Below are 136,986 nucleotides of genomic sequence, written 5' to 3'. Positions count from 1 at the left end.
TTATAGCCCCGTAAAGATAACTTCTTAACCGACTAGAATTCTATCCCTAATTCAAACAGAAAACGAATATCTACAAGCATGATTCGTGCTAAATTGGTTACTCCATGCTTCGTGGGCTGATTTCCACCTCATCCTTTTATCCCTTTCCAAGCCCATACAGGCCCATTTAACCCATCCTCCTAATCGGCCGATTCCTCATCGGCAAAAGGCTACCGATTGGGACTCTGGTACATTCGACCCGAAGCGAGACAGAAGTCACCGGCCGATCTCACACTGTAGCACCATTTGGCCGATTCCCAACTGTGTTTCTCCGATTCCCTCTCTTCTTGGCGTCGATTCTACTAGTGACGAAATCTGGCGTCAACACGGACACACCATTTTTTGCCTTCCATTGCACAAATTCTAGTGTCGTACCTAGTTTTTTATGGCCCTGCTGGCAACCTGGGTACAACAATTTTTGGTGATCATCTATCATGCGCTGCAACTTTGGTGCTTCCTTCTCAGTTTCGCAATCTCTGTATGCATCTCGTATCACTTGACAAAGGTCATCAGTAGGGTCATTTTCTGCAAACTCATCTTCATCAGCCTCGCCCATTGTAGTACCTGCAAAAGCTTGGCCTGCAACTGAAGCGTCCCCACATAAGTAGAGACTAAATGTGATACAAATATCAGTCCCAGGAGGCTGATAACACATTTATTCGACAGATAATTCAGTTACCGTACAACTCCCGAGGGAGTGGGCGTGAAAGCCACGCAGCGATAAACAGTAAATAAATAACGGCGGCTAACCAAGCGACTGCCAAAAGACAGCACTCGGGACTACACGGCAGCAGCAGCATCTTGGGCAGGCCAACACCACAGGCAGCGTCGGGTGCGGACACAACCTCTACTCAAGGTCCTCGGCGACGAAGTCCGGATCCTCCTCTGTAGCAACAAAGCAAGGGTGAGTACAAATGTACTCAACAAGTCCAACCCCATCCACGGAGGGGGATACAAGCAAGTTTATGCACGAGTATAACAAGGATAGGCTAGAGTTTATTTGCGGAAAAGCTAAATTTTAACACATGCAGGGGGTTGTTTTCGAAAGGGTTTTTGTAAAGTTTCCTTTAGTACCCGAAGCATTGAGTGGGGTTGATCCTACACAAAGGATCCAAATTTTTATCGCTATCGGACTCCCCGTCCGCCATAGCGCACGGTACAACTGCCGGACTCTTCCAAAACCCAACACACACGCACACACACATGACATCCTTGCCCAAGTACTAGTTATGTGACCAAGCCGTAACTCGTCCAATGCCGTGGACACGGCTACCCGGATAGGTTTTAACTCTGCAGAGGGTGTACACTTTTCCCACAAGTAGGGTACCGCATCACAATCACCTTAGTGACGGCACGGATCCTAACAAAGCCATTACCCACCTTAGCCAAGGCTGGCTAGCCCTCGCAGAAACACCCAAGGGGGGAGAGCGGCACAGGCGGCGGCGCACGGGCGGTGGTGGTGTTTTGCGAAGGAAGGCGACGGGCGGATGGAGTGGGGAGATCGCCGGGCGGCGCCCCTTTTATAGGCCGGCTGTGGGGGTCCGGCCGGCGGGCGGCGCACGGGGAAAAGGTGGGGGGTCGGGCAGGCCGGGCCGGCGGCGGTAGGGGCTCGGCTCCAAGGGGCGGCCGGCCGGCGGTGGCCGGCACGGCACCGGTGCCGTGACCGGGCCGGAGGTGCAGCCGGGGGTAGGGGCCAGCGGGCGGCACGCCTTCCGAGGACGCCGGCGCGACACCGGCGGGACCGGGCCGAGCGGCGGACCCCAGGCGAGTGGCGGACCGGGCGGCGTGGCGCCAGGGGCGCCGGAGTTAAGGAGCTGCGGCCGGGTGGTTCGGGTACCAGGAAGGAGGAGAGAAGGAGAGAGAAGAAGGGAGGAAGGAAGAAGAAGAAGAAAGAGGAAGAAAGAAGAAGGAAAAGAAAAGAAGAAAAAGGGGGAAAGAGAAAGAAAAAGGAAGAGACCGGCGGCATTCGCGGCACGCGGTCGGAGCACGCGCGCGGCGGTCTGACGACGGCGCTCGGCGAGATTTACGGGCACGGATAAAAAGATAGGTGGGGGTCGGCATGGTACCGGGACGGCGAAATCGCCGGGGAGGTTTCCGATTTCCGGGAGCTCAGCGGTAAAAAGATTTTAAAGGCAGTTTTTAACGGGTGGTTTTAGTTGGTGATTTCTGCGGGCGTTACAAACCTACCCCACTTAAATTGAATCTCATCCTCGATATTCGACTGAGTCCTGAAGAGATGGGGAAATTCCTTCTTTAACGCGTCCTTGCGTTCCCACGTGGCCTCTTCTTCGCCATGCCTGCTCCATTGTACTCTGCAGATCCGAACTGCTGTATTTCTTGTCCTTCTGGTGACAGTGTCCAAAATCTTGATAGGCACTTCTTGATACCGAAGGTCCTTTTGTAGGTCTATTGTTTCCACCGGCACTTGTTCCTCCGGTACTCTCAGGCATTTTCTTAGCTGGGAGACATGAAATACTGGGTGTATATCCGACATTTCTTCGGGCAGTTGGATGCGGTACGCTACGGCTCCAACTCTCTTTAACACCTGGTATGGTCCAATGTACCGAGGGGCTAGCTTTCCTTGCACTTGAAACCTTCGAGTACCCCAAATCGGGGATACCTTGAGGTAGACAAAATCTCCCTCATTGAAGCACAACTCCCGTCTTCTCTTGTCCGAGTAGCTCTTCTGTCTGGACTGTGCAGCCTTCAGCTTCTCTCGGATTTCTGCTACCTGGTCCTCTGCTTCCTTGATAAAAGCTGGTCCGACCAGGGAACGCTCTCCGACTTCTGACCACATCAAAGGGGTTCGACACTTTCTACCATAAAGAGCCTCAAACGATGACATGCCTAGACTGGCTTGGTAACTATTGTTGTATGAGAATTCTGCATAGGGTAGACTTTGTTCCCAATCCTTTCCATAGGTGAGGACACACGCCCTCAACATATCTTCCATGATTTGATTTACCCGCTCTGTTTGGCCATCGGTCTGGGGGTGATAAGCTGAACTAAAATCCAGTTTGGTGCCCATGGCTTTGTGTAAGCTCCTCCAAAACCTAGAGGTGAACTGAGTTCCTCTATCCGAGACGATCCGGCTGGGCACACCATGCAGCTTCACTATGTTGTCGACGTAGAGTCGAGCCAGTTTTTCTCCGCCGTATATGGTCCGTACGGGCAGATAGTGAGCAACTTTGGTGAGTCGGTCCACTATTACCCATATGGAGTCATTTCCCTTCTGAGTTCTGGGCAAGCCTACTACAAAATCCATGCCGATCTCATCCCACTTCCAAACCGGGATAGGCAAGGGTTGTAGCAAGCCGGCTGGCTTCTGGTGCTCGGCCTTGACTCTTTGGCAGGTATCACAACGGGCGACAAACTGAGCTATGTCTGCCTTCATCCCATTCCACCAGTACTTATGCTTTAGGTCCATATACATCTTTGTGGATCCGGGGTGAATGGAGTATGCTGAGTTATGGGCTTCATCCATGATGGTCTGCCGGAATTCTCCGTCCTTGGGGACACAAATTCTGTTCTTATACCACAAGGTTCCTTTGTCATCTACTCTGAAATCCGGGGCTTTATTTTCTCCGGTCTACTTGCGGATTTTTACTAGGTCTTGGTCTGAACCCTGGGCTTCTCGGATTTTATCCTCCAATGTGGGCTGGATACTTAGCCTACGGCTAGCATTCTGGGGGATGATATGCACATTCAACCGGGCCACTTCCTCTCGTAGACGGGCATTCTCGGGTCCGGGCTGTCCATATGACTTTCTGCTCAGGGCATCAGCTACAACATTAGCTTTGCCAGGGTGGTAATGGATTTCTAGGTTGTAGTCCTTTACCAGCTCTAGCCACCTCCTTTGCCTTAAATTCAGATCGGGTTGGGTAAAGATGTACTTTAGGCTTTTATGGTCGGTGTAGATTTCACACTTATTCCCAATCAGATAATGTCTCCAGATCTTGAGGGCATGTACTACGGCTGCAAACTCTAAGTCATGGGTTGGGTAGTTCTGCTCATGGGGCATAAGCTGTCGGGAAGCATATGCCACAACCTTCCCATCTTGCATGAGGACACATCCTAATCCTTGTCGGGATGCATCGCAGTAGATGACGAAGTCTCGCTGGATGTCTGGCAGGGTTAGCACTTGGGCTGTGGTCAATCTCTTCTTCAGCTCTTGGAAACTCCGTTCACATGACTCGGTCCAGGTGAACTTCTTGTCCTTTCTGAGCAACTCTGTCATGGGCCGAGCTATTTTGGAGAATCCCTCAATAAACCTCCGATAATATCCAGCTAAACCCAGGAAACTCCTGATTTCACTAACATTAGTGGGCTGCTGCCAGTTGGAGACGGCTTCCACCTTCTCAGGATCAACTGCTACTCCTTCCACGGTCAAGATATGACCAAGGAATGCTACCTTCTCAAGCCAAAATTCGCACTTGCTGAATTTAGCATAGAGTCGGTGGGCTCTCAATTTTTCCAAGACCACCCGTAAGTGGTGTTCATGCTCTTGAACACTCTTGGAGTAAATAAGTATGTCGTCAATAAAGACTACGACAAACTTATCTAATTCGTCCATAAACACCTTGTTCATGAGATTCATGAAATAAGCCGGTGCATTGGTCAATCCAAAGGACATCACTGTAAACACAAATTGACCATAACGAGTGACGAAGGCTGTCTTCGGGATGTCGCTCTCCTTGATCTTGAGCTGATGATACCCCGATCTCAGATCTATCTTGGAGAAATACTTGGCTCCCTTCAGTTGGTCGAACAGGTCATCTATTCTGGGGAGAGGGTACTTGTTCTTAATGGTGACTTCATTTAATGCGCGATAATCCACGCACATCCTCATACTCCCGTCTTTCTTCTTGACAAAAAGCACGGGGGCTCCCCACGGGGATGAGCTGGGCCTGATAAAGCCACTCTGTTGCAACTCTCCCAACTGTTTCTTCAGCTCGGCTAACTCTGAGGCTGCCATTCTATAGGGTCTCTTGGCTATAGGGGAGGTTCCGGGGACGAGGTCAATTACGAACTCTATGTCCCTGTCAGGGGGCATTCCAGGTAGCTCCTCAGGAAAGACATCCGGGTATTCATTCACTACCGGGACTCCTTCTAAGGTCTTGGTCTCCATGCTGAACACCATGGGGTCTGGGCCACTTCCCCTAGTGTGACAGGTCACTTGCACACCATCTCGATTGGTCAGGTGCACTACCTTATCAGCACACCCTATATGACCGTCATGCAGGCTCAACCAGTCCATTCCAAGGATCACATCTATCCCCTTAGACTTAAGTACTACTAGATCCGCTAGAAACTCTACCCCACTTAAATTGATCCTTACCCGAGAACAACCTAGTTGACACTGAATGTCGGCTCCAGGAGTCCGGGTTAATAGGAGTAACCTTAGTAGTACTGTAGGTATATGATGCTTTTCCATAAAACTTGAGGATATGAAGGAATGTGATGCTCCAGAATCAAAAAGTACTGTTGCCAAGACTGAGCTGACTAGGAACTCACCGAGTACCACGCCCTGAGCTTCGCGAGCCTCCTGCGCGCCGATGTGGTTGACGCGGGCTCGTCCGAATGACTGCTGGGGCGGCCTCATCTGCTGGCTATTGTTGTTGCTGGGGTTGCCACTGCTGCGGACTGGCACACGGTTGGCTCCTGACAATGCGGCCCTAGGCCCAGCTACTGAGTTGGACAAGGCTGATGCTGCTGGCTTGTTGGCATAGGGGCAGTTGGCGATGAAATGCCCTGGCTCTCTGCAGTTGAAGCATGCCCTACCATTGCCAGTGACTTGGCTGGCGCTGCTCTGTGGGGCCTTGATAGGGTTCTGGCTCCTGAATGGGGCAGCGTTCTGATGCGAGCCAGATGCTTGGGACTGGGTCCCATAATGCATGGGAGCTTGGGATCTGGGCAAGGGATGACCGAAGCTCCTTGGCTTCTGGAATCGGTCCTGCTGGTGTGCCTTGTTTTCCAGGAACCGACGCTTGTTGTCCCTCCGCTCTTCTGCCTTGGCCCTCTCAGTCAGGATGGCCATGTTCATCAAGGTGTTGAAGTCGGGGTAGATTTGGGGAGTGAGCAGGGTTCTCAGCTCCGCGTTCAAGCCTTTCTTGAACATGTCCTGCTTCTTCTCATCCTTGTCCACCTCCTCTGGAGCATAACGGGCCAGCTCCATGAACTGGAAGGTGTACTCCTCCACAGATCGGTTGCCGTGGCGGAGTTCACGGAACTCATCCGCCTTACGCTTCATGGTGGCGGCGGGGATATGGTAGCGACGGAATTCCATCACGAACTCATCCCAGGTGATAGTGGAGGCATCCTGGGTGGCAGAGCAGTAGTTCTCCCACCAAGCTAGGGCAGTCCCAGTGAGCTGGTGGGCAGCCAAGAGAACTTTGTCCCTGCCTTCACAACCAAATGGCTCCAGCTTCCTCTGGATGACGCGCAGCCAGTCATCTGCGTCCAGGGGGTTGACAGATCCGCCAAAAGTGGGTGGCTTGGTCCGGAGGAAGTCCGTCAACTTCTCATTCATGTTCTGCCCGCGGGGCCTCTGGCGAGTAACGGCGTTGGCTAGAGCTTCCAGCAGAAGGGTCTGGTTGTTCATCACTTGAACCAGATCGATAACCGGTGGGGGCGGTGGCTGCTGTGTTCCCACTTGGCTTTCTCCCCTTCCTTCTGGCTGGCTCACTTCCTGCTCCTCAGGAAGTACTGCCGGGGGCGGCTCCTGCCTTTCTGGCTGCCTCTCTGCACTGGGGGAGGCATGGGCCTGACTTGGGGAAGTCCTGGTGGCACGCTTGGGCGGCATCTGCAGATTAAGTGAGACTCTATGAGAGTGAGATTTGGATTTTAGTGATCTTTAAAGTGGTTAACTCGTATTTTCGAAGAGACAGAATCCACCTCCTGTCGACAAACACACAAACTAACAAGCAACAAACACAAGCGATTTTATTTATTTTGCCACGGGGGGGGTACAACACTACTGGGGTAAGGCCAAAACACGCACTACACGACCGGTTACAGCAACACCACTGGAGGGGTACAACTCTAAACTGCGGACCATGACGGCTTCATTCCTGGGGCAGTCCTGGCTGGGCATACTACTCGCGGGGCGAGTCTTCTCCCTGGACTGAGTGATCCCCTAGTGGGATGAGAAGGGATGGCTCATCGTCCTTGTTCCATGCTCCGCACTCGAGAGGGAAATCTGCAGCTTCTCCCACCGTGAGATCCATGCCCCTTCTGGAAGTATCGGGAAAAGGGACAACTGATGGGATTGGGGCACCATGGTACTTGTAGTGCTCGAGAGCGAGAGGATTCCCTTCAGTGCCAGGAGGTCCTTCGGCTTCCGGGGTGACCATCCATCTTTTAGTAATTCCACTGAGATGCGCCTCCTTGAGCTCTCGGAGGTGCTGATTCTGAGCTCGCTTAAGGGCTTCCATGGCTGCACTTTCTGCGCTTCGGGCAGCTGCCACTTGTGCCCTTGCTTCCCTTAGCATTGCTTGGAGCATCCTTATGTGAATCTCTGCCCTCTCGACATGGCGGACTTGTTGCCTCAGCTTTACAGCTTGCTGATCATAGAGTCTATCCAAGCTGACGAGGTAGGCGGCCATATGATATATGGTGGCGTCCTCTTCGCGCCGTCCATGTTCATCCAAGGCCCTCATTCGGGCTCTCCAACCCGGATGGTCCTTTTCGGCGGGCGGAAAGTACCTCATGGATGTGGGCTCAAGGTGCATCTCGTACATCTGGCATAGGTAACCGAGAGCTTTGCGAGCCGCTACTGGGTAGGTGTCTCGGTGTCTGAATCCCATAGCTGACACTTGGAGTGGCTCGATGTTGGGGTAGCGAGCACTCCTTCCAATGTGGATGATTACTTCACACTGAGGGATACCGTAGCGCTCGTATTCCCTGCTGGAACACTCCGGGGGCTCTCGGATACCAAGGCGCTTCAAGCAGACCAGCAGTAGTTTGGGAAAACCGGGTTCCTCCGTGCAACGGTTGTGGGTCCACAATCCTTCCTTGGCCATCTGGAAAAGATTCCGGGGCACAAATTAGTTTTTCAATAGAGCAAAGGTAGGAAGAAATTTTGTAATTCTTTTGTTTTGGTCAAAAAGGGCTAATCCGGTCCTAAGGTCGCGTCCTACAGCCAACGACGGCTCTGATACCACCTGAAGCGTCCCCACATAAGTAGAGACTAAATGTGATACAAATATCAGTCCCAGGAGGCTGATAACACATTTATTCGATAGATAATTCAGTTACCGTACAACTCCCTAGGGAGTGGGGGTGAAAGCCACGCAGCGATAAACAGTAAATAAATAACGGCGGCTAACCAAGCGACTGCCAAAAGACAGCACTCGGGACTACACGGCAGCAGCAGCATCTTGGGCAGGCCAACACCACAGGCAGCGTCGGGTGCGGACACAACCTCTACTCAAGGTCCTCGGCGACGAAGTCCGGATCCTCCTCTGTAGCAACGAAGCAAGGGTGAGTACAAATGTACTCAACAAGTCCAACCCCATCCACGGAGGGGGATACAAGCAAGTTTATGCACGAGTATAACAAGGATAGGCTAGAGTTTATTTGCGGAAAAAGCTAAATTTTAACACATGCAGGGGGTTGTTTCCGAAAGGGTTTTTGTAAAGTTTCCTTTAGTACCCGAAGCATTGAGTGGGGTTGATCCTACACAAAGGATCCAAGTTTTTATCGCTATCGGACTCCCCGTCCGCCATAGCGCACGGCACAACTGCCGGACTCTGCCAAAACCCAACACACACGCACACACACATGACATCCTTGCCCAAGTACTAGTTATGTGACCAAGCCGTAACTCGTCCAATGCCGTGGACACGGCTACCCGGATAGGTTTTAACTCTGCAGAGGGTGTACACTTTTCCCACAAGTAGGGTACCGCATCACAATCACCTTAGTGACGGCACGGATCCTAACAAAGCCATTACCCACCTTAGCCAAGGCTGGCTAGCCCTCGCGGAAACACCCAAGGGGTTCACGGCTCATCCATGAGACCGTACCCAGGACATAAGTCACCAAGATCTTACCCCTTTTCCATGGGTTCCCGTTGCTCACCAGCACCCCTGAGGACTAACAGTTCAGCTAGTGGGATTTATGCTAAGCCGTTGCCCATACAACGGTCGAGTGGTTGCACGATGGTGGAATTAGGCAAGATGACACATCAACTCGGTCCTTAGTCATGACAAGATGGATATCTCCCGACATTGCTCAACCACCAAGGTACGAGCACAACAACATGGCATTCCACACAAGGAACACCCATCCATCCCGTCTACACATCCTTTTTCCCTGAACCCAGAAGCCATTTCTCTTACTTGGACACACACACACTTTTATTTTCTGAACACACCATTGTAATAATGATTGCAGATGAGTAACAAATTCCTAAGCGTTCTAGCAGTGGTTATCATCTAAACAGAGCGAGTCATGTTTAGAGATAAGCATAGGATAGCAAGGTATATTCATAACAATCAAGGGGTGGCTATCCAACCATGTCTTGCAATGAAATAGTATGCATTTTGTAAAACAGGCCAATAGGTTGTGTTTGAAAAACTAGGTATTAAGTATGCATCAAAGGGTGAGATTGGACTTGCCGTCTTCAAAGCCTTCCGGGAGTTCCTGCTCGAGGTATTGGTCCTCGGGCTCGGGCTCACGGTCAAACTCCTCCTCGGGCTCCTCCTCGGGTAATCCGCGATCTACGGCACACACACAAACAGACACACAAATAAATAAAAGAGGAAACGATTTTTAACCGTGAGCTCCGAACAGGAAGCGTGAACGGAAAATAGGTAGAAAGATTATTTTTGGGAAATTTGGATATAGATCGGCGAAAGTATTCTAGAGGATGACGTGGTAAAATTTGGGGTTATTTGGAGGAGGTTTGGCGCATGAAATGACGGGTTAAATATGGATTAGGGGCTTAAACGGAGGTTTAGGGCTGAGTTATAATGAACCAGGGACCTATTTGCAATTACTTTCGGAGGTGGAGGGGCCTAGGTGTAATTTGGGGAAACTTGGGGGTTAGATCGGAATTCTTAGGAATTTTGTTCTTTCTTCTTCCAGGAACCAGAGGAAGAGAGGGGAAGTGGATGGTGGCCGGCGGCGGCCGGCCGGTCGGCTTTGCCGGCGGCGGCCGTGGCCCGGGCGGTGGAGGATGGGGTGGAGGCCCCATTTTGCCCCCTTACCTTGGGGTGAGAGATGGGGAAGGTGCGGCCGGCGGTGGGCAAGGTGGCGGCGGCTTGGCACGGGCGGCGCACGGGTGGCGGCGGCGGTGGCTTGGCACGGGGGGGGAGCGGCACAGGCGGCGGCGCACGGGCGGTGGTGGTGTTTTGCAAAGGAAGGCGACAGGCGGATGGAGTGGGGAGATGGCCGGGTGGTGCCCCTTTTATAGGCCGGCGGTGGCGTGATGGCCGGCGGTAGGGAGTGGGGGTCCGGCCGGCGGGCGGCGCACGGGGAGAAGGTGGGGGGTCGGGCAGGCCGGGCCGGCGGCGGTAGGGGCTCGGCTCCAAGGGGCGGCCGGCCGGCGGTGGCCGGCACGGCACCGGTGCCGTGACCGGGCCGGAGGTGCAGCCGGGGGTAGGGGCCGGCGGGCGGCACGCCTTCCGAGGAGGCCGGCGCGACACCGGCGGGACCGGGCCGAGCGGCGGACCCCAGGCGAGCGGCGGACCGGGCGGCGTGGCGCCTGGGGCGCTGGAGTTAAGGAGCTGGGGCCGGGTGGTTCGGGCGCCAGGAAGGAGGAGAGAAGGAGAGAGAAGAAGGGAGGAAGGAAGAAGAAGAAGAAAGAGGAAGAAAGAAGAAGCAAAAGAAAAGAAGAAAAAGGGGGAAAGAGAAAGAAAAAGGAAGAGACCGGCGGCATTCGCGGCACGCGGTCGGAGCACGCGCGCGGCGGTCTGACGACGGCGCTCGGCGAGATTTACGGGCACGGATAAAAAGATAGGTGGGGGTCGGCATGGTACCGGGACGGTGAAATCGCCGGGGAGGTTTCCGATTTCCGGGAGCTCAGCGGTAAAAAGATTTTAAAGGCAGTTTTTCACGGGTGGTTTTAGTTGGTGATTTCTGCGGGTGTTACAGCAACCCAGTCCGGAATGGTGTCATCTTCCTCCTCCTCCTCGCCATCTTCCAATACAACCCCTAGTTCACCGTGCTTGGTCCAAACCAAATAGTTAGGCATGAAACCGTATTTAAACAAGTGGCTGTGAATAGTCCCCCAGGAATCCTTTGAATACTCCTTCCTGTTATTGCATTGGAAGCATGGACAACATACGAACCCATTCTCTGGCTTGTTCGCTTTTGCCACTTCGAGAAAATAATGCAAGCCATCAATAAACGCTTTGCTCCGCCTGTCTGTATTATACATCCATTGCCGGTCCATCTGCATCGTATTACGCATGAAAATAGATTACACTTGACAATGGATTACGCGTGAAAATCGATTAAAGATCCAAACAACATGGTACAATACAACAACATGAAGATCCAAATACACATATTTAAATTAAAGTCCCAAACAACATGATACAATACAACAAGCCATCCACTGGTTATTATCAAGGAGGACTTTAAGCATCCTTGGACGGTGAAGACGAAGGTTCCGCTGACCCAACCTCATCCTTAGGTTTATTTGTGCCGCCTGAAACGGTAGTACTAAGTGGACGTGAAACACCCGGGACTGAGGGTGGAGCATAACGACCACCAAAAGGAGGTTCCTGACCCGCAGCAACAGCTTCTTCATGACGTTGCTGCAAATAACGAAGCATTGCTTTTTCCAGCGCGCTCTTTTTCTTCGGCTTATGCTGAGGGGCAACTATGATTGGAACCTTGTCATAATAGGAACCACGATCGCCCCCACCATCGCCACTTCCTCCAGTAGCAGAAGCCATCTATGTACAAAAATTATTATCTTAACACTGCATAAGTTGTTCAACTTGAAGACCGTGATCATCTCGCGAGGATGTCCTCAACTGGGCGGCACCGCACTTCATCATGAAAGAGGTTAGATGCTACGGAAAAGGGGACACGGTCACGATGTCCGTATCCACTCTTTCTCGTAGAATCGAACCTCCTTCTTGACATACGTTGCTGCTCGGCGGAAAACATCCTGGGAGAGATGAACACGGTATGCAAGTTCAACAAGTAGCAGAAGTCATCTATGTACAAAAATTCTTTCCTTACCACTACAGAAGTTGTTGAACTTGAAGACCGTGTTCATTTCGCGAGGATGTCCTCAGCTGGGCGGCACCGCACTTCGTCATGAAAGAGGTTAGATGCTACGGAAAAGGGGACACGGTCACGATGTCCGTATCCACTCTTTCTCGTAGAATCGAACCTCCTTCTTGACATATGTTGCTACTCGGCGGAGAACATCTTAGCAGAAATGAACACGGTATGCAAGTTCAACAAGTAGCAGAAGTCATTTATGTACAAAAATTCTTTCCTTACCACTACAGAAGTTGTTGAACTTGAAGACCGTGTTCATTTCGCGAGGATGTCCTCAGCTGGGCGGCACCGCACTTCGTCATGAAAGAGGTTAGATGCTACGGAAAAGGGGACACGGTCACGATGTCCGTATCCACTCTTTCTCATAGAATCGAACCTCCTTCTTGACATACGTTGCTGCTCGGCGGAGAACATTCTCGCCGAAATGAACACGGTATGCAAGTTCAACAAGTATGGATTTAAAAAACTATATTGAATTTGATAAGATAAACCGTCTAGACAAGGTAGCATCATTTTTAAACCACTGCAATAATGCATACTATATATGACACATCAATCTCCCTCACATTCTAGCTCAAAATACCTCTCCATTTTTCTACTTCATCATCACATTGTAGCAAATAATCTTTCCATCTCTAAAGCATAAATCAAAGCATAACACGAGGATGAAGTAGCAAACCTTCGCAACACTTGTGTTGGCCGAGTGAAATTCCCACGAAAATGAGGGAAAAAACTTCGGGCAGCACCTTCCTTGCTTGCTTCGGCACCACTGGAGAGTAGGTGAAGCTCAGCTCTCTCTGTCAATGTGCTGGACTGGCTCGGGCTGGAGGAGGAAGAAAGTCCTCTGTCTTGGCCGTATATAATGGGGTGAGTTTTTATCCCGGTTAAAAACTCCAACCGAGACAAAAAGGAACACCTTTTGTCCCGGTTGGAAGTTTAGTCCCGGTACCTTTTATCCCGGTTGGAGGCACCAACCGGGACTAACCTTTTTATCCCGGTTGGTGCCTCCAACCGGGATAAAAGGGATCCTCCAACCGGGATAAAAGGGTCCCGCCACCGACGCCCCCCAGCTAGCCGTTGCAACCGGGACTAAAGGGGGGCCTTTAGTCCCGGTTGCAATTACCAACCGGGAGTAAATCTCCCCTCCAATTTTTCCTACCGTGGCGCACCCCCTTTTGTCCCGGGCTAACTTTAAACCGGGACAAAAGGGGGCGGATCGAAAGCCAATTCTCTACTAGTGCTGGGCGGTGGCGAGGGAGGGGCCGGGCGGAGGCGCAGGCGGCGGAGTGGGTGACGGGGCAGCGGGAGGCCGGCAAGGCAGAGGCGGGAGGAGGGCGGTGGGGCAGAGGGTGGCGGGGGGGGTGCTTGGCGGCGGGAGGCCGGCGAGGCGGAGGCGGGGGCAGGACCGGGCGGCAGGGGCGGGGCAGGGCCGGGCGGCAAGATTTTTTTTTAATTTTTTAATACCCTTTAATACTGGTTATCTCTAAAGGACCCCTCTAGTACCGAATTGCCAGTAAAATTGCACAACTAGTATTAAAAGGATTCCCAACCGGTACTAAACGTCCATTCCCTAGCAGTGGATCGTGAGGGAACGCCGTGCGAGGTGATGTAGCAGGCAGCATCAGTACGGTGGTCCGGCCGACGAGTACCCGATGAAGACGTACGCCATCGACCTCGGTGCGCTTCTTCGCTGAGTGCAGCAAGTATGGCACCGGTTGACAATCTTTCCAACTTGTAAGCGCTGCTGATTTATGCTTCCGTGTTATCTGCTGTGGCACGGGCAGAGCAAGTCCGCTGCATGTACTGTGAGCGTGAATGCACTAGGCTTGTGCATCCAGCCGTTGCGAGCTTCAACGGGCGCGATAGAGAGTTCGAGAACGCTTCGCGTGGTAGGGCCGCGTCCGTCTCTTCTGCCGGAGCGAAACACGCTACACAACGACCGGATCATCATAGACACAACACAACTGCTGCTTCGGGTTGCCTTTTTGAGGATTACACATCTACGGCACCGACTACTGTGCTGCTGACGACGATGGCGAGGACTTCATCAGGAATGCAAGGTTTTTGCTGAGCAATTAGTAGCAACCGGCGCCGCCGCCGGCCCGTCACCAAGCGCTGTCCTCCGCTGCACCTTCAAACGCCATTACAATGTGTTGCTGGGAGTGAATGCACTGTGTAACATCATGGTGCGTTAGGATTTTTTTTAGACGTGCGCGTTAATGCACTGTTCTCGATGTCTTTTCAGGTTTTCTTTTTGTTGGACTTGTGGCGAAATGCTGAACTGCTTAATTGTGAAAACACTCCCCCTGAGGCCCTGGGCTTTTTCAGGCAATTCAGCGGGCTTTTGACTATGGAACCTGGGCTGGTTGGGGCTTTAAGCAGGCCGTGCTTATATCTATGGGCTATACAATCGAAGCTGGCCCACTTGGTGTTTCTCCCGACTAGATGGGAATTTAGTTTGACCTTTATAAACTTCAAATGTGATTTTCTCTGGCAAAATAGTTATATTGATCCCCCAACTTTGTTTAAAGGATCGTTTTAGTCCTCGAACTATCAAGAGGGCCAATTTAATCCCTGAATTGTTGTTTCTAGTCCAATATAGTTCTTTTTTTGCGAAGATAGTCCAATATAGTTCTTGATCTTCAGTCTCTGCTCATCTAAAGAAAGAGCATCTTACATCTACTAGTAGAGATGCGGCTTGTCCAGTCATACAGAAGAAGGTGTCAGCTCAATGAATCAGCTTGTGAATGCTCTGTGCTTGTCAGTCCATTATGGCCCATGCAAAGAAGCTTCATCTTTTGCTCCATGAAATCGCAGTCAAAGTTTGGCCTCGCGGTAGGGACGGAGATCCCCATAATTCGCAGCATGGGGATGGGGAAAAAAGCTCCCGCGTGAGCTTGTTGAGCCGAGCCCGGGTATGTAAGTCCATATTTGACGAGATAGGGATGGGAGGTATTCCCTGACGCCATTGCCATCTCTACGATGACTGGAGGCAGAGGACGACCGTGACAGATGAGACCCACCTGGAAGTAAGAGGAAGAGGGAAAACGAGGAAGGACAGTCTGGACATTTCGCATGTGGCGTACCGATCAGCTGACGTGGCATGCCAAGTAAGACTAGAGACTAGAAACAACAGTTCATGGACCAAATTGGTCCTTTTGATAGTTCGGGGATGAAAATAACCCTTGGAGCAAAGTTGAGGGATTAATATGACTATTTTACCATTTCTCTTAAAGCATCCAGCTATTTTTAGATCCTTCTAAAATCCGAACCAACATGATATTTAGAATTAACGCCACAAAACTATATCTTATATGTGTATATTTTCTTATTTTTATTTAAAAATTAATATTCATTTTGTACCATTTCAACATTTGAATATATTCTTTCAATAGTTTGGATATACTTTTTCAACAATTTCACGTAAACTGTTGTACTAGTTTATCGAAAATGTTGAAATTTGAACCTATACTTTCAAAATGTTGATTATACTTGTTCAACATTTGATCATGTTTTTTGGGAAAAAAAATCCTTAGCTCCGGGCTGCATCGTGGTACTGGTTTTAGTAGGGCTCGTCAGTTGCTAGCAATTGGACCGTGCGATTCCACGCCCCTTTTTTTTTTCAGAATTTCTAAACATCACTCGAGTGATTTTGTCATCTGATTTCACTCTTTTTTTTAGCAAGATGCCACACCTCTGCATCACACGAAAGATACTTCCTCCGTCCTGAAATATAAGGTATCCAAAGGTTTAAAATTTGTACCAAAATACAAGGCAACTTGGATTTTTGATAAGTATTCATTTAATTTCACGTTGATTTCCCCGTTGACGGTTTGTTTCCATCTTATCCTTTCGTCTCCCACCTCTGCCTCCCGTTCCTCATCCCACACGCCGCCGCCATGGTCTCTTCGCCCGAGCTACGACAAATTGGTGCATGTCTCAGATGCGCAGCAACCAGTGGCTGTGGAGGGGTTTGGCGCTGGTGTCAGTGGTGTGCAAAAAGTGTAATCCCAGCTTGGACGAAATCGTCCATTGCAGTAAGTTTAACATCGTCAATTGCATTGTCAATTGTCATAGCTGTGGACTTGCATTGAACTAGGGTGAGAAGAGCTTACTATGCGCATGTACACTGATATACTTCCTCTCTATAGTGTTGGGATGAAGAGACGACCACGTGGATGTGACATGGCCGCCAATAATCCATGTTGGCGCGTACGTGGGGATAGTTGGGGAGGACAAGGCACGTTGGTGCCCCATGCTGAGTGCGGCATGCAGGCGGCATCTCAGGTGCAGAGGAACGAAGAGAGACCGGAAATCAAGTAAGCTAGCTAGGGAGGGAGCGAGCATGTGAGCCCAAGCGGCCAAGCGGTTGCGTCCAAGCGAGAGACAGCAAAGGAAAGCAAGAGAAGAACATCCTATCCGAGATGACCCAGTCGATGGACCCTTTGTACGTAACTTTTAAGCGGAAGAAAAGGAGCTTTGAGCTAGCTAGCTCTCTCCTGTCTCCGATGTTGCTTTTGTTTATGTACGCTGCGCGATACACTCGCTGGTGTTGTGTGATCTTAGCAGTTCATAGGAACATGAGCCATAGGAGGAGCAGTACCTTTTCGGCGAGGGGAATCGTCAAACCGAATGAGAGGGACCGGGAAAGTTGCAATCGATTACACATGGGTCGGGTGGGCCTTTTCACCTTTTTCAGCAGTAGTACCAGTCGTCTTCCCTCGGCTTCTTCTCGGCCGGCCGGCATCATCGAACGCTCAATCACGCATCGTTATCAGCTCATCACCTCTCATCCTTTACACATTTATGGTGTTTAATTAGCGCGCTAGCGCTATAGCACTCCCTGTTTCGTTTTGGTTGCTCTCTGATGAGTAAATTACCTTAGCCGAGGCACATGGAGATGATGCCAGGCATGGCCGTCGTCTACTACCTGCTGTCTCTGCTGTTTTGACTGCAGATCGAGGCCCCATCGATCCATACGTACATGTAAGCATACTGGAGAATCTGCAGGGAATAGTGTGGTAAGAAACGTGAACTGTGCATCTAGACGAGCTGCCACGTGTGCATACAAATGCACGCAAGCGCCAACGCGCATGTTGTTGAAAAGTCAATGTATAGCTAGCTAGCTTCCGTGCGTGCAGTGTGCACCACTGCACCCGTGTGGCTGTGTGTCAAGCGACCTAGTCCATTCTATTCTAGCCCATGCATTATGCATCCGGCGCCGTGTCGCTTCTACTTGACCTCCGAGATCCTCTCGGCCGGGTCCCTTTCCCAGCACGGAATATGTCGGCGCGCCAACACCATGCGTGCGTGCTCTCTGTACGCGAATATTCATCCCAGGGCACAGACAAGACCTCGCATGTCGATCTGCTATACATGCCTGCCCCAATATATGCATGTACATGATATCTCCACGTTCCATGTCTATGTACTGTACACAATGTTCGCCTAAACGCATGTGCTACCATGCCTGCAAAAACTGTTCAGGCGACTTCAGTACACTTGCATTGTGCAGTCTATACACACGCCGCTCTGTAAATATCCATCTCCGACTTAGATGAGAAGGCACGGCAAATGCCTTTTTGCGCTGCAAAATAAGGGGGCCTTGGCCCTCGCCTGCGGGCACGATACGAGCGAAACAGTACAGCACTTGCGTGAGGTCGGAATCGATCGACCGGCACGTACGTGCACGCTGTGTACCAAGGCAACAAGCAGCATGTCACTGTGGCACAACAGCCTCGAGCGTGCTGCGGCAGGCCGGCCTTTACACGGGCACGCCGTGCGCCCGGTACGTGCCTGAACAGCGCGGGCCTTCTGGCCCCCCGGCAGGGAAATAAAACAAACGCACACATCGATTGCGCTACGAATTTAAGATCGCCCGGCCCGCCGCCGCGCCAGCAGGGCAGCAGAACGGACCGATGCGTCGATCGATCTCATCCGATATTCCGCTCTGGTCGGATCTCGTTCCCCCAGGCGGAGCGTACGTAAAGGCGCGCGTGCCAGGCTTCTTGGCCCTTTCCGTTTGGAACGAAACTGCACGGGCATGTGGCCAACCGAGATCATGTCGTGACCGGCGTTGCGCCGCCGATGCTGCATGCTCCGTATTGAAGCTTTCAGTGGTTCACGTACGTACGTGTACGACTCGGAGTTGGATCGGTGGGTCCGTGGGTGTGGGGCGGCTAGTCGGCTACCTGCCGCGCGGCCAGCGTGGGGGCGACGGCATGTGCATTTGTGCGTGCGTACGCGTCGCGTGTGCGGCTAGCTAGCGAGAGCGGCAGGCGGCAGAGTGACGGGAAAGGCGGTGCCGCCGCGCGCCCCTGGCACCGTGCGGCACGCATGCTGACTGGCTCATTCCGCGCGCGGGGGGGGGAGACTCGGACAGGCCGCCCGACGGCAAGATCAGTTGGGATGATGCGCGCAGGAGGAGCAGGTGGGCCGGGACGTCCAAATCCACGACGGCGACGTGTATGGACGCACGGGGTGGGGGCGTACGTTTGCTGCTTCGCTTCCGTTCGAATCAACCCGGCCGATAAACATTTTTAGAGGCAGCGGCAGGGCGGTCAAGCTCAAGCAAGCCCGATTCGTAAGAAAGCAGAACACGCAATGGAGTCAACGTTAAGTATCTACGACTACGAAGAGTCTAGATATAGTTAGAATTTTGGACAGAACGAAGCTAGCTATATAAATATACATACACACGATCCATCTTGCCAAGTTACTATCAATCATGTGCCCCTGTTGCCAAGTCAAGCCATTCAGTCATGCAGGCACAGATACGTTCGTTCGTTCGTTCTACAAGGATTATATTTTGGATGGACTCATCTAATGGAAACAAAGGGTTAATACCTCCTTCCATTCCAAACTATAGGCCGTTTTGATTTTATTAGATTCATAAAGTTTGTAATGCACTTAGATACACCGTATGTCTAATAGAAACGTCAAAACGACCTATAATTTGTTGGAACAGAGGAAGTATCAGCAGGAACCAGTCTAGCAGTAATAAACTGATGGTAGAGACTGATTGTTTATACAAGAGTGAACAGTTTCCATAATCTCTCGAAACCGATCGAACACTACTCATTACAAGCGTCACATCCATGTACAAGTCTGTACCGATCAATTGATCCTTTTCTAGATGTACGGCTCTGGGTTATCTTGGCGCTACTCATATGCTACCACGTACAAGTCATCAACAACTCATATACTCTCCAAAAAAAACATATACTATGGTCAACGTAACATATAAAGATTAATCTGCAGCTGTGCGACCAATCCGCTCATCCCTGACGGCGCGTGTAAATGTACAGCGCAGACCGGCGTCACTCCGTACTCGGCAGTTATTGTACCGGCCTTCTTGTAGTATCATGTATATACTGTAGTACACAGACAGGTCCGCATGCACGCATCTCCGAACAAAAAGCTGCCGCATGCCATTCGCAGCGCTTGTTGTTCTGTTGTTGTTCACTCCGTTTGGCCTCTCATGAGGAGATGCCATGCCTGCACGGGGGACAGTGTGGTCACTGTTCCGTACTATTTCCTCGTGAAAGAAGCTGCTGGTTGCATGATATCCAACTCTCTGATCGAATAATTCCATCTCCACCTACAATAGGTATACATCTATAGAATCTTAATCTCGATCGATCCATCCAGCGAATACTGATGAGGTCAGACCGTACGACAGAGTAAGAGAGATTATCACATGCGCACGCATGTGTGTTGTCCCCACTTCTGCAGTGCTATTATACTACTCCCTCCGTTACAAATTATAGGTCGTTTTGACTTTATTAAGGTCCTATTTGGATACATAATGCTAAACTTTAGTACAGTGCTAAACTTTAGCACCCTCAAATGAAGTGCTAAACTTTAGCACCTGGGTTGTTTGGATACAGTGCTAAAGTTTAGCACCTTGGGTGAGAAATGACTACATTACCCTCATTGATGACTGGCTTGGGAAAAAGTGGAGAGAAGAGAGAGGGGGCAACTAGGAAAAAAGTAGGCTTGGGGACCACTTTTAGCAATCATTAGCACCTTTTAGCACCCTTTGGGTGTGCTAAGGAAAACAAGGGTGCTAAACTTTAGCACTCACCTTTTAGCACCCCTGTTTGAGAGTTCAAGTGCTAAAAGTGAGGTGCTAAAGTTTAGCACCCCTTTCCAAACACCCCCTAAATTAATACACTTTATTGTTTATGCACATATATCCTGTATCTTAGATGTATAATAATATCTATGAATCTAGGAAAGCTAAAATGATCAAATTATTTGGGATGAAGGCTCGTGAGTCCCGGTCGAGATGTGTGACATAAGTTGATGTCAAAGGAATTTGTTAACAAATTAAAGTAATATGCATGTTTAAAGTTTCGATGGTCGAACAGTAGCACATGACCAGAAGGAACCAACTCCAAGACAAGGAATGTCTCGCAGGAAGGAATCAATGTGTCCTTGGCAGTGTTTGGGTGTACCTACTCACACTACAGTATATATTAATAATTAAGTAATCTACCATGACATGTAGGCACTGATGATATACGGCTTTGCAAAATGCGACAAGTTTCGTAACGTCATTACAAAATGCTACCATGGCCACTCTCAAGTCTAAGCAGAGAACAGTTGACAAAGATTTGGATTACATTGTTTAGCTGGTGGCCGCTTCCAATTATCATTGGAGAAAATTACAAGAAAAAAATGAACTCACCTGCAAGCTACGGTGTCCGTAAATACATACCTGAAAGTCGCTTTCATATAGTCTAACAGACTACTAACACACCCCAGTTTTATATGTTTTCAAACACGTCACTGTGCCCATTGACTAAGCAAAGGTAGTAATCATATATAGCCTTGTGAAATTTTTGGCTTGTCCCTGACAAGCTTTCAAAGAAAACTTTCTAAGAGTTTGATACAATCACCATCGAGCTGACCCCAAATTACTTGGGTTTGGGTGCGATCAGTGTCTTACGTGGCTCTCCTACTTGAGTGAGTTTTGGCACAATTATTTTTGTATGGAGCATCTCTAGCACCTCCTCGTGGTATGTAGGACGAGTTGTGCAACATTAGATGCCAAATGATAGTTACATTGGCTGGTCAAAGGGCATAAGGGGCAATCTGAAAACACATAGAAAACTTGCATATGTTAGACTATAAAGAAATCACTCACGTGGGTATTTGGGGAAAAAATTCATTTATAGGTTGTTTCTGAAAATTTCCTTTATCACAATATAAATAAATCCATATGTCTATTAGAGAGAAAACGAGATATGACTCCATGTTATCAAGTTATATTGTGCAAGAAATAAATGATCGATCCAAGAAAGATATTGATATAAAGTCTGGCTATATTAGCCTAGTTTTGGGTGGGGTGGGGGCTTGGTATTACAAAAGTGGATGTTCATGATCAACCCTATAGTTAGATGCAAGTGTGCATTATGGTAAATACATGAAACTAATGTCCTATTTAAATATTCAATAGAGCCTTTGAACAATGGCCCTCCAGAATACTCCAACTATGGGTCATTTTCTCAATATCATCCCATGTTCTCATATACACCCTAGCCATCAATAATGGTTAATCAGAGTCACTACTAGAACCTTCTTCTATACCTTGATCACCACTTTCACGATTTATGGTTAGTTTCATGGTTCCATCCAACAAATTGTGGGGTTAAGAAACCTTAGAGCACGTACATCCAAGAGTGCTCGAGATCTATTCAAAATAACCTGATCGAGGCTTCAATAGTTTCCAAAACCAACTCCCGGTATTCCCACTCGCCCAAAACGAACGGCGCCCTTTTTCTTTTTCTTTTCTTTACTAGCGCACGTTGGATCCTAAAGATTCGCTGGATCAGCATTCAATACGGAGCAACCCAACAACAGATCGCAGTCATGCACTGGGAACCGTTGGGAGATGAGTTGTGTTCTTTTGCTCCTTATACTTTTTTGAAGGTCTCAAAACTAGTTTTTTGGGCATTTATTTTTGAACGCTCTTGGAGATGATCTTAGCATGTGATCTAGTGGCCCCCTTCTCACCGCACCGCTACCAACATACCAAAGAATCCAGCCAAGATCAATGATTCACCCATCAAATCCAGCCAAACAAGTGACTCACATCCGTAACGTAATATCCAGCCAAGAGCTCCAAGCTGGTGACTCACTCCTTTTGACCCATGCATGCCTGCGCGATGCATCAAGAAAGATACGCGATGCCAAAGCCAGAGAAGTCATATGACGTCAATGTATCTTTTTTTGATCCTCGGTCACAAAATAAATGCAAAAGGTAATAAAGCGATCTACATATTCACATATACTCTAGACAACTAGAACACAAAGGAGAATGGGGATGAAGGTGTGGACCCAATGATACGCTGGCAAGCCAATTTGATTTGATGCCAAAAGTGAGATAATGTTGTGCACTGGAGTCAATAATTGGAATGGGAAGCAGACGACCCAGTTGATCTATACGTGTGCATCGCAGTGTATACAGTACACTAGTATATCAACCCCCTCCCCGCTTCCTATGAGATGGCATTGCCTAAGACATCTCAACATCACCACTATGCACCTTAAAGAAAAACTTAATGCCTTCCTCGCTTTCTCATATCATTCTACTCAAATGGTTGCTCTTCACCACCGCACGTTGTTCCAATTCACAGCCACAAGGACCTTTTTGGTTAGTCTCTTTGTTCTGTCGTTAGGAACCTAAGGTAATTGTCCATGAATTGGCTCTACCACTAAATCAACACACCAGATGCGACTACTAGAATCCAGCCAAGATGACCCATCTGTTGTTACCGTTGCATGCACAGGTGCATCCAGTCGTACATGCCACGTCATTGCCAGCACAGTGACGATCAATGTACCTATCATGCATTCTTCTCCCAGCCGCACAAAGAGAGAGGTAATTGCACCTACATCCATAAGCGGCCCGCCCGCCCCAGGTAACCACACGTCAGAGCTAAGGTTGGAAGGTTTGATGTGAACTGGCCATTCCCGCGCACACCGATTTCCTTTGCTCCACATATGAGAAGATGATGACAATAGTCATCGGAATCCACAGGCAGCGGCCCTGATAAACCTACACTTGTGCATCACCATAGATACTCCAGAATATTTTTCTAATATTTTTTTGGCTGCAAGAGACCTGTGGGCTCCGGTGGCCCCCACGCGCTGCGTGGGCCATGCACCCCCTAATCATCTCCCTAGTCGCCGCCAACACATATAATTCCAAGAACATGGAGCTAGCATCCATAACCCAAACCAGTTCACCCAGAGAGAGAGAGAGAGAGAGAGAGAGAGAGAGAGAGAGAGAGAGAGAGAGGATGGAGCAAGCAGAGGCAACCAGCCTCCATGAACGACACAAAACCCTCAAGTTGCATGAAGAGGGCGAGCCAGACCCACACAAGATAGTCTGAAATACACACAGGAGACAATAAAGCACGCAAAGCAACTCAACGAAACAAACAAAAATTTGATGAATTTCCAGCTTCTCATGTTGGAAGCATTATGGTCGAACAGGTCATGCGCACAGTGAAAGCAAACCCGTCTTCTCATGTCTGCTCGATGAATTCCATAGCTTTGCTTCCTTGGTGGAGCAGGACAGGAGAGCCCAGGGTCGCAAGTTGGAATAGCCGCGGCCAGGTCCACCCGGCGCACCGGAGGACGCCGGCGAGCGCACAAGCAAATCGGTTGGCGACGCCGAGCGCATCGATCGCCGACGATGGAGTCACAGATGCCATCGGACATCTTGGCGTCGCCGCCCAATGGAGGGGCCAAGTGCGCGGGGCGGTGCGTCTCATACCGAAGGACAGAGTCCGAGATGCTAGGTTGCTAAACATCGCCGTCCAATGGAGGGGCTGCGTGCACCACGAGATCAGCTTGAGCTTTGACTGCCACCAGAGATACAACAAGCCAACAACGTCTCATCTTCTGCCGTTGCCGTCACTCCCTGCAGGAACAAACGTTTGCGCCGTTTGGCTGCAAGAGACATGTGGGCCCCAGTGGCCCCCTCACGCCGCGTGGGCCGTGCGCCCCCTCCACCTGCCAGTCGCTGTCCTCTCTATATCTCTCCCCGGTGCATATATTGGCGAGAGAGAGGCAGCAGGCAGCGCTCGCAACCACTCCCACTACTATTCCCCAAGCGAGTCCGGGAGATATCCTAAACTCCAAAGCAGCGAAGGGAAGAGGCGGAGGGGAAAGCAACAAGCGGTAGGGCTCGCCTCCCTGTTTGCTAGCTTCCTTCCTCTCGCGTAAATTCCTCGGCGTTTTCTCGATCGGTTCTTATCATCTTGCGCTATTTTTAATCGAATCCTGGTGCGCGCGTTCCTCTTGTTGTTTTCAAGCGTTTGTTGGTTGGTTCGCGGAGGAGAGCATCTGCTCCGATTCCATGGCGCGGCTGCTAGCAGCTAGCTGCCTTTCCCCAACCTCTCCCTCTACCTGTTCCTCGTTCGAGCCATTTCTCTCCGGCCCCTTCTTCTCTGAGTTTGGGCACGGGTTTTGATTTCTTCCTTGCGTGTGCGTGTGAGTTCAACTTGTTTGTCATCTCCCTAACCTTCTTTGTTCGTTTGCACGGGGAAGGGATTGGGGTTTGTTTGGTTCGGCGTGCCCTGTGGCACATACGCACAGTTTTATCGATCCTTTGTTGCTAGCTCACTGCTGAATCTAAGCCTGGTCATATTTATCTCTTCCTCTCACGGCGCTCTCCTCCGTATTCCTCTTTGTCCAGATCTCTCAGAAGACGCCGGGAGCGAGGCGGGTAGATACACAGCGCCTGCCATGTCGCCTCTCTGTGACTTGGACTGGTCGGTGACCTGAGACCGAGTAGAGTCCAAGGAGGGAGGTAGCTGCCAGTCGCGCAACCTGTTGGGGGCAGGAAGGAAGGAAGCTAGGGAGGGTAAGCGCTCTTTGTGACTTGTTTTCTCCCGATGGCGGCCGCCTCGTCCGCGCCCTTCTTTGGGCTCGGCGACACGCAGATGCAGCCAGCACAGGGTTCCTCCCTGCCGCAGCAAAACTCCGCGGCGGCTGCTCCCGGCGCCGCGGCGCCGCCCAAGAAGAAGAGGAACCAGCCGGGCAATCCAAGCAAGTCCCCTAATAACCCTAGCTGCTTTGCACCTGTTGATGATACGATCTGATTATTGATTAATCTTCTGTACGGTTCGTTGTGTGGATGCAGATCCTGACGCGGAGGTGATCGCGCTGTCGCCGCGGACGCTGCTTGCGACGAACCGGTTCGTGTGCGAGGTGTGCAACAAGGGGTTCCAGCGGGAGCAGAACCTGCAGCTGCACCGGCGCGGGCACAACCTGCCGTGGAAGCTGAAGCAGAAGAATCCCAAGGAGGCGCGGCGGCGTGTGTACCTGTGCCCGGAGCCGACGTGCGTGCACCACGACCCGTCCCGGGCGCTCGGCGACCTCACCGGGATCAAGAAGCACTACTGCCGCAAGCACGGCGAGAAGAAGTGGAAGTGCGACAAGTGCAACAAGCGCTACGCCGTGCAGTCCGACTGGAAGGCGCACTCCAAGACCTGCGGCACCCGCGAGTACCGCTGCGACTGCGGCACGCTCTTCTCCAGGTCCGTTTTTCCGATCGATTCTTCTTCTTCTCCGGCAGGACCTTCGATTCTCGCTTGTTCCTCGATGTGTCGACAAGATCAGTTTCTGCTTTATTTCTCCTAGAACCAGCAACGCATACGGCTGGATTCTAGCTAGCTCGCTTGCCGTTTCTTCCACCCTTTCGTCTTCAATTCACGGATTGTTTTGTTTTGCATGATTGTGTCATGATGAATCGGTCCCTTGATCAGCAGCGATGTGATGGGTGTGCGGTGCGTTAGGGTTAGGGCTGTCAGTAGCAAAGATGGCGTGTGTTGCTTTGCTTTGCCGGTATAGGATTTCCATTCCTGCGCGAGGGGCTGCTGGGGATAGAGAGAGGAGAGAGAGTGTGCGAGACTAGAGAGGTTTTGGAGGAGGCGAGGAGCGGCTGCGGCTCCCACGTGAATTGCTCTTGTCGGGAGGGGACTGGAGATATGCGCGCAGGCACTTCCTGGCATGGTCATTTGAGGGCAGTTTCCTCTTTTTCACCTCGGAATCCACGCCCTGCTGCAGTCCCGGCCCCTTTCACTCTCTCTGCAAGCCTGCATCCCTACCTGTTCACGTGATGGCATTGCCCTCTCGCAAGCAGCCACGCGCCCAGCCTTGCACAGGCTTCCTTCCTTCTCATGTGATGCATGGCAACTCGCCAGAAGCCCAGAACGGCAGAACTGGACGCGCACGCGCTCTGCTGTGTGGTGCCGGCTAGCTTTGACAGTTTGACCCCCTCCGGCTCCGGCTAATCGTCTCCATCTCGCTCGTTTTAACGTGTCACAAGCCTGTATTTTCTGTACGACAGCTGGTGTACATCATCTCCCGTTTCACTGGTGTGGAAGGAATGCATAGCCAGCTGCATTAGATCGAGTACGTGCATGGCGTCACTTGGATTGATTTCTGTGTTAGGTCTCGAGAAAATCTTGGGTTGGGCTGATGATTTCTTGATTCGTTTCTGTGACATTCTAGCGTGATTTTCTAAATGAATTCTAGCATGATTTTTTTTGTCTTCTACGGCCTAGTACAGTTTGTATCCAGACGTCAAGTACTCATTGTATTGTATCTGTAGTTTTGCTCCAGTCATTGCACTCAAGTAAGGCTCGGTAGCACTTGATTCACTAATAAATGTATACATGCAGTATTAAATCCAGCTCCATAAATAAGTAGCTTCCTGCCACTTGTAAAACTTTCACACAATAAATAAGTAGCCTTCAAGCCAAATGACCTGGTAGATATTGATTCATCTGGCAGGAAATTTTTGTCTTGAATGCAATATTCTGGTGGGATTTCTTTTTGTTAAGTATAACACTTTTTACGCTTGGGCGAAACATTTCTTTTGCCTTTACTATACATCCACAAATTCGATTGAAGACTATGCAAGAATATCAGTGGCTTGACGTAAGTAAATCTGTTAATAAAACAGTTGTGCTAAATTGTTGATTATTACTACTTACTGCCCCTAGAACTCTGTAGTCCGATACCCTGAGCTACTTGTCATCTTGGTTAATGCATTAGAATAAATAGAATCTTAATGTTCTTTATGGCATTTTGCATTATTTTTCCAGTTAATTGTGTACCTGTATATGATTCTCACTGCCATAGCAATCAACATGTAGTATTTTGTGAATCACTCAATTTTGCCACATGCCTAGAGAAAAAACATCAATTGCAAACCCACTTCAAGTCTTCAACAGCCTAACAACATCGCTGCTTTTGATTCAGCGAGTGTATCCTGGGATTTGATCTTATATCGATTGCATTGATGTATTATTTCTTAATAAATAATGTGAAGATATTAGAATATCCTAGTATGTATTCTTTTTTGTAAATTTATTAAGATATCCTTGCAAAGTTTGGTAAGTTCAAGCTGTAATCTTATTAGTCTTACACACATCTGTTCGTCAGAATATCTTTAGATTTTGACATTGTATGAATGCAGGAGGGACAGCTTCATCACCCACCGCGCTTTCTGCGACGCGCTGGCTCGTGAGAGCGCGCAGATCCCACCCATCGGCGCAGGCCTCTACGTCGGCTCCGGCAGCATGAGCCTCGGGCTCTCCGGCGCCGCCGCCCAGATGCATGGCTTCGCAGACCAAGGCCAGTCCTCTTCAGCAGCAGCTGCCGCGCAGTTTGACCACATCATGCCGTCGTCCTCGGGCCCCTCCATGTTCCGTTCTCAGGCGTCGGCCTCCTCGTCGTCTCTCTTCCTCGGCGGCGGCGCTCCTTCTCCCGCCCAGGAATTCTCCGAGGACGGCGAACACTCCCAGGGCGGCCAGGGCTCATCTCTGCTTCACGGCAAATCGCCCTTCCATGGCCTGATGCAACTCCCGGAGCAGCAGCACCAGCCGGGCAGCAGCAACGCCAACGGCAACCTCCTGAACCTCGGTTTCTTCTCTGGCAACGGCGGCGGCTCGGCCGGCGGCCAGGACGCGAGCATTGCCATACAAGACCAATTCAACGCCGCCGCCGGCGGCAGCAACGCCGAGCACGGCGGCGTGATGGCGTCCATGGGAAGCCACCTCAGCGCGGGCTTCCCTTCTTCCCTGTACAACTCATCTCCATCGGCCGGCCTGCCGCAGAACTCGGCGACGGCTCTCCTAATGAAGGCTGCCCAGATGGGCTCGACGTCGAGCACCCACAACGGCCCGAGCGCGCTGCTCCGTGCGGCCGGCTTCAGCGCCTCCAGCGGCGGGCAGGGGACTAGCAGGGCTGCAGGAGAAGGGACGTCGCACGAGGCGCACTTCCATGACCTCATCATGAACTCTCTGACAGGCGGCGGCGGCGGCTTCTCCGGCGCCGGCGCAGGGTTCGGGGCCGTCGACGACGGCAGGCTGAGCACAAGGGACTTCCTCGGCGTCGGCAGGGGCTCGATGGCGCCGCCGGGGCTCCACATCGGCGCTCTGGACCCGGCCCAGATGAAGTGATCGATATGATGATGGGATCAAGGCAATGAACAACAACAACAAAACAAGATGCATGCAAGATGCAAGGAGTCAATAAACAGACGGACGTGCACGTGGAAGCGAGCTTTCGCGTGCATGGGAGGTAAGTTAGCTTGTGAGGAACCGGAGAGATCAAGTGAACTTAATCTAGATATGTTTCCATTTAATTTCTGTGTCGTTGATGGTGCCATGACATGGCTAGGGCGCTGCATGCAACTTCATTTTGTTATTTCGGTACAATTTCGTTTCGTTGAGTTTAAGTGCTTAAGTTTTGGCTGGAGATTGGTGGTCTCCCCTGATGTCAAGTTCATCATGTGGGGGCCGGAGACCAGACCTGAACCTAAGCAGATGTTTTGGACGTTTACTGCTTGTTGTCTCGTGCTCTTCTGGATACGCTGCTACCGTTTGCATATGATGATGGTGGTGGTGGTGATATTTCATGTTGGTTTGTTCTCTGGGTCGCGCTGCTTTCAAAGTTGAAAGGGGCCGGCGGTGCAGGATGCAGAAGCGTAGGCATTAACTGTGGGCTATGCTCGGTCGATCAGGACAGCGCAGGAAGCTACGACAAGCATATCGACCAAAACACGCATCCCAGTGATATGGCTAGCTGCTTGACTTGCTGTACCCCTGCATCAGCTTTCTCTCTCTCACACACACACACAAACATAAGAGGGAGGATTTGCATAGACATATGTAGTAGGGCACATCAAAAGGTTTCTAGGGAACATTTGGAAGTAGCTGAATGCTACAGAACAAAGGATGAAAGGGTCTGAAGGACTGTCCACGTGAAGAGAGAGAGCGCAATGCATGCAAGTCTGTGCAGGTCCAGGACTAGGCAGGCCTGGCGTTTGCAGCGTGTGCTGCTGTTTCCCAGTTCCCACAGGGAAATGTTTGTGGCGATTGGGTATGAATGTACAGTACAACATTGTACTACACCGTACAGGTAACCATGAGAATGTCTGTACATGTATATACTTTGATTACTGCAGGCATTACTGTAGCGAAGCCGCCAGCGCAGCGCCAGATTGCACGTCCTACGACTGTAGGCAAACAAGACGAGTGAGTTGTGTAAACAGTGCATGAAAGAAACAAGAACATATAGAAACCTATGTACGTATACATGGTGTGCAGACTTGCTAGTATCGTGTGGACTGTGGTGCAGGTGAGGTAAGAATAACATATGAAATGAACGTGATCAGGGCCGTCGCCTGTGGATCTAACGGTTGTATCGTGTTTCCATATGTGGAGGCGGGGAAATCCAACAGTACGTGCAAGTTGATCAGGGCCGTCGTGGTTGCGCAAGCTAAATGCAGGCTGATCAGGGCAATCACCTGTAGATCCGCCGGCTGGCGTCATGTTCGCATATGTTCGGTAGAGAAAAATCGGTGTGTGAGTGAATGGCTAGTTCACACTTCACACCTTCAGACCTTTGGGTTAAATAGGAAACTTCAGTCTCAGATACTAGCAGGAGCAATTGCCATGCGTTGGGCAATTTGGATATCCATAAATGATGTTGTATTTGACAAGGGCATAGTGCCTTCATACTTGCAGGTAGTCTTCAGGGGGACGCACTGGACTCGGTTCTGGTCGCTGCTTCAGAAGGAGGAGGATCGCCCGGTAGTGAAGGCAGGTTGCAGGCTGTTTGAGTCTGCGGCCATAGAGGTCTTTGCCACTCATGGTTGAGTTTCAGAAACAGAATTGCCTTTTGATTTGTTTTCATGATGAAGATTGAGAGTTTTATTTATAGGTGGACGTTCAGCACTTTGTTTCCTTATTTCCATGGCTTTTTTTTTTGTTATAAGCGTGTAATAAGGAACAACTATATGCATTGGTCGATGCAGCGGCTGGGATATTAATATATATTCCCTTCTTAAAAAAAAAACCCTTCGGAACGTAGTCTCTGTGCGCGGGGATGGCGTTTATTAATTTGCCGCGCCTTTCTCTGTGCTGCTGCAAGAGGAATGCGGGGTAGGTTCATTAATCATCACACAGTGCTGGCAATGATGGCATGGCATATGCTAGGATGCGTTGTGCATGCATCAGTAGTGACAGATCGATGTGTCATCTTGGTTGGATTCTCATAGTCACAACTCACAAACAGTGCATTGATTCAGTGGGTAGAGCCAACTCATGGGGAATTACCTCACTTCATTACAAATGGAACAAAGAGACTAACCAAAGGTCTTAGCTGTTGCGTGGTTGGAACAATGCGGTGGGGATGAGCTACCATTTGGGTAGAAGAATGATACGAGAAAGCAAGGAATGCAGTAAGTTTTCTCCTTGTGGGTATAGCTAAGAATAATAACCTTGCTTAGTGGTAATCTTTTCTCCTTGATTTGTTTATCCATTTTCACTCCTGCTGATTAGATTTTTTTCCCCTTTCTCAGTAGAAACACAAAACTCACTTCATTGAAGATAAGGGACATAGTCGGCTTCAAAGTTAGACATGTGATAACTGATTTCTCAGAAACTATATGATACTTATAGATACAGAACCAATATGTGTGATAGTATCTTAAAACTGAATCCAGTCTTATAAAATTTGTATACAGTCAACATACTTATGATTTCAAAAAAGTTACACTTTTCTAAAGATATGACTTTTTATTTTTGAACAAAGGGACAGAGAGTATTGTTGGATACATTGTAATAATATATATTACAATATACCCTGCTATCTCAGATTAGGGTTACTTGTTAATGGTTGGCTAAGCTTGTTGAACAATTTGAATATTTGGGGGCAATTCCCTGAAAATCCCGTAACCTTTTTAACTTTGTGCTCAAAGGCTTCTAAACTTTCTAAGAAAAGGTCAGCATGAGGTGTGTAGGTTGACAGACAATACCCAAGGAACCCTAGCTAGGAAGGGCCTAGAGAAAGGTGAGTATGAATGCCCTTTTTCGTGGTCGCTTGCCTCATTGAACAGAGAGTCAGATATCAGGGGTTGGTTCACTTTTAATCTTTATTGACCTAGACACACTAGGGGTGCTTTTAGACCCTGAAAACCAACAGAAGCATGGATCAAAAAGTTTTGCAAGGGACAAGTAAAAAGTGACCTTTTGAACCAAAAAAGTAAACCTTTCTTTTTAAAAAAAGGGATGATGGCCTGGGCAGAATTGAGGGCTCAAATTCACATGAAGCACACATATGTAGACTGGCCACATGTTCTTTTCTCCGAAAAATGATGTCTCATGTACCAAATTCTATCTAGTACCTCCTACTATATGTTAAAATCAGTGACATCGACTGAAAGAAAAGCCGGCGTGTCGTGTACTCTTGTCAGCTAAAGGAGTAAAAGGACCCGCAATGCCGTCGACGACAAGTAGACAAATCACGCAGCTGGCGCGCGCTCCTGCGTTCCCGTGCGACACCAGACGACCTACCGCTTCGTCCTCTTGCCAGAGTCTCGACACGACTGGCCGTTGCCGGCCGTCCTTTCCCTGTGGTCTCTTCCCTGAGCCCAAGCTGGTGTGTCCGCCCCGATCGAGCCGTGGCCTCGTGTGGAAAGCCGAGCCCGAGCAAGGCGCCCCTGCCGCCGCTGCCGAGCAGGCGCGGCCGGTCCGGTCGCCCGCAGGCCGCAGCTGCGATCATTCAGCCGACGGCGACGCGTCTCCGTCTCCGCCTTGTTTGCGGTAAAAAAAAAAAAGATGACCAGCGATTCAGCGGCGGCAGCTTTGTTTCCCTGTGGATTTTTCTAGTACTGTTCCTGGATTCTCACACAGTTACACGACACGCTGACCCGACACTGCTCGATCTGCAAGCATGGTCGATCATGGATGGATAAAAAGGGTTCCCCAGCCGTCGGAACATGCCATAGCTGCTGCCGTGCTGCGTGTGCATCGACCAGCTGGCGTATTCGTGGTCGTGGGCTCCACTACGTCCTAGCTAGGAACCTAGGACTGTACTGCTGCCGCATGCCCTGAAACTGTTGACCTTCGTTCTTCCATCTGCGTGCATCATGTCACGAATCACGAGTCACGCTCGGCTGGCTGGCTCCTTCCAGCTTTTTTTACTTTTTACCGCGACCCACGGACGAGAACGGCGGCGGCGGCGCCCGCGACACGACAGGGATACCTGTAGCCTGTACATGGACGAAGCGTCCGCGTCTTTCCGCCGCCAGCTTTCTCCTGCTGCGCCGTCGTCGTCCGCTGATCTGCAGCCTTTGCATGCATAACATAGGGCAGCAAAAGGCACACAATCACACAACACATGCGCGCGGCTGCGGCCGATGCTTTGTTCAAAGCCCTGGGACAAAACCAAGTACTGGGCGTCTGGGCCGGAGCGCGCTGCCTTTCTCCCCCAAATTATTGGCCGGCCACGGCGTCCACGGCTTGGCGTCCCATCGGAATCTCCGGCCGGCCGGGATCCCCAGCACATCCGCCGCGTTCGCGTCACGCGCGCATGCATGCTAGCTCTGGGGAAAAGGGAATTTCCGTAGACGCGCTGCGTCACGCACGTACAGCTTATAGTGCCGACCGGCCGGCTAGCCATCCGTGCTCGTGCCTGCCGCGCATGCCTCCGCCGCGGCGAGAACGAAGCGCCGGCCAGCCAGCCGCGCAAGCGCGCACGGTGGAGGCGCCGGTAAGCTGCTGCAGGAAGGCTCGATCGGGAGCGCTCGGGTCCGTGCCACGCATCGATCACGCTCCACATGGGTTGGGCGATGGGGCTTGCTTTGTCTCTGGCGTTGGTCGGGCACCGTTGGCGCCTTGCACGGGGAGGCATTAGTCGGGTACGCTACCTGCCTAGCTCTCTGGCCATGCGCTCTGCGTAGGTCGTCGTCTGCTGCGGTCTGCCTCAGCGCGGACTCAGGCGGTCAGGCTAATGGCTGGCGCTGGTCTCGCTATCCCTGCCGGGGCGGGGCGATGGAGTTTGTCGGTTTGCTCACAGGACGGAATCTGTGTTTGTACCAGGGGTCCTTCATCAGGCCGGGTTCATTATTCCGATAGAATGATTGATTTCATGTACAGTCCTGTTCGTGTACTAGGATGAGAGTCGGAACATCGATTGATTACTCGGGACGACTATGCTGCATAGAAACATGAGCGAGGTGGGAAGTTCGAAAAAGCAGCACATGTTTGTAGATTTTTTTGAGCTTGTTTTTTTTTTTTTATGAATCAGGAAGGAGTACGTACGTGTCTTGTCGAGACAATTGCAGTGCATATTGCGAGGTCTAAATTCTAATAACTTCCGTTCTTCACCAGGGCGCAAGAATCACATTAGGAAGCATAAACGATTCAAAGTGTTGGCTTGCATTCCACCTCACTTCGTTGCACTGGTACTCATCTGCTAAAAAAAAGTTTCTCCACAAGAAAATAATAAGAAAAAAGTTTCGGTACCGCATATCCGCATATGACAGTGACACGGCGGAAACTTGGAAGCGAATGCGACTAGATGGGCCTTAATTCTAGTGCAGTTTCTAGCCCAAGTTGTTCCATTTCCAAGCTAAGGGCCAGCAAACTAAATGGGCTCGATCCGATTCTCACGGTTCGTTTGGTTGGAGGTAATTGGTGGGAGGGAAAGTGAGTTTAGAGAAAAGGAATTAAAATTCTATTATTTATTTGGTGGACATGGGAGTTTTAATGGATGGGGAATGGGAGTTTAGAGGGGCAACTCCTACCAATCACTTCCCATGAGGGAGGGGTGGGAATTTGTTTTAAGTGAAAGATGAATGCATCTGCACTATTTATCATGACTTAAGATATAATTTCCCACCTCTAAACCCTCACACCAAACAAAGGATATCTAGTCTCGCTTAAACTCCCACTTCTAATTCCCTCCAAAAGACAAATAAGGGAATGGGACTAAAAATCATATTCTCAAGTGAATTCCCTCCACCAACTCCCTCCACTAATTCCCGTGCGCCTTAGTTGCCAAATGCAGCCTCAGGGCAGTCCATCTGATGTTTGTGGTTCCCCTAAAAAAATGATGTTTGTGTTGTTCTTACTTTCTGTATTTTGCCGGACACTACTCTGCCATTACTAACTTGATTACAGTTTATTCCAGCACTTGCTGCTACTAACTTGTTTACCATTTTTTATTTATGTGACATCATAAATTTTCTATCATACACTGCATGCCTGATAAGGAAGCGATGTAAATTCCAATAGCAAATAAGAACTTTTCTCTTCATCTGACCTGATATGTGGGACCTCCTATATATCAATGGGCCTCTCTACCTTTCTGCAGTGGCAACATCACACAACACTAAGCAGCTGGGCTAGAATCTAGGCTGGGGTGCAGATGGGTGGCGATCAGCCCATGACTTGTGAAATTCCCTATTTCCCTAGGATGCACACTAGGATTTGTGTTCTTACACATGACTACATGATATTTGTTGTGACGATGGTACATTTATAGTGGCGGGGCCCAGTGAGAAACTTATATTGTTGTCTTCTCTTCTTCACCCCTTCACTTGTCTCTATTGTGAGATTTCTCTCCCACGTATCTCGAGCTTGTGTGTGTGGGGGGGGGGCAACAACTACAGATTGGGTGCCGTGGGATCTCGGAATGGATGAGGCGAGCTCTGCAAATCCCAAGCTGAAGCTAGAGAACGTGGGTGGGCAAGAGTTTTTTGGTGCAGAGGCACCGGGATTTAATCTTAGCGAGGCGACATGCCAAGAGACCAAAGTGCCAAGGGCGAGCTGGGATCTCGATGAGGCTGTGGTATGGAAACTCGGGGAGGGAGGGAGCGGAGAGCTCGAGGAGGCAGTGGCAAACGAGGATCTTGACGAGGCGGCGAGGTGGGATCTTGGCGAGGGAGAAAGCCGAGAGCTGGAAGCGGCACTGGCAAGTGGGGATCTCGATGAGGGAGGAAGCCGAGAGTCCAGAGTAGCAGTGGGAAGCTGGCGTCTCGACAAGGCTATGGGATGGGATCTCGATGAGAGATCAAGCCGAGAACCTGAAGGGGCAATGGCGAGTTGGGATCTTGACGAGGTGATTGGATGGGATCTCAGCGAGGCAAAGGCAAGCTGGGATCTCTGTGAATCAAGAATAGCGAGATGGGATCTTGACGAGGTGCCAGGATTGGAACTTGACAAGGCAGCAAGCCAGGAGCATGAATTGGAAAGAGGAACAATAAGAAGTTGGGATCTTGATGAGGTGCCGGGATTGGAACTTGACTCGTCAGCAAGCCAGGAGCACGAATTGGCAACAGGAATAGTAAGCTGGGAACTTGACGAGGTGCGAGGATTGGAAATTGACGAGGCATCAAGCCAGGAGCGAGAATTGGCAACGGTCCAACAAGAAACGATGCAACGGATTTCTGTAAGATTTCCCCTCACTTTTCTATTTTTTTCTACCGATGAAATTATCTAGACGGTTAGAAAATTTTCTAGAGCTTTTCTTTAGAAGATTCTTCAAGAGAAATTTTGGGATAGCTATTTGGAAAAAAATGTTTCCATAGAAAAGATGTTTTGCAAAAACATTCATTTTTTTTTAAAAAAATTTTGGAAAAAACTTTCTAAACCAAGTTTAAAAGATTCCCATAGAATATGTTTTTGAAAATTTCTTGAAAATGTTTTAATAAGCTTACCTTTTGATTATGCCTTTTCTTCTCTTGGAAAACATTGAGGATGGTTGTCATAATCTCGATTGTGTGACACGATTACGATGTTACAATCTTTATTGAGATACCGGTTCTTCGTACTCAATAGAATCTATGTTTCTACAGTTTTCAACCTTAAGATCCGATTCTGATTCTACTTAAAGACCTCCGATCCAAGTTTAGAATTTGCGATTCTGACAACCTTGCATACATATGAAGTAGCTCTCGATTGTGCTGCCTCTTAACTTTAATTTGTGATGCTCATGCTTGCCAATGGTAAACATATAAGCTGGCATGGCCAGGAATGGATAGTTTGAGAGTGTGCTGTTGCCTGTTGGTTAGTGTGATCTTTAACGATGATGAGGGCCAACTTTGTTTGTTCTCCAAAAGGTTTTGTATGGAAATATGACACGATACCATGGCTGTAAAGGCTAATCATAGGGATATTTCATATTTCGTCGTACTGTTAGCGAAAATGCTGGGCCCGGTATCTTTACCGGGCTGAGAGCTTGGGCAGGCAACTTGGTTGGACCTTAACAGAGAGAGATTTTGCTGTGAACTTGGGCCCGTAATGGAAACAGATTTTGTCGAACCCAGCCCAGTTCCTTCCAGGGTCCGAACTGGTGTGACTCCGGCGATGCCTACAGAGCGAGGCAGACGCCTTCTCCCCCCTCTCATCAGTCATCTCCTTCCCCCTCATCTCCTCCCTCCTCCGCCTCCCCCTCCTCCCCCATCTCGCCATACACTTCTCCACTCCTTCGATCACCAGCCGCCTCCGCCGTCCGCCTCGATCTCCTGCGATCCAATCCGGTACGTGCCTCGATCCATGGCCCGATTATCCCCTCGGGCGATACCAGATCGGATCAAGGCCTCGCGAACATCTGATCCTACGAGTCGGCGCAAAGGAGTTTTTCTTTGGTTCTGGATTTGTCGATACTTCACGATTCTCACAATATCTTTTTCTGAATTTTCCAGGTTTTTTCCTTGATCCGGTGCGCAGGAGCCTGGTCAGTCCAATCCGCCTGTGGAGAATTTTTGTTTATTTTCGCCTGCATCGTATCCTTTCTCCAAAGGATTTTCTGTTGGTTTGGGGAAATAAGAGCAGCCTTCTTGATGTCTACTATTGCGACCTCGCCGCCACCATCGGTGGCGCAGGAGAAGGCCGCCAGCCGGAATAAGCGCAAGTACCGCGCCGAGCCGCCATCTGCCGAGTTGGGCCCATTCGGGCTGGAGTACCCACTGACGGCGGACTGCGTTGGATTCGAGTTTATGTCGCCGGAGAAGGCTGCCATGGCAGCGGCGGCGGACCTCGACCTCATCCCAAGCACGTGCGAGACCTGTAAGGATATCCACCCTACTGCAGAGGAGTTATTGGAGTGCCAGCGATATGTGAATTGGAGTGACCCAAATGAGACGCAGCTGGAGGAGATCCTTCTCAAGAGCCTGGACACCACTTTTGACAATGCCGTGAGTCTGATCACCACAATGGGTTACTCTGAGGCGGCCGCTCGCGCAGCTGTTGTGCGGGCAGCTGCACAGTACAACTGGAGGGAGAGCCTTGCTGGGTTTGGAGAGGCTGCAGTTGAGGTTCTCAAGACTGAAGGTGACATGTTGCCAAGGGAGGGCGCTTCCATTGAAGATATGAGGAAGATTGAGCAGGCTGTGCTTGGTAGCATGGTTGCGGTGGTAAATGAGGCTCAGCCATTCTACACCACTGGCGATGTAATGTTTTGCTTGCTTATGTCGGACATGAATGTGGCAAATGCCTGTGCCATGGACTACAGTACTGCTTCCCTCCCAGCGGTGGGGGCTCAAGTTATTGCTCAACCAGTTATGGGAAACTATGAACCTGGCTCAGGTCCTGATTTATCGGTTTCTATTACCAACCCGCAGACTGGTGTTACTTTCCGTGGAAAACTTACCCCAGTGCCACCCAGTTCTTATGGTTCTGTAAAAGCTGATTCATCAACAGTACCAACAAGTAGCAAGCCCTCTGTATCGGGCAAGATGCAGTGTGTGATCCCAAATATTGAGCCAAAAGAACACCCTATTCCTACTCGTGATCATTCAGAGGACCAACCATTTGTTGCTGCTGCGACACAATCTGTGAAAAATGACAAGCCATCTCCTAGCAAGAGGGGGAGCTCTAAGAGGGATTCCTTGCATCGGCAAAAGTTGACGAGCTTTGATAAGAGCTCCCGAGCATTGGGTTCTAAAGGATCTCTTAGGTCTGGCAAGTATAGCTCTTCAGGTGTAGTATTGGACCGGAAATGCAGGTCGTTTTCAGACTCTACTGCTAGCAACTTGAAGGGCTCATCAAAAGTTGGCAAAGGGTTTGCCGCAAGCATAACGGGATCAGACGTATCAGTTGACCTTTCCTTTACTGGTACCCTTTCCTCTCCATTCGATGCCAAGGTGGTTAGTAACTCAAACCCAGCACCTGCTGCTAGCACAGATCTTTCATTGTCATTGCCCTCCTCAAGTGATGGTCTTGCTCCCTCTTCAAATCATGATTCGAATACCGAGGGTGTGGACTCTAGTGGCAAAATTAATTTTTCGTATGATGAGGAACAAAAAGTCTGGATCCCACAAGATAAAAAGGATGAAATTGTCTTGATTCTTGTCCAGAGGCAGAAAGAATTGCAAGCACATATGCGGGACTGGACGGACTGGGCTCAGCAGAAAGTGATGCAAGTTGCACACCGACTTGCAAAGGAGAAGGAGGAACTTCAGTCGCTTAGGAAAGAGAAGGAAGATGCGGACCGCCAACAAGAAGAGAGGCACCATTCGGAAGAGAGTAATCGGAAGAAGCTTTTAGAGATGGAGTCTGCAATTTCTAGAGCAAATGCTCAGCTGGAGAGGGCAGATGCCTCTGCTCGTAGACGTGAGGCTGAGAATGCACAACTCATGTTACAGATGGAAGCTGCAAAGCGGCATGCAGCAGAGTCTGCAACAAATATTTCGGAGCTTTTAAAAAAGGATGAGAATAGTCGTAAAAGGTCTCAGCGTTGGGAATCTGAGAGAGCCCTGTTGCAAGAGGATCTTGCAGCACAGAAAAGCAGGTTATCTCGGGTTCAAGAACAACTTCAGCATGCTAAAGAGCAAAAGGATCAAGTGCAGGTACTAACTTCTTTATTTTTACCTCTCTGTAACATTGTTTTAAATGGAAGCTTGTGACTTATAAGTTCATTTTTCTATTCATGTGGTTCATGGAAATTTCCTCATCGCTATCATAGTTGACTCTATTAGGGTGCACATGAATAGTTTTGCCAGTTCTTTCTCCTAGACAGAAATGGCATATTTTATAAACGTGATGTTTGGTATCGCTGAGAAACTTGTAAAACATATAGAAAACATCGCACTATCTGTTGTTTGATGTGATTTTATTTTTTACTCAACGCTCCAGTATACTCTGTAATAGATAATGATGTTTTTGTGGCTTGTTTAGCATGTAAATGTCGCAATTGTGTTACTAAGGTTTTATTTCACACCTTGTTTGTGTGTTCTCACATTGAAGGCATTGGATGTGCTGAGAAGTTTACAGAATAAATGGTAGCTAAACTGGCTGTTCTAACTATGACTGCTCTAATCATTGCACACTTAGTATTTCATGAGTAAGCTGCAAGCTTTTGCATGCAGAATTTTCTGGAAGGAGGTTGGAGCTTTATATGGCGTTACATTATTCTTGCACTTAAATACTAGCTATTTGCCAAATGTTTACAGCGTTAGATGAAGTTGAGATATGATTGCATTTTTATAGATGGTATATGGTAAGTTCCATAGTTCAAACTGACAAAACGACGTTTTTGCTTCAATAGCACCCTCTGGCAGCTTCTCCAACCATTTATCGAGTATGTCATGTAATGAAAACATTCCTTCTTATACCCTGTGTCTTTCAGATATTGGTATATAAATTAGGAAGACATGAAAAATAACTTGTGCATTTTTTATATAAGCAAGTAAAGGTAGTCATTTGTAGTGGAGAAGGTTGCTTAGCATAGACTGCTAGTAAATCTGGATCGAGGTGTTCTATCCTATCCCTGTACAAGGTTCGTTATTGGCCAATATTATCAGCTCCTTTTAGAAGCTTTAAGAAAATGGAACGTGTGCGCTTGCAGCCTACTTTTCAGTAGCTTCATGGTGAATTCATTTTCAATTGATTGCACTTGTCATGTTTTCGAAAATCAGAGTTCGGTCAAAAAAAAATGATGATTAATCCTGTGGATACTGGTTGTATGAAGTCTTGTTAATGTTTTAAGGTTGCTACTTGCTACATCTTCATAGTTCAGTTCAGTTTGATTCCCTCTACCTCACTCCTTTTTACTTTTTGGCCTTCGCTGTTCCACGGAACTTGTATTATCACCACATCTTTGATCTTTTTCTCTGATTTTGAACACTTGCAGGCAAGGTGGAAACAAGAAGAGGCAGCAAAGATGGAGGCAATTGCCCTTGTAACTTCAGAGAGGAAAGAGAGGGATCAAATTGAGACATCAGTGAGATCAGAAGAGAATTTGCTGCATCTTAAAGCAGCGAATGATACACAAAGATACAAGAGTGAGATCCGTGCTCTTGAGCAGCAGATTGTGCAGCTGAAGGTGTCCATGGACTCTTCAAAGGTTGCTGCCCCCAAGTGGGGAGCCGACAATAAAACCTATGCGTTGCATCTTTCTGAAGGGAGAAAGAACAGCAATGCACAAATTTTGTCCAATATAGCAGTACCCCAAGATCTCGATTTTGATGATATACAGCGTGACCGGGAGTGTGTCATGTGCTTGAGTGAGGAGATGTCCGTGGTGTTCCTCCCTTGTGCCCACCAGGTGGTCTGTGCCAAATGCAGTGACCTCCATGAGAAGCAAGGGATGAAGGAGTGCCCTTCGTGCCGGACCCCCATCCAGCGCAGGGTGTGCGCCCGCCCCGCCGGTTGCTAGATTTCACATATACCATTTTGAGTTTACTTTTTTTTCCCCGCACCTTGATTGCTCAACTTGAGTTGATGGAAGATTGGAGAGAATAATGAGGGGTGAGAGTGGTGAAACAGTGACAATAATACATCGTCAAGCATCAATCTAGCCCCGGAGACAATGGGTAATGGTTGGGTTTGTTATATGGATATACCGGCTGCTTCTGAATGATTTGGTTTTGCTGCATACCAAGTGCTATTTGCTCTGTATCTGCTGGCAAAAAAATGCTACAATCTGTATGATGCCTGGCACCAAACCTTACTTTCCACTTGGATGATCATTGCTGTGCTTTGTTTCCTTCATCTGGAACTCCTCGTACCTAGCTGAAGTGAGCTTACCTCCTGAACCTGCACAAGGTTGCCCCCACTGCAATAGTAGAACTTGGTGTATTCATAATTCGTCGCAGTCCGTCGCCAGGAGTCCAGTTCTATGATGCAACGGGGATCTGATGGAATACTGGCATCAATTTCCCGGGACTTGCAGAACGAATAGGAAAACAAACTCTATGAGACCTCGTCTCATGAATTTAAATATCCGTCATTATTCATGGCGTGACATATGGCACTATTAAAATCATTATTTCTCAATATAATAATTTTTGAACTTAACGTTTTCTCACAGTCGCATCACATATGAATTTCAAGAACTAATGATACTGCGATTGATGAACGAAGGACCTGTTCGCTTCAGCTTATTCAGCCGGCTTATCAACCACCAAATAGTATTTTCCTCTCACAACAAATCAGCCGTTTCGGTTTTTCAGCCAGCTTATAAGCTGAAGCGAACAGTCTATAAATTTTTCCATCACATAAATGATGATCTTGCGAGCACCAGGCAAAGCCCCGGGGCTCCTATATGTTTACCGGAAGATTGTCAAGCGATTGAACTATATAAAACCTAGTAAGGTTTAACTTCCCAGTTCCGTTCCATTCCAAAGCCACCAAGGCCCAGCTGATGATGGCCCATTCAACATGTCAATTGGAAAAGTATTGGATGAAAAATATTGACTAATAGTTTTTTCGAAAAAAGTTGAACCTATATTTTTTTTAGAAATGTTGAACCTCAACTTTTTTGAGCCTCAACAGTTTTCAAAAGAATGTTAACGAAAAAAAGTTGAACCAACATCTTTTTCAAGAAAAGTTGATCCAACATTTTTTTTAAATTTGTTCCAACATTTTTTGAAAAAAATTTCAACATTTTTTAGAAAAATTTTGCCGTCGGCCACACCTTCTTCTCCAACTCCGACGGCCGGCGGCAGCGCGTGAAAGGCCGTGCGGCCAGCGAGCCTGTGCGGGGGGCCGTGGTCGGGGGCCAGCGCGGGGCGACGCGCGTTGGCCGGCCGCAGCAGCACGCGAGGCAGCAGGGGGCGGCGGGGCAACGGGGGCGTGGTGAGGCATCGGGGTGGCAGCGTCGTAGGTAGGGGAGGGAGGGAGGGAGGCTAAGGTTTGGATGGTGGCGATCCAATAAATGTGAATATTTGCACGAATCTCAAGCATTGGAAGATACTTAAAAAAATCTTCCGGAAGATGGATAGGATTTCCGATAAAACCCACATCATTATTAAAGGCCGCCAAATGTAGCCCAGTGCTAAGAGAGAAAATCTCCGAAAGATGGGTAGGATTTCCGATAAAGCTCCGCATCATTATTAAAGGCCGCCAAATGTAGCCCAGTGCTAAGAGGGCCAAACAGAAACATTTATTTGGGCTAAGAGTAAACGGGCTCACGTTGGACTCAGATAGGCCCAGCACAGTTCCACATGGCCCCTGCAGCAGTTTTGACGGCGACATTGCCGTTAAACCACGGCTCGTCGGCCTCTCCTTCCTCCTCTCGTCTCAATTCTCAGCAGCCTCAGTCGCTGCCCGTGCCACCCACACGTCCTCGTCGCCCATGGCGGCTCCCGTCCGGGGCCTCCAGCTACCGCCGCCCCTCGCCTACCCCGGCACGTCCCGGCGGCGCCTTGCCCCATCCACGCGAGGACGCCGCAGCCGCAGCCGGCGACGCATCCACGGAGTCCGCGCGGCGGCGTTAGAGGCGGCGGAGGGTGCTTCACGGGCGACGGAGCCCGTGGAGGTGGTAGGGGTCGGGAGCCGGAAGGACGCTGTCATCGATTTCTGCATGGGCTCCCGTACACTGTCCTCCACCCCCATCCGCTTCTGGTACGAAATCGACATCGAATTCGTAAATCGAGCATTGTCTGGTGTGTACGCGATGCCGAGCTCGTTTTAGCCTTCGGGGCGCCTTATTGTGCGCAATGTAGTTCAGAGGACTCTTGATATGTAGGATTGGGGCCCCAGCTGGAAGAATCGATCAACTGCCGACGTTAATTTTGTGTCGTGACTTTGATTTCCACTAGCGATACTTTCTAAACGTTGAATCATCTATGCGTTTTTCCCCATGATGCTACAATTTTTTGGAAGATATCTCGTTTGTGATTTGCCTTCATTAGTGCGTATCGTCCAAACAGAGTGACAAACCATTACTCTGTTGTCATGATGGGTGATCTTTCTTCACTATCAGCACAATTTTTCGTTGTAATAGTTACTTTTTCCATATATATTGTGTGCATAACCAGGTGTTAATTTAATATGTAAGTTACCCGTCATTGTGAATTTCAAGATTTTCTGTGTACCACATTAATGTTCGGTGAGAGCAGAGTTGTTTATGAGATTCAATTGGTTAATTTTTGTAGTCATAGTATAAAGAACCTTTCTGCAGCATATGTCTTAGTGGACTATAGCAAGGTCCATTTCCTAGTACATTGTTACACTCTGTTTAATCGGTGGCACATTGGTTACTTTAAAATTCCATAGTAGGAATTAGAGTAGTCTCCAGTGTGCTAAATATTTCTAAAATTTGATACACGAAGCCTGAAATATTTGGATTCATACCTATTAGTTCGTGAGCTATTTAAGGACTGCATCTTGTACCTAGTACTAGTAACGTAAAGAATGCTAGAAAGACTACTGTGATCCTTCTATTTTCACAACAAATTCAAAGCGCATGGTGGAGTTTCTCTGTATCAATATATCTTGATCAAATAGCTATGATATCACCAGAGCTATATAGTACATACGGAGAAGAGCCTTTACTTTATTTTGTTGCATATAAACCTCGCATGAAATCTTGTTGCTATTCTTTCATGTTTTCAGTGAAATGCTTGTTGCTATTCTTTCATGTTTTCAGTGTTTTTCTTTAAACATTTGAACCATCTCTAAATTTTTGTTTCAGGACTGTACATGTGTTGGATAATTCTAGAGTACAGTTAATACAAAAAGGTCATGGAACTGGTACTGTGTCTTTCCTGGTCTCAACTTCTTGAGTTGATTCAGCGTTATTTAAGTGTACATGTTTTTCTGGGTTTCATTCTCCATCTACTGTTAGCATGAAGCTGACATCTCTCTGTTTTTCAGATGCAGTGTTCAGAGACCTGGAACCTCCGTTATTTCTTCATCCCTGCCCACCTGCAGTTATTCTTGTTTGTACACTTCTTATCTTTCTTTTTGACGACATATGTTGTTCTCATATTGTTTGACATTAGGACATTGAGTGTGCATATAATTAGTTGCTTTATAGGTATTCTGCTATATGCCTTACTATTCTGTTGGATAATGTTAATATAAACACATGTTACTGTTGATTTTTGTCAACTGAGACCATGATCTGACCACCTATCTTACTATGACTTTTTTTAAAATTTGGATTAGGTTTCAAGTGCAGGACAGGATACTGATCATATTATGGCAATGGAGCTTCTTAGTGCTGTCAAATCTGCTGGTAATCTGGCTGCTTCAATATTTTTGAAGCCATTCTGCTTTGAGGGACAAAGGCGGCAAGTAGAGGTAAATAACTTCTGTATGAGTTTTTCCTATTTTCCATGAACAGTGAAATTTGCGGGTTCAGGTTGCTTAAAAGATTCAAGTTCTAATCATTTGCTATTAAGTGTCGTCTGCAGGCAGCTGATTTGATTGGCAAACTTCGAACATGCTCAAACTTTCACATTGGTAACCCATTTCTAGCCTACCCTTTACACCATGTTGTCAACGTTTTGCACTACAGCATGAGAAAGTAAAAGATATGACACAAGAGCTTTTCTCACTTTGTTCTACCTGGGCTTCCTTCATTATGGACCTAAGGACTTAGATGTAGCACTAGTTATGCCTTATGCTCCCGATTACTGGATTCTAAGTTTGCGGACCCTGATTTGCATACCGTCCCACCAAGGTTGAAATGGTAACAAGAAGAAGAGGAATGCTGCTTGACATTTTAACTTAAGGTTTATAATGAGATGATGAGACTATTCGCTAATTATGGCAATTTAAGTGATTTTGTGTGCTTTCAGTAATATAATAAGTGCTTCTTTTTGGTGGTGTGGATATTGATGATTGGTAGATTCAATTTATCAATTTATTCTGGAATCTTGTGGTGTTGTTTGTTCTCCATGCAATATTAACACCACAATATTAATGTAACTTGCCACAGCCAAGAACAATGGCTTGTAGTCTAAAGAATTAAGAATTACAGTTTTATATCTACTGGCACAGTTATTGAAGCTGATTCATTGCTTGAGACGGAAGTGGAAACTCTTGCTGAAGCTTTGGAAAGTGCCAATAATGCTGTCCTGTCAACTATTAGCATGATATCTATCATGATGTCTGTGAGTTTCAAATCCTTCTATACTGAGCTTTGATATGAAATATTGCAATCTACTGTTTGAATCACATTTTCTTGAAATATCAGGGTTATAATAAGATGTTCTGGAGTTCCCTTAATGCACAAATTAAGGAAGTTGATCCTGAGGAAGTAGCCAAGGTAATCTAAGATATTTCCCTCCTACGAAGCTCTGTCATCTAGAAATGAGATTTTCTTAAATGATTCTTACAGTCTTCAGCTGTAACAGCTACTACGAAGCTATGGCGAAGCTAGAGTTGGCTTTGGTGCTGGTTATAACATCCAGTCAGCAATTAAGCAGGCTGTCTTCCACTGTCCATTTCTTCGTGGTGGCATAAAGGTGGAGTTTATTGTCTTTTTGTAACTTCTACTGAGTTTATTCTATCTTCTGTAAGAAATATTAAAAGGAAAAAGAAATCCGTTCATATTTTGGTATCCTATCTTCAAGGGCACCTGTGCAAAAAAAAATCAAAATCTACTCTATATGTGCATCAATGCAAAAGGTTGTATATCTAAGGAAATTTGTAGCCATGAAATCTTTGTGCAGCTCTGTTATATTTATTCCACAGATTTTTAATATTCTTTTTGTGTAGGACTTGAACAATGTGGTTTTCCTCTCCCTTACTACTGCTCGTGTATTGTCTGAAAGTGACATGATCTCCATTCTGCACATCTTTCGTCGAGTCACTGGGTTCAGCAAAGACATTATATTTTCAAGAAATTCCGAACCAGATTTAGAGCCAAAACTGATAGTAGTTTCTCTTCTAACTATCCGGTAAGTCGTCATATAGCACCTAATGAAGAACATTTTAAATGATTCATCTGTCTTTTAGTGACCTTTTTTATTCATCATTCCTAATCATAGTCCGCAACATAATGTATACTTAATATTATCTTGTACTCTGTTAAGTAAATCTTCCAAACCAAATGTAGTTTGTTAAGCAGCTATGGTTGCATGTTTGAATTGTACTGCATGTGTTAATTATCTGATTGATATGTGAATGAAAACCTGAACCTGTGATCTTGAATTAAACTTAGAGCAGTGCATTTTTTTAGATAAACAGTTTTAGCAGGCATAAGTGCCTTTTTTTTTTCTCGAACACGCAGGAGAACTGAGTGTCATTGCACTAAGAAGGAATATAGTCTATTAAATCTCCCCTTGCAGTTTATAGATTACATCGTGCCTTTTTAGGATTTTTGAACGACCTGTTCCACTTAAACTATCCTCTAGTGGCTTCCAAGGCCCTTAGTGCCGACGAGGCTCCACAGGTGCACCTCGCCGATCGCCGATCACCACCTGCAGGAGATGCTGGACTTATGGTGAGCCATTGTTGAAGACGATGTCGTTATGTTGTTTCCAGAGCATCTAGGCACCAAGGATGACCAGAGAATCGAACCCCTTAGGCCTTAACGCTTCTCCTTGCCGGTACTCAATTTCGCACTGCACCGCCAATCAGTGAACACTGAACACGCACTCTGTGGGCCCGGGTGTAGGTCCAGAAGTCCAAAGTGGGAGAAGATCTGATGCCAGACTCTCTAGCAAACACAAATGTGGTGATCAGGTGCTGGATGTCCTTGTCAGCTTGATCCTTGTATGTCACGCGTAGCACCTTTCAGCTATTCCCCTTCCATGTTGTCAAATTCTTACTCTGGCCTTGTCTATTTGCTGGGTATTAAATGCTTCTGTTTGGTTTATATAGTTTTCACAGTTAACATAACATAACTATTATGGTGCAATCTTTGTTGCAGTCAGTGAAGTCTTATAATTTAGTATCTGATGCTCTTTCCAATCTTCATGGTTTTTGCCGTCATTTTTATTGGAGAAAGACCTTTTCCATTGTTTCTTGAATAGGGCTATTGTTTGAAAGGACAATTAAAATTAGTTTAATAACTTTTCTTATCAGGTGGTTCTTTTTATTTTAGACTGTTATGTGCAAAATTTGAGTGTGATTGTCATTTCTTTCTATGTTTGACTGATATGTGGTCTCATGATGGTATGAATTTCAGCTATGCGATTCTTGTGTTGATAACAACAGTCTATAGCAGCATACAGTCTAAATAGGTAACAGCGCAAAAGATTACTAGAGTTTAGTCGATCGATTCCAATTTGTGCTAGGTCATGATATGCTTTTATGTGGTATGAGTAGAAAATTAAATTGCGATACAACCTATACTGATGTAGTTTTACTTTGTCACCCATTGTGATGTCTGTTGATATTACTGGTTGATAATGTGCTACAATTTTTTTTTTACAGAAACCACTATGACGAAAGTGTTGCTACAGTACAAGAGGGCTTTCTTTCAAGTTTGGCCTTGCATTTTCCTTTTATAACCTCTCTTATGGGAGGAGATATCCCTGAGCAGAAACAAACTCGGCAGAAGCATTCATTTAATCGACTGCCTGACAACGGATCTAATTCTGTAGAACGAGAATTCTCACAACTTTCTAATGGTTCTTCTGATGCTACTGTTTCAAAAATATCTCCTGAAGAAATTGAGGATTTGGAATACGAGAGGTAACATGCAGACTCTGCTTCTTTCCATTTATCCGAGGAAAGCCAGTTCCTTTTTAAAAAAATACTTTCTATTACTATGACCAAGCATGCTCATCACAGTTCTGTCTTGGTAATGATAGGAATGGGAGAATAAAACCAGAATCTCTAGAAGGTAATTTTCTAGTTGCTGAAGAATTGGGCAAAGATAACAACAGAGGTAAATTTGTTTGCGCACACCACGTTCTCCGGTTTGTTTGCGTGCGCTTTTCTAACTTAAGATTCATTGACAGAGCATTTAGGTTCACAGCAGGAGCATAATTTCTTGAGCAACTCCCCTGGTTTTGGCATTGCACAATTGTGGGCTAAAGAGCGCACAATGGCAAGTGGAAGCAGTAAAAATGATGAGCTTGATATTGTCACTCTTCCTGTTGGTGTAAAACTTAGCAAAGTTCAGTCTGATCATTCTCCAAATACGCAGCTTGAAACTCCTGATGCTGGCACAACTGTAGCTACTGGACATGCTGCCTTTGCAGCAACATTTTCTGATGTTCGTTTGGAGAAAGTAATGGACATGTGTAGTTCTGCAGTCACATTTCTGAGGGGCAGAATGGATAGGTCTCGAAAGCGTGGCTCAAACTCAATATCCAGCCGGGCTGCACTGATGCTTGTTAGTTTCTCTATCTCCTGCATACTGATCTCTGATGTCATGCTGACATAGTTTGTTATCAACTCCATCCCTTGTTTGAACAGCCTTTCCCAGATCAAATCAGCTTGGAAAAGTGCAACAAATTGGGTTTCTTTTATTAAATTCAAAGATACTTTTGTTGTTTAGTTTGGATTTCATATTCCATATAGGTTGAAGAAATTGGCAGCCAGGTTTACTATTCCAAAATTGGATAATTGTACTGTGCACATCCTCCTAGTTTCAGCCCCAGAATCATGTTTTGCAGCCTCTCTCAGTAGTTCCATACGTGTTGCTAGCTCACTAGTTCCATTTTCTTGTGGTATTAAGATGGGCTTTCCATTCAGTTACATCTGTGCATCTAAGGTGTTTATGATACTACTTAGATGTTTTATCTTCATTAAGGTGTTGTCTTCTCTTGACTCCTTTTTTGGGTGATAAAATCCTGACATGGTGCCAATGTGAACACACTTACCTCAATATTTATCTTGTCTTTAGTGCTGTTTTCTGTTGCTACTTTTCTGGAGGAAATATTTTATTTCCAGCCAGAATCTGGATAGCACTTGTGTCACTTTGCTCTGACTCTTCATGTCCTAAGAGCCTTAGCATCTGCAATCCATTATTTTACTTGTAGGATGCAGAAAGAGAACCAGAAAAGACATGGAGCCCAGTTGTTGAAATACGGTATAGAGGGGGAATTTATAGAGGTAGATGCCAAGAAGGTGTCCCTGAAGGAAAGGTGAGATCGGAATTACAGGCCCTTTCCAACTTATTTGACAGATCCAACAATCTTACCTTGTTAACAATTACAGGGACGTCTAACCTTCAGTGCTGGGAGCTTTTATGATGGACTCTGGAGGTATGGTAAGAGATCTGGTTTGGGGACTCTCTTTCACAGTAATGGTGATGTGTATCATGGAACATGGAGGGATGACCTTATTCATGGAAAGGTATGGCAGCATGTTACAGTTGCTTTCATCTTGTACATCACAGTTGTGAAATGGAAACACTAGCAAACTGCTTTTCAGATTCACAGCGGGCAGTTAATTAAAATGCCTACTAACCGTGACTACCATGTGCTTAGAGCTATTACTTCAGGATTTATTGATTCCGCATCTTTTATATAAAGATCATTTGTATTGAATTCTTGATTATAAAATAACCAGTGATGAAATATCCAAGCACCTTAACTTATTCTAGCTACAAATTCCGAACATTTACTTTTATATCAAGTTGAGCAATGTAACACTATTGACTCTCCATATGACTTACTGAGCTTTCCCCCCTTCATCTAGGGCTGGTATTATTTTCACAGTGGTGACTTACTGAGCTTTCCCCCCTTCATCTAGGGCTGGTATTATTTTCACAGTGGTGATCGCTGGTTTGCAAACTTTTGGAAAGGCAAGGCTAATGGCGAGGGTAGATTTTATGCCAAGGATGGGAGTATCTTCTTTGGCCATTTCCAAAATGGATGGCGCCATGGGGAGAGCCTGTTGGTGGATGCAAATGGATTAAGGTTGCTCTTGCATATTTAATGTGTCTAATGTGTTCCAGAAATAGTACATCTGCATACTCTTTCGAACGAAAATAGGGACTTAACTTTATCCTTGATTACGTTTACAGGTGGATTGAAGTTTGGGATGAGGGTGTACTTGTTGGCAGAACTAAAATGGAGAAATAGGGTTCGGATCTAAGTAGATTTTCCAGATACTGGCGAAATTTGCTTCTCAGATGGTAGGAGGCTATGCTTCAAAATCTCAGATGTTGCAAGGCACTCTGGTATGGAGCCTCTCCACTAAACACGAAGTGATTCTAGTTTCAGTCTTTATAGTCGTAAATAGGTGCCTGTTGGAAGCACTATTGAAGTTTAGATGCCTAATTTTTTCCAAAAAAAGAAACTGTGGACTGTAGCGATTTCTGTATATATCAGTAGAAGTATGGGAGAAAGCTTTCTTCATGAGGCTGATGTCCCAAGCTGGGAACAGCTGCTCAACTGTGCCTGGACGTGAAGTGTGTTCAATTATTTTCTCAGTACATGTATGAACAAGCTCTCGTAGCGCTGCTCCTTTGTCCAATTGAGTACCTGAGTTTCCACAAATGTGGGCCCAAATTGGACCCTGTCCCTTTTTTTTATGTTTCCATCAATTGAGTACTCATTATGTTTCAATAATATCTTGGTCAAGTTTACTCGTTTCACACTGCTCAATCGAAGTCGGCAGCCAATAATTTGAAGCTTCTTGTAGGAATTATCATTGAAAAATGTGGTATGACAGAACATCATAGAGATGCTATCCATTGCTTTGGTAGTATTTTACTGTTTCTCTTTCAGTTTGGCTTTGCAGTTGGTTCACAGATTGGATGACTGCAATCATATGAATGCTAATGGAACTTTGAAGATCTATTGTTCTGTTTAGTTGAGAAGATTTCAAGTTTCTCACTTTTGGACAATACACGTTTTATCAGGTCTGATGAATGACACCTGGTATTCTGAGTTTGGGTGTTTCAGTGGGCTATAGGCAAATCTGTGCAGACAATGACATCCCCTCTTTTTGGTATGAATAAAGGTAACTTTTGAAGCACAATAGAGCTAGTTTAATCAAATATTCAGCGAACTGACAGCTTAAGAGCTCAAGTGCGACTCCCCTTCTTGATCTGGACGGTATCAGCACCTACCAATACCAGATTCATTCCATTCACTGGCTTGGTGTTTCAAAATCAGAGTAAGCGACAGAAGGTCGGGGTCTTGAGTATCCAAGCTACGCCTGCATGGCATAAGAAAACCTATCTGTTGTCACGTCCCAAGTGGTTCTAGGGCTCTCTTGCGTGCAACCGCTGCTGGCTGATTGCTATGCTGGTATGTTTCAGCATTTTCGGACGCAAGTGGCTGCGGATTGAAGTCGCACGGCAACTTGGCACTTCGCCAGCCGTGAATCTATGGGCATGCATTTTGTTTCCCCTACCAATCCGGTCATGTGTCTCTTGCGTCAACCTCCATCGGTGCATTTCGACATTTCGTGGCCCCAGAAAAAAAAAAGATCAATTTGTGTATCCGGCGGTGCCATACTGCTCTGTCGCTCTGCATGCACCCGGAATGGGAACTTCCCTGCGTTTGAAGTATTTCCTGACAGCTGCTTCTTTAAACTGTTCTCGTGTATGATGAAGCTCCTGAAGACCTGAACCCTCAAAAAAGAAGACACGAAGCTCATGAGCTTCTTGCGCGCCATGGCTTCCATTTACAGCAGCTCCTGGAAATGCATTGCCTGGGCTTCCACTCACAGCAATCTACGGTGACGGTGAGGTCTGACTCTGACTTGCTAGTAATAACATAAATAAACTAATGCCACGTGAGTGATTTGCCGGGCTGGCGCACTACGCCGTGGAGCACAAGTACCGCCACGCCGCGTGCACCTCCCGTCCCCGTGTGGATGGATACAAAAGCTTCCCTCCGGTAAATGTCAGGCCGCCACTGGAGTGCCGCCTTGAAAAATCCCTAGTGGAACTGCCACTTTTAGTAGTAGCAATGGACGGCCTCGTGGTCCATCCACCCCCGCCCCGCGCACGACCGACCGAAGCCGGACGGAGGACCCGTAACCACCACCATATCGGCATATCCTGCCTGCCGTCGTGCACCGCAAAGGTGCCATCGCACTCGCGTTATCCTGTGATCCTGTCGCTGGCATCGGAGTGGAGTGGGGAGCGCCACCGCCGAGTGCTGACCGGCGAGCGAGGCCGGGCCGACGGCGACCGCCCCCCGCCCCCTACAGGTGGGGTCGCCGTCACGCCCCCGCCGCCCAGGTGGGGAGACCGGTACTTGGTGAAGCACGCGTCCTACTCTACCATCCGGTCGCTTGCCCGCCCCCTTCCTCTCGCCGCTCACGCACGCACGCACAGAGGGCGCAGGCACCCGGACGGCATCCGCGTTGGCGTTGCCGTGCGCGCGGTGGGCGGGCGGACACGGGACACGCGCGCCCGGCCCGCAGGCTGGGCGGTGGTGGGTGCCCCGGTGGGGAGAGGCCAAGCTAGCATCGGCAGCAGCGCGAGGCAACCGTATGGGATTGGGAGCGGGAACGCGAACTACAACGACGGGCACTATCACCAGGTGGGATGGGGGAAGCACGAGCAGGGGCGGCCGGGCGGGGGTGGGGTGCACGAGGGCCCGGGCGGGGGCTCCTCGTGTCCCTCGCGGCGTTCCCACATGCCGACAGGCCACGGTCGCGCGCCCCACCACGTGTCCCCTCCGGCGCGCTGCCTGGGTACCGGCACGGCACCGGTCTCTCTCTCCATGTGCCCCGAGCCTGAGCCTGAGCGGGCGGCGGATGCCAATCGCCGGCCCCGGCCACGGTGGCTCCGCCTCCGCGTACGTACTAGCGTGACCCCGCCCGGACGTGGGGCGGGTCCCGGCGGTCCCCGTGGTCGGCGGGATACTCGAATCCATCGTTGACTGACCAGAGACAACCGAGAAAGCGATGGTCACCGATGCTAAAAGCAAGTTTACGGGGGATACCGGTCGATCATGTACATGCACCGTTGACCGATCAGCTCGGCATTTTAGATCAGATTTTTCATTTTTGGAATGGTTTGGTAACACACACACAATCTTTTGGAGACTTTCAGGCTGGAACTGTTCCAAATAAGTTTCGATTAGAAATCCTCTATCTGCATCTGCAGTTCACTGCTTTAGCAGGATAGATTTGTCAGGGTACATACCCTGCGTACTACACTACTACTCCTTTTGACTTAAAACTACACTACTACTCGCCACTCGGTCGATACCAGCATTATTTCGCCAGATATGCAAGCACTCCTTTTCTCGTAGATTCACCGGTCATCTGCCACACACACGAAAACGGACTTGCCATCTCCACCAGGACACCGTCGGAACCTTTCCATGAGGCGCCATTTGTCCGGTTGCAAATGGATGCCGTCGAAATGCCTCACCACTGACCTCACCTGCCACTTTTTTTCCCTCCATTGTCCGGGTGCCCTGCCAGAGCGTCCTCCTCCTCCTGGACACAAGCACCCCCTGCCAACGCCCGCCACCTGGCCTCTCCAGCCTCCGCATTACAAAAGGCCCGCCATGCCACGGTGAGAGCTTGGGTGTGTGGTGCATGCAGCGGCGGCCGTGTGTGCGCCGGTGCTCCTCTCGCCTTCGCGTAGCTACACTACACACACGCTCGTGGCCTCGTGCGGGCGTCCTCGCCACTCCTCCCACGCGCGGCCACAAAGAGCCGCCACGGGCAGGTTGCAGGTCTTGGCGCCGCCGCCGCGTCGGGACTCGCGATTTGGAGCTTCCTCAAACCAGTGGCCGGTCACCCGCCACAGGGGGGAGGGCTAGTTTTGTAGTGCTCGGCTCGTGCCCTGCAGCCAACGGACAAAACTAACAGAGCCCTCGTCTCCTAGACCCAACTCTGTCCAGTGTCCAGTCCCCTCCCGCCTCTCCTCTCTGTCGATCACTCTATATAGCCCTGCTCACCAGCTTTTCAGCTCCATCCATCCGTGCCCTTCCATTGCGATCGCGATCAATCAATCTCGCCGCGTTCCAAACATGATGTCCACCAGCAGCGCGGTGACGTCGCCGGCGTGCGCGGCTGCTTGGCGACGGCGACGGCAGCAGCACGACCGGTGGTCCGCGTCGGACGCGCCGGGCCGCGCGGGCACGGCGACGTTCGTGGCCAAGGCCGGGCGCGGGAGGCGGGTCCGCGGCGCGGCGCCGTGCTCCGTGCGCGCCGCGGGCTCCGACACCATTGGTTGCCTCGAGGCCGAGCCGTGGGGCGCCGTCGCGCCCGCGCGCCCACCCGCGCTGGCGCTGCCGGGCCTGCAGGTGGCGGCGCCGGCGCCCGGCGACGCGCTCGCCGTGCCGTCCGAGCAGAGGGTGCACGAGGTCGTGCTCAAGCAGGCGGCGCTCGCGGCCGCGGCGCCGAGGGCGGCGCGGATTGGGCCGGAGCCCATGGCCGGCGGGCTGAAGGCGGCATTCGACCGCTGCGGGGAGGTCTGCAAGGAGTACGCCAAGACATTCTACCTGGGTAAGCGACATCAAAACTCCTTGCTGCTACTTCCCGTTGATCTGAATAGATTTTTGCCAAAAAGTTTCGCCGTGCTCAAGTAGCGTCTTTTGCAAAACTTTTAATAAACATAGAAAAATAATATTTGCCCTAAAAGGACAGTGCAAAGGATGAACTTTCACGGGTGCTCGCTCCGTTCCAAATTGTACGTCGTTTTAACTTTTTCATTTAGATATAGTGTATGTCTAGGTGAATAATAATATATATGAATGAAGAAAAGTCAAAACAACCTACAATTTGGAACCGAGGGAGTAGTTTACTAGCTGCATCAGCTACGTTACTCACTCAGTTAGTATTTGATTATGACGACAACTTCGAAAAAACGACAGCATGTTCATGAAATTAGATGACTTTCACATGAGCACGATCTCGATCATGGACACATTGTCATTGGGATGTCCTGATGCAACGGAGACCACGCTATTTTGTCACCAGTTGTGGGCACCACATACCGACCAGTCAGCTTCTATAATCAATAACCATGCATTCGACTGCACATGCGCATGTCTGATATCTGATCTCTCAACGCTGCTGTTTCTTGCGTTGCAGCGACGCAGCTGATGACGCCGGAGAGGAGGAGGGCGATCTGGGCGATATACGGTAAGCAGAGACCAAGCCGGCAAGCCCCCACATGTCCCTGTTTCTTGTCTCCCTGGCAGTGTCGCGGCACAGGTTCCCGCTCTCTTTTTCGACGGGGCGTTGTCGTTTTGACTCGTTGCAGCAGCATAGGACACGCAGAAACGATGCTTGCTGATGCTGTCATCTAAATCCAGTTCATACCATGGGAACGTGTAAACCATGGAGAAGCAGTGTGAAAATCTTTACACTGACAGTTAGCAGACTAGTTTATTATGCTCGGTGACTTTCATTCTTCCATTTCTTTTGAGGTAGGAAAGTTGGATGACATGATTGACCAGGGATGGCACGTATCAAGCGCTGACGTGGTTCCACCTCTGCGCGTGTTCAGTGTGGTGCAGGAGGACGGACGAGCTCGTTGACGGGCCTAACGCGTCCCACATCTCGGCCCTGGCGCTGGACCGCTGGGAATCGCGGCTGGAGGACATCTTCGCCGGCCGGCCCTACGACATGCTCGACGCCGCCCTCTCCGACACCGTCGCCAACTTCCCCGTCGACATCCAGGCACGTGACCGATCGCGATATACTGGCCTCCATGAAAGAACACGTTAAAATCATCGCACCTTGGCACACTGATTTGCAGCACTACACGACATGACACCTTCATCTCTGCCTGTACTGTGAATTGTGATAATGCAGCCGTTCAGGGACATGATCGAGGGGATGCGCATGGACCTGAGGAAGTCCCGGTACCGGACCTTCGACGAGCTGTACCTCTACTGCTACTACGTCGCCGGCACCGTGGGCCTCATGAGCGTCCCGGTGATGGGCATCTCGCCGGAATCCAGGGCGGCCACCGAGACGGTCTGCAAGGGGGCGCTGGCCCTCGGCCTGGCCAACCAGCTCACCAACATCCTCAGGGACGTCGGCGAGGAGTACGTCGCTCACCTCGATCAGATGCTTGCAATCTCGCCGTCATCTATCTCCGATGTCAGCTTGCTCTCCGTCCCATATTTACAGTGTGTGTCACGTGCCATTGACAGTGCGAGGAGGGGAAGGATCTACCTCCCACAGGACGAGCTGGAGATGGCGGGGCTCTCGGAAGCCGACATCTTCAACGGCCGCGTCACCGACGGATGGAAAGGCTTCATGCGGGACCAGATCACGAGGGCGAGATCGTTCTTCAGGCAGGCCGAGGAAGGTGCCACCGAGCTCAACCAGGAGAGCCGATGGCCGGTGAGACATCTTACTCTCCTGCTGGTCATTTCTTCAGCATCACACACACCACAGTTTCAGAGATGAACAACAACAACCTGCAAATTAAGGCCTTTAGTTCCTAAATTGAGAGTGGCAAACTTTGCATTTTACCATAAATGCGCAACTGTAGCATTTCGTTTGTATTTGTGAATTATTGCCCAAATATTGACTATTAGGCTCAAAAGATTTGTCTCGCAAAGTACAACAAAACTGTGCAATTAATTTTTGATTTTGTCTACATTTAGTACTCCATGTATGTATCGTAAGTTTGATATGATGGAGAATCTTCTTTTTGCATAGTGCTAAAGTTGGGAAAAACGGGCAACTAAACAAGACCTAAAACTGCTCTTTCAGGTGTGGGCTTCTCTGCTTCTGTACCGACAGATCCTGGACGAGATCGAGGCGAACGACTACGACAACTTCACCAAGAGGGCATACGTTCCCAAGACGAAGAAGCTGATGGCGCTGCCCAAGGCTTACCTGAGATCGCTGATGCCCCCCTCTTCTCTGACCCAGAGCCAGAGACACTACTCCAGCCTAACATAGAAGGGCTGTGGGTCTCTGTCACCCGGTCACATATGGTACACAGCAGTGGATGATGTTCAAATTTCTGGTCAGGCCACATGAGACACATGCATGATTCACATGTGGTTCGTATATTTTGCCATGTACAAAGCACTGGATAATGTATAAGTACATACTAAAAAGGAATACGTAGAGTAGAAATGTGAAATAAAATATAGTAGTGGGCGACCTTGCTTCTTGCTCATGCTGCAGGTGCTTTGATTGACCGAATGATGCTGTACATGTCACTCACTCATTGCTCCCTCATTCAGCGAGGTAGCTAGCTGCTGAAAATAGCATACCGGCCGGTCTATATACTATTCTACACAAATACTTCCACAATCTTTAGTGTCATAGTTGTAAGGTTAGGTAGCACACACAGACAGAAACAAATACAAATTCATGATGAGTAGTAACAGATGGCACCGTTTGCCGCTGAAGGATCACAGCATTAGCTCACCAAAATCTTGCATGGCATTACTAAATTCAGCCCGTGCTGGGATCCCATTGGGACAGCCTTGCTTGCACTGTCAGCAGGTGCAGCGGAACAGCAGTTCTAAGGTTTTGTTTAGTTCCCAATTTGGAAGTGGTAAAATTGGCATTTTGCCATAAATGTGCAACTGTAGTGTTTCATTTGTATTGGTGAATTATTGTCCAAATATTGACTAATTAGGCTCAAAAGATTCGTCTCGCAAAGTACAACAAAACTGTGCAATTAGTTTTTGATTTCGTCTACATTTAGTAGACCATGCATGTACCGCAAGTTTGATGTAATGGGGAATCTTCTTTTTGCATAATGTCAAAGTTGGAAGTTTGAAGGGAACTAAACATGGGCTAAGTGTAATTGTTTAGCCCATAACTCTAGCGGAATGCCACCTCGCGGCAGGTTTGCATGAACTCAGATGAATCTTCAGATGGCATTGCGTGCTTCTTTCTCCCAAGCTCTAGTTTATTCAGCACTGACAGAGACTCCCAAGTCCGTCCTAGCTGCTGCTGGATGATGCAGTTGTGCTGTACTTCTCCCAGAAGAAACTAACTGGAGATTGTTTATGCTTGTGTGGTGGAAGGCAACCCGAGATCTTTCGCACGTCTCCTTTTGATGCGATATTTTACGTTATCTAGCAGCATATACCAAGTCTACTCGCTCGCTCGCCGACTGTCGGCGCATAACTGCCGGCGCATAGTTTGAGGCTTTGATACCAGGCTTAAACTTTAATCCTGTCACGTCGGATGTTTGATACTAATTAAGAGTATTAAATATAAATTAATTACAAAACTAATTGCACGGATGGAGACTAATTTGCGAGACGAATTTATTAAGCCTAATTAGTTCATGATTTGACAATGTGGTGCTACAGTAATCATCTGCTAATGATGGATTAATTAGACTTAATAGATTCGTCTCACGAATTAGTCTAGGATTTCTGCAATTAGCTTTATAATTAACTTATGTTTAGTCTTTCTAATTAGCATCTGAACATTTGACGTGATAAAGACTAAACTTTAGCCCGAGAATCTAAATACAGGTCAAGGAATGCAAGGGCAGACCAAGAAATATTTTACACGAGGAGGGAACCCGTTGAGTGGACGGCTGGTACGCGATGCACCCCAGTACCTCCTGCTGCTGTACTAGTTGCTCCACGGACAGCCGCCAGGACCAGGACATTCTGGCCTGATTTGTTTTCATGGTGTCCGAGACCACACGCTCAGCCCTTGTTTACTTCACTCCCAACTTCTAACTTTAGCACTATGTAAAAAGAAGATTCCCCATCACATCAAACTTGCGGTGCATGCATGGAGTACTAAATGTAGACGAAATTAAAAACTGATTGCACAATTTTGTTGTACTTTGCGAGACGAATCTTTTGAGCCTAATTAGTCAATGTTTGGACAATAATTCACAAATACAAACGAAACGCTACATTGTGCTACAGTGCTGTAACAGTAATTTAGCACCTCCCAACTTTGACAACTAAACAAGGCCTCACTCCATGTTTGTGGCAACTGGGAATTGAACGGGCCAGGTGCCCCAGGTGGTATGACTTATGAGACTGTCTAGTGGCACGAACTGCTTGCTGAAGTTTTAAAAGCATGTCTAGGAGTCACTTAGTAGGCAGTAGTAGCAGCTACTAGCAGGACTGCAGGAGTCACCTGACGCCTGAGGCAGTGAGTTTCTGGGAACGTTACTACCGGCCCAACGCCCAAGCGATGCAGCCCAGACAACAACAAACAAAGTCGTGCGCCGCGCGTGTCCGCCAAAATAGTTGGCCCAAATAGCACGTGGGCAGGTAGGTCCCAATTAATTTGAACCCACGCGCACCGTTTTCTGGTCTGCATATCCTGGGCCGGACCTTCAGGCCCATTGAGTTATAATCCAGGTCGCAGAAAAGCTTTCACGGTTTCGTAAGGGTCACGTATTCCTGTTCGCTACAGTTCCGTTTTGTTTCCGAGATCGAGCCATAATCTTTCTTTCCTTTCTTTACCTTTACCATTTCGTGTAGGTTTCGCGGCGGGCAAGTCACCTCCCCCCTATATAAGGCGGCGATCACGTCCGTGGATTTCATAACGTCTCCTACATACATCCCACCAAAACCAAAACCGCAAGTTCGACGACGACACCCTCGGTGGCCAAGATGCAGATCTTCGTGAAGACGCTGACGGGGAAGACGATCACCCTCGAGGTGGAGAGCAGCGACACCATCGACAACGTCAAGGCCAAGATCCAGGACAAGGAGGGTATCCCGCCGGACCAACAGCGCCTCATCTTCGCCGGGAAGCAGCTCGAGGACGGCCGCACCCTCGCCGACTACAACATCCAGAAGGAGTCGACGCTGCACCTGGTGCTGCGCCTCCGCGGCGGCAGCAGGGGCGGGTACCCCAAGGGGATCGAGCCCAGCCTCCGCGAGCTCGCGCAGAAGTACAACGAGAACAAGAGGGTCTGCCGCAAGTAAGCCCCTGATGACAGATTACTGATCTCGCGCTCGCTTCTTTGTTCCTGATGCTAGATTGATTCAACATAAGCATGGGCTAACTTGGATCGTTCACGGGGTCATTCTCCATTTCTCCTGCAGGTGCTATGCTCGGCTTCCCCTCAGGGCTACCAACTGCCGCAAGAAGAAGTGTGGCCACACCGACGAGGTGAGAATTGATTTGCTTTCTATGTTTCTTTCTTGTCATCCGCGAGTGCATGAGTGCATGCTTTATCTCTAATTTAGATCGTGTATTAGGCTACCATTGTCGCCGTGTTCCTATGTCGTTGTCGTTGTTTTATATGTCCTTGATCGTGTATCAGGCTAACGTTGTCTACGTTCCTTTTCTTTATCTTGTTCAGTTGTCTTGTTTTTTTATTTTGCATAGCTTCGCTCAATGATTCAGATAGAGTCGTATTCGTAATGCATTCAGATAGTTTATAGTTATAAACTTTTGTTGCGCTCCTAATATTAGGCCTTTTCCCTTATTCTCTGATCCACACTTGTTCCCTCTAATTTTATGTTTATGTTTGTTTCAGCTGAGGTCAAAGAAAAGGTTCATGTCCAAGAATGGCGGAGCTTGAGCTTGGAGCGGGCTGTCATGCATCACATTGAAATAATTTAGTTTCCAATGTTTAGATGTCGAACGTTTCTTTCTTTATGAATTTATGAATAAAGTTTAGCTGGGAAAAGCTGCTGCTCTTGAATTCTGCATGCGTATAGTCTTTTCGGGTTTTGTACTTTTGGCGTCCCTGCCCGCCGCCGCGGCGTCCGGCCGACGAAGCCTGGGCAGAGGATCGTGCTCAGCGGCGCAGACGCTGGCACTCGCCCGCTCCGCTATGAAGGCGGCCACGCGGCGGATACAGGCACAACCGCACAGCACATTGGTACGCCCCGCGCTCCCCCAGCCGCGCGCGTAGGGCGTCGTCCACGATCGACGCCATCTCTGCATGCCTGCGGCCTGCCCGCAGGCTGGCATCGCGCCCGCTGCTGGCCGGTGGCCGCCATGGTTCCCATCGAGCTAATTAACAGGGGCGAAAAGGGGGAACGTCTACAAACCCTTTACAATTACACAGCCACGTTGATTTACACACACTGAAACGTCTATAAACCCAAGCAGAGCTTTACAACTACATAGCCATACACATTGATTTACACATTTTCAAAAAAAAACATCGATTTACACTTATACCATTGAAGTTCTCATGGAAATAACGTCGAACACATAGCACGCACCCCACTTGACCTCCAGCCTCCCCGAGAAGAAGGCGATGTCCCCTTTTGCTCCAATCTTATTTGCAAACACCTAGCACGCACCATCATATGAGGAGGTGCCGCAAATCGAAACCTACTTACTGCTTCTTGGAGTTGATGTAGTCCTGCAGCGCCTCCATTTGCTCCCTGGTCGGCGGCTGCTCGTTGTTCTTGATGGACCGGTGCACGTCGTACGTCGTCGCCCCGAAGAACAGCACCCTGCATCCCAATCAAACACACATCCAGTCCTGAATCTTCAGAGATAGCGTCATGCCGCTGCAATTGAGGAGATCGAGAAGAAGAACGGTGGGGGAGGCACCTACCCTGAGGCGACCAGGGCGATCTGCCTCGGGAACACGTGCTTCCCGAACAGCCTCATGCTGCCGCCGCTGACTCTGCCGCTGCTGTGCCGCCGCAGAGCTTTATTACAAGTCTATGTATGTGTGGCCCAGTCCAATAGGGTCCAGCACGAATCCTGTGCGGCCCATGGGCTGGGCTTTACCTCAAACTGCTCGCTTTGCTCCTCTGAGAGACCCGAGCCACTTCGCCTTCGATGCTTACGCCCGCGGCCGCGGTCGCCTCCCGCCATCCCCCCTCGCTGCAGGAGCTGCTGCGCTCGTGCCGCTCCATCCAGCGCCTCAACCAGATCCACGCCCACCTACTGGTCCACGGCTCCTCCTCCCTCGCCGCCGTCGCGTCCCAGCTACTCGCCTCCTACTGCGCTCTCTCCGCCGACGCCGGATATGACGCGCTCTGCCACGCGCGCCGCCTGTTCGACGGAATCCCCGACCCGGACAGGTTCACGTACAACACCATCATCAGAGCCTGCTGCAACGGCAGCCACCCGCAGGAAGCGCTCCGCCTCCACCGCGGCATGCTCCGGCGAGGGGTGCTGCCCAACGAGTTCACCCTGCCGTTCGTGCTCAAGGCGTGCACGAGGGCGCGGGCGTGGGGCCACGCGCGGGCTGTCCATGCCATGGCCGTGAAGCTGGGCTTTGCGGGGCAGGTGTTTGTGGGGAACGCGCTTCTGCATTCCTACGCCTCGGCTGGGTCTCTCGCGGACTCCAGGCGGTTCTTGGATGAGATGGTGGAGAGGAATGTCGTATCGTGGAACTCGATGATCGGTGGATACGCGCAGGCAGGGGATACTAGAGAGGTGCGCAAATTGTTTGGGGAGATGAGGCGTGAGGGGGTTTTGGAAGATAAGTTCACGTTGGTCAGCCTGCTTCTCGCCTGCTCGCAAGAGGGAAACCTTGAATTTGGCCGGCTTGTGCATTGTCATATGTTGGTTAGTGGATCTCGGGTTGATCTGATTCTTGGAAATGCTTTGGTAGACATGTACGGTAAGTGCGGGGATCTGTGGATGGCTCGTAGATGCTTTGAAATGATGCCCCTCAAGAATGTCGTTTCATGGACGTCCATGCTTTGCGCTCAGGCAAAACATGGTTCAGCTGATGCTGCAAGAGACTGGTTTGACCAGATGCCAGAGAGGAACATAGTCTCATGGAATGCCATGATATCTTGCTACGTCCAATGTGGGCAGTGCCATGAAGCATTGGATCTTTATAACCATATGCAGTCCCAGGGTCTTGCTCCAGATGAGGTTACCTTGGTGGCTATCCTCTCTGCTTGTGGACAAATTGGTGATTTGACTGTTGGAAAGATTATACACCTTTATATTAGAGACAATATCAGTAACCCTGATATCTCTCTTGTTAATTCACTTGTGGACATGTATGCAAAATGTGGTCAGGTAGACACAGCAATTAGCCTGTTCAGTGAAATGTGTCATAGAAACATTGTTTCTTGGAATGTAATTATTGGGGGCCTGGCAATGCATGGCCGTGCACTGGACAGTATCATGTTATTCAGATCAATGGTAAGTGACTCCTTCTCGCCTGATGAGATCACCTTCGTGGCCCTTCTTTCTGCATGCAGTCATGGGGGTCTCCTAGAAGCTGGGCAGCATTATTTTGAAGCAATGAGACATGTTTACAATGTTAAGCATGAAGTTGAGCATTATGCTTGCATGGTTGATCTTCTTGGCCGTCGTGGCTATCTTGAAAAGGCTATTTGTCTAATAAAAGAAATGCCAATGAAGCCTGATGTTGTGGTCTGGGGTGCATTGCTGGGAGCCTGTAGAATGCATGGAAGTGTTGAGATTGGCAGACAGGTGATCAAGCAATTACTTGAGCTGGAGGGCATCAGTGGAGGTCTGCTTGTTCTAATTTCAAACTTGCTATACGAAACTCACCAGTGGGAAGACATGAAAAGGCTCAGGAAGCTAATGAAAGGGTGGGGGACCAGAAAGGATATGGGTATAAGTTCAATTGAAGTAAACAACAGGATCCATGAATTTGGAGTGGAAGAGAGCAGACATGAAAGCTCAAGCGAAATATATGAAGCAGTTGATCAGCTGTCATATCATTTGATTTCTCTGCATTTCTTGACCGTGCATCCAGAAGAGCTATGTGTGGTAGAGTGAAGAAATCTATTTGGAATTCTTTCCAGGATCGGTTATAAGCTCATAATGTTATGCTACTATACTACAGAGTTAGTCAATATACAAAAATACAAAATGAAGATGAATGTGGCTGGTGCATTGCTTTGCAAGATAGTGTTCATTGCCAAGCAGACCGTCTGTTGTAGCCTGAAGGTAGGTAATGCTGACCAAGCCCATTTCTTATAGTGTGTCCAGGTTCATCAGACCCATGAATAAAATAAGTGTAGGTGGTCAGTTTAAGTTACAAAGTTGACTTACATAGAAAATACTGAAAAGGACAACTTATTCTTTGTGCTTTTGTTCAGATTCAGAAATAAGTTGTCATTTTCAGTTTTCTGTATTGACCATGTAATGTAACCTTTCATTTAGATTGCTAATTGGTTGGTTTTCTGTAGATGTCATGGTTCGCTGGGCAATCCACTCAACCAAATCTACAGATAGGCCATCATCTTGTGCCCACAAATTCAGTAGTCACTATCTCCTGTGACACTGATGTTTCAACGATATCTGGAGAGACTAAAGCTCTGCAACAAGAATTCAGCAAACGTTCACAGTGAAGCATTTTGAGTTGGCAACAAAAGGTAAGGATCTAACCTATTAGCTTTGCTAGAGACTGCACTGTCTACTGACATGCATTTTTCTTGTTCCCTTGTCCTTGGACCAGGTTGATTGACCATGGTAAGTTGGTAACAACCTTCACAATTTCACGCATCTATACTGTACAAGCCCTGCAAATTTTGTCCGGACGAGAATACAATCGGTTGGTTGAACTGAACGGCTGCAAGATGGGATGGATCCGTGACCACAGTAGCCAGTTCGTGGTTCCTGCCACATGCTTGTCTTAATGGTGCACCGTGTTGCATTGTAGCACATAGTTAAGTAAGTGGGGGCCTGCAGTTTGCCGCCTGCCAGTTGATTGAAGCCAGCAATGTACACCTACCAGAGAGCGCCCATGGACCATCATCCGTTGTGCTTTGGCAGTTAAGCGCCGAAAAGCTGTGAGTCGCCATCGGCGCAGCACGACGCAAACCGCTATTGGCCATCGAGGGTTCGAGACACGCTCCAGGATGCTGGATGCCCACAGCACATGGTCGCATCACTTCGCCGATATGGATCGGCAGCTTACTGGTTGGTACAGGTACACATTTCTTGTGGTGCCGTTGCGAGTCGATGGCTAGATGATTTGGTTCCGGGTAATGGGAATATATTGATGCTTTGGGAGGTTGCTTTGCTCTTCTTTTTCTTTATAGAAATCATGGAACTGCTTTGTTTTTTTAAAAGCTCTGATGTTGGATAAAGCATGCTCCAGAGAACTTTCTTATGATGACTTACATTCGGTTTTAATTAAAAAAGTATTAAAATCAAGCCGGACTACCTACCAGAATGATGGATATGTTGCCTTGTTTTATTTTCTTTTATCAATATATGATCACGGGACACTGGGACAGGGAGGATACACTACAAGAAAGATCTATGCTAGCTTATTTGCACGCGTGAAGACGTGCCTCCTTTTCTAGATTCTGATCATGTAAAGCATATCTTATCCGATCATGAGGTCAATTGCTCGCAGAAACTAAAGAAGCTACAATCCGCAGGACAAAGCAATATAATTTCGAATTAACCTTAAACCTTGAGCATCTGAAACAAACATGGAAAAATTCCTAGGCATGCCGTGTCAGGAGTCAGGACGCTTGTAAGAACACATCAAGGATAATTCGATACCATTTGATAATCCCATACCATAGTCGAATTATTCAAAAGCCAACAACTTAATCTATGCCTGCCTATACAGCCCGCAAGTGCAAGATCAGGATAAAAAGTAAAGTTCATGAGCGGTCCTTAAGTGTCATTCTGGTCCCTATACTCTTAAAATGCAATTAAAATGCATTTGTATCTCTGTTTGGGTCTCACCATGGTTCAATCGGGTCCCCAGGCTATGCGCCTCATGCCAACATGGAATCTACGTGGAAAGGGCGAGCATGATCTCTTAGTCCTTGCCAGCGAGCGGAGGAGGAAGAGCGGCAGGTGGCAATCTCGCGAGCTGGGGAGAGCGGCGGTGCTGTAGGCCGCGCCATCTTCGAGGTTGTGGCAACTTGGCATGCCGCATGCATGACGAGCTCATGGTCGCCTGCCTCGGCTTCTCCGTCCTCTACGTCGAGCTACTCCCCGGTCCTGTCACTACATGTGCCCATATCGAGCTGCCGCCGTCGCGCGTGGCGAAGGAGGTGCCATGGGTGGAGCCGCATTGACAGAGACGGCGAGGCCGAGGAGGCAGGGACGGAGACGACCATGGACGCTGCGAAGGTGAGGCACTGGCTTAAGCGTAAGATCGAGCACCTGGCGCGTGTTGTCCATGCGCCACCAAGGCCACGACTAACAACTTGTTGAGCACAACGGGAGAGATGCGTGTTAGATACTAGCATAAGATCTCTAGATGCATATCTAGTCGGGATCATAATAAACACGAAGTTTTTGGGATTTCTGATGTGAACCGAGAGCGAGATAGGGAGAGATAGGAATACCTTCACCCCTAGGGGTGGTAGTAGCGGAGCTGCAGGCCATCTCTCGTTCGCGTGATGAAGTTTGCACAAGGCAGCGACGCGCAGTGCAGTCGAGTCGCCGGCGCGGCGGCGGTGGTGCTTCCCATCGCTACTGCGCAAAACCTAGATCGGTAGGTGTGTCGGTGGGGCGGCTGGCAGCGGCGAACCTCAGGTGCCGAGCCGTGGTCCCCACCCTGTTTATATAGCGCAGCGCGACAGGGACCCACCACCCAATGCTAGAGTAGGCGCTCCCGATCAAGGCGCGGATCAGGTTCCCAATGGGCCTTTGGGCCCATCGGGGAGGAGATCAATCTAACAATGCGCACGGGCGCAAATGGCTGAAGACGCCAATGCGTGGCTCGCGGTCTGCATCAACTCGCGCGCTCGCACCACTGCCCGGCGGTGATGCCGTCGGCACCATGCTCTTCATGGCCATCTTCAATCCCGTTATCCGCGATGTTTATTAGAGTCGCTCGTCGAGGTCATTATGTTCATCACATACGAGACTGTCGCTTCCAAGGCTGAGGACAAGAACTGGGATGCTGAACAGCAGCAGCCGTACGTGCTGAACCTCAGCGTGGAGGTACCTCAGCGTCGAGCTGACAGTGTCGACGCCGGCGTTGGTGGTGCTGCTATCGAGCTGGACTTCATGCGCGGCATCGGCCTGGGAGCAGCGGTGACAGTTGTGGTGCTCCTCGTTGGGAAGGAAGCGAGAGGCCAATCCATGCTGGCATGCTGAGAGAACCGGCTTGTGGACCCTATGGACGGTCCAGCCATGTCACCATGCCACGTCCACGTGTGGGTGCGGGTCAAGACCCATTTGGACCACCTTTAATACCAAAACAAGTTGTCTGTGCCCCACGCCTTAAATTAAATCATGGTCTCGCTGGATCAGTACCAACCGAATGAATTAATGATACATAATCACCCACGGGATGAGTTCGGCCGAAAGTGATTTGATAACCATCACAAATTGAAGAGTGTACAAGTGCATCCAATTTGGTTAGTTTAGCTCTTGAGAGAAGCAAGCAACAAGAACTAGGGCTCATCAATTGCATTTGCATGTGGCCAATGGTATCAATCCTTGATATGTTTATTACAGCAACTGGAATAGCAGTTGGTACTGCAATACAGACGTTGAGCTGAGCATACGGGTCTGATCAGTGTCACAGAAAGGACCGTCTCTTCTATATAAATAAATCAATTTCGGGAAACATGAGTATGAATTGTCACTGTAAAATGTCTACAAATTCTGTTCATGGAAACAACACTTCTGTGCAAGCAGCAATTACAGGTGCAGCACGGCCATGGATTTCAGCCTGCAGGACATGGTGTCGGCCTCTGTCGCCGCGTTTTCCCGGCCGATCCGGCTCCACCTCTGCTCGGTGTCCGAAACCCGGCAGGCCGTCACGAAATCCAGGACCTTGCCAAAGATCCTGAACATCTCCACGGCGTAGATCCTGTCCCCGCCGACGGCGAACGCCGCGTTGGGGTCCATGGGCGCGTCCGGGTGCGCCGCCGCCTCCTTCCACTGGAGCGAGGTGAGGTCGAGCTCGAACAGCTTCCGCACCACCTTCTCCCGGCGGCTCACCGGCCCGTGGCGGTCGCACCACGAGACGCAGAGCATGAACAGCCGCGACGCGCAGCACGCCAGCGTCGGGGCGTAGTCCCGGAGCCGAGGCGGCGGGCGGGACGTCTGGACGACGGCCCAGTAGCCCTTGTCCAGGTGGTAGGCGACGAGCGTGTCGGACTCGCAGTACACGTAGAACACCCGACCGCAGACGGCGCCGGAGCACGCCAGACCGACGTCGGCGGGGAACCCGGCGATCTCGACCCACTTGTCGGTCAGGGGATCGTATATCTCCCCGGACACCAGCGGCTCGTCCCAGTGCCCGCGCCCGCCGACGGCGACAATGGCGAGCCTCGGCCGGCCTTCCTCGCCCTCCTGCCCGACGGATTTCTCATGAGACGGAGCGAGCTCCGCGGAGTCAGCGTCCTCGTTCAGCATGTCCTTGAGCCGGAGGCGCCTGAGGGAGAGCCGGTGCGGGTCCTCGTACACGGCGGAGGCGCCTCCCAACCGGGACTTGCCCCGCCGGACATTCTTCTCGGCGCGGGCGTGGAGAATGCTGCAGCTGGCGGACATCTCGAACATCCCCAGCACCGGCCGCGACCGCGCGGTACGCATGGGCGCCGCCTTGCGCCACGAGCCAGCGAGAGGGCTGAACACCAGGACCCCCTTGTGGGTCTTCACCTCGCCGGCGCCCGAGCCGCTGGACCGGCCGCCGACGACATAGAGGTCGTCACCGACGGCAGCGACGGAGAACATGAACCTCCCCTTGAGCCCGCCCGCCCCGACGCGGTGCCACCGGCGCGCGGCGACGTCGAGCGCGTGGACGGCCGGGGCAGGCGCGGCGCCCCACCCGAGGTCGCCGTCGGCCCCGAACAGGAACAGCCACGGCGCCCGGCGCGGCCCCCCCGGAACACCCTCGCCCTCGCGGCGCGCCCGCAGGAACTGCGGGGCGGCGGTGAGGTCCCTCCAGCGCCTGCACACGCAGCGCGCGGCCAGGAGCGAGGCCAGCGGCAGCCGGCCCAGCACCATCTCCATCACGTCGTCCGGGAGCACCGCCAGGGACGCCGGCTCCTTCACCACCACCGCCGCGTCCGCGCCAGCCCCCGAAGGCCGGTGCGCCACGGCGGCGGCGGCGCCTTTCTTCCACGAGAAGCACTGCAGCGCGCCGTCCTCGTCGTCGTCTTTGTCGTTTCCGTCCGCCGGGCGACGGCGCGGGGCCGCGGCGGGCGCAGCGGAGTCCATCTCGTCGCAGTCGCAGACGCGGCACCCGCCGGCCGCGCCAAGGGGCAGCCTGAGGCAGCTCCTCCTCCTCGCGCGGCGTCGGCTGCCATCGCGCTCGCCCAGCTTCCGGGGGTCCGCGACCACCACATCGTCCGGGGGCTCGGCGCGGAGCAGGGAGGCCAGGCTGTTGCTGCCAGATCTCTGGAGCGCCCTCGGCATCGGAGGAAGCGAGTGCAGTGCAAGCAACCAGCCGGCAGGCGCTAGGTGGAGAAGAAGTGGTGCGCGGTGGAAGGGAAGGTCGCCGGGGCGTGGAGGTGGAGGAGGATGCCCCGGAGCAGGATTGCGAGGAGCTTGGCGAGGGAGGAGATAGAGAGCATCGCGTCGCGTCGCGGCGGGGCGGGGAGGAAGATGCGGGGTATTGTTGGCGCCGGTGGTGGGTGGAGTGGGAGTTGGGGAAAGTGGACGAGGCGCCGACGTCCCGACGAAGGGTGGGTGACGCCACGGGCCGGGGCCGCGGGTGGGAATGGTGGGACGGGATGGAATGGATCGGGTGCTCGGAAAGGACACTAGCGGCCGGAGAGAGATCGGGAGATGGACGAAGCGGGCCGATGGGATGCGTGCGTGCGAGTGGAGTGCGCGCTGCGGTCCGCGCATTTCACGGGGCTCCTGTGTGGGCGGTAGCGCCAGGCGCCGATGATGGGCCGGCGCGCGTGAGCGGCTGAGCGCGGGCGCTGCAGCTGCTGCTGGATGAGGCGTGTGCCTGCGGCGGATGCGCGGGCGCTGGATCCAGTGCCCGAGAGAGGCGGAGGGGGCCGTGCGCATGTGAGGAATTTTTTTATTTTTATTTTAATATTTTGCAAAAATATATGGTCAAACAATAAAATTGCAAATCTATACGTATAAAGCCGTTTGAGACAGCAGAAGCAGGGTACCGCCAGTTGAACCAGCAGTAACTACTCCTCTGAATCAGTACATTTTTTAAAAATCATAACTAATTCATATGAAATCGGATAAAGATAAACTTTATATGAAAATTGTAGATCTCGAAATCTACAACTTTGTAGTTCAAACCTTTTCATTTAGTGTCATCTTGGAGCTCAAATAATCGACACAAGTTTCAAAACTAAAATTCAAATTTTAGATCCGAAACTGGGCAGCATACATTCAAAAAATCATAACTAATTCATATGAACTCGGATGGAGATAAATTTGTATAAAAAATTATAGATCTCGACGAGATCTACAACTTTGTAGTTCAAATTGTTTTCATTTGATGCTATTTTTGTACTCAGATAATCGACACAAGTTTTAGATCTAAAAGTTGTGTCAATTATTTGAGCACTAAGATGCTACTAAATAAAAAAAGTTTGAACTACAAAGTTGTAGATATCGTCAAGATCTATAATTTTCATATAAAGTTTATCTCCATCCGAGTTCATATGAATTAGTTATGATTTTTTGAAAGTGTACTGCCTAGAGGAGGGAAGTTACCGCCGGTTCAACTAGCGGTAACTTGCTTCCATCATTGTAGGTATAGATTTGCAATTTTTTTGTTTGGATATATATTTTTGCAAAATACTAAAATAAAAAAAAATTCCGCATGTCAGTGCGACGGCTTGCCACTTTGAGCTTCCGCCGTCGGGTGGACGTGCTGACGTGCAGTTCCTCGTACAGTCGTATATAGGCAAAGGCAAGGACAGTCTAGATCTCAGGATCTGCACAAATCTGATCCGGTGTTTGGTAACTGAGTTTGACCTTCCGGTACTCCTTTTTGAGCCATTTTTTCTCCGTATCTTTGAAGTATAGATGTCCATTCGGGCCGCCCGGCCCGATCCGACACGGGCCCGGTGAGGCCCGTTAAATTTCGTGCCGGGCCTGGCCCGTCACGACGACTTTGTCGTGCCGTGCCGTGCCAGCCCACGGGCCTCACCGGCGGCCCAAGCACGGGCCCGCTGAGCCTTTTCCGTGCCGGGCCAGCCCGTCAGGCACGGCTGGCTTCGGGCCAACGCGAGGCACGACGGGCCTCGCGCTGCCTCCGCCGCTGCCGTCCTCCCCGCGCCGCCCCTCCCGGCCGCCTGCGCCGCCGCCGCCACTCCCGGCCACCCTTGCCGCCGCAGCCGCTCCCGGCCTCCCGCGCCGACGCCGTCGCTCCTGCCTACCCGAGCCGCCACCGCCGCCACTCCCGGCCGCCCACGCCGCCGCAGCCGCTCCCGAACGCCCACGCCGCCGCAGCCGCTCCCGGGCTCCCGCGCCGCCGCCGCCGCTTGCGGCCTCCCGCGCCGACGCCGTTGCTCCCGCCTACCCGAGCCGCCGCAGCCGCTCCTCACACCGTCGTTCCCGGCCTCCTGTGCCAGCCCCGCCGCTCCCGGCCCCTCACGTCGCCGCTCGCGGCCTCCCATGCCGGCGCCGCCGCTCGCGATCCCCCACGCCGCCGTCGACGCTCCCGGCCCCCCGCGCCGATGCCGCCGCTCCCAGCTGGAGGGGAAGGCAGAGGTTGGAGAATGGAGAGGTAAAGGGAGGATGGAGCCATGGAGCCATGAAGGGGAGCTGGAAGATACAGCAGGTCAATAGGGAGGCAGCGGTGGGTAGCAGAGGAAGAGGTGACGGACTGACGGGTGAGTTACAGGCCAGATTGGCCTTTATGGCTTTGTTGGGCCGGTTGGAGAAGAGCAGCCGTAGTAAAATCGTGCTGGGCCGGGCCGCCCGTCGGGCTGAGGCGACGGCCCACGCCCGGCACGAACCATCGGGCCGGGCCAGCCTGAGCTCGAAGTGTTACGGGCCGGGCCGGATTTGGTACGGGCTAAAAAATTGGGCTTCGTGCCGGGTTGTCGGGCTGCGGGCTGCATGGACATCTGTGCTTTGAAGTCTTCCGAGGCCAATAATCTCAATTTCTCTGCATAATCTTCACAAAATAATCGCAAGGGAATAAGCGTGTTGTTTTACACTGAAAAAATATGGACCGTGGTTATTCTTTGTTTTAGAGGGGGGGGGGGGGGTTCACTGTTCTATGTTTTCTTCCCTTTTCTCTGAGCAAAGGCGTCGACTTTATACATTGCTCAGATTATGACGAGTTGACGACAAGCAATTTGGCTACCAAATTTTTGCTACCATTGACCGCTAAAATTAATTAAGGTACCCAAGGAAAATGGCTACTAAATTCTTCTTTCCAACCAAACAATGGCATGCGGTGCTCAGGTCACCCGTATGTGACGGACGGAGATGGTGCTGGGTTTTGGACCGATTGGATATGGGCTGACACGCTAATGAAAGTGCCAATATAGTGATATACCCTTCGCTTTTATTTTTAAATAGTTTCTAGCCTACAAAATATAGGTATCAATCCACAATTTAGATTCCTTGCAATAGGGTCCTCTTAATTTTTAATCATTGGATCTAAGTACATGGGCAGCTCGTAAATTTTTAAGTACCGTAAAATTTCTCCAGATTTCCTACCTAGCGATAGAGCCCCATATTTCCTAGACGACCCCTGCGGGCTACTCAGTCCCGTGAGGCCGTGACCTCGTCGACCTACATCATAGATTCATACCCAACTTCTCCTTCCATTAGAAAGGAGTTTTTTTTTATGAGGAATAAAATGGGCCGTTGGAATTTGGAAGAGGACGAAGGGGCTATAAGATGTTATTCAAGCCTAAAATGCAGCGGGCTGTGGAGGAGGGAGCATTTGAGCAATTTAGCCCAATTAATAGCAACTAGTTATTCTAACTCTAAGAAGCTCCTTAAAAAAAAATCTAACTCTAAGTGGAAGAAAAAAAGACTAGACTATTGCTTCGGGAAGAAATAGAGGCAGGGTGGACTAAGACAGTATTTAGGGCAAGTACATTGCTACACCTTAACAGTTTTATAGGTCATCTCATGCAATACCATATGGGATTTTTGTTGATGTGGAGGAGAGAGGGTGAGGAGAAAGAAATAGATGGTTGTTTCGCAAAACAATTGTCTCATAGACTAGATTTGAGGACTACGAGACGACTACTCTACCATTGTACGAGTTGTTGTTGCATGCAACTCATAATATTTCTTTTTTCTATACACAAATTAAGAAAATAGAATTACTATGAGACGGCTTAAAAAAGATAACTTTAACTTATTGTACATGTTGTTTGTTAAATCGTCTCAAGATTACGTGTCAATGTATGAGACCGCCTATTAGACAACACCAACGTGCTTGCCCGTATATAGAATTACAATTTTTTTTTAATCCATTTCTTCATTTCTTTTCTTTTGAGATAACTTATATAGATCAAAAATGCAACCCTATCTCCATGAATGGTTTGAGCTATGCCAACCAACAGGTCAGCCATCAGATCAACACAAATACACAATGCAACAATCAATAATTACCTAAATGATCAATTGATCATAGTCTACTGCAAATTACATATTTATACTGCTACGCTATACAGGTAGGGATATCCAACATCGTATCCTCTCCCTGGCTAGCTGAATGCTTGCGCAGCACAGGCTCGCAAAATGCGACCATGCGTCGGCCAGATGCCGTGACTTAATTAAGACAGAATGGACATGAAGATCGTCGACCATGTCGTCAGCGCAACCGCGGCAACGAGGTACGTCCAGAGAAAGATCACGGAGCACTCCTCCTGTGCAACATCAAACAGCTGAGCCATGGTTCCTGAAACAGAGCCCGGAGATGGTTAACTTTCTTATTGGAATCTGAGGCACAAGCCTCAGGAGAAGAAGCTGTCACGCACAACAAAACGACATTTGGTTTCAGAGCTTTCAGTAGCGCGAGCTTACCAATGTTCATCGCAGGAGGCAGGGCGAACTGCACCATGAGCACGTAGCGGTAGAGCGGGTCGTGGGACAGGAACCCGACTCCGTACGCGGCATGGACAACGGCGATCCCGATCAGCGGCAGGATCACGAAGCGTATGCAGACGATCGTGATGATCACCGTGCGCTTGAGCCCCGACTTCCGAAGCCCTGCACGTCGCATTCAGAGCAGGTTCAGTTTCAGAACACGGCCGTCCAGGTCGACACGAGAACTGCTAATAGTCTGATCCAAATAGCAGTTGACCAGTAGAACCCACCTTGCGTCAGGTTTCCACCTAGGATGAGAGTGATGCAAGGAATCGTGCCGTCGCTGCAGGAGAGACGAACGGTGAGTGGCACTGAAGAAATGTTGAAATCCTGTTTCACGTTCAGAGACTGATCGGCAAATGTGTGCTTACCCCATCAGGTGGAGGGAATCCTGTAAGACTTTGAGCGGAGCTCCGTCGCCGATGATTAGGGATTTCAGCCATGGGACCAGGCCAACAACAAACCCAATTAACTGATACAAGAAGGTAGTATAGCGTCATATCAGATTTAGTCCATTTATCTGCCATTGTGAAGTGAGATGCAAAAATATACCGCGGAAATTGTTGGTGGTGCCATCAGCTCCTTGACGAACTGGTGGACAGTGTCCTTGAGATTTGTCCAGAATCCCTTGTCGGCTACCTCGCTTTCGCAGGACAAGAGCGGGGCCTCCTGCATTTCTGGCAAGTCAGTCTCTCTGAGGATGTCGAGGGAGCAAATGACCATGGTTCTGAACTTACCATTGGATTCTCATCCGTCTGCTCCTCAGGCTTAACTGACGTCGGAAGAGGTGCCTCCTCGTCATTGTAGGCGGCTGGACCATCTTGTTTGGCTTGCTCCTCGTCGCTGTCGGCCGAGCACTGGATGCTTTTGGACTGCATCTTGTGATACAGTTTACCTGACTTCTGCATCAGGCTGTATGTGTATGTCCATATGAAAAGGCCACCGAGCTGCAAATGCAGGGTAAGACAGATCACTCAGACTGCAGAATTAGCTCAAGACAGATCACTCAGGCTGCAGAAATAGCTTAGTTCTAGCCTGAACCTCGGCAAGATGATGCAGAAAAAATTCTTACAGCCATGGACAATGACGAGTAGGAGAGCCCACGTGAGCGGCAAATGCTCCGATCCTTCCCAAACGGGTTCCCGTCTTCATCGCAGACAGCCGGGACAATGATCAATAGCAGGTTTCCAAGATTGCCTGCATGTGTCAGTAGAGGCCACTGTTGATTTCAGCATCAGATGGGAATATACGTACACGAAGAGTAATGAAGCATGGAGTCCATCACTGAACCTGCTGAGCAGAAGGCCATGATCAGGCCCCTGAAGTGCTGTGGTGGCTTCAATATGTTACATGCTATCCAACCCAGAGATCCACCAATAAAGAATGTGATTCCTATATTAACTGGCATGAACCACCTGAATAGCAGAATGCGTATGTTAGGGCACTCGAGCAGTCACAGGAACGCAGAGGGCAGACTTGCAGTAACTGTGTGTTCAGTATTTCCTTCATCAGGGCTCTGAAAATGTGATGATGCTACTCACCAAGAAATGACATCCTCGAGAGTGACCGTCTTGGCGAGGCTAGCGAACATCAGAGATGGGGTGAAGACGGTAAAAACGACCTGTCAGAAATTTGTGTGAGATTAGGTTTTATAATATTCAGTAAATGTGAAACGTTGTGCGGAAATCAGACAGCTCACCTTGTTCATGTCCCTTCGAGCACTTGTGGTCAGGACATTGCTGAAGCCAGAGGCCAGGTAAGCTCCAACGACACCAATGAGCAGGACCTGGACGATTGGCATAGAAGCCACAAGAAAGAATGAGAAGAAACCCATCCTCTTCTGATGTAGGATCAAGGTCTAGTTGATCTGCTTTCTATACGACGCCGCTGAAGGACGTTCAAACGTCTCCTGAATATGTGGCAAGAGTTTATCCAAAGAGCCCTCTTATCCAAAATCTGTGCAGGACGATGTTCCACCCTGGTAATACAATTCAAGAAAGAAAAGGGAGAATAAGCATCTGGAAGGACCTGAAGAGAAAAAAACAAGAGCTGTCAATTTACGCTTGGGCCACCTCTCAATGATGAGACCTTTATTACTTTCCAGCACATGTAAGTTGAAATTTTGAAAAGGATAACTCCACATTGCTTGGAACGTAGTATGTTTCGTTTTCAAAAATTAAATGCAAAATAAAGGCAGGATTTGAAAAAAAAGGAGGGATAAACAGCATAGAATTCAGGTCCAATGAAGCCTCTGCCACCCCCAAATTTGTGTGGACTTGCTACGGTTATGCTTAAGCATGCACAGCTCTTGTACTCATCATTTCAGGAAATGGCAGCTTGGATGGCCCGTGTGAAATTGAGCTGGCAAGTCGGAACAAGGCTTAGCATGCCAGTAATGGCAATTGCCCGATTATGCCAGCATTCCAGCGGCGACAGGTGACCTAAACGTGACCTGGCAAATCTACGGTCTGCAAACCTGAATTCCCTCTGCCCTGAAAACGATTAACGCAGTATCTCCAGAACCAGCCGCAGCTGCAAGCTGATTCGTGAACCCGTGAGGCCGTGACCAGAAGCTTTGCAGAAGAGAAACCAGGAGGAGATCCCTATGCGAATCCAAGTAACCCGAAAACCAGAAGAGGACGAAGGAAGAAACAGAGCTGTGTGGACTGTGTGATACGGGAACAAGCCAACAACACGTATGAATATGATGAGGATCGGAGGCGGCTCACCTAAGGAACGCGCAACCCGTGGAGAAGGAGACGGCAGGAAGTTCTGCGAGCAGCCGGGCGGGCAGGAGCAGGAGAGCAACCAATGAGGCGACGGAATCGTGTAGTACCTGTCCACTCCTGCGAGCCGGCCGGAACCCGGAAGAGGGGAGAGGAGCGCTTGTATACAAGGCGGGTCCATTCAAACGGCAAGCAGCCGGGGGGAGAGCCGGAGAGGGGCCGAGCGAAGAGATGGCGCCTGCACCGCATCCACCCGGGCGCCAGCGCAGCAGACAGGTACTCCCCTACTTCCTCTATCGCCAATTCGCCATCCAGTTACCTGTCCTAGATAATTTCGAAAAAAAAGTTACCTGTCCTAGTCCTCCTCCCTGACTCCCTCTTGCCGTCGCCAGTTCGACCTCGTCTGCTTGGCGGCCGCTGATCACTCGATAAGGAGCGATTAATCTACTTGTGGGCGTTTCGCGGCTTCCTTCCTGTTAGGTGCGCCTTGTCGCCATCTAATCTCCCGTCCAGTCTGACTGGGGCCGCCTGCCGTGCATGTAAATTGACGCACATGGCTGCTTTCACTTCTCCGATCCGTGTCCTATCGATCGAGAAATTTGTGGTGTCCAGGCTGATTGTGATGTGCGCCATGTGCCAAGAACAACCACAAATCGTCCTTGGTTTACATATAACCGGTGCCTACCAAGTTTTAGTTTGCAAACGCAACCGAGCATTTTACATCTGACCGTGGATTTTCCTTTTCTCCGATCCCTCCATGTTGACAGGAGGGGCCAATGGGGCAATGAGTAGGAGCTAGGACGGTATTAGCAACGAATGGGATTGGCGTTCCGGTCTTTTCGGACGAGGACGACTGGACGTGTGATGCGTACAGTATGCAGCACGTTCGTGTCCGAATGTAAACTGACATGATTGGTGTACGTGGTAGTTCTGACTTGTCAATCTGGTCAGGGATGGATGGTCAGGCGAAGAATGATATCTTCCGATGGACTTGCGGAGATCCAATCCACTGGGTGGTGAGCAAGCTCCACGTGCGCTTCGCTTCAAAGCCGTCTTCAGTGCGCAACAATGTTCGGTCAAAGCCCGTAAGCGACATGCATATATGGTCAAAGCCATCTTCAACCTGCCTTCGAGGGGCCTGTATGCGGCATGCATGATACAAGCTCTCCTGAGTTAAATGTTAATCATCTATCAATATGCAACAGAACTTTTCTTCTATTCTTCTCCCCTTTTTTTCAGAAGCAGCAGAATGAAGAAGAAGATGAACATACATTGTGGGTAATTAAGCTGGCCGGCCCATCGTTCTCAAAGTGGCCACTTTGCCAATTCCAGTATCTTCCAGTATTATCCTTTTTGTTGGTTCTGATGGCTGCCGTTCCCGGTATGACATCCGTGATAACGATGAGACGGATTGGATGAAACGAAAAGGTAAATACCGAGGGGAACGCGTGTGGAGGATGTTGTGTGAGGCTCGCAAAGTCCCCTGTCCCCATCCTATGTGGAATTACCGAATTAGTTACCCCACCTTTCCCCCCTTTTTCTTCAAGTGCAGCAAAATCGATTGACGAGGGCACATGCACAGACAAAATTGCACGTGAAATTCCACTAAAAAAGGTCCCGCATGAAAAGTGTGAAAACCTAGAGCAGTGTGCACATGCAGAGTTGCAGACACTCGTCATCGTGCATGAAAGCACCCAGCAGGCCAGCAGCGGGAAGGTAAACAAACGATCGCATGGTGTCGCGCCAGTTGTTCTTGTTCCCGGCTTTACACCGTACTGACCTGCTGGAATCTTGGATCCAGAAATAAAGGTGCGCGCCACGCCGTCAATGCTAGGCTGCCAATAGCCTACAGTGCGGCGAGATGCATCGTGCATGCGATCAGCAATAGTAGTTCTGCATGAAGCCAAGGACAGACACAGCTATGAACCAGGATGAACACCTCGGGGAAGCTAAACAGTAGAGATTAAGGGCTAGAGCTAGAAATTAATGGTGATTTGAGATCTTGTCTACAATATTTTACAGGTAAAATCAGGCTCTGGGAGCTGCAGCCCCTAGCCCCCCTCGATCCGCCCCTGGCTATGAACCCATGTTAAATAAAGGTCGCCCGTCCACTGCCAGTAGGGCCGGCCCTGGTGGGGGGCGGGGGGCGGCCGCCCTGGCCCCCCAAATCCCAGGAGCCCACCCTAGGTTCAAGTGTTAAACGAGTTAGGAATTAGGATTAGGACGGGAATAGCAACGAACGCTAAACGCAGTCACGCAACTCGTACACGTCGTGTAGGGGGTCACCGCCAGGCAAAACTCGTACGCGTCGTCTTAGGGGGCTGCCGCGGGGGCCAGCGCCAAAACTCGTGCGCGTCGTCCAGGGAGCCGCCAGGGGATCGCCGCCAGCAAGGGCCGCCGCCAGGGATCATAAGGATTATCCAAATCGCAATTAAACTCCGATCGCCGCCAGGGCCGCCGCTGCGTCGTGCGCATCAACGACTGGTTCTTGGACTGCGTCTGCACCATCATCCAGGTACGGTACTCATCGTTGTATACACGTGCGCGCACAACCCGGCGGCCCGGCGATTGCTGTTCCTGATCACTTTGCGGCGACCAATCGGCTTGTTGCTTGCGGACCTTACGGTTGGTGCCAATTCGTTTCTGTGACCACGTGATTCGATTGCCAATTCCTCAATTATCTATATCATTAATTATTAATTTACTATCACAAGTTATTTAATTTCAACTGATTTATAACTATTGTGTATTTATAATAATTTTAGTACGGTAACATTTGATAGGTATAAATATCGAGAAATGTTAGAAAGAAACTTTTAAGGTAATATGTATAAATAATTTGATATGAATATTGCTTTTAGATACATTTAAATATTTATTGGTAATATTTTATATATATTTGTTAAAATATTTATATTAAAGGCTCCAAATTTTACTTTCATCCCGGACCTTCCAAATCTTAGCTGACTGCCAGTGCCACAGCGGAAGTGCGGAGCCATGTACGCTAGCTGACCTAACAAAGTTGCAGCCGCATGCAGGAATTCAGGATCGCAGGTTCGGAACTCGCCGCCACGATGTGGTCGATCGGTCCAACTCCAAGCACGCACGCATCAACGGAGCGCCACCGATGGTGATTCTTCTTCCTCTTCCTCCTGCCTGCCCTGCCCAATTGCCCACGCGGGATCGCGAGCCGTGGGCTTGCGTCTGCGTTTCCGCCACAGCGGCTGGGTCAGCCGTGACGATTGCATCTGCGTCCGCACAGCCGCAGCGACGTGAAGGACCAATCTATGGTTGGGTTGTCGCCGGTGGGCTGGCCTGGCCGGCCAATCGTGTTCAGGACAGGCGCGTCGCTGTTCGTGGCTTGGTGCATTGCATCGATGCGAGAAGTCGGCCGAGACGGCCGTCTGTCTCATTGCCTTCCTGGCCCCTGCTTCGTGTGCTTTGAGAGTTTGAGGTTCCGATCCCCTCGGCCTCGATTGATTCACAAACACCGGTTTCTTTACACGATCCATTTTGTGGAGTTGAATTGTCGTCTGATTTTGTCCATCATCAGTACTGCGTTTTTTTATTTTTTTTGTTTGACATCCTTGGCCACCTCTTTGTATAACAGCTTTAAATCTCGACGGCGAGATGCGTGTAACAGGAGAGGACTGCAACATCCCATGGTTTTATAACATTTTATGAAGATCTAAAATTTCTTAAAAGTTTCTTTTAATTATTTCCACTATTTTAAAATTCCGTTTTGTGAAAACATATCAAATAATGCCGTGGGCCGCTCGATGCCTTGGGGTCGTTGTTAGTGGGCCGTGCCTATCAAACAAAACCGTTGGGCTGCCACCCTCGTCGTGGGCCACAATGGAGCCTCTTCTGGCCCACCTTGCCTTCTTCACTTGACACGCGATCCACGCGTACCTCGTCGTCGGTGTCGCTGAGCACGCCGGGCTGGCGGGCTCCACACTCCACTTTTCGCCGGCGCCCGGCGGTCCGAGTCGCCCAAGCAAAGCCGTACACCGGTTCAGCCTAACCATCAAATCTTCACTACGCTTACGCTACATTCTCTGCTATGCTTCCATTGAATGGCTCGTGTATTAGCGATCGAGAACTCAGAACTGGGCCCGGGTGTGCCTTTGACCGGTGTGCATCTTCCTCGGATTCTTAAGAGACTACTCCAAAACAAGCGCAAGGTGATACAACCTCGCGTCCCCACCGCGCAGGAAGAATTCACTCGCAGATGATCCAAACCGCCTGGGATGCTGACCACCAGACTAGCCAGTGTCACACTGCATTTTCCTCTGCCACTCGACCGTCAGGGAGCGAGGGTGCCGTGACGAACAAAGACCGTTTGCTGCCCATGCCCCAGTGAGAGCGAGAGGCCAGACGGAGTTTTCAAAAGCCAGCAGCGCGCCAGCGCCCCCTGGCCAAAGCGAGCTATCGGGACAGGAAGGGTCCAATGCCGGCAGTACAGCAGAAAGACAGGCGCTCCGCTCCCCCATCCCTATCCAGGCATCAACCCAACCCAACCCAAAGCGCCCAAAAGCGCCCCCGACCCCGAGAGGAGAGATGATGGCCACTTTGACCGCTCCGGCGCCCCAAGAGCAGGACGCGCCACCAACTTCCCCCCTCGAGCGCTCCTTGACCGTGCCGTGCGTGCCCCGTACCACCACCTCGCACTTTGCCAAAGCCGGCCGCTTTTGCATTGCATCTGGTTAGGCCGGCGTCGTCAGTCACCAATCACAAGGCCAATCACCCCGTTTAATCAGTTAACCACAGCCCAGTGATTACTGATTAGTGAATGGATGGACAGGCGAATGCTGACCGTGGGGCCGGGCGAGCGGCTGAATATTCAACCTTATCCCCAGCACTTTTATCCCGTCATGTCGTCGGTTTCTAATCACCATGATTGCCGCGGGGAATTCTGGATTCACATGGCGATGGCGATCCAGCAGTACTAGTAGTAGTAGATAACGGGGCAGTGGCTGACAGGAGGAGAAGACAGAAACGTGACGGAAAGCGCGCGCCCAACCCCAACCCCAACCCCAAACCAACTTTGAGTCATTGAGTGAGGGTTTTAGGCCGCGGCGAGCACGTGTGGGAGCGCGGTTTGCGACGCGGCGCGAGGCACCCCCTTTTTTGCCGGCGAAGACAAAAGCCCCTGGCCCCGGCCTTCCCTGGTGCTCCGTCGTTGGTGGTGCCGCACTGACGCTCCAAGCCTCCAATGGGGCTCCCTGGCCCCGGGTGTGCGCATGCGGCCGGGGTGGCATCCAGCGTGTCCAGATCAGGTAAAATACTAGTGCCAGTAGGGTGGCTGGGAGAGAGTCCAGTTCAGTTCAGTTGAGCAGCCACGTACATCGAATCTGGACCGGTTTGCGTGCTTTTCTCGCTTTTATCATTAATAAAGCACGTTGTGGGCGGTAGAGGAAGGAAGGCTACAGCCATGGAATGAACGGACAGGATAAGGTTTATAGTGCGGCACGGCATATCCTCCCTCAAAGGCGCGGGGCAGTACGGCTGGGTGCTGACTGCTAAGTGCTGACTGTGCCGTTCAAATATTGTACTTGCGCGCCTTTGGCATGGACCTGACGTGGCGGGGTACCCTACACATGGGCCTGGTCGGACGGCCTCTCGCGCCACCACGCACGGAGGGCGCGGCCGGAGAGCGCCACCTTTTTTGCTCGTCGAGCTCTTTGTTTTTAGCGTCTGACCGATCGTGGGATCGCATCCTTGGCATGGTTGCACTTGCACGCCTCCTTTTTTCCCCCAAGCAAGGTTGAAGCCAGCCTGCGCAGACGCTGCACTTCACGCTCTCGTTTCCCAGGTCGTTTTCCGTTTTGCAAGTTGCGGCCGGGGGGCTCGATCGTGGACTCCGCTTTCGGGCGTGACGGTTGTACCTGAACTGCGCCTCGGACGGGGACTGTGCACCCCTGGCCAAAGGGATTAGCTCACGCCTAATTCTAGAAAAGGACTCGCGTCCAGTTGCAGCAGAAAAAGGGGTAGCAAAAGAGACTCGGGAAAAAAGGGAGGTGCAAGAGCAATGAACGATGCCAAGGAATTTTCCAAGAAGGACTGTCGGAGGGTGACACTCCACTTTGTGGAGCCGCTTGCTCGTGAATTATCCCTGTAATGCTATTTAACATAGGTATCATATTTCTATATATAATACATCCGGCGCTGCACTATCGCCGTCGCCTGGCGCACCGCGCACGCTATAAAAACGCAGCCCCGGCGCCAAACTCTGGCCTCCTCCCTCACCCACCAGCCGAACAGAGAGCTCCACTCCACTGGACACTACTGACCTAAACTGGCCCCGCTCCCGCTGCCCCACCACTCCTTCCACCGAGCATGCGGCGCCTGCTGGCCTCCGCCGAGCACCTGGCCGCGGTGGCCGCCGCGACGCCGCCGCCGCCGGGGGCGTCGGCAGGCGTCCACACGGACACGTTCCTCATCCTCGCCGCCGTGCTCTGCTTCCTGCTCTGCGTCGTCGGGCTCGCCTTCGTCGCGCGGTGCTCGCGGCTGTGCAACCCGTCGGCCTACTCCGTGGATGCGGAGCACGGCGACGGGGCGGCAATGCCGCATGCGGCGGCGAAGCGCAAGGGGATCGAGGAGGAGGCGCTGCGGAAGCTGCCGACCGTGCCGTTTGAGGCCGGCAAGGAGGGGGACGGCGGGGAGGGGGAGCGGCCGGAGTGCGCCATCTGCCTCGCCGAGTTCGCGAGCGGCGACGAGATCCGCGTGCTCCCGCCGTGCGGCCACGCCTTCCACGCGGCCTGCGTCGACACCTGGCTCCTCTGCACCTCCACGTGCCCCTCCTGCCGCAGCGCCCTTGTCGTGGCCCCGGCGCCGGCGCTGGCAGCAGCGTCCTCGGATCCTCTCCAGTGCTGCGCGTCGGCGCAGGCCTCCACGGAGCCGGAGTACTCCGTCACCGTCGCCGTCGCCGTCGTCGAGCGCGGACCTTGCCGAGCGTCGGTGTCGTAGGCTGCCGCGCGTCCATGGGCACCACCAACACCTTGTACATACACGTAGCCTCCTTCCGGTCCTGCCACAATTCCCGATGGATAACTGAAGCTGTACAGTGTGCAATGGTGATTCAATCAATCACTTGTAACGTCTGCTTGGGACATTTTAATCTGTGAATATTAAGTGCAAAACTTTTCTCAAGAACTACGTGGCAAGATTGCCCTCTTTCATTCCAATTGCAAATCTCGACGTGCACGCAAACATTTTGGATATCTGATTTCCCGGTTAACTGCGCAAAACGCACCCGAGGAAAAAAGAGCATCATCGATATAGACCAGGACGTCACTTTTGTACTCGAGATGGAATCCATGGAGGAGGATGGCGGCGGTCGTGTCGCTCGATCACATCGTGGCCGGCACGGTGGAATGGGGATATTTCGGCCACTGTACGATTCGCCGTGCTCATCATAAGTTAGGTCCGTGACGTGTGTGCGTACGCACGTACGGACATCGGTGTGAGTATTACGCACTAGTAGTCTCAATGTCAACTGCCGAAGGGCATGGGCCAAGGTTAATGCATGGAGCACGTACTTGCCGTACGCGTCCGATGCGCGTGCGCCGCCGCGTGGCTGGGTTTGCTTGTCGTCAATCGCGTGTATGGTCGGAGAATTATGTTTATCGGAAAAGGTACGACAAAAAAATCTGAAGCCAAGACCCAAGGGAACGAATATGCTTGTGGCATGTATGTATATACGGCGCCTAAAATATATAGCAAGCCGTCAATGTAGAAGCATCGCGCACTTAATCTTTTGCTTTGCTGGCGATGTTTGGCATAAACCAAATGGGGGCCTTATACTTACACAATGTTAATCAAGGTTTGAAACAAATCTGAATCCGGTTAAGTTGGTTATTCGTGCCCGTAGGCAACAATTACCACAATCAAGGGTGGAATGGTGGTATTCTTTTTGTATATTGAACAAGCTCGGTCCACGAGTGTCTCTAGGTGGATACTTTGCACTAGTACGTATTTGTTTGTGTTCTGAACAACCTCTTTATTATCAATGCCATCAGTGCCGTCGTGTCTAGGGTTCTCTCAACAACTTCCGTAGCTCCATGCTAATTTTAGTCCAATGTCTCATGAATAAAATATGAGCACTGTACATTCTAAAAAACTATATCCCCAAGGAATGGACATGGGTGTTTTTTTTTTGTCATGCATTTTGTTTGGTGATTGTAGTAGTTCATTTTGCTAAATGGCAATTATAACTGCCTACAATGTAGCAAAATAAATTATTTATATGAACTTTGGTGTACGACTTGGGCCACCAGGCTACATAAAATGGTCTTATTGGATCAAAGAGTCAAGTTCCAAGTTCTTATGAGGCAGGGTCGTCAGTTGTTAGGTTTTACCTATAGCTTGTGCACCTATTTTTTTTAATGGTATCGCAAAACATTTCATGGATGAACGTGCCCCACCCCAAGAAAGCGAGCTCCCAAGAGTCCAAGACCCAAGCTATCAGATAAAGATGTTACGTCAGATAAAGATGTTAGACCAGTCTTACTGCACACAGTTACCAAAGTTAAAAATTTGTTAACTGTGCCTGCTGGGTTTCATGATGATGAAACTCCTCTCACACACACGCACCCACATGCATGCGCACACGCACACACACCCACACACAGACACACGCACACACACACTACCAGTACCCCCACCCCAAATCCCATCCATTCCTCCCTCATTGAGCAATAACGGGTTTTATAGCTTTATTAACCAACAAATGATATTATGAGATATATTACGGAGGAAAGAAAATCAACACAAAGTCAACATATATCATAGTTTGCAAGCGGCTTAGCCCTTACACGTTAGCAGTATCTCCAAGAATACTATTTTGGATTTTGGTAAGAGTGTTGCATATAAAATAACAAAGGATGTGAAAAGGATTAACGCAATATCTTGGATAAAATCTTTCATAGATCAAAGTTTTGGCTTCCGACACCGTGAGATGTATTATATAGGAGAGAAAATTGACACAAAGTCAACATATATCATAACTTGCAAATGTCTTAGCACTCACACTAATTATATCTTGAAGAATAGTTGTTGCAATTTGGTAAGAGGGTTGCGTAGCAGATATCAAAGGATGTCAAGGTGGTTGATGTATCTCGAACCGAATCTTTCATATATCAAAGTTTCAACTTCTGTTACTATGAGATAAACTATAGAGGAAAGAAAATCCACACAAAGTTAACATATAGCATAGCTCGCAAATGGTTTAGCACTTACACATCAAATAGGTTGCACAACAAATATCAAAGGATATCAACTTGTCAAGAGGGTTAATGCAGTATCTCAAATCAAATCTTTCATAGTAATGTTTGATAAATGTTACGGTGCAGTACATGTATATATACAATTTTTTTTTGTGTAGATGCATGCAGCGTAAACAATTGTTCTCAATTTTTGACAAGTGTGTCATAGTAATGTTAAACCCTCTTTGTATTCTTCATGGGAAATTGAGAAAATAAACGCATAACTTTTATGCAATAAGGCTGGACCGCTAGATACATGTTACCACAAGAATATTGTGCACTGTTTCATGTTTTATGCGTTGTGTGACCTTGAATACAATCAAAGAGGGCCACATGTAGCTTCACTAACCACTGCAAGCATGCTTTCACGGTCATATATATTCCTTTTAGTTCAACTTTGAGTTCTCTTTGACATAAGAAATTCCCAAGATTTCTCTTTTTAAATGAGTCAAAGTCCAGTCTTGTCACTTTCCCATCATCCTTTTCTTATCCTCCAACCCTTTTATGTATTCTGGGCTATCAGAAAATCCTTAGAATAAAAAGTTAACAGATATTTTTTGAATTGAATAAAATGAACGACCGTAACGGATGTTGGATCAATATGGCTCAAGTGCTAGATGGTTATGATATTCTGTTCTTTAACTTTTGTTTGAGGTTGAGAATCTAATTAAAAGGTAAGGGATAAAAAAAAAGGCTCAAGTAAGGTTAATATAATTAGGTGACAAGTTGGATGATAGGTATCATTACGAAGCTAATATCATCACATCTCAAATTCTCAACTTCAAAGTCATGAACTCATATCATGGCAGATGTACCGCTTAAAGGTCTTTTTATATGAATCAACCTTTAAGTGGCTAATTTATCCCTCATCTGTGCACCATAACTTCAAAAGGTTACATGTTTTTAAATATGAGCTTGTATATAGAGAATATTTACATTAACTTGTAAATATCAACGATATTAACAAATTTGCAGTTCACCATTTTTCATTTGAAGCCATGTTGGGCACTCAAATATTTGATACAATGTTCAGATCCCTATTTGTAGATTTGTACATTGTATCAACTATTTCTATGTCAAGATGACCTCAAATGAGAAACAAATTTATGAACTACATTTCCATGTCTCATTGAGCATAAAATTTTTATGTACATCTAATTCACGTAAGAAAGAATTATGGATAGTGTTCCAAGATAAATCGTGTAGAGAAGCGGATGAATTGAGAACTTAGAGAGTGGTATATATTATCCTCTATCAGTTGACAAATAAAATACCCAAGGATGATTCATATAAATCGGACGCACTGAGTAGGTGATACATTGTTTCTCACCCCTTTGGTGGGGCATTTTAGAGTATATTAGGCATACGCAGACATAGTATATAATTGATTTTAATCCCATGATAATGTTTCCTTATCTAACATATTATGGAGCTCAAGCAATACATCAGCCATGTTAAATCAATTATATTCTCCACATTCATATATGGTAGGGAATGCGTATGATGCATTGGATTTGTGGTCATACGAGAAGGGATCAAGTCTGGAATGAGGATATACGTGATAGGTTAGGGGTAGCACCAATTGAAGAAAAGCTTACCCAACACCGGCTGAGATGGTTTGAACATGTCCAATGAAGGCCTCCGGAGGCACCAGTGCGTAGTGGAACCCTAAGGCGTGACAATAATGTGAAGAGAGGAAGAGGAAGATCAAAATTAACATGGGAAGAGTCAATAAAAGGAGATTTGAAGGGATGGAATATATCCAAAGATTTAGCCCTAGATAGGAGTGCTTGGAAAATAGCTATTCATGTGCCTAAACCCTGATTTGTGGCTCTTGTTGGGTTTCAACTCTAGCCTGCCCCAACTTGCTTGGTATCGAAAGGTTATGTTGTTGTTGTTCACATTCATATATAGTAGATCACACATTCAATTTAATATATAACACTCCGGTATATATTTTTGCTAAAGTAAAAGATTAAAAAAATCCATTCCTGCATAGCTTGGGCCTCGGGTCATGATCTATGAGCAAGCAGGAGGAGACACGACGTGGTAAGTAGGCTTTGTTCAGCGCAGCCCAAAAGGCCCAATTGACAAGCACATTGAGCTAATTATATTTCCTTTTATTTTTTTTAGAAAAACACTGGTTCTCCATCATCTTCGTCACAGACAACTGATCTCCATTCCTAGTTCCAAGCAATGAGGCATGGCTTTCACAGTCTCCTGGGCTAAGTCTCCTTTTATCTCAAGGTTAGATTTCAGCACAACTTTGTTGGTTCAATTTTAATTCATGCGACCTTCACATTTCCATACCATTTTGACATTTCAGCATTGCAGGATTGGGTGGAGATAGGGCAATGTAGTATTGTTGGTGTCGGGAGGCAGAGCTCACGACACACTTGCACAGCCTCTATGGCCTGGCACATGTGAGTCTGATTCGTCTATGCGCTTGCTCATTTTCTATTTTCAATGGGGATGCATTTCAGTTGCGTCACTTGGTTCATGGCTTATTTTAGTGGATTGTAATTTTTGTGGGTGCAAGATGATGGGTGATCCCTTATGTGAGGAAAATCCGAATGATCGGAGGAAAATGGGAACCTAGATGTCACTAGGTGATGAATTGATGGATTGGTTGGGTGGTCTGATGTTGACTGGTTTAGATTGGCTTTGGTATATGTTGATGGGAACCTAGATGTGTTTGCTGAAACCCATCTGAAACTTGTGGTTTTGAGTGGTAGCATGCTTTGTGTTATGAATAAGTTTTGTCAATGGGTGTCTTCGAGCAATAATATACTTTGTGTTTTGAACAAGCTCATTGTACAAGTGTCTTGTTGAGGATTTGTATTTTGAACAAGCTCCGCGAAACTTTCATGTTTCCTACTTGGTGTTATAATTAGTTCAAGCATCATATTTTGGATGCTGTGGGTGCTTTATTGGCCTATCTGTGTTTTGAATGTTATACCGAGAAATCAAACTTGTCATGTCTGTTGGATCAGACCCCAAAGGAATGGACACAAAGCAATAATGGTAAACCCTGCTGATGTTTTATCCATGTGTAGAAGTAAACAAATATTTGTTTCGTGTTGTTGAACATATAGATTATGTGATCATTATTATTAATTTGGATACTTATGATCATTGCCATCTCATATGTTCACCTGGGTTGCCATTTTATCTATATTGTGTAGTGTTAGCTAGTTTCATAATTGTTGTGAATTCAAAAGGCTGGTTCACTGCTTATGCATGTGAACTTGAAAAGGCATATATTCCAGATTTGCTTTTAAAGAAGTGGTTCTGCGCATTGATCAGTCATTTGTTTTCCTAATTACTAATTATAGTAGTGGTATTTTACTAACTATGTCAAGTACTTTTCTTAGCTACCTGCAAAACACAAGTGAACAAACTGTTTGTTTCTGACTTTGGTGTGTCTTTGCTACAAAGAAAGGTTTTACTGGTGCATGGATGAGTTTGTATGAGGTAGTGTTAGATATCTAGTTTGCCCATAGCTTGTGCAGTTAATTAATCCCCCACCCACCCACCCATTATTTCTTTTATTCCAAAGCGTTGCATACACAAATCATTTAAACTATTGACACCCCCCCAAATGTGATTGCATGATTGTAAAATATTCTGAAATCTATCACTAATGGTTAAGAAAGCCAACACAAAGTCAACATGGCATAGCTTACAAACGGCTTATCACTTATTGGCAATATCTCAAAGAAAAGTTTGTTGGATATTTTTTAAGAGGATCAAATGCCAGATATGTTTATAAGTCATGTGCAATATCTTGAGCCAATATTTCTGAGATTGAATTTCGGCTGTGCATATAATATGCTTTTAAAATAAGACTTTATTAATTTTCTTGATAAATGTTGTCGCCGTACAATGTCTAGATGATATTGGGCATACAAATGTAGGGGACATAAAAGATTTTTCTCAATTATTGACTAGTGTGAAATAGTAACGTCAAATCCTGCTTATATTCCTCAAACGCATTTGAGAAAATAAATGCATAATCCTTGGGCGATACGGCTAGATATCATTGCATGCAGGCTCTACATAGTTTGGACCCTATATATTCCCTTTAAGGGCCAACTCTCTTTGACATAAAGCCTTCGCTCTTTGCCAAGAGTGGGAAGATTAGATCCTTGCTCACAGAAAAGCGCTAGGTTGTTGTGTTGTTTCGATCCCGGATTTTTATTTGAGGTTGAGCATCTGAATCAAAGGTAAGGGAAGCAATGAACTTTTTTCTTGGCTTATTTCCTGCCCATTCAAATCTCAGCTGGCAATTCTGATTGGATTGGCTATACACTTGTAGATTGCCTTTGCAGCAGGAGACAGAAATTCTTGGAAGTTATGGATCCAAAGGCTGCCCAAGAGTGGACTTCCAGTGAAGAAGAGGAGTTCAAGGCACTTTTTACACAGTTATGGTACGAAAAATCATGTGATGGGATGGAAGCACTTGCAAAGAGGTTCCCTGCAAAGTCTATTCAGCAGTTGGGAAAGAAATATGCTGAAGCATTTGAGGATATGCTCTGTGGTGAGACAGATGATGAACCAAGTAGAGATGATGCAACTACTGATTGGCATGATTGGTACAAACTTTTACAAAGAGACAAAAATGGCTTGGTTCTGGGACCATTAGTTGAAACACCTTTGTTTGAACCTCCTGAACAATTGTTATTCAAACCAGAAGATCATGTGGAAATACAAGAGTCACACTGCAAGTCATCACGGAAGAGGAAACAATCTTGGACTTGCGAGGAACACAGGTTATCCTCATTTCATATATTTATAAACTTCATTTTCCTTTATATTTTACTTCACAACTAATATGGTTATGCATGTGCCCTTGTTTTTTACACATTGACTCTATAAAAGATGCATATTGTGGAGACTTATTTCTGTGATGATGTGAAGACTTCCACTGTATATGAAATTGATGTTATGCTAAAATTTACTACATATATAGTGGTGTCAAAAACCTAGCACTGTTATCTTCATGTTCATCACTCATATTCAATACTACAAATACATATGATATCTTGGAAGTTTGATATCTATTTTTTACAAGGAAGATATGCATAGAACAATATTTCAACAATTGATCGAACGATACTAGATGTTTTGCCAATTTTTATTAAAATATTTTGTGGTCCACAAAATGTTTTAATAAAAATTTTCATGCTAAAGAAAGTGCTTTTGCTTTCATTGCATGAAAAATACACTTATTAATAATTTGTTTATTAGTTTAGAAACACAAACTATTTAGTCACTAATGGTAGGATATTTGCAGTTAGCAACTTAGCATACAAGAACGTCAGATTAGTACCATGGGTATTTTAGGAAATACACTAAAAATCTTTCTGTGCCAACCCTTGTTTACTAAAATGGCAAATCTGTTTGTGCAAAAGATATACTTGCAAAGTGAAATGGCACATGTGTTCTTTGCTGTTTTACCAAAAATGTTTTCATTTTCCTTTTCTGGCAAGTTTTTTGTTTTATACCGGCAATTCTTTAGAGTTAATTTGGACTTGTGATATAGGAGTACATAGTCATAGAAGATATGCATGACTATATCTTTTTTTATCAATTGGGCATGGTCTTGTGCTTGTAAAACTTTGTTTACTCTTTGCTTATGCCATTTAAATTAATTTAAGGAGTGTCTACAGTAGATGTGTTTGTGTTTTATGCACTTTACATACTAATCCCAATATATACCATCGCTCCTACATATCATAAGTTGTGAAATTTGTTTGTAGCGAAAGAATATTTGTTCATACCATAGCTATCCCCATGAATTATGCTAAATTGAACATATTAACACCCTTTTTTTCTTTTTATATATCCATATGCTGTCGCGAGCAAACAAACCATCATCACCAAATCGAAATATGTATTGTGAATATTTTTTTAAAAAAAATAAATTCTAAGTGAAACTTAGAAGGTATCAATTGTGTTTATAGCCTAGAAAATTTTGTGAAAGGTTATACAAATTTATAGTTTTCACTTCATTGCCTGGTAGAATGCAACTTATAAAGCTACTTGCAAATGCAGGCAGTTTCTAAATGGTGTTAATTGCTTGGGACGAGGTTCATGGAAATTCATCTCCAAGTATTTCGTCCCTTCAAGGACCCCAGCACAGCTAGCAAGCCATGCTCAGAAGTACTTCGACAGAATAAAGAAGAATGAGCTGGATGATACGAGGCAGAGGCATAGCGTCAACGATATCAGGCTTGTCGACCATGGTACAAACATTACTGCCCACTCCTACACTGAAGTGGGGAAGGGGAAAGGAATTGCATCAAGCATCCCACCGCCAATTCTAACAGAGAACATTGATATTCTGCATGGTTTGGCACAAGGAATGACTAAGTTTGGACAAGCGAGTGATAGTCAAAGCAACTTAATAGGACAGATGACACACAACAACCAAATTGCATCAAGCATCCCACCACCAATCCTAACAGAGGACATAGATATTATGCATGGTCTGCCGCAAGGAATGCCTGAGTTTGAGCAAGCGAGTAATAGTCCAAGCAAAATAGCAGAACAGATGACACATAACAACCATATGCTGGAGAGTGTCCAGTGGGAAGTTTCAGGCACCCCATCACCAAGAGAGCATGAGAGTGTTCTGCTTGATCAAACCAGTGCACAAAATAGGGCTTGCCCAAGCTGGAAGAGAAGCATTAGCGCAGCCACCAATAAGAGGCGCAGGAACAACAAAACAATACCCCCTGGTGTCCTTACTGCCCAAATAAACCCACCATCATATGAGATAGTGCCCATCAAGCGGCACAATTTACAGCAAATTGTGCCACCATTCTGAAGTTTGGTGGAATCCCTGCTACCTGTTAGAGCAAATATGCTTTTGATTTGGTCTTCGTGGTGGTCTAGTTATATATGTAATGCTAAAGAGTAATGACAGGCTGAACTAGTATAATTGCCTGCCTACATAGTAACAAAGTTGTGTGTTTGGCTTCAGCATCAGCATCTCGCCCATGATGTGATATGGGAATGTTGATGGCAATTAGCACGTCAATTTATGAACCGCAAGCGTACGGATCAGTTGTAGCTCTTCCCTTAGAGTAATTCCTCGAGGTTTATCAATCCATGGAACAAGTGGATTTGCACGCTTAACTAAGCACTAATCTATGTAACCGAAGGTTCTTTGTATAAGATAAGTTTGATCTAACAAAAAAACTAGTATGAATGTAAACAAAATAGATAAAACACGCGTCCTAGGGATCTTGGATCGCTTGTAGATGTAATCACCATGCATGAAAGAACTGGATCTAAGTGTTATTGTGAGTGGATGTGAACCATGCCCAACACTTCTCCTCTCACACGTTGTGTGGCGGAACCGTCAGACTTAAACTGGCTTAAGTGCACCTAATCGCTATCAGAGCAACAATTATACAAAACACACTTAAAACAGTTTAAATCCGATAGTCCGTCGAGTGTCCCTAGGACACCTCGAATCATCCACGACTTGAATCGTAACCATACATCAGGATCGCTTCCACGAAGGGAAAGCATTAACAAATATTACATTTTTACATACATACTGGAGGTACGAATTATTACAAACCATAGATTGAAACAAACTTAATAGTGCAAGTTAGATCACTTCTAAGAGTTTTGAACATAAAACAAGTCCGAGGATAAAGTAATTATACAACTAGGTGTTACTCTAGGGTATTACGAGACTCGTAAATACCCTAGTTCTTCGGACCTTCCTCTTCGGTTGACCCCTGTTGCGCTTCTGAAAACAACAACAAGGGATCCCCTGAGTACGAGGGTACTCAGCAAGACTAACCCAACTAACCTGTATAGGTAGATTTAAAATATTGTTTCAAGAAATATGATAGCTTTTTAGTGTACTGGCTGACTCACATTTTGCGGAAAGCTTACTACTAGTAGAACCTTAGTTTTATCTTTTTATTTCAGATTAGTTTGTACCGAACCGATCTAGGTGAATAAAACTTTTTGAGCAATCAAGTGGAATAACATCATACAACAATATTAATTCAAGGAAAACTTTATATTCAACTTGATTACTCTACAATGCTTAAGCGATGATCAAGTGCATTCATAACTGAGAATTGCGATGATCCAAACTGATTTACATCCTGAAGGAGATACCTAATTACCAGCCATGCACAACTAATTGATTTGCGCATAACGACCTTTCGATTATCCATACCCAACGATCGGAAACATAATTGCCCGAACTCAGGGGTGCACCCCCACATAGGGCCCCATGTCTACCTGATCTCCATGTGAGTTTCAGGCTATGCTCCTGCTTTTCTGTCGCACGCCAAGCACGACTAAGAACATTTCCAATAAGAGAGCCAACTAACCTACCGGGCTTTGCTTGTCCCCAGAGATAGTAAGCAACCAGGTAATATCACTTGATCAGCGGTTAAAACAATGAATGCGCTTTAACCAGATTAAACTTAGTGAACAGAACTACCATCTCTAGCTTTTGTCCACATCTTCCAAATTCCAAGCTATATTCCTTGATCAACATGTATGACCATTTTTACCTTAAGAGGTTGAGTAACACAAGTTACTTTAAAGGTATCTAAGCATTGCTAAACATAGGATGGTTACTAATTAATTGAACAGGTGGCAAAGTTGTCCTACAAACAAGGTGGGATCATGCACAAGAGTAGGTTGCAATCAACTCCTAGACTTAATGCATAAATAAGGAAATAACAAATAATTGGACTCATCAATAAAAATTTCTGAAAGTAGATAGGATTAGATGCACCGAGGCTTGCCTTGATTCACAAAAAAGTTAGTTTCCTCTGAAGATCCTTCAACACAAGGGACCAATTCAACTACCTCTTCAAAATCCTGAGGTTCTTCTGAGAATTCCAAGAAATCCACTTCCAGGACTTCTGTTTTTATGATATGATGCTTGCCAAAGTTAGACATGCAAAACTTTTGAAATAAAGACTATACAACTTATCTTCATGATAAAGTTGCAAGCCAACACTAATCTACCGATAAAGATTAACCCACAAATTAATTTCTTTAACTACCTAACTTAAACCTTTCTTTTATTTAGAAAAAGTATTATAATTAATTTCTAATCTGAAAAATTTAAATCCTATGGATTAACAAGTATTTGTGAATAATAAAACATTATTCAGAATTTTATACATTTCATAAAGAGTAAGTATTTATTTAAATACCTTAATCAAAGGTACTAAATAAATACTTAACATTTTTATTACTTTATCCTAGGGTTGAAGAATTTTTAATGCATAAAGGAAAATAAAATACACCTAATAAAATTAGTTTCACTAAATTTGGACAATTCTATAAATTACAATGAATTAAATATGAAAATAGGGTTTAAATCTAATTTCTACAACTATAAACAAACACTATCCCAAAAACCCCCTTTCTAGAACTTTTCGTACGCACCCCCGCCCTAACCCCGCTTAATGCCACGTGGGCCTCAGTCAACAGACCGCCCTTCCGGCCTTGGCCGTGGGTCTACCGACGGGTAACCACGGCGGCTCATCGCCGGCGAGGTTCCCGGTAACTGGAACACCCCCACTCGACTCGCGCCAACCTAGCATATCTTCTGATGGTACTCTAGTGGTGGTTGGGTGGACAACGACAGCGAACGGCGGAAGGCAGCGGCAGCGCTGGCCCTACCAACGGCGCAAAGCTCGCCGGCGGCAAACCGACAACCACAAACAACTCTGGAGGCTTCACGAAGACCTAAGCTACGCGGCGCGCTCACAAACCACAGCTCACCATGGCCGGAGCGAGGTGCTTCACAACGACGGCCGTGGTCGAGGTTTGTGCACGGCGGCACAAGGGCTCCGGCCAACCCAGTCGCGCTCCAGGCCAAACAAGCTAGGTTTACACCATCTCGAACTCACGTGTGACACCCAAGCCCTTGGATAACGACCAGACCTCCGGCAACCTAACTCTCCACAGCGGCAACCTTACCAGAATAGAGCGGTGGCCGGCATTGAAGAAGATGACGGCGGGCAGGAGCTGTGGTGGATGGGGCTGGACGACGACTAGCGGGACAGGTTCAGGGACTCAAGGCGGTGGTTCTAGCAGAGTGGGACGGCTAGCGGTGGCAGGATGGCGACGGAGCGCACCGGCGACCGAGCGCGGTGAAAAATAGAGCAGTGCGGTGAATGGATAACTCCGGCCGGCGGGAGCGGTAGATATATGAATTTTTCACCGCTTTCCCGACTGCCACCTCCTACCTGCTTGCTTGAGCTCACGTCGCTTGCCTGTGCTGGCACGTGGCACAGCGGCGCCGCTCTTGCCATCAGCGGCAACCAGCTGCGTGGCAGCAACGCCACTCTGATTTCCCCTTTTCTTTACCAAAATTCACCTGAAGTTCAACTCCAATTTGCACCCGATTGCCAATTCAAACTCCATGATTTCCTTTAAGCAAAGTTGTAGAGGATCCTCGGTACTTCAATCTATAGATTAACAGTTTTGGCTCTGGATCACTCTATATTGCGAATTTAAGCTCTGAAAAATGGCTAGGGTTTGGTCTTGTCAGAGTTCAATTGAACTGGCAATTAAGTTCATCAGTAAACTTTCAAATCAGCCCATGGCTTCATTTTTGAGCTCCAATTTTAACATTCAAACTCAGTTTAGTTGGTCCAATGACTACTGGAACTTGTTAATCATATGACATGGATTCCATTTTGCATGTTAAAGCCCAACTTTTACATATAGAATCTTCCAAAATTTTGAGCCAAAGTTGGCCATTTCTCACTATCCTTAGAAATGAAACAGCTACTGCTATTTAGTTTTGACAGTCAATATAAAACAATGCAGCTTTCAAACTTTGAGCTTCCAGAAAAATTTGAACTCTTCTCTTTCCTTGTCCAACAACATGCCTAATGTATTCACTGGATATCATAGTCCACTTGGGGTCAAAAATCTTTCAAAGTGTATACGAAAATCCTCCAGAAATTAATTTCAAAGTGGCATGATTGACACTATTTTCAGATTTGCATTTTCAGACAGTGATTAGTAATTTCCAGTCAACCTCTTTGACTCTGAATTTGAGATACCCATGACTTCTATTTGACTTGAGACTTGATGTCTTTAAATTCTAAATACCTTCAAGACTTGATTCCACATTTTTATTAACTTTTTTCAAATTTGGATCTTGAATTTGAATTTTTGGTCAAATTTGACTTTGGCCCATAATACTTTCTTTTCATCCAAATTTCACCATTAACACTTTAATGACCATTCTTAAACTTTTAACAACCTGGTTGTTACACAAGGGTACTCAAATATTGAACAATAAGAATACGGCTTGATGATCATTCTTGGTAAGCAAATAAGCAACCCAAAGTAGCGCTGGCCAGCCATTACATGAAAGGGTATCATCAAGATATGATAAATAACAAATAGATCTTAAACAAGAGGTTCAGCGATTACAAATTAAGATCTCCATACAACCCCAAGGACAAACAGAGACTTTACCCCCATGATCTTACACATGTTGACATAATTCTGGGTAAAGATCGCCCTGTAGATCAACTGGACCAAAGGTGATGACGAACGAGGGCAGAAAAGCCCCAGGCTGATCGGCCTGGGCACCTCCAAGCTGATCGGCTTGGGAGGTTTCTCCCTCCTCTGGTGCTCCTCTTCGCGTGGCTTCCCATAGATCCAATCTTCTCTCTGTTTTTCCTCCTTGTGGTAGCGGTGGATGGTGTTTGCGTGGTGTTTTTTCCTCTCTCTCCAATTCTCCTTCTTGATGTTCATGAGGGGGTATTTATAGTCTCCTATAGGTGATGACTCTGGGTCAATGTCAGTGAAAAAAATCTAGACATCATTGTAGACTTCATGCTGAAGAAACGGGAGGTCGACCGGACCCTGGAATGGGCTAGGCTGATCGGCCAAAAGGGTCCCAGGCCGATCGGCCTAGGCCCTTCCTAGCCCTTCTGGTCCTCTCCTTCTTCTTGCTGACTTCCCTCGACGACCCGTGTCCAAATATTCATTAAGCTCTTTATGCAAACCCCCTTGATTATGTTGCATTTCCTATCATAATGCAATATGCTCCAAAATACAACACACATGCAATAATGGGGTTATTTTAGGTGCTAAGTGGCGGGTTAGTATAAGATTAAGCATGAAAACACTAGTTAAATAGCACTAGAAGTGTGTCAAAAACGAGCGTCAACTGGGAACCAGTTAATCTTTGCTTTATGGTACAATTATGTTATCCGGACTATCTATCTACTAGTACTTTGGTGGAAAAAGTCTAACCTCTCCACTTATTGTATGTAGACTACATAACCCCTCAACCTATAAAACCGGGTATTTTACTCCTTATCTTTGTAAAACCATTTACTTAACCCCTAAGGTGATGTCACTCGGCGGTTTTGCCATGTTGGCATGCTAAGGTGGATTGCATTATTGATGTGAACCACATAAGGCTATCAGCACCGCGTGAGCGGTATGCTCATCTGCAAAACCGTGGGGCCCACACGCTGTGCAGATTTCCATCCACGGAATGCTGCTGCGCAGAGACCTCTATGCCCGTCTGCAAATCCATGTGCTGAGCGACGAGTGGGCGTGGGGTCCCGTGCGCAGCGCCGGCAGCAGCTGGTGTGGGAGAGAGATTGTGCTGGAGAGAGAGGATAGCGTAGGAATACGCAGATGTTGGGTTTACAGTATCCTTGTTGGGAACGGTGGCATGCAAATTCATATAGAGATCTGCGTTGCAGCTACTCAACCTCCATATTTCACGTACAGGCCCGCTTACCGCTCAGCGGTGCGGATAGCCTAACACGTGGGTCCCGCCATCCCGCTCGTAAGCCTCCTCGCCGACGGTGCTGAGTGGTGAGTGGGCAGGTCCACGGCGGCTTTGTTCATGGTCCCATGGACGATTGCAGCTTCTGCGCGGCTGGCTCGAATGGCGGCCCGGCGTGCTGCGCAGGGATGGGGAGGGAGCGGCGTGGCACTTCCATCGTCGAGTCACGGCAGAGGCACGAAGAGAAGAGCGGCGCGCTGTTCGGCGTGAGGTTCAGAACGCAAGCGCCCAGGGCATGGAGCGGGGATGGGCGAGGCGCAGCGCGTGTAGCTTGGCGGGGCTGCTTTGCTCGGGCGACGCGAGCGGCGAGCACGCAGTGGATGGCGGCGCACTGCACGGGGGCAGCTGGGGCTCAGCTTCGTTCATCTTCTCTACTTTAGTTTTCAGAGAACTGTTTTTTGATGAATAGTAAAAGCCAAGAAGCAGACAACGGCGAGGCAAGATCAATAACCAGCCTATGCCATGGTCGGTGACGAAACAAAGTTCAGGTTCAGATTCGATTTGTAAAGGTTCCAAACCACACGCAGGCGAGCAGAGCAAGATGAGCCAACTCTGCTCCTACCCACGCCAGCCGTAGCCGTTCCGTCACTGCCCTCGCCCGATTGAGGTGAAGGCCATGGCACCAGGAGTCCAGCGCCAGGTGCGTGCTGCCTGCGGGGGTCGCACAAGCGGGCGACCATCGCATCGCCTGCGGACGGCTCGAGCAGCGGCGGCGGCGGCAGCGTACGGCTCCCCGTGAGCAGAGACGGCGGCGGAGACGCCGACATGTCCACGGATGAGGTAGAGATGTAGAGACCGCGGCAGCGGCGACGGCGGAGATGCAGACACAGTCCTTGCCCGCAGCCGCCGTCCTCAGCTCTGCCTGCGCAAGCTCCGACTTGGTCCACAGCACCTCCGATTTCACCGGCCAGTGCTCTAATCTAGCCTGCCCCAGCTTCGATTTCGTCCGCCTATGCTCCGTTTTGGCTCGCGTCTGCTTCGATTTCGCGGGCCTCGTGCCCCAATTTGGCCAGTAGGATTGTGTCTTCGTCCGTCTACATGCTCCGATTTGACCCGTGCCTGCTTCTATTTTCGCCGGTCCTCGCCTTGCGTGTCGGAGCTTGCCTGTGCCGTCCTCGCTCGCTCTCCGCGGCCGCTGCCTGCGCGCTGCCGCCTTTCCCCTGCGCACCCAGACGCCGTCACGCGCCGGGGGATTCGACAAAAGGCCCGTTACGCTTACAAGCGGGTACCACACGTCGCCATGTCCACGTCAGCATGCCACGTGGCAAAACCGCTGTGCAAAATCAGCTCAGGCGTAATTTGAATGGTTTTGCAAACACGAGGGGGGTAAAATAGTTTGGTGGGTTAAGTAATCCACGTGTAATAGGTTGGAGGATTATGTAGCCTTTAATTTTATAGTTTGGTGGGTTAAACAATCCATGTGTAATAGGTTGGAGGGTTATGTAGACTTTGATTTTATAGTTTGGTGGGTTAAGTAATCCACGTGTAATAGGTTGGAGAGTTATGTAGACTTTGATTTTATAGTTTGGTGGGTTAAGCAATCCACGTGTAATAGGTTGGAGGGTTGTGTAGACTTTTTCCATACTTTGGTTGAGATATAGTAACCTTTGTTATCTATTTGGCTGTTGTGTTGTTGATCATTTTTTTTGCTGTTGTTGTTGCTAAGCTGTGTGGCTTCTATGAAATGTAGCTGATTCTGAACTTGTGAAACCCATAGTCCGCGGCTGAATCTGATGCCACCGGATGATCAGGTTTGAATGTTAATACCTTCGAGACAAGGCTGCTACATGCTGGTAAGGATGTTGGCATGTTGCATCCAGTTCAGAAATGGAACAGTGTCAGATATGCTTCCCGGGCATCCCTTGTCACACTGACGATTTGCTTATTTGCCTTAGCCATTGAAGTTTTTGCTCTTTCTTGACCTGAGTACTGGTGCGATGTGTTGACTGTTGAGTACTGGTGCAGGTAGCAATGTTGGGTTCTTCGCGGTTCGTTTCAAAAAAATGCTGGGTTCTTCGCACGAGCAGGAGCCTGGTCGTGGTAGCTGGTAGATGCTCGCATGCCTAGATTTCTCTTTTCTCTGTTGGAACATTGGAGTTTGATACACAGGAATTGAGGAAAAATCATAGAACAAGCGTGAGCTTAGATTTGTGTTTATGGCGATTTTTAAAAACCAGTTTATTGTTCGTTGTTGCAACGTTAGAAATCTAGTTTTTGCGAAACGCACGCTCACATTGTCATTTTCAAGTGGTGAAACCTTGTAGCCTGCGGGCCGGGCATCTTCTCTTTTTGCCTCAGAAAAAAGCTGTGGGCCTGTTTGTGGCATCTATAAAGCCCACCCCCACACATCTACATCAATCGGTCGGTCGGTTCCTGCTGAACAGGCCCAGCCCAGAGAGCTTCCATCTTACGTGTCCTCTCGCGCTCACTGACATGCGGGCCACCAAGCTAGGGTTTGAGGCCCCGCTCCTTCGCTCGGACAAGTCAGCCGTTCAACGCCAACGAAAAGGCAAGCGGAAGGCACGCGGCCCCGCTACGTGGTCCATTTCCAGTCCAGACTCCAAGAACGCCGGAGCGGCGGAGGCGAGCACGCTGATCGATTCCAATCCGCCCGCACTCCTGGGCCCGGCGCGAATGGGCGACGCAGAGGCCGCCGCGGGGGCGGGGAGGGGCGGCGGAGCGGCCGCGGGGATGAGGGTGTTCTCTCCGGAGTACTACGCGCTCTGCGCCGGCGGCGGGATGCTGGCAGCGGGCGCCACGCACCTCGCCATCACCCCGCTCGACGTGCTCAAGGTCAACATGCAGGTGAGTGGATTTGCTTGGTTGGTCGGGTGCTCAAGTTGCAGTCTTGCGGCGCTGCAGTGCTGGCGTGCGGCACCTTGTTTGGCTCGCTGCGGCCTTCGGTGTGGTGGCTGTTAGTTCTTGGGTTTGTGCTGCGGTATAGTATTTCCCAATGCTACGAGGATTTGGGATTTTCTAGCCTTTAAGCTTAACGGTGAGCGTGGTATGTTAGGAGTGCACTAGAACTTACTGCTGAAATGCTTCTGTGGAGAACTGGAGAATCATTTCAGTATAAGAGCTTGGTGAAAGATGAAGTAAGATGCTTAGCTTTAGCGATGAACAGAAGATGGAAATGAAGGCATTTATTTGAATAATTTCAGAGTTTTGAACTGATTAATTGTTGTTTATACTCTATACCACTTACGGAGTACATGCCTTTCGATTCTCTACTGTGACACCTAATCATTGATTCAGAAATGGTGCCTTCAGTTTATAATTAGTTTTCCTTCCTTTATCTGTCAGGTGAATCCCATGAAGTATAATAGTATATTTGCAGGACTGAACGTTCTTGTGAAAGAAGAGGGACCTTCATCACTTTGGAGGGGCTGGGGAGGGAAATTTTTTGGCTATGGTGTTCAGGGTGGCTGCAAGTTCGGTCTCTATGAGTATTTCAAGAAGAGGTACTCTGACGTACTACCAGATAGTAACAAGAGCACCATATACTTCCTTAGCAGTGCCTCTGCTCAAATCATAGCTGATGTTGGCCTGTGCCCGTTTGAATCGGTGAAAGTCCGCGTTCAGACACAGCCCATGTTTGCAAAAGGCTTGGTTGATGGCTTTCCAAGGGTGTATGCAACTGAAGGCCTGTCTGGGTAAGCTATCATGAATAAGATATATAGAATATTATCCCTATTTGATGCATTCTGTGTATGCTTGAAGATGCAAACTTTCATTTACCGTCCTGAGAAAACATATTTCTTGTGCTATTGCAGCTTCTACAGGGGGCTTCTACCTCTTTGGGGACGGAACCTTCCTTGTAATTGAACTTCCCCCGTATTTTGTACATGTTCTGTTTCACAAAATGCTGCTTAATCAGATAAAGTAATGTAGGTGATAGTTATGTGACTTCTTGTTGCATCAAATCTAATTAGTATTGGATCGTAGCATTCATTTCTTTCCAAAAGTTGTTTCACATATGTTGTGTAAGAATGAGTAGAAACATGCTAGTCTTCACTGATTCGTCAGGCTGAATTACATTTCTTACCCTGGTTATCAAGTTTGAGAAGCAACGACATCTGTACTGTCAAACTTCTGTCTTTTGGAGATCATGATATTTCTGCTAAGTGAACTAGAAACTTATAAATTCAGCATCAGCGACCACCGACCAGTCTCTGCTTCCAACATCTTAAAAAGTCCTCTCTATGCAATGTTTGAATCTTCTCCCTGTTCCTCTAATGTGTCAGTTCATAAATGCATCTTCTGGTTTAAAGATGTTAACCTTCTTATCTTTCAGATGTCTTTTATCTTCTATTTACCATGCTTTCTTCTTCTTGTAGTTTCTATGCTCATGTTTTCAACATTTGAGCATACCGTGGACTTCCTATATCAGAAAGTTATTCAAAAGAAAAAGGAGGACTGTTCAACAATGCAGCAGCTTGGTGCTACTTGTCTGGCTGGTTACATCTCTGGTGCTGTTGGTACTGTTGTTTCGAATCCCGCAGATAATATCGTCTCATCCCTGTACAACAAAAAGGCTGAAAATATCATACATGTAAGGACATAATTGTAACTTTTGAGCCTAGGAAGTCATTGTCATCAAATTCCACCATTACATTAATCATTAGCCATTAATCTATGATCTCATCCTATACTTTCAGGCTGTGAAAAGTATTGGATTTCGTAATTTGTTCACAAGAAGCCTGCCCATTCGGATCACCCTTGTTGGACCTGTCATAACCATGCAGTGGTTCTTCTATGATACAATCAAGATACTGACTGGATTGTAAGTCTGCAGTTTCCCTGTTAGCTCAAGTGTATTCCTCTTTTATATAAACTAAATAAGCATGGTTTGAAATGTTGACAGCGATACACACAAACTGGATTTTAATTTTACAATGCTGAACTATTTCATGGAATATATCAAGCTTGATGTCACACTGTATAATTATACAATGGCCTAGTTATACTGTCAGAAAGAAGAAAGGTTGTATACTTGTATGCCTGTGCCTGTGCAGGTATCTATTAAGGACTAAATCAAAAACGTGTTGAAATAAAGAACATGAACATCGTATAATTTTATTAATAAATTGTTAAAAAGATGAAATGTGTTAAAATAGAGAACGTGAACATCATATAATTACCAAATGTTGGCTGATGTTTGGTTTCTCTACACGAGTACCATCTTTCACCAGTGTGTTTAGCTATGCATTCATAGTGAGAACAAAGAATTCCTGTTACCTCCTATGATTGGTTTGGCAAAAGCAATACTCTTTATTGGCACTTCGAGTGTCCACTGATGCTAGCATTGTTGTGAAGGTTCCTTTCTAGAAGTTTGTGGTAATCTTTTTATTCAGTCACACCAAAGAAAACAGGTTCTCTGGAAATGTCAAAAACATAGATATCCATCTGGAAATGTCAATATCCATTTATGTCATAACTAGCATGCTGCATTTGTTTGGATTCCTGATACATTTCTGTGGTACCTTTGTTATGACTGTAAATCTGCTCATTTCAGGCCAACGAGTGGAGGGCTTCCCCGTGAACTGGAAGAAGTTAACATATAATCTGACTCGGATATGTCTCTTGATGCATTTTTTTGGTATCAGACGTACGTTTCTGACTTACTACTTGGAAGAGAGTAAGATTGGTACTTTCAGGGAACAAGCAACTGACCGAAATACAATACATTGTGTGTAAGATGTCTGCAGCTGCGTATGAAAGATGGCTGCCTCCATCTTAAATAACCTTGAGCTTCAGCACCCCTACAGGTATAGCATTGTGGTCAGGTGGTGCTTTACTGGTGCATTCAGGATGCTCTGTATTTCTGTAAGATTGATGTATGAGAAAAGAATACACTTCTCATGATTAAACGCAACCTCGCACTGTAAATAATCCTTTTGAAGGATGAGGTTTGAAGTGAAATTCTGCGTTATGCTACTGCTCTTAATTTTTGTGTCACAGGGTTGATACTTCTTGAAGGCATTCATCCCTGCCTATCTTCAGATTCAGCAATGACAGCTGTTTCATTGCATAGCTTTCAGTATATCTTTGCATGTTTGGGCCGAACCTCTGTTCACTTGCTGTCACAGTAATATTCCTTGTTCACAGTATGGTATTCAGTATTCTTACAATTCTCTCAAACAAAAAAGGAAAAAGAACAGTCCTTTATTTTGACCTCACCACACAATGCAGGATAATTTACAATCATATAAGCTGTAGGACCAAGATTTCTGCGGCTACTTCTGGGGGATCTTCACGTCCGGGTTGCGCAGCGGCTTGAACCACATATCAGCCATCACCCTCGACGACATGCTCCACAGCACATCATTCCCGGCCTTCCCGGCGGCCGCGGCCCGGCTCTTCTTCCCGGCCTTGCCGAGCCCGTAGGCGACGAGCCAGTGCATCGCCGTGAGCCGCTGCTTCTCGCCGTCCCACATGTTCTGCCGGTCGGGCGACTTCAGCCGCAGGCCGCCGAGGTGAAGGTTTGCCACCTTGAACCTCCGCTCGTCGTCCCCGGCGCCGGCGGCCCGTGCGGCCTGGATGATCACGACAGACGGTGCCCCGACGGCCTCGTACCGACGCATGGGATCCCTCAGCTGGACCACCACGAGCAAGGAGACCGCGTCGGCGCCGTCGCAGGCGCTCACCCACTCCTCCGGCGGCACGGCGGTGTCCAGGAGGTGCTTGGCCTGCGTCTTCTCCGGCGACACCTCGAACGGGGCCTGCTCTTCGACCATGCCGGCCTGGACCTTGAGCGCCTCGATGGCCATCGTCTCTATCTTCTGCAGCGCGAACGCCAGGATCTCGTCGACGGCCACCGGCGCTTCCTGGGCGTTCCAGATGCCCGTAGCGATCCTGTCCTGGCGCCCGTGGCTCATTGCCACCGACATCGTCCGGAGCAGCGAGACGGAGTGGGCGGCGCTGGTGATCGCGACGAGCTCCTTGCTCCGCGCGCTGATGATCGCCGATGCCATGCCCTCGAACGCGATCTGCTCGGCCGTCTTGCCGACGACGTCGTCCATGGCAATGAGCGCGCCAAGCTTCGCGCACAACGCCTCGGACCCGCCGCCGGCGCACAGGCGCTGGAACACCTCGGCGCCGCCGCCGGGAAGCTTCTGGCCGCGGAGGATGAACGGCTTGGACAGCTGCATGGCGAGCTTGGGGAGCTCCTTCCGCTCCACGGGGATGTCGAACGGGTTCATGGCGGCCAGGTAGCCGCCATCCCGGGTCTGCACGATGGGGCCGAGCCCCTTGCCGAGGTCGGAGACGTAGCACGTGGCGTCGGCGCCGGAGGCAGGCTTCTTGCCGGACTTGAGCGACGACACTTGCGGAGCCGACGACGACTTGGCCGCCGCCCCGTCCTCGTCCTCTCCCTGTTCCATCAGCATCAAGAACTCTCTGGTCACTTCCTCCTCCTCGGCGTCGAGCCCAGCCACCTCGTCCTCCTGCCGCTCTGGCGACGTGTCGCCCGCGTCCGCCACGTCGCTGTGCATCATGTTCTCGAGGGCCTTGATCTGGTTGGTGATCGCCTCGAGCTCGTTGAGGCGCCACGTGCGCGCGCTATCGTGCACCACCTCCTTGACCACCTCGTCGCCGTCGGCCGCCGCCGAAGCATCCTCCTCCTCATTGGCTTCTTTCTTGTCCTCGGCCTCTTCCTTCGGAGGATTATCCTTCTCTTCTTGCCCTTCGACGCCCTTGTCGACGATGTCGAACTCCGGGAACTCCGAGTCATCGGCTTTCGCATCCTCGGGCTTGCGCTCCGGCTCTTTCTGCTGCACCTCCTCCACTGCTGGGCTAGGCTCATCGACGCCCTTGTCCACGATGTCGAACTCCGGGAACTCCGAGTCCTCGGCTTTCGCATCCTCGGGCTCGCGCTCCGGCTCTTTCTGCTGCTCCTCATTGACCTCCTCCACTGCTGGGCTAGGCTCATCGAGCTTGAAGTCGTCAATGCCCAGCAAGTCCGGCGACGGCGCGCCCTTGGACGGTATCAGCGCCGCCTCCGGGCGCGCCACCTTGGGGCTCGTGACGCTGAACGACGACTTGCTATGCTTCCGAGCTAACAAGGAGGACGACGAAGAGGAGCTACTCCTGCCTGCGACGGCTGGCTGGTTGTACAGCCCGACGCCTCCGTCGTCCATGATCTGGAACGACAGCTTGACGACGAGCTCGCCGCCCTTGGCCTTCCCGGCGAGCGGGAACGCCATGTCCCACTGCCGGACGCGCTCCCCTTGCTGGCTCTTCTCCGAGGACTCCTTCACGAGGAGGCTCAGGTCCACGGCGTTCCGGCCGAGGTCGAGCTCCGGCGCCTCCACGGCGACGGCCGACACGAGGAACGGCCGGGGCTCGAACTTGAGCGGCTTCCCCGTGGCGCCGCCGCCGCTGCAGTAGAGGTAGCACCGGACGAAGAGCGTCTCCTCGAAGTCGGCGCCGCCCTGCTGCACGCGCGACGGCATGGTCTGCACGGCGCCGTCGCGCGACTCCTTTTTTCGCACGGCCACGGCGAGGCGCAGCCCGTTCATGGACGGTGGGAGGCCCTGCGCCGCCACCACCTCGACGGAGAAGAGGCAGCCCATCCGTTGCATGCCGATGCGCGACAGCGCGCGGATCGGCTTCCAGCCCCAGATCCCCTTCTTCTCCCCGGCCACGGCCGGCGCCGCCGTGGCCACCGCGGCGAAGCTCTGGCTCTTGGACGGCAGCGCCACGCCCGCTCCCGCGTCGTCGCCGTCATCGTCGTCGTTCGCGTTCTTGTCCAGGTTAGGCCTCGACCGGAACGGGGACATGGACAGGCGGCGGGAGGGCGGGCGCGCCGCGGCGCGGACGGCGTCAACGCCGTCGGCATTGCTGTCGCCGGCCGAGCGGGGGAGCACGAGGGAGGCGGTGCGGCGCTTGGTGTGCGCCTGGTAGAGCGTGTGGCTGAGCGCGTCGAGCTCACTGAGGATCTGATCGTTGGACTTGCCGTCCTCCGCCATGGCGTGTCGAAGCAGCGCTCGACCTCACCGGCGGCTAGCAAGCAAGCTAAGCTCGTCAAGCTAAGAAGCAAGTGAAGTCTCCCGAGTGGATAAGTGAGGGGGAGGAGGAGACGGTGAAGTGTATGGCGGGACGAGAGGGAGGACGTTGACGGCGCCATGGTTGGTGACAGTTTTGGAGGGATTTGGAAAGCGTGGATGGAGGAGAAGAGATGGGCAAACTTGTGGTGTTCATGTGGCAGTTGGTTTGGCGCCAAATTGGTCCCGATGTATTTCTGGATGCATGGTTCGATTCCATGTGAATGACAAAGGAGAGCACATCGAGCACAGAGAGGTTTTACAGGATAATGTGTGGATGATATGTGCCAGTCCACGTGGCAAGCTGGATTAACAGACGTGGTTGCTAATCTAATTATGAGACTCGTGGGCAGGACATGACAATCGTCCACTGATAATGTGCATGCTCCAGTCGGCATCATGGACCATACTGCTCTTTGCCCTTTTTTGTCCAGGGAAGTGTAGGGGCAAAGCTCAATACCATGGGCAGCTTTGAAATGGAAGAACTGAAGAGGTGACAACAGAAGAACTGAGGAAGTGACAACTGAAAAAACTGATCAGTGTTACATTGAGGCCAACTGAAGGGTTCACAATTTAGATCATTACACTCATTATTGAATTATTGTACATGACATATGTGGGTTTATTGTTTATTTCGTCAAAAAAAACTTTTGATACATGACCCTGATGAAAACACTGGTTTGAATGAACATATACCAGGTTGATACGATCCCACAAAATGAAATAATTACAGCCCATATATGCCAGCTATTGCTTGGAACTCTCCTCCTCGTCCTGGCTGCCTTCACTGCTTGTCCCTGCAAACCCCCGTCTCTCATCGGCAGATGCAGTAATGACTGGCATCCAGATATCAGCAGTGCTGCTAAGAAGAGATTTCACCTCTGGATCTGAGGCCATGGCAGATGATATCATCTTGTCCACGTTATCAAGCCGTGATGATAGTTTGTCCAGCTCTGCAGCTATTTCGAGCTAAAGAAGGTTGAACAGAAGCGGATGAGACAATTTATAAAGGTTCATGGTGAAGAGAGCAATTAAACATGATTAGAGCATTTGCGTTTACCTCGTCAAGATGCTTAGGTGCCTGCTCTGGTACCTTGGTGACTTCTAATCCTAATGCTTCGATCTTAGCACGCAACTCTACTTCTTCCTGGTTGCTCATTGACTCCACCTACATTTTTTTAATCAAATACCTATTGTCAATAAAACCAACAAATACAAGTGTTTCTGTCTTTCTGTCACCATAAGTCAGAAATATGAAACAGAAAATAGAAGTTCCAATAACTGCACAGAACCAGGATCCAATTTGAAAGATAATGCACAGAAAATTTCCCTGCATGTAAGTAGTAACAAAACAACATGCTATACAAAGCACTGCTATACCAAAGTATACTCTTTATGCACTATGCAAAGGAATGGAAACACAATTCACAAAAAAAAAAAAAAAAAAACATCAGCTCAGAAAAAAAGAAGATCATGCTAATATGCAATGGACCAAGTCTGGCATTTCTCACAAATTGTTAAGTGTCTTTAACTAGCCTATGGACCCAATTCCCTACTATGTGCATGGTACCAGCATGGGTGCAATTTTTACTCAACACAAATAGTTCTCTAAAATGTGAGCAGTAAGTGGTGAAGTGTTTCTGCTGGCCCCAACTATGTACCCGTTTTTTTTTTTCAGAAAAGGACTAGAGCTATGCTGAGTAATCTGGCAAAACTAAAATGCAGATGCCCCTAGTTGTTTTCAGCCAGACTGGCTCTAGACATAAACTGACAAAATCAACTCAGCTGGCTCTACCTGGCCTTTGGCGAAACCAGCAAAGGATGATTCTGATAATCCCTATTTTGTCTTGTCACAACACAAACAAAACTACGATTATCCCAATTTCGTCTCGTCACAACACAAACAAAATGCACAGATCTGAAAGACTGAAAGGAAAAGATGTTTGTTTAGGAATTACAAAGAGAGCTAGGTTGCTTCACCACCGCGCGGCATGTTCAGGTGGGTGCAAATCACTCAGTGCAAAACTCAGCTTGGATCACCAATCTTTGGCGTAAGCAGTAAACTGGTAGCCCAAATTAAGGTGTTTTAGTATGATGATGCCGAGCAAGGAAAATACCATTGAATCAGGGCAATCCAGCATCAACCAGATGAGGATGCCCGATGCCATAAACAGGTTCATGTTAGGACGCTCCTCCAGCTACACATTAGAGGCGCTACCTACCGCCAGAACAACTTAGGTCTGCTATGGGCCGAAACGGCGATATGAGACACTGCGACTCCAACGCTCCGAGGCTAATTTTGATGGACAAAAAATAAATGATTCTAGTAGTATCTTGCTCTAATCGAGATCCAGGAGAACAAAACTGTCGAACGACGAAGCGCGGTAATGCTCCAGATCGGCGAAATTAGCGCTGCCGCACAACAAATTTCCCCAAATCGGCGGCCATGGAGGAACTGGGTCGATCGACAGATCGGGGACCGCGGAGGCGTAGCGGCGTACCTGCTGGAGAAGGTCGGTGAGGAGCTGGAACAGCGGGACGTCCGGCTTCGACCCCTCTGCCATCGAGACCCGCTTGTTTTTCTGCTCGTAGCCTTCGGCTTTCTGGGTAGAATTCGCGCCCTGCTCCTGCACTTCTCACCTCGGCTCGCTGGCGCTGCCGTGGTTGGCCGGGGCTCGATCGGCTGCTGGCGTCCCGTGATTCGTCGAGAGAGACGAAGAAGAAGAAGAACCGTGTGCGTAGCGGATCTGGCTGGCCCGAGTTCTCGCTGGGCTTCCCAGACTTGCAATCGGGTGGGTAAGAGCCCAAGACGGACAGTGCAAGGCCCAGCTTGTCTGGTGGGTTGGGCTGGTCGTGCAAATAGCCCGTACAGCGCCGCATCAACCGTCCAAATCGACCCACCCGACGGGACATGGATCCTGACCTACCACCTACGTACGGCCCTCTGTATATGATGAGTCACTCGGACCCACACGTCAGTGAAAAGGAAGCAAGTCAGGGGAGCCTTGTCAGTCGTCACGTCACGGACACTGCCGTTTGCCCGTTTCCTTGTTGGGCGCGGCGGTGTCCGCGGAAATTACCGTTGCAACAGCACCAGCCATGATGCGGCGGAAGCAACCGTTGGCGCCCAAGGATGGAGCCGAGTCGCGCCGCTCGGGCGCTCGCGCGCCAGGTCGGTGGCGAGCCACGGGGCCGCGCGCGTTGCGTGACACTGCGCGCGCACGGGGTCGGTCGGTCCCGTCGGTGGCGTCGAGGTGAGCGAGCACAGCACAGGGGGCGGCTGGGCGAGGTGGCCGCCTGTCCGGGTCGTTGGGCCTTTTTTTAGCTGACGCGTGACGGGTGCTGCCTGCTGGGTTCGCTTCTTGGCTTCCCCGGTCGCGGTGGGACACGGTCGCGCCGCCGTGTCTGCGCCGAGCCGCCGACGCGCAAGCAGCCTGGAAGAAAGGGTAGGCATGCAGCAAATCGTTTGGCGCGAGTCAGAAAACGAATGTGACGAGACCAGGAGAGGGCGTCTAGCGAGGGTCCGTTTTCTTTTCTTTGACTCGCCGATTGACGTGATCATCATGACGCTAATTTGCTGATTTTTTTTTGGATGTCGGGTTGTTTTGTTTTATCTTTAATCAAAACCTTAGCATCGTTCTTCCTAAAGGAGAAAAAAAAAGGCCCTAAAAACATGCTTCCAACTCAATGTGTTCTGAATTCCATGACGTTATCTTAATAAATAGAAAATATTTTACATTCTCTTAAGAAACGAAACATGTTAAGAAGGAACTTATGCAAAGTCGCTCTTCAAGTTCAATGTGTTCTAGAATGCATGACCGTAGTAAAATAGATAGCTTTTACATTTCCTTAAAGAGGAAACAAATATGTTAAGCAGAAGCTTATGCAAAATCGTTCCCTTTAAAAAATGAAAAATATTCACTTCAAAATAAGCGACCTGTTCGCTTCAGCTTATTCAGCCGGCTTATCAGCCACCAAACAGTATTTTTCTCTCACAACAAATCAGCCGTTTCAGCTTTTCAGCCGGCTTATAAGTTGAAGCGAACAGGCCCAAGAAAGAAAAATAGCTCAAGAATATGCTTCGAGGATGAAGTGTTGTAGAAGGCCAGGACACATTTATTTGTAAATATAGACACATTTTACACTCTCTTAATAAAGGCAAACGTGTCAACAAGGAGTTTATTGCAAATACGCACATCTTCTTTGAGCATTGATTCCGCATGTCTTTTGCTGCAAAAATAGACTAAACAGTTTTTTTGAGTTGTGGCTGCTATATTTTTAGATAAAGTTGTTTTTTCATCACTTGCCAGCTTTACTTCGTACAGCTCGGTTTAATAATTGTACAGCATGCAAAAGTCGGTATTGTCCATGTGAGTAATTATGCTCTCGTGTCAAAGAAAGTCTCATGATCTTCCGGAGTTAAGTTAGGTAACATTGCGTGTTTCTAGTCAATAACTCTTACCTCTTTTTAGGCACCCGTTACTGGTAACTTTTTACGAAAATATATCTTCTTACACCTGCAGGGTGTCGCCTACTCATGAAGAGGTGAAAATGTACGTGACGGATACGTGTGCCACAGGTACCCTTATAAAAAATGTTAAGGCAACCCGGCACCAAAAGGCTAAAGGCTCAACAGATAGAAATATGCTAGGAGCAGCTTAGGAGACACCGCGGCCCACCTCCCGACCTCCCCTAGTCGGGGCTGAGGGTCACAACCACCAGTTCAGCCAAATCGGGGGGCGGGGCCCGCAAGGGGCCCACAACACCCCACCTCCTCCTTGACTTGGGAAGACCAGCGCCGTACTGGGGGCATTAAATGCGGGGCGTGGCCTCTCTAACCGTCCCGCGGGGGGGACATAACCAGGCGGAGGGAGCCGACCTTTAACTAGGGGGTCCAAGGGTAAGGCTACACCCCTTGGACCGCCCAGAACGACTTGTAGGACAAGGCCACACGTGGCCGTACGCGCCCACGCGCCCCGACGTCATCATTATCCTCACCACCAAGACGACCCGTCAGGCTCAAGGTCATGCCACTACGCCAAACCTGGTACGGGCCCGCAGGTAAGGTGGGATCTAGCGTCGGTTGTAACGGCGTGGATTAGCCGTGGGCAGGTCGGGGAAAGCTGAGGGAAGCGGCACACCCCGCTCAGGCCGCTGACCGAGGTTCACCCACTCATCTTCGGTGCGAACGTCAGTGGTTGCTTTCGTCACGTTCACTACCACGGGGTTGGCGGACGGGACAGGGCATGCCGCAAAAGCAGGTCAGGCCGTGCGTAAGCGACCCACGCCGCACAGGAGCCGCCGTACAGGGCGTGCGAAGCCCACGACCAGCCAAGAGGACGGGACAAGAAGGCCTCTTGACGCAAGGCTACTCCGACCGAGCCACGACCCTCGACCTCGAAGTCGGGGACCCTCTCCATTTCTCAACATTGTTGCCCAGTTCCTGACCTATATAAGGGGAACCAGGCCTCCTTTCTCTCTATCACGCATTCAATGCATACTCCCACATCACACGAACGCTTGCTTACAAGCACCCCGTTGTAAACCCAGTGCACTGACTCCTACTGAAACTGGACGTAGGGATCTTCCCAAACCAGTATAACTCCTTATCTCTTGTGTGCTAGTCATCGTAAGTGAGGAGAGCGTGGCGTACAATCACTAGTCGGCGGTCTGAAACACCGACAACCGACAGTGCCGGACCAGCTACGTTACGACAATACACCGTCTCTTCATAGTTAATCTCACGTGCAAGCTGAAAATCAAAACATAACGTTATTCCATCTATTCTTTTTAGAGATACTTCTCAGCTTTATTACTCCATCTCCTCTTAGTCTCTCTTGCAATGCGCAAGACAAAATTAGAACATGTAAACTCTAGGTACAGTATAAAGTCTGACGTATTGCAATATTACACTAGTTAAACAAAACATTCTCGTCACTTTGAGCGCACGTTATCAGACCCCCTCCTCTTGTTGCCAATACAAAGTTCCAAACGAAATCGAGCAAAATAAGGCCCCCAGAAAAAGGAAACCGTGCACCTTTTGCCCCTCGCGCGGCTTGCTTCGTACCGCACCCAACCCGAAGGCGTCCGATGGCGGCACAGCCCGAGCTGTCCATCCACGACACGCAACCGCAAGCACCACCTGGATCGATCTCGGCCGTCCGTGCCCCGCTACCCCCGATCCAGCCGTCCGTACCGGCCCACCTCTCTTTATATACCCGCGTACCCCCCCTCCCCCACACCTTCCTAGACTACGCCGTCCCTCTCCCCTTTCTCTCTCCACCACTTCTTCCTCCTTCCCCCAAATCGGATCAAACGAATTCGTTAAATAATCTCTATAAACACAAGGTGAACGGGATCGAAGAGATTAAAACGAAAACGTTCCGATCCCGCGATTAGGGCCCTGAACTAATCGTGTGATTTTTGGGGTGTTTGGGAGCTGTGATTTAGTAGTTAGGGTTTCGGATCTGGAGGATTAGCTCTTCCGAGCCGGACCATGAATGAGCAGATGATGCGACCTCCGGCGCCGCTGCCGTACCACCAGATGTGGGGGGCGGCGGCGGGTCACCCGCCGGCGATGGAGCCTCCGGTTATGGGGTTCAAGCCGGCGCGGCCGGCGTGGAAGCGGGCGGCGAGGACGCCATGGAAGCGCAAGGCCCCGCCGGCGCCGTCGGGCGGCGGCGCCCGGTGGGGCGGCGCGGCTGCCCCGCGCAACACGACGTCGTTCCTGATCCGGGCGAAGCGGGCGGGCGGCGTGGCGTCGCTGGTGTCGCCGTGCCCGGTGACGCCGGCGGTGCTGCCGACGCCGGTGCTGTCGCCGGCGCGGGAGGTGCTGGTGGAGATGGCCAAGGAGGCGTGGGGCGTGGACGGGTACGGGTCCATGAAGGGCCTCATCCGCCTCCGCGCCGACGCCGGGGGCGCCGCCGGCGAGGAGGACTCGGGCTCCGGCGAGAGCGACGTGGAGGAGCACGTCGAGGTGGAGCGCCGCCTGGACCACGACCTCAGCCGCTTCGAGATGGTCCAGCTCCCGGCCCCCGCGGGCCTCGACTGCGAGGACGACGACGAGGACGAGGAGGCGCACGCGGCGAGGCTGGAGGAGGAGAACCTGACCCTCCGCGAGCGCCTCTTCCTGATGGAGCGCGACATGGCCGACCTCCGCCGCCGGCTCCTGGCCGTCGAGGAGCTCTGCCGCGACCGCCACCGCGACGGCTGCGTCGTGGACGCCGCCGCGGGCGCCGCCGACGAGCCCGTGCCCTCCGAGAGCGTGGCCGCCGTCGCGTCCCCCGCCGCCGCCGCCGGCGACGAGGCGGGCACGGCGGACGCCATGGAGGACTGAAGCGTATACCTACCGCTACCTGACCAGACCAGACCGCGGCCCCCTCGGCCGTACCGAAACTGTACATACGGTTTCCATTTCCCTGTGCAGATGTCGCGGTGAAGAGTAGGAAAAAAGCAGCCAGCAGCAGCGTAGCTTAGAATTACTCTTCGTTGCATCGTTGTTAGTTTGATGTCGTCTAGCTTTGATTTCATCCCGTGTTCTTTGTAGAATCAATCAGCAGGTCAGCCAGCCCCCCGTGGATGACGATGGAATGTGCGGGCAGGAACACAAGATCCTGGTGGCCTCCTTCCTGTTCGTGTAGATCTCCCAACTGCTAGCCCCGAACTCTTACCAACCTTCCTAGTACTAGTGCCAGCAATCTGTGTTTTTGTTGTGAAAAAACTGTGATTCCGACATGTTCTTTCGTTTCTTGAGCGTGTGATATTCTGTGCCGTGGCTCATGGATTCTGCTTGTTGGGCGATTGGTAGGGGAAGGGAAGACGGTGGCGTGGTGCCGAACTGGAGCATCTCTGCATCTGTTGATGAGCCGTTGGACTGGAACCCAATCACGAAATCTCATGTCATTTTTAGGGTGTGCGTGCGTCGCGTTCGCGTCTTGTTCGGTGTGCCGAAGCCTTCCAACCTTGTTTACTTCCCAAGTTGGGAGGTGCCAAATTGCCATTTTGCCATAAATGCGACACTGTAGCGTTTCGTTTGTATTTGTGAATTATTGTCCAAATATTGACTAATTAGGCTCAAAAGATTCGTCTCGCAAAGTACAACAAAACTGTGTAATTAGTTTTTGATTTCGTCTACATTTAGTACTCCATGCATGTACCGCAAGTTTGATGTGATGGGGAATCTTCTTTTTGCACAGTGTCAAAGTTGGGAGTTTGGAGGGAAGTAAACAAGGGCCAAAGTGTTGCGGTTGGGTGGTGAATGGCGGATATGGATGCCTTTTAATGCCGCCCGGTTGGATGCGCCGTGCAGGATGGCAGTTTGCGATTAGGCTGGACGGACGTGGCCGGGGTGGGTTGCGACTCCGAGGGCTAGCGAACAACTCCGTCTGTCCGAGGAGGGCTAGAAATGGTGTGTGGCCGTGTCAAAGCGAGAGGAGGGGGAGAATATGGCGTCGGGAAAGCGTTGGCTCGAGGAAGATGCTGAAAGCTCTGGCTCGCCTTGGGAGGCAGCGGGACCGGGGCCTTCCAGTTTTCCTTTCTTCACGTCTCGGAATTTTCGTTTCGAAGGAAAAGGGCCTTTGAATATTCCCTCTCCCCTTTTCTTTTCTATTCCTCCTCTCCCCTCAGCTCGCTGTTAAGTAAACACCCCTTTGGCGCCAAGATTCTCGCCTCTTCACGGCCTCACCGGCTTTCTTTATCTTTAGTAAACACCATTCCCAGTCTCGCTCGCGTTCTGCCCATATCTGGTCCTGGTCAGAGCTCGGAACGGCACACCTTGTCTCCTATAACGACTTAGCAGCAGCCCAGGTCACAGCGTGCACAACGACGACTAGACGACAGCTCCGACAGACTGACGCGAACGCAACGGATCGAACACCCTGCGGCGGTGCCGGTGCGCGCGCCGCGCGGCCGTCGATGCGAATGCGATCCAAACTCCAAACGGCTCGCTCGGCGCACCGAACAGGCGGGCGGGACAGGAGTCAGAGGACTCAGGACATGGAGCGAGCGGCATGGAGCGCGACCGCACTAAACGGAAGAGGGGTAGCTTGTGACTCGAACCGGTAGCCCCACGCTCCCACCCTCTTCCATTGAATTTGATCGACTCGGTTGTCCATTCCCAAGGGTGGCGCGTGACGTAGCAGATTGCCAAAACAGCGGGCTGCAGCCACCGCCACCACGCCACCACCTCGTATTTTTTCTTCTCGGATAGACGGATAGGGATGAGCCATCAAGGCTCATGGCCTACGGTCGTGTGCAGTGCAGAGCATCCCGTGCTGTAGCCTGGTGGTAGCATGCATCAAGATTTCGGACTGCGTCAGATCGACGCCGGTACGTACCACCTAGCAAGAAAATTTCGAAGTACCACAGCGGAAAGATTGACCCTGTGACCTATATTTTCTTTCTTTCAGAGCGCGAGTACGGGAATTGGTCGTGTACAGAGTACACGGGAACAGGAATGCAAATTGCCAGTACGAGGGTGGAATGGAAGCGGTGATGCAACGACGCAATAAAAGATGTGAAGTACAGAGTTGACCTTGCAACATCCTCTTACTTTCGATCATCTAAACGATGCCCCCTCGCCTTTTGTCGTGTCACCGAGGGCACAGTTGGATCTTTCGTTATTTTGTTCTGTGGTATTGATAGTGCAGGTTCAGTGCGGCATCCCGTTTACAGTAACCTTTCTGGCTCACTGGCTGGGCGCAGGGCGCAGGGGGAGATCTACTGGCCGGGGCTACCTGCCGCGGAACGCAGCAGCCGCTCCTTTTCCAGCTTCCAAATCTGGTGCCAGAACATATGCGAGAAGCATTGAAGCAACCTGCCCTGCTAATTATTCTGCTCCATATTGTGGTGTTTGTGTATTTCGGGGTGAAACTGAAGAATGGATCCCATACATACAGTTGCAGTCAGAGCTCTCGATTTGATAGGTTATTTAAGTTGATATGCCACGCTGGGTTAATCTACCATCCTGGCGACAGAAGCAAAAGGTCTGGTTTAGAGAAGTAGGGGAATAAAAAGTAAGTTATATAAGAAGGGCGGGCCTTACTTGTAGATGTGGCAAGGTGAGTATCTTTACCTATTATTAAAGCAAGTAACGCCTCTGCCTGGATTTTCGTACGTCGTGGTCATTTTGCAAAAAAAACCCTGATATTTTGTGTAATCCACCCGCAGTCCATATTGTAAAGAGAAAGGGGTTCGGGTGATAAAAGGAGAGAAGAGGGTCTAACGGCAAAAAGTTGAGGGGCAAGGGCGCGGGCGGCGGCCAGAGCGGGGCGCCCCGCCGGTTGCCGCTGCCCCGCGCTGCCCCTGCGCGCAGCGAGGGCGAGAGCAAGGGGCGACCTCCTACCACCTGCTCGCCCGTGCCACCTCCTCCCAACGCCTTGCGCTCCCGTGCTCCACGCCGCCGCCCGCGCCTCGCACCCGCCTCCTAGGTCGCCGCTGCCCCGCGTACTGGTCGCGCGCCCGGCCGCCACCGCCCAACACCGCTGCCGACCACCGCCTAACCAAGACTAATTTTCCGTAAGTCATTTCATCCTGATCTGTTCCGCGAACCCCGCCAGCCCCCGAGTCCTATTGCCTCCTTCCTTCCGCCGCCACCTCCCGAGGCCTCCTACCTCCTCCCTTCAGCCGCCACCCCGCGAGAGCCTCGGGCCGCACTGCCGCCGCCACAAGCGTTGCACCGCCACCACGGCTTCCGCCTCCTACGCCGCCCCTTCCGCGTCGCTCGAGGATCCTGCGCACCGTCGCCGCACCACCGCACGCCACCTACCCTCCGCGCGAAGGAGGCGGCAGCGGCGGATTTGTCCCGCTCCCACCCATCCCAGAAACAGATCGTCCCGCACGGCCCTCGCCCTCGACCTCCCGGGCCACCACCTCCCCGCACTGCGTGCCCTCGCCCAGGCGCTCCTGGATGAGGAGGAGGACGGCTACCGCGGGGACCCGGCCCCGCCACCGCCGCCGCTTCCTCAGCCGCTGCTGCCGGCCCTGTTGCCGCAGGAGGCCTCGCTGATGGACGCGGACGAACCCACGGAGGAGAAGGATTGCTTCATCCTTAGCCAGGATTTCTTTAGGTCGGTTCCGATTCGAGCTCTGTGTTGGTCTTCTGACAGTATGGTTTCGGTCTCAGATTAACCCCATTCATCTTCTTGCTATTTTGCAGCACCTCGGACTACATCACGCTGGAGATGACGCAGGTGGCCAACGAATTCAATGACGATAAGGTGGGTAAGATGAGATTTTTCTCTTATTGAGTGTGTGTTAGTGCAGTAACATTGTGCTGTCCTGACTGCTCATCTGCATTCCTCGCTAACAGTTTTACTGGTTTTGTGCAGGAGAACATCCCTTTTCTTTCAGCTGCATTTGTGAGGAAGGTTGTAACTTGTAACATCGGTGTCATGTGTTTCCAAGTTCTCGTGAGAACATAGTTCGATACTTCACATCTTGTTTTGAGAACGAGCAACTTTGTATTCAAATGGAACTATGTGATCGCTGTCTATCTGTGAATCTAAACCAGCCACTGAAGCATTGGGAAGCCTTGGAACTTCTGTATCAGGTTTGAGACTTTTAGTTATGAAGCCGTCGTTTACCAATTTTATTTCTTCTTGATCACTTATCAAATGAATACATTCATCTTTACTTCCTTCATATCTAATCTAAGCCGCCTACCTATTTAACATTTGACTGTAAAAAGATTACTTTATTGTAGTATGAATTTGGATACTGCATTGACCTCCGTTAGAAAGGATTGGTGTACTTGTTTCACCAAATATGAGCTGTAATTGGCCACCCACAATTTCTGAAAGAACAAGTCAACAAAAAAACTTGCCAAAATAGGAGGAGCGATCATTTGAAGAACCATAATCTTTAGTACTTTATGTTAAAGTTTATTATTTAGTTCTACCTTTATTGATGATACGGTACTTGGTTAATTCTTTTGTCTGAAGTCTGAACTGTCCTACTTTTATAAATATAAGTGGGGCATAATGCTCTTGCTGCCTTGTCGGTATCTTTTGCCTATGCAAGGATTTAAGGCTTGTAAACTATTTTGTTTTTGCAAAACTGAAGCATAAAAGCAAGCACATTTGGCACGAAAAAATAATCAAGAAAGATTTCTTTTGTGCAAATTCAGTTTTAATATTATGTCTGAGTAGATAATTTCCTCCTGAAACGGAATCCTTTAGGTCCTGCTCCGGTGCATCCATCAAAATTACCAGTGTCCATCTTACCTATTAGAGAATGCTTGTAGATGAACTGATTTTTGGTTCTTGATTCATCTACACTTTATTTCTTTTCCATGTTAATAACATCTGAAATATTTTCCTTTCATTGGCAAACTATACTACTTTTCTAAAAGCATACCTTGCTCATTGAAATAACATGGATCAACTTATTGCAGATCTGTTGAGGGGGATTTGGAGATGTTGTCTCAAGCAGAAAAGAAGGAAGTGAGAAGTTGCTTGGATAAATTGTGCCTACATTTTATTTGCTTTCAGGTTTAAATTTCTGATCCATAGTAATGGTGGTAACATGTAGATCATTACCATGTAGATGTAGTTAACTCTGCATCAGGAGCTTACACCTAAAGTTGTTTGTAATTATTAGATGTAGCTAACCCTGCATCTCCACATCACTGTTTCCACCTAAAGTTTACAAGGAAGCTTGCCACCTAAACCATCATTTCTATGTCAAGTTGCTGGGTGTCATGAGATTTCCGTTGCATGTATCCTTCTAAACCAATCAGGACTATGGTCATTTGTATGAGGTCCTCTCCTTGATGTAAATTGCAAAATCTTTTAGTTTGTTCAGTTTCTGTTCTTCCATTCAAGGTTGTTGCCTCATCTATCTCCTCATTGGCCACTGCACTGTTAGGCCCTTACGTTCATGCAACTGCATAAAGCTTTCATGGTAACATTCTGGATATAATCTGATTGCATAAGTTCTACTTATATCTGCCTTTCTTCTATAATCTTGCAGATTAATGCCGATTTTCAAGTTTTCATATGTTGTCAAGAAAGAAAGAATTTTCTTACATTCACAAGGCCATACCTAAATGGCTTGGTTCAGTATGGCATGTCAATAGTGGTGCTCCCAATTATGAGCTGCCTAGCCAAATGTCATTGGAGGGTGGGGCACAGAGAGAGCCACAGAGAGCATTGCAAGAACCATGAAACCATTAATTCAAGAAAAAATAGAATATTTTGTGTGACTTATGTATACTTTTCTCTCTTCGGAACTGAGTTCAAAAGACTATTATGCCTTTCTATTCCTACTTCTTAAATCATGCTAATTGTAGTTGACATTACATTTTAAATGATCTCGCTCCATGTAAGCTCATTCTTCTAAGTCTATTAACTTGACATTGTATGATTTAGGTCCTTTTGCATGATATGATTAAATTTGATAGTTGTTTTACCCGTAGCAACGCACGGGCATATACGACTAGTACAATATAATGCAGTGGAGTCAAGCACGATTTGTACGTCTTCCAACTTGAAGGGCGAGCTCGGTGTCTATCTTGAGAGAGATGTCAAGTGCCTTCACAGAATGCGTTAATGCTCCACTGAAACAAATCAAAGAAGCCGTTGAACTAATCGTTAATGATTCGAGCACGGCTGCAGGGGGTTGTACATTAATTTCTGAAATACATCAGATACCTAAACAGGAGACAAACTATGCCCCATTAAATACAGGTTTAAATCAGTTCAGTTGGATCGCAAAAAATAATACCTTGAAATATAGGTTACTCCTGTTTCACCGATTTTCTTTACTGTATCAATCGTCACATTTCCAGATGCCTGCAGTAAAAATAATGTTATTACCCTTCAGCACCCCCAATCTGCCAATAACAGAGAGAACCAGTTGCTTTCCAAAAAATAAATGCATTGCGACTGGCACAACATCATATGAGAAATGTATGCCTTGCAAAGTTTAATCATACCTCAGTCTCAAATCTACCATTTATCAACTGAACTGCATCTTTAAGCATGGATACATCTACATCCCCATTTGTAAGAGGAACAACCATATTGTCCAACATTATACGGGTTAATGAAGTTTTGTTCTCAGCAGCGTACTTCAAAACATCTTTCACTTCTTCAATTGTCCTTGTCTCAACCTGAATTATTAAAAACAGCAGATGCCAAGATTTGTGATTTTCTTTCTTTTTTCTATGAGAACATATGGGCATAGTTGAAGAAAACAAGTAAACGGGCAGAGAAACCAAATCAGACTAAAGAAAGTGAACCACAAAAATATGAATACATATACACGCAGGTATGTCCTTTTCAATCACTAACAAGTACCTCGACAGGAATTGTAAGTTTTTCCTTCTCCAAGAATTGGTCAACAGACCTCATTGCATTTGCAATCCCTCCAGCAACAGAAATATGATTATCCTTTATCATAACCATATCAAATAAACCAAGCCTGTGGTTCTTTCCACCACCAATCAGTACCTACATGAGCACGAAGGGCAAGCAAGTGTGCAACATGATGATTAAGAAGCGAAAAGTGAACAACAACAACAACACTGAAAAAGACTATGCTTACAGCCCACTTGTCAACCAGACGTAAACCTGGGGCAGTTTTCCTTGTTTCCAATATGGATGCTGGACGGGCAGCATCAGACATAGCCTAGAAAGAATAAGGACAGAAGGTTTACTGAAATATCAAACAACAATGATATGATCCAGAAAAACAGAAGGATTGCACAACATAAAACCTGAAGAACTAGCATTTTGCAGCAATTTGTGGCAATCAGAAAAGAAAAAAACAATGTTAGGTGTAGACTTCGTGACAATGGAAACATGCAGCCTGTATGGAGGGAAGTATCCAGATGGCTGAAAATTGAATATTGTGCATGTGTTGGACGTATCAGGCAAAGGTTTAAGGGGCACAAAGAGTGATTTTTCAAAACTTTAGCATTGTCCCCTAGGGAATACAAGGACCAACATTTCATTCATCCAGGAAAGGGGTGGGATCTTAATTATGTAAGTAAGGGCAAAAGTAACCTTTGTTAGGGTCGCGATACCACTCATTCTCTGCATGAAATTGAGCACAACCCTTTCAGCAACAATGATGCTCCGAGCGCACCCTTGATACAAAGATAGCATTGGGAAAAATATGTTACAGACTTAAAGAATTGCTAAGTACAACAGACTACATTGTACACGCATTTTACCATATACTTTGCCAAATTGCAATCCTTTATGGACATAATTTCCATCACTTTCAAACCATTCAACCTGTAGAATTAGCCAAGTTAGGACGGTTAATACTGCCTGTAATTCCAACAGAATCATACCTTGCCAAAACCTCAAAATGGGAGAAAAGATGCAAAGTATATACCTTCAATGATGGATCAACCTGGTTAAATATCATGTCTGCTAGGCTTATTCCAGCAATAACACCATCTGCTTTCGCAATAAATGTGGCTTCAGCTTCCACGTCAGAAGGTATTGTGGCCAAACAAGACACATCCCCTGAAGGTGTTGGCAAATAGTTACCACGATCTTATACTAAGTCGCATCCAATGAAAAATGCAAATAGTTTCACACAAAAAAGCTGAAGAAACAGCAATTGGTATTTAACTTCTCTAGTTATTATACCCAATACCTACACTCTCAGAGGAAGAAATCTGAGTAGGTTAAGAACCTCATGTGGTTGGATGAAAATAGGGACCCGTATGAAAGATAACAAGTAAAGTTTCTAGTAATGTTGAAGAGCAGGGACTGGGCAGCGCAGACCGTAGAGACAGGATATAAATTGCTTGTCAACAGAGGCTTATCTATTGTTCTTCATTCCACACATGTGAATATTTTTTCAACAGGAGATACATGACCACAACTAATGACGAAGAAACTTGAGCTGTGTGTCCCAATCATAACAAATGGGACAGGAAACTGGGTCAGTATTTGCTTTTAACAGTTAACGCTTGAAATTGGTTGCAGCCTAAACCTAAAGTGACAGGACAGTATCATTTCAGACGACGAAGACTAACTTGCCTATTATTAAGCTCCAACTAGGCAACTCCACCACACCCACCCACCCCCCCACCCCCCACCCACCCCACCCCCAGCTCTGTCACTGCACTCCTTGTCTATGAGATAAGCACAGAGGATCGGATTTTTGCACTAAGAGTCAGCACTAGGCGGTGGTCACTCTGAAGTCCGCATGTCCGATCACGGCACGACGACTAACGAAGCACACCGTCCAAATGAATGCAGGGAGCGAATAATTTTGTGCTCCACGACATAGAACGCCGTAGTGCGAGTGAATAGTGACAAACCAAGCTAGCCTAGAGGTCTCGAGGATTCCGAATCGCAAGGGGGTAAACAGTGCGCGAGCGTGACGGTACCACGTACAGTAGCTGCCTGCATACCTCGGTCGCCGGCGTCCTCGGAGAGGGCGAGCGCGATGACGGCCCTGAGATCGTAGGTGGGGTGCGCCGGCGGCGCCACCGGAGGCGCGGGCGCCCGCGCCTCGGCGGCCATGGGAGCGGCCCGGGGGCGAGCGGGCAGGCGCAGGAGGCGGGTGGGGTGAAGCCGCTGGTGGTTCGAGGACGGCGACGGGGAGGTGAACGCGAGGCGGTGGCGGCGCGCGAGGAGGAAGCAGTCAGGGGCGGCGGGGATCGCGGGCATCGCTCGCGGGCGGGCGGGCGGGGTTGGGAGTTGGGAAGCGAGGGAGGTGTCGGGGGAGGAAAGGGAAGAGGGGCGGCGCGGGCCGCCTTTTTGTGTGGGCGCGGCCTGTGCGGGGGCGCGCCGCTTTTGTGATCGGCTACGATGGTCGATGGGGGGATATTTAATTTTTTTTCATCGCTACCGATGTCTAATCTTCGAATGCACGGATGTCTACTCTTCGAATGCCAGTTTTTACTGATGCTTCTACATTTTTCCCTAGGATTCCTAATTTCTTGCCTTTTTCTAACGTGGCAGGACACCTCGCACGTCCAGCGTGTCCAGGAGATGCCAAAAGTCCTCGTTATCCTTGGTTCTGTTCATTTTTTAGCTGCATCTACTTCTGGTCTTCTTCTTCGCTTGCGCTTCTAGATAGATTCATACAGTAGTTCACCTCCACATGAACTACGTCGCCTCCTAATTCCCATTGGTCCCGTTGCTGAACTCCACCCACGCCCAGTTTTCGTAGAAGCAGCTCCCCTCACTTCGCGGTGCGGCCAACATCGCCGTCCTCCGGCACGCTTGCGGCGCCAACGAAAGATGGGAGCAGGTTGGCAGAGTCCAAAGCGCGAGGCGGCGGAGCAGCGGCTGCGCCACGGGCCATGGCAGGAGCGGGCAGAGGCCTGACGGGAGGACGGGCGCCCATGGCTTCACGCTGCCCGAGGCCAGTTGCATATGCACGTTCCAATCTATACGTCAGTCACTCAGGCGGCCTCCCGCATGCTAGCAGAGCCACCGTGATAATGTCCACCCAAATCATTCGTTCACGTACACGGCTAATGCCCATAGCTCCACGCTGCTTGAGGTCTCGAGCTTGCCGGGGGCCAGCAGAGTATGCACGGTCACCAAGTGCATGACATAGCGATATGGCCGTGAAGCAGCAACACGAGGAGATGAGCCACCGGAAGTTACTCATGAATTCATGGAGTGTGGCGTTGTGATTTAGGGTCTGTTTGGCTACCACCTCATAAAGTTTAGGAGACTCATAAAGTTTAGGAGGCCATAATTACTAGTCCTAAAATTTAGGAGTGGGGTGTTTGGATGGACTCATAATTTTTATGATGTTAGAGGGAAAATGACCATTGTACCCCTAATTAAAGAGCAACTGCCGGCTCAAGGTCTCTGTTTTTGTGGCGCGAGGGAGGACTTCTGGCGCCAGGGAGGTCTGTTTTTTTGGCGCGAGGGAGTTCTTCTGGCGCCAGGGAGCTAGCGGGGAAATGGCCTTCTGCCTCTGGCGCAGAGTTGCGTTGCTGCCGGCTCTATTTTTTCGCCATTTTTTTTTGCCGGCCCTTTGCTTTTGCCTTTGTTTAAAAAAACGTAGTGCAATGTCAAAAACAGTAAGCACAGTCCATCGTCATTGTCATTACAACTCAAAAATACAAAACCTCTACAATCTATTGAACAAACCATTAGCTATACTATCACAAAATTCGTTCATATTTTGATCTCCGTCTGCCTCTTCGGTATTTCCCTCATGTCCATCAATGCTTGATTCTTCGGTGAAAGGAACAAAATTTTCATCACGATCACACATACCAAAGGCCCTATCCGCATGATCGTTCTCCCTAATGAAATTGTGAAGTGCCATACATGCTACTATTATTTTGCTTTGCTTTTCCATTGGAAAACTTGGTATTCCCAATAAAATCCTCCATTTCATCTTCAAAACTCCGAATGACCTCTCAATAACATTTCTAAGTGATGAATACGCGTAGTTAAAAGTCTCCTTCATACCTCTCGGATTTGGGCCACTCCGGAACTCAGGAAGGTGGTACTTCGTACCTTTGTATGGTGCAAGATACCCCGGGCGGTTCGGATATCCAGAGTCCACTAGATAAAACTTCCCTACAAATACAAAAGAGAAAATGGTAAGCAATTTTGGGTATATAATTTATTTTTAAAATATTAATTACTCCTAAAATTTACCTGGAGAAGGGTGTGGAAACTTGTCACCATATTTATTTACGGCATCAGTGAATACTCTCATATCATGAACTGATCCAGGCCATCCACTAACAACAAATGTGAATCTCATGTCGAAATCACAAATGGCAAGCACGTTCTGTGTAGGGTATCCATGTCTGCCCGTATGCTGCACCACCTTATTACTTGGCACCACAACCGGTACATTAGTCCCATTTATAGCTCCTATGCAATTGTTGAAATATGGAGCATACCTAGGGTTTCTCAACCTCTGGTGAATTGTTGTAAACCCGGGGTCCTTTGGCCCAATTATATCTACAGCTAGCCTAATAACACATGACAAAACCAAATCAAATGTGCGGCTTATTGTTTCCAATGACCTTACAAACCGATCCGCAACTTGTCTTAGTGACTGGGGTGCACCATTTATCCATAAGAACATAGCTAAAGCCTCCATCGTTGACATTCTTCTAGTTCCCCTCAAACCATAAGACTCAACCAACAGGTCATGAAGTTGGTGAAATAAAGTGCAAGACATCCTAAACATGTTGTAGCATGAGGTTGGATTTGATAGTGTCTCTTGCACCCATTTTATGCCCGGTACAGTAGGTACTCTAGGTGGCCCTTTGTGGTAGTAAGTGTCATAGTACATACCAAGCATAATTGAGGACTCCATAATCTCTCGATTCCTCTTTCGACGTATGATTTCCAGCTCCATGAACTTGCATGCCATACTAATGAATTCATCGTCAGAATCTCCTTCACCATCATCCTAATTCACCATTAAAAAAACAGGCATACATTAGTCAAACAGCCACATTAGTACTGTAGCCGAGCCATGTTCACAAATTGAAATCAAACTTGGTCAGAAACTCCAATACTCAAACAGCCACATATTCAAACAGCCACATATAGAAACAACCACATATAGAAACAACCACAAATTTAAACATGTCACATGATCACAACTTCAAAGAGGAACTTATTCAAGTTCTAGCAGCCGAAATAACATTAGTACTTAAACCAACAGTTCAAGGTTGTAACAACCACAAATATCTACTACTACATTCTAATCTAAGTTCATTTTCTTGCACCATCTTTTCAAGAAAGCCATCCTAGCCTCTGCATCATCAAGGTTGATCCAGTATTCTCTGTTGAATTTATCCTTGCATATGTCCCAACAAGCAAACATCTCTGCACTATCCTTTCTTGCACCACACTCTAGTGCTAATTGTTGGCATCTCTTAACTTCATCTGCCACTGGATTGGTGTTCATCTTCTGCCTCTTATCTTCAGTGAATTTGGCAATTGAAGCACTAACATTCCTGAAAATACTATGGGTCACATCATCCTTCTCTGCTTGCTTGTTGAAGTAATTTGTCACAGCAGTGATCATTGGGCTTCTACTTTTTTTTGGAGGGCTAGTAGCAGTTGATTTGGTGCTTGCACTGGACCTCTTCCTGGTGTTTGAGCTGATAGGGCTGTCATAGCAAGCGGCAGGTTCAGCATCACAATCCTCTCCACCAACTGAAGGGTCTCCACCGTCATCATCTTCACCATCTTCTTCTTCTTCTTCCTCCTCCTCCACTTCTGGAATATATGATGTGGTTCCATCTACTGCAGTTTCATGGAACATTTCTTCCAACTGATCTAAGTACTCTGGAGCACCATGTTGCAACTTCCTGAATTCAGGTCGTTTCTGCAAGTGACAGGTCATTCTAAGTCAGGAGCACTACATTTCCTGGAAATTAAAGGGTTAGTTCAAAAATTATGTCTCACCTGTGTGTTTTGTTCCCACCACCAATTTGGAGCTTGCACTGTCCCATCAGCATGTCTACCTAGACCTGACTGGCTTTGTAGGGCTCTCCAAAAGTTATACAACCTTTTCAACTGATCTCTTCTGTTCCTAAACTACCCAAAATCATGCTTCAAACCAGTAGCCATGTAGTACTTTTCCTGAATTATCTTCAACCCTCTAGTGGACATGTTGCCTTTGGGACAGTTTCCTTCTCTAATTTGCTCAACTGACAAATCACAGAATATTCCAGTATTCCTTTCTGTCCACTGTGCTTTGTCATTTTTAATCTATTGGATAAAGAACAGTGAATTCAACAAGCAACATTTTCAGGAACACACAAAATACATGAATTTATCTAGAAGTAATACATGAAGGCACTAATTCAACAAGCAACATTTTCAGGAACTCACAAATTCAACATCTAACAATTTCAGCATGTCACAATGGGAATAAGTCACAAATTCATGAAGCCACTAAATCATCTAGCCACTAATTCATCTAGCCACTAATGCATGAAGCTCTGTCATGCATCTAGTCACAATTCAATCCATTCCTGAAAATTTCAGAACAACTTCGACAGCTAATTCATACTATCAAGTTCCACAGGTAATTTCATTCCCAATTTCAGAAAAACTAATTCTAAATGGACCATAAATTCATACTATAAAGTCACAGATTTTACCTTTGAGGCAGGAAACACAACTTCGACAGCTGCATCATCAACAACATTGTGTTCATATGCATCAAAAGCATCTTCTGGAGGGCCTGAAATTCGTCCACCACGATCACCACCTCGACGGCCTCTTCCACGACTTGCACTTCCAGAACCACCACCGCGAAACAAAGATCTTGCGCGGCCTACTCCACCTCTGCTACCAGGCCCCCTGCTGCCGCTCGCCATCCTGCTGCCGCCTGCACCTTGACTGCAGCCGGCCGCCTGGCTACCGCCAGGTCCTAATGTGTCGCCGGCACCTTTGCTGCCGCCGGCCCCTCTGCTGCCGCCGGCCGCTCTGCTCCCGCCGGTCCAGTTGCTGCCCCCACCACCACGTCGAGGCAGGGGTAAGCCAAGAGTACGGCTACCGCGGCCCCGGGGAACCTCATCTCCCTGAAGGTACTCTGAGTATATGCTCAGATCTGCGTACTCCTCAGCCTGGGAGTTGAGGTCCAAGTTCTCCAAGCCGTGACGGGGGGCACTGGAAGACTCGGACTGAGAGAAAAAATCGATTTGGCAGGGGGAAATTTGTGGATCGGGCTGGGGGAACAAATCCTCCAATCCGTCGTCGCCGTTGCCCGCCATTAGGAAATGGGGAGGACGCGGCGGGGAACTGGGGAGGAGGCGTCGGGCAAATGGGGACGACGCGCCGAGGGAAGCAGGCGGCGGCGAAATCTGGAGGAGGCGGGCTCAATGGAGACGACGCGGCGGCCAAATGGGGAGGACGCGCCGGCCAAATGGGAAGAAGGCGGCGAGGGAAGGAGGCGGCGGCCACCGGAGGAGGCGACGGCCGGCTGAGATGGCGGCGGGAAAAGGTGGAAGAGGCGGCGAGTGTAGGAGGCGGCGGCCAAGGGAGGAGAGGGCGGCAGCGTAGATCCGGCCCCGGAAGGGGACGGCGGCGGCGGAAGAAGTACGGGGACGGCGGAGGGAGGAGGAGGCGGCGGCGGAGGAAGGAGAAGGCGGTGGAGGGAGGAGAGGGCGGCACCGTAGATCCGGCCCCGGAAGGGGATTGCGGCGGCGGAAGAAGTACGGGGACGGCGGAGGGAGGAGGAGGCAGCGGCGGAGGGAGGAGGAGGCGGCGGCGGAGGAAGGAGGAGGCGGCGGAGGGAGGAGGAGGCGGCGCAGATGTGCTGTGCGGGAGGAGGAGGAGGAGCAGATGGGCAGTGCGCGGGGGAGGATAGGGGTAAAGGTGGAGAGAGAAGGGGAGGGGTAGGAGGGGTAAAGGTTGGGTTGGGGATCACTTTTATGAGAAAAATGGAAGTTTATGATGGTTTCTCCTCCTAATGAAAACAACACCACTAAAGTTTATGAATATACTTTTATGACACCAGTTTGGATGCACAACTCCTAAAAGTGACCTAAAAGTGAACTCCTAAAGTTTATGAGGTGGTATCCAAACAGGCCCTTAAGGAGACGCGACGATTTGAGCTCGGTCGTGTGACTGGGGGGAGGATAGGGATGATAAGTGAGGCTAGCTGTCATAGAGAAAGGGAGGTAGCAAGGAGTGGATTGGGTGATGGCGGCGCGGGGCGCGCTGATCGAGAGCTGCCCGCGCGCGGCGCTTGCGTGTTTCACTCGTCGGCTCATCGGACGGTGAGGAACGGCGGCATCGGGAAACGGCGTTTGCCCGTGGCCGCGACGCTGGCAATTGGCAAATGGTGAAATGGGGGATGATCCGGCTCGCGATGCGATTCGCGTGAATCGTGATGCAGTGATGCTCTTTGAGGGGAAGATGAATCGTGAGGTGCGTGCAGGTTGTTGTGCTTGTCAGCTTGGGCATGCGCTGAAGCTTAAGCCACAAACGAGCATTCCTTTCACAAAACTTTCGCCGCAACGTTTTTTTAAAAAAGAAGCATGTTGTGAGTGACGTATCTTTAACTAAAATTTATCGAATCTTAAACACGAGGATGCGATGCTACCCGTGTGCCCGTGTAACTTCCTTTTCTCACTTTTAACATGTTGAACTAGGACAGGTGCACGTTAAAAAAATTTAGTGTATACTGGAAAGTTTGACTCTGCCTATAGAGGATTAGCAGAAATACTAAATGTGCTCATAAAAGCCTACATCAACTTAGTAACAATGATGTGTCTGGTGGTTGGGGTCCAGGATGAGTGTTACTACATTCACGCTCGATGAAGCTCTGACTTTCAAGCGAACAGGCCTGCGACCAGTTATCAGCAGAATCCCCAGTAGCACTGGCCTTCTTTGGAGGTTGCAGGTTCGATCCCCAGTGGGGGAGGAATTTCCTAGGATACGGTGGCCTTCACACATGCTGTAAACTGGTATCCGAGACCATCTCTTCAAGACGGGTATACGAGTGAGTATAGGATGTAGGTCTTAGCTTGTGCATAAGGAGTGGTGTGCGTGAGGTGTGAGTGTGTATTACGTGTCTACGTGTAAAGTTCAGATACTACAATTGGTACTTTAAACGTAAGGCCATCTTCTCAAAAAAAAACTCTGACTTTCAAAGCTTTTTTGAAACATTAGGACTTAAGAGCATGGGATCATTCATCGTTTGTGCAACAGCTGCTGCTCAAAATTCTATTAACTATCTATAGGTATAAAATCATGTTCTTCTAGAAATAGGGTCTTAATCCACACCAGAATTTGCATTGCCCTATTATGAAAGAACAATGTCTAACGTTGAAGAGAGAGCTACCTTGTGGTGGGGCTGGTCCTAGAGGCATATTAAATCAGTACTATATAGTTTGACGTTGAGCGGGCTCCTTTTCCTTTCTTGCTTTTCTTTTGCACACCTACATCAACTCTGCCATCTATGCACTTACCATACTACTGCTTTGTTTCTAGAGGACCCACTGCTAGTGCTAGCTAGCAAAACAAAGATTTAGGGGTGTTTCGCAGTACTCAACTTAAGCTCCACTCCACCAACTCCATCTTTTAGCAGCTCCACTCCACCAACTTCAACAAAACACAGAGTTGTTGTACGTGTTTGGCTAATTGCAGTGCTCCAACTCCAGAAACATAAAGAGTTGCTGGGAATAGTCTATTTTATATCCTTTGTGAACGGGTCCACATGTCATACTTTTCTATTTTCTCCTCTCCTCTTCCTCTTCCTCTCTCTTCTCTTCTTAGTTTTAGACAGTGCTGCATGTATTATGAGAAATTATCCTGTGAAATGTAGAACAATCTTGCTCATCAATCGGAATTGGCGATGAGAATGAATCACAACTCAAACACCAACAAAGCCAGAGGCAAAAAAAAAAGTTGAGCCTTTTCCCATCCAATTCCACTAGACGACCGGCGGCTGAGCTGAGGCCCCAGCTTGCGGTGCGCCCCGACGACCACTGGAGGAATGGCCAGCACGGTGGTGGCGGTGCGGCCAGCGCAGCCCCGAGCTGGTGGCGGCAGGCGCATCATTGGGCCGGAGGCAGGGGAAGGGCCGTGCGGCCGACTGGGGTGGCTCGGCCAGCGTGGTGCCGGTGGGCGGGGGCGGCGCGGGCTAGCCATGGTGCTGTAGGGGACCGGGGTGGCGCAGGCCAAGGTCAGCGGCCAGAGGGAGGAAACGGAGATAGCGAGCGGAAAGGAAAAATTAGAAACGAAACGGTATGTTGTGTAATGAGTGGCAAAGGTGGGTAAATAACCCCCAACTCCACGAGGAAGTTTGAAACTGATAATTTTAGGTGCTCCATGAGCTGGGGTTTGTGAAGCTGGACGTGTTTGGCAGATAATTTTATGGAATTGATAAAGTAGAACTGTTTTTTCTGGAATGGAGTGCTGCCAAACACCCCGTGAGTAGGTATAAGCTTCGGCAAATTTGCATGTGTTCTCGATTAAATAAATCAGAATCAATCGACAGAACGTGACTTTTCATCACCATTGAACATGCTCTAGTTTTTTTTTCTTTTTTTTTTAAAAAAAAGTCTAAGTCTTGTCTTCAGTCTTATTCTCTTATACCATAGCAAAGTCAACGATGAGTGCACTTTGTGCTTAGAAGAACCATTTTGTTTAATGGAAGGTTCAAGTTCGACGAATCAGGGATAAACCCGACACGCCAGCTCGATTAATCTTTCTCCCCAACCATCCCCACCCCATAAACCGCGCGTCGACCAATCCCGCGGCGGAACGTGTCTCACCCCCCACCCCCCTTCCCCGCCGGCCTCCCCGAGTCGCCATTGCCCTCGCCTCCCCACCCTACCTGAGCCACCAACCCCGCCCGCGCGCTCCCGCTACTAAAGCCGAGCCGCACCCCCCCACCACCACCACCATGCTCCTCCCCCTCCTCAGATCCCACCCGCTCCTCCACCACGCCGCGCGCCTGTCCTCCCCGCGCACCCGCCTGCTCCTCCGCCGCGACGCGCTCCCGCCCCCGCTCGCGCGCTCCCCGACCCACCCACTGCCGATCCGCATGGCGGCCTACTCCGGCTCCAACGCCAGCTCGCCCGCCCCGTCGCCGCCGCCTGCCGTGGTGAGCCTTGCTTCCCCTCGTGTCACTCTACTGTGCAGCAATCAGGCGGCTAATCGTAGCAGTAATACCTGAGATGCGTGCCTGCTGAATCAATTGGGGGCGTTGACTCAATCCAGTGACCGTGCCAATTGCCAAATGGGATTGGCTCCCCGTGCAGCCCGAAACTGCGGGCATGCTCTCTAGTTAAATCGTAGTGTGCTTTATGCTGCAAAATCAGGACTGAGCCGAGTTCTGCATCAGCTCCCCTGAACTGCATAGGGTTAAGTACACGTTAGTCTGAGTGTCTGACTGCTAAGTGTGAAGCGATCATAGTCATCTGCATAAAGGCTCGTGATGTTGCCTTGCCTGTCCAGCATGGCAGTATGACTAGGATATTTATTTCCTGAGGCATACTGTACACTGATTTAGCTGTTGTCCTGAAAACAAGATGTTGAATAAAGTTCTAAGCTCAGTGACAATTCCTTCTGCAGGTGCACAAGTCAAAGATACATTTTTGCCCTGCTTGTGGAAGCCCGACAAAATTGGCCATTCCTGATGGAGATGAGAAGATGAGGGCTATTTGTTCTTCCTGTGGAAGAGTTCACTACGAAAACCCCAAAATGGTATGTGCTGAACAAATAAATGAAAAAGGGACAGATGTGTATGCATTTGGATTTGGACTTTATATTGAAGACATTGTGAATTTCTTGATTTATAGAGCTCATATTGACACTTATGCATCAAGTGCGTCTGATAAACAGAACTGCTCCATTTTTGTGCATATATTTCTTTTTTGATTGGTTGGTGAAAAAAAGGGAATATAACTAGCAATAAGAGTATGTTTTGGCGGTTATTTCCTGCTGTTGATAATCTATATCATCTGGATAGGTTGTTGGTTGCCTTGTGGAGCATGATAATAAGGTTCTCCTTTGCAGAAGAAAGATCGAACCAGCTTATGGTCTTTGGTAAGTTTCCTTTGACGTTTCCCCCTCGATTATTTGTTGTGATTTTACTCTGAGATGTAAGCCTATATCAGTTAATGGCATAACTATACTATGTTTTGATATTCTCATGCAACATTTTTTAAGTGCATACAACAGATGCAGACTTGCAGAATAAATTAACCAAAACTCTTTGCCTGTACTGTTCAGAATATGAGGTCATGTTATAATATAGGTTTTATTACATTGTTTTCATTTTGTTCTTCAAATTAGGACTTAGGAGTGGCTCTTTTCTGTTTTCACTAACCCGCAAGCTGATAGGGTTCTGCTTTTCTTATCTTTTAATGCAGTACCAATCATTACAGTACCATGTTTCCTGTTTTAATGTAGTACTGATCATTACAGTAACATGTTCTTTCTGTCAATTTTTTTCTTAGTCTTGTGAGGCATAAACAAATTTCCTATGTATTGTCGAACATAGCAATCATTTTACTGCTGTCCTCCATTTTAATCAAGGTCACATTAACAGGACTCTTCCTGCTGGTTATTTGGAGGTGGGAGAGTCTGCTGCAGATGGAGCCTCTAGAGAAACATTGGAAGAAGCATGTGCAGATGTAGAGATAGTCTCACCTTTTGCTCAGTTAGATATTCCGCTGATTGGCCAAGTGAGTGAAAATTGGCATAGTCATAAAGTTGTGCTTTACTCCGTACACCACTAAGTTGATTCTTCTTGTGTATTACGCTGAGATGCAGTAGAGTTACATTATTTTCCGAGCAAGATTGAAGACCCCCAACTTTTCACCTGGATCGGAGTCTCTAGAATGTGCACTTTTTGCTCTGGATGATATACCATTCGATTCTCTAGCATTTTCTTCAATTATTGTCACCTTACGGATGGTATTTACCCCTCCCTGTTCTCCCTGCCTACCCCACATTTGTTCTTGCCATTTGTAGGTTTAACATTAAAAAACTTTTAACTTGTCTAATATTTGTTGCAGTACACTGAAGATGTGAAGTCTGGGAGCATCAAATTTCACTATTGCACTATAAACAAAAGGTACATCTTCACTTTTTCGTAGCAACTGATCATTGCCGTGGTTCATAACTCTGATGGCTTTCACAACTTAGGAAGTCTGCTGAACTCAAGAATCTTACTCTGCTATATGATCTGTCGATGTCTTGCTGCAATTTTGCCACATCACTCTCCTATTGAAATTTAACTCAAAAAATTCTAGTAATGGAATTACATATCGTGAATAAGTTTTAACCTTCATTCACTCTGTAATCATATACCATATGATGAAATGAACAATATTGCAGCATATTCAGATGAAGCACACTGTTGCATCTTGGTTGCGTTCATATGATAACTTGTTGTGTGCAACTTCATTTGCAGGTTAGGAGCCAGCCCGTCGGATCTTCGGAGTTTCGATATCGATAACCATATAGCTGTGTGAGGTCAAGAGGGTATAAACCTTTCGTGATTGATGAGAATGATTGTGGCTACAACGGGCACAAGGCAACACAGCGAAAGACATTGACTATCGATCCGACCAGTCTTTAGGGTTGAACCTCCATCGGAGCCTTGTCTGGCGTCTCGCAGTGGATTGGAATAGTTTTCAAGTAGGTGGTGGGAGCCTGGAACTGTATATGCTTCGCTTTCGTAAAGTTTGTGTAAGCCTTGAATTCCGCTTCTGGGTTTCTTGGAGCGCCAAGAATTGTGTCGTAGGGCGCGGGACTGAAGTATCCTGCATGCCGTGGCTGAGACGCTGCGTCAGCGTCTGGGTGTTGTAATTTCGTGACAACTGTGTTCTGCGAGTTCTTTTTTCCCCTACACTTTATTTCTGCGGTAACAAAGCATAGCATGCGTTGCGTCAAGCTCAAGTGTAACGTAGTGCACCGGCGCGCTCGTGATTGTTTACTTAATTACCCGCCGAGCTGAAGCATCTCTCGTCTCTTAACATCTGGGGTTAAATTTTAGTTGGCTAATCCTTGATTATCCAAACAGTGGGTTTAAAAGTAGGTTAAAAATTAACCAACCTAACTTAACTTTAAGTTCGCTAGTCCTCCAAACCTAGCTCACGGGGGAGATATGATAAAGGATAAAAATATCCTTCCACTAAAATCTTACCATTTTCTCTCGTACAACCTCTAATGATAGAATGGACCTTTCTCAATAAATAAG

At 48.7% G+C, this 136,986-nt stretch overlaps 15 protein-coding genes across 23 annotated transcripts; 10 read left to right on the top strand and 5 right to left on the bottom strand.

The window, feature by feature from the left end:
- The first annotated feature begins 24,341 nt into the window (after positions 1–24,341).
- LOC117844983 (protein indeterminate-domain 4, chloroplastic) lies at positions 24,342–29,151 on the top strand. 3 transcript variants are annotated; one of them, XM_034725853.2, is made up of 4 exons: positions 24,342–24,477; positions 24,995–25,347; positions 25,442–25,838; positions 27,785–29,151. In XM_034725853.2, the coding sequence occupies exons 2-4, from the start codon at positions 25,194–25,196 to the stop codon at positions 28,767–28,769; spliced, it is 1,536 nt and encodes a 511-aa protein (XP_034581744.1). In that variant the 5' UTR covers positions 24,342–24,477; positions 24,995–25,193; the 3' UTR covers positions 28,770–29,151. The 3 variants fall into 3 exon arrangements, with proteins under 3 accessions (XP_034581744.1, XP_034581746.1, XP_034581745.1); XM_034725855.2 differs by lacking the exon at positions 24,342–24,477 and adding an exon at positions 24,512–24,783; XM_034725854.2 differs by lacking the exon at positions 24,342–24,477 and adding an exon at positions 24,512–24,789.
- A 7,834-nt stretch (positions 29,152–36,985) lies between these two features.
- Positions 36,986–41,591, top strand: LOC117844753 (putative E3 ubiquitin-protein ligase RF298). Its single transcript, XM_034725535.2, has 3 exons — positions 36,986–37,138; positions 37,304–39,448; positions 40,732–41,591. The coding sequence occupies exons 2-3, from the start codon at positions 37,442–37,444 to the stop codon at positions 41,254–41,256; spliced, it is 2,532 nt and encodes an 843-aa protein (XP_034581426.1). The 5' UTR covers positions 36,986–37,138; positions 37,304–37,441; the 3' UTR covers positions 41,257–41,591.
- A 1,518-nt stretch (positions 41,592–43,109) lies between these two features.
- LOC117842124 (protein ACCUMULATION AND REPLICATION OF CHLOROPLASTS 3, chloroplastic) lies at positions 43,110–52,477 on the top strand. 6 transcript variants are annotated; one of them, XR_004637461.2, is made up of 17 exons: positions 43,112–43,445; positions 44,518–44,576; positions 44,700–44,764; positions 44,994–45,128; positions 45,230–45,290; positions 45,831–45,943; positions 46,027–46,098; positions 46,187–46,297; positions 46,551–46,732; positions 48,213–48,473; positions 48,593–48,669; positions 48,743–49,119; positions 49,769–49,873; positions 49,947–50,084; positions 50,484–50,650; positions 50,758–50,913; positions 51,598–52,477. XR_004637461.2 is itself a non-coding variant. In XM_034722478.2 (16 exons), exons 1-16 carry the CDS (start codon positions 43,177–43,179, stop codon positions 50,813–50,815), a joined length of 2,250 nt encoding a protein of 749 aa, XP_034578369.1. In that variant the 5' UTR covers positions 43,112–43,176; the 3' UTR covers positions 50,816–51,232. The 6 variants fall into 6 exon arrangements, 4 of the variants coding, with proteins under 4 accessions (XP_034578371.1, XP_034578369.1, XP_034578370.1 ...); XR_004637462.2 differs by lacking the exon at positions 51,598–52,477 and adding an exon at positions 51,464–51,588; XM_034722478.2 differs by lacking the exon at positions 51,598–52,477 and having other exon boundaries at positions 50,758–51,232.
- Positions 52,478–53,801: 1,324 nt separating this feature from the next.
- LOC117842127 (phytoene synthase 3, chloroplastic) lies at positions 53,802–57,798 on the top strand. Its single transcript, XM_034722483.2, has 6 exons — positions 53,802–55,157; positions 55,746–55,796; positions 56,164–56,336; positions 56,472–56,707; positions 56,816–57,008; positions 57,384–57,798. Exons 1-6 carry the CDS (start codon positions 54,680–54,682, stop codon positions 57,573–57,575), a joined length of 1,323 nt encoding a protein of 440 aa, XP_034578374.1. The 5' UTR covers positions 53,802–54,679; the 3' UTR covers positions 57,576–57,798.
- Positions 57,799–60,145: 2,347 nt separating this feature from the next.
- LOC117842128 (uncharacterized) lies at positions 60,146–61,269 on the top strand. The gene is made up of 3 exons (XM_034722485.2): positions 60,146–60,540; positions 60,665–60,731; positions 61,102–61,269. Exons 1-3 carry the CDS (start codon positions 60,227–60,229, stop codon positions 61,144–61,146), a joined length of 426 nt encoding a protein of 141 aa, XP_034578376.1. The 5' UTR covers positions 60,146–60,226; the 3' UTR covers positions 61,147–61,269.
- An 887-nt stretch (positions 61,270–62,156) lies between these two features.
- On the top strand, positions 62,157–65,684 carry LOC117842126 (pentatricopeptide repeat-containing protein At2g22410, mitochondrial). The gene is made up of 3 exons (XM_034722482.2): positions 62,157–64,472; positions 64,715–64,900; positions 64,984–65,684. Exon 1 carries the CDS (start codon positions 62,370–62,372, stop codon positions 64,299–64,301), a length of 1,932 nt encoding a protein of 643 aa, XP_034578373.1. The 5' UTR covers positions 62,157–62,369; the 3' UTR covers positions 64,302–64,472; positions 64,715–64,900; positions 64,984–65,684.
- Positions 65,685–67,924: 2,240 nt separating this feature from the next.
- Positions 67,925–70,264, bottom strand: LOC117842195 (F-box/kelch-repeat protein At5g42350). The gene has a single exon (XM_034722565.2). The coding sequence runs from the start codon at positions 69,867–69,869 to the stop codon at positions 68,148–68,150; it is 1,722 nt and encodes a 573-aa protein (XP_034578456.1). The 5' UTR covers positions 69,870–70,264; the 3' UTR covers positions 67,925–68,147.
- Positions 70,265–73,986: 3,722 nt separating this feature from the next.
- On the bottom strand, positions 73,987–77,606 carry LOC117841985 (protein PIN-LIKES 7). Of its 2 annotated transcripts, none has more exons than XM_034722315.2 (11): positions 77,219–77,606; positions 76,189–76,517; positions 76,031–76,110; positions 75,780–75,904; positions 75,562–75,686; positions 75,227–75,436; positions 75,042–75,158; positions 74,861–74,961; positions 74,720–74,772; positions 74,427–74,612; positions 73,987–74,301 (listed from the first exon to the last, which is right to left on the bottom strand). In XM_034722315.2, the coding sequence occupies exons 2-11, from the start codon at positions 76,321–76,323 to the stop codon at positions 74,177–74,179; spliced, it is 1,257 nt and encodes a 418-aa protein (XP_034578206.1). In that variant the 5' UTR covers positions 76,324–76,517; positions 77,219–77,606; the 3' UTR covers positions 73,987–74,176. The 2 variants fall into 2 exon arrangements, with proteins under 2 accessions (XP_034578206.1, XP_034578205.1); XM_034722314.2 differs by having other exon boundaries at positions 76,189–76,467; positions 77,219–77,605.
- A 5,771-nt stretch (positions 77,607–83,377) lies between these two features.
- On the top strand, positions 83,378–84,370 carry LOC117843061 (RING-H2 finger protein ATL8). The gene has a single exon (XM_034723623.2). It carries the CDS (start codon positions 83,555–83,557, stop codon positions 84,182–84,184), a length of 630 nt encoding a protein of 209 aa, XP_034579514.1. The 5' UTR covers positions 83,378–83,554; the 3' UTR covers positions 84,185–84,370.
- A 17,355-nt stretch (positions 84,371–101,725) lies between these two features.
- On the top strand, positions 101,726–105,254 carry LOC117844622 (mitochondrial phosphate carrier protein 1, mitochondrial). The gene is made up of 6 exons (XM_034725349.2): positions 101,726–102,112; positions 102,611–102,960; positions 103,081–103,124; positions 103,645–103,859; positions 103,966–104,090; positions 104,823–105,254. Exons 1-6 carry the CDS (start codon positions 101,741–101,743, stop codon positions 104,869–104,871), a joined length of 1,155 nt encoding a protein of 384 aa, XP_034581240.2. The 5' UTR covers positions 101,726–101,740; the 3' UTR covers positions 104,872–105,254.
- A 130-nt stretch (positions 105,255–105,384) lies between these two features.
- LOC117844620 (protein PLASTID MOVEMENT IMPAIRED 1) lies at positions 105,385–108,511 on the bottom strand. Its single transcript, XM_034725348.2, has one exon. The coding sequence runs from the start codon at positions 108,274–108,276 to the stop codon at positions 105,544–105,546; it is 2,733 nt and encodes a 910-aa protein (XP_034581239.1). The 5' UTR covers positions 108,277–108,511; the 3' UTR covers positions 105,385–105,543.
- A 364-nt stretch (positions 108,512–108,875) lies between these two features.
- LOC117844623 (uncharacterized) lies at positions 108,876–111,101 on the bottom strand. Its single transcript, XM_034725350.2, has 3 exons — positions 110,853–111,101; positions 109,412–109,519; positions 108,876–109,320 (listed from the first exon to the last, which is right to left on the bottom strand). Exons 1-3 carry the CDS (start codon positions 110,913–110,915, stop codon positions 109,099–109,101), a joined length of 393 nt encoding a protein of 130 aa, XP_034581241.1. The 5' UTR covers positions 110,916–111,101; the 3' UTR covers positions 108,876–109,098.
- A 3,487-nt stretch (positions 111,102–114,588) lies between these two features.
- Positions 114,589–116,085, top strand: LOC117842031 (uncharacterized). Its single transcript, XM_034722366.2, has one exon. It carries the CDS (start codon positions 114,848–114,850, stop codon positions 115,685–115,687), a length of 840 nt encoding a protein of 279 aa, XP_034578257.1. The 5' UTR covers positions 114,589–114,847; the 3' UTR covers positions 115,688–116,085.
- Positions 116,086–121,499: 5,414 nt separating this feature from the next.
- LOC117842022 (nicotinate-nucleotide pyrophosphorylase [carboxylating], chloroplastic) lies at positions 121,500–125,000 on the bottom strand. The gene is made up of 9 exons (XM_034722354.1): positions 124,727–125,000; positions 123,694–123,827; positions 123,527–123,590; positions 123,357–123,439; positions 122,896–122,979; positions 122,649–122,801; positions 122,285–122,461; positions 122,074–122,141; positions 121,500–121,906 (listed from the first exon to the last, which is right to left on the bottom strand). The coding sequence occupies exons 1-9, from the start codon at positions 124,983–124,985 to the stop codon at positions 121,810–121,812; spliced, it is 1,119 nt and encodes a 372-aa protein (XP_034578245.1). The 5' UTR covers positions 124,986–125,000; the 3' UTR covers positions 121,500–121,809.
- Positions 125,001–133,624: 8,624 nt separating this feature from the next.
- On the top strand, positions 133,625–136,635 carry LOC117846615 (nudix hydrolase 23, chloroplastic). The gene is made up of 7 exons (XM_034727843.2): positions 133,625–133,881; positions 134,352–134,483; positions 134,749–134,825; positions 135,331–135,466; positions 135,558–135,698; positions 135,800–135,858; positions 136,198–136,635. Exons 1-7 carry the CDS (start codon positions 133,681–133,683, stop codon positions 136,256–136,258), a joined length of 807 nt encoding a protein of 268 aa, XP_034583734.1. The 5' UTR covers positions 133,625–133,680; the 3' UTR covers positions 136,259–136,635.
- Positions 136,636–136,986: the final 351 nt, after the last annotated feature.

This window comes from Setaria viridis, chromosome 2 (genome assembly GCF_005286985.2).
Source record: "Setaria viridis chromosome 2, Setaria_viridis_v4.0, whole genome shotgun sequence".
NCBI lineage: Eukaryota > Viridiplantae > Streptophyta > Magnoliopsida > Poales > Poaceae > Setaria > Setaria viridis.
This window is presented reverse-complemented; position numbering and strand designations above follow the sequence as displayed.

What these genes read in the sequence shown, in the direction of transcription:
- LOC117846615 (XM_034727843.2), top strand. Translation starts at nt 133,681, where the DNA reads ATGCTCCTCCCCCTCCTCAGATCCCACCCGCTCCTCCACCACGCCGCG. An exon ending in CGTCGCCGCCGCCTGCCGTG is followed by an intron (nt 133,882 to 134,351) that starts GTGAGCCTTGCT and finishes TTCCTTCTGCAG; the next exon opens with GTGCACAAGTCAAAGATACA. An exon ending in ATATTCCGCTGATTGGCCAA is followed by an intron (nt 135,467 to 135,557) that starts GTGAGTGAAAAT and finishes GAGATGCAGTAG; the next exon opens with AGTTACATTATTTTCCGAGC.
- LOC117842126 (XM_034722482.2), top strand. Translation starts at nt 62,370, where the DNA reads ATGCTTACGCCCGCGGCCGCGGTCGCCTCCCGCCATCCCCCCTCGCTG.
- LOC117844623 (XM_034725350.2), bottom strand. Translation starts at nt 110,915, where the DNA reads ATGGCAGAGGGGTCGAAGCCGGACGTCCCGCTGTTCCAGCTCCTCACC. An exon ending in TCACCGACCTTCTCCAGCAG is followed by an intron (nt 109,520 to 110,852) that starts GTACGCCGCTAC and finishes AAAAAAATGTAG; the next exon opens with GTGGAGTCAATGAGCAACCA. An exon ending in CACCTAAGCATCTTGACGAG is followed by an intron (nt 109,321 to 109,411) that starts GTAAACGCAAAT and finishes AACCTTCTTTAG; the next exon opens with CTCGAAATAGCTGCAGAGCT.
- LOC117842127 (XM_034722483.2), top strand. Translation starts at nt 54,680, where the DNA reads ATGATGTCCACCAGCAGCGCGGTGACGTCGCCGGCGTGCGCGGCTGCT. An exon ending in GGCGATCTGGGCGATATACG is followed by an intron (nt 55,797 to 56,163) that starts GTAAGCAGAGAC and finishes GCGCGTGTTCAG; the next exon opens with TGTGGTGCAGGAGGACGGAC. An exon ending in ACCAGGAGAGCCGATGGCCG is followed by an intron (nt 57,009 to 57,383) that starts GTGAGACATCTT and finishes CTGCTCTTTCAG; the next exon opens with GTGTGGGCTTCTCTGCTTCT.
- LOC117842031 (XM_034722366.2), top strand. Translation starts at nt 114,848, where the DNA reads ATGAATGAGCAGATGATGCGACCTCCGGCGCCGCTGCCGTACCACCAG.
- LOC117844983 (XM_034725853.2), top strand. Translation starts at nt 25,194, where the DNA reads ATGGCGGCCGCCTCGTCCGCGCCCTTCTTTGGGCTCGGCGACACGCAG. An exon ending in GAACCAGCCGGGCAATCCAA is followed by an intron (nt 25,348 to 25,441) that starts GCAAGTCCCCTA and finishes GTGTGGATGCAG; the next exon opens with ATCCTGACGCGGAGGTGATC. An exon ending in TGCGGCACGCTCTTCTCCAG is followed by an intron (nt 25,839 to 27,784) that starts GTCCGTTTTTCC and finishes GTATGAATGCAG; the next exon opens with GAGGGACAGCTTCATCACCC.
- LOC117842195 (XM_034722565.2), bottom strand. Translation starts at nt 69,869, where the DNA reads ATGCCGAGGGCGCTCCAGAGATCTGGCAGCAACAGCCTGGCCTCCCTG.
- LOC117843061 (XM_034723623.2), top strand. Translation starts at nt 83,555, where the DNA reads ATGCGGCGCCTGCTGGCCTCCGCCGAGCACCTGGCCGCGGTGGCCGCC.
- LOC117841985 (XM_034722315.2), bottom strand. Translation starts at nt 76,323, where the DNA reads ATGGGTTTCTTCTCATTCTTTCTTGTGGCTTCTATGCCAATCGTCCAG. An exon ending in CTCGAGGATGTCATTTCTTG is followed by an intron (nt 75,905 to 76,030) that starts GTGAGTAGCATC and finishes TCTGCTATTCAG; the next exon opens with GTGGTTCATGCCAGTTAATA. An exon ending in AGACGGATGAGAATCCAATG is followed by an intron (nt 75,159 to 75,226) that starts GTAAGTTCAGAA and finishes CCAGAAATGCAG; the next exon opens with GAGGCCCCGCTCTTGTCCTG.
- LOC117844620 (XM_034725348.2), bottom strand. Translation starts at nt 108,276, where the DNA reads ATGGCGGAGGACGGCAAGTCCAACGATCAGATCCTCAGTGAGCTCGAC.
- LOC117844753 (XM_034725535.2), top strand. Translation starts at nt 37,442, where the DNA reads ATGTCTACTATTGCGACCTCGCCGCCACCATCGGTGGCGCAGGAGAAG. An exon ending in AGCAAAAGGATCAAGTGCAG is followed by an intron (nt 39,449 to 40,731) that starts GTACTAACTTCT and finishes GAACACTTGCAG; the next exon opens with GCAAGGTGGAAACAAGAAGA.
- LOC117844622 (XM_034725349.2), top strand. Translation starts at nt 101,741, where the DNA reads ATGCGGGCCACCAAGCTAGGGTTTGAGGCCCCGCTCCTTCGCTCGGAC. An exon ending in GCAACTGAAGGCCTGTCTGG is followed by an intron (nt 102,961 to 103,080) that starts GTAAGCTATCAT and finishes GTGCTATTGCAG; the next exon opens with CTTCTACAGGGGGCTTCTAC. An exon ending in ATCAAGATACTGACTGGATT is followed by an intron (nt 104,091 to 104,822) that starts GTAAGTCTGCAG and finishes TGCTCATTTCAG; the next exon opens with GCCAACGAGTGGAGGGCTTC.
- LOC117842124 (XM_034722478.2), top strand. Translation starts at nt 43,177, where the DNA reads ATGGCGGCTCCCGTCCGGGGCCTCCAGCTACCGCCGCCCCTCGCCTAC. An exon ending in ATGCTCAAACTTTCACATTG is followed by an intron (nt 45,291 to 45,830) that starts GTAACCCATTTC and finishes CTACTGGCACAG; the next exon opens with TTATTGAAGCTGATTCATTG. An exon ending in GGGCAAAGATAACAACAGAG is followed by an intron (nt 48,670 to 48,742) that starts GTAAATTTGTTT and finishes ATTCATTGACAG; the next exon opens with AGCATTTAGGTTCACAGCAG.
- LOC117842128 (XM_034722485.2), top strand. Translation starts at nt 60,227, where the DNA reads ATGCAGATCTTCGTGAAGACGCTGACGGGGAAGACGATCACCCTCGAG. An exon ending in AACAAGAGGGTCTGCCGCAA is followed by an intron (nt 60,541 to 60,664) that starts GTAAGCCCCTGA and finishes TTTCTCCTGCAG; the next exon opens with GTGCTATGCTCGGCTTCCCC. An exon ending in AGTGTGGCCACACCGACGAG is followed by an intron (nt 60,732 to 61,101) that starts GTGAGAATTGAT and finishes TGTTTGTTTCAG; the next exon opens with CTGAGGTCAAAGAAAAGGTT.
- LOC117842022 (XM_034722354.1), bottom strand. Translation starts at nt 124,985, where the DNA reads ATGCCCGCGATCCCCGCCGCCCCTGACTGCTTCCTCCTCGCGCGCCGC. An exon ending in CGAGGACGCCGGCGACCGAG is followed by an intron (nt 123,828 to 124,726) that starts GTATGCAGGCAG and finishes CAACACCTTCAG; the next exon opens with GGGATGTGTCTTGTTTGGCC. An exon ending in AACTTACAATTCCTGTCGAG is followed by an intron (nt 122,462 to 122,648) that starts GTACTTGTTAGT and finishes TTAATAATTCAG; the next exon opens with GTTGAGACAAGGACAATTGA.